Source organism: Caloenas nicobarica, chromosome 6, assembly GCF_036013445.1.
Source record: "Caloenas nicobarica isolate bCalNic1 chromosome 6, bCalNic1.hap1, whole genome shotgun sequence".
Lineage (NCBI taxonomy): Eukaryota > Metazoa > Chordata > Aves > Columbiformes > Columbidae > Caloenas > Caloenas nicobarica.
The window spans coordinates 14,482,120-14,601,646 of NC_088250.1; the positions used below are offsets into that span (position 1 = coordinate 14,482,120).

General features: G+C 44.2%; 3 protein-coding genes across 4 annotated transcripts; 1 reads left to right on the top strand and 2 right to left on the bottom strand.

Annotated features, from left to right (window-relative positions):
• Positions 1-26,534: 26,534 nt before the first annotated feature.
• Positions 26,535-52,638, bottom strand: NAB1 (NGFI-A binding protein 1). Its single transcript, XM_065637655.1, has 8 exons — positions 52,366-52,638; positions 46,237-47,070; positions 40,901-41,034; positions 39,792-39,843; positions 34,496-34,606; positions 32,039-32,180; positions 30,702-30,851; positions 26,535-29,170 (listed from the first exon to the last, which is right to left on the bottom strand). The coding sequence occupies exons 2-8, from the start codon at positions 47,053-47,055 to the stop codon at positions 29,079-29,081; spliced, it is 1,500 nt and encodes a 499-aa protein (XP_065493727.1). The 5' UTR covers positions 47,056-47,070; positions 52,366-52,638; the 3' UTR covers positions 26,535-29,078.
• Positions 52,639-75,245: 22,607 nt separating this feature from the next.
• Positions 75,246-88,573, top strand: NEMP2 (nuclear envelope integral membrane protein 2). Of its 2 annotated transcripts, XR_010606425.1 has the most exons (10): positions 75,246-75,712; positions 77,696-77,811; positions 79,196-79,424; positions 79,598-79,670; positions 80,556-80,649; positions 81,370-81,484; positions 82,148-82,373; positions 84,612-84,788; positions 86,857-87,527; positions 87,800-88,573. XR_010606425.1 is itself a non-coding variant. In XM_065638255.1 (9 exons), the coding sequence occupies exons 1-9, from the start codon at positions 75,619-75,621 to the stop codon at positions 87,080-87,082; spliced, it is 1,350 nt and encodes a 449-aa protein (XP_065494327.1). In that variant the 5' UTR covers positions 75,246-75,618; the 3' UTR covers positions 87,083-88,573. The 2 variants fall into 2 exon arrangements, 1 of the variants encoding a protein (XP_065494327.1); XM_065638255.1 differs by having other exon boundaries at positions 86,857-88,573.
• A 907-nt stretch (positions 88,574-89,480) lies between these two features.
• Positions 89,481-118,881, bottom strand: MFSD6 (major facilitator superfamily domain containing 6). The gene is made up of 7 exons (XM_065638243.1): positions 118,742-118,881; positions 107,496-109,092; positions 102,198-102,295; positions 97,114-97,275; positions 96,447-96,545; positions 94,030-94,310; positions 89,481-91,641 (listed from the first exon to the last, which is right to left on the bottom strand). The coding sequence occupies exons 2-7, from the start codon at positions 109,037-109,039 to the stop codon at positions 91,459-91,461; spliced, it is 2,367 nt and encodes a 788-aa protein (XP_065494315.1). The 5' UTR covers positions 109,040-109,092; positions 118,742-118,881; the 3' UTR covers positions 89,481-91,458.
• Between the last annotated feature and the right edge of the window lie 646 nt (positions 118,882-119,527).

Here is a 119,527-nt window from a genome sequence, read left to right on the forward strand (position 1 = left end):
CACCAAGAACACCCCAATGAATTCATCTACCAGGTTATTGTGATTATTCAAATCATGGGTGGGGGGAGACAAGGAGAGAACCTGGCAGGTGCTGATGCTCAGACAGATGTGATCCCAGATGTGCTCCCAGGGGTCACACACCAGAAACAAGGGGGCCTTTGAATTTCCCTTCCTCCCCCGCCAACTCTCTCTCCATCAGTCTTATGACTCCTAAATATGTGAAAATTGAAGTGTGCGTCTTGAAAAATGCAGGCCACTCCATAACCAAGAAACAAGGGTGTCTCTGGCCTGACATCTCTAAAAAAGCCTGATTTTCAGGTACATAGCAATTTTTCAGAATTGGTCACACTTGCGGTGTTTCAAATGACATGGCCAATGGTCGCCTACGACTCTTTAAAATATCAGCCTTCATATTTGCCCTGTGAAGGCCAGATACTATTTGAAGACACTACTCTCATGTAATTCAGTCATGCTGCTACCAGCAGCCAGTCTGCATGTGGAAAACAACTGGAATAACTATTTCCAAATCACTGCAAACTTTTTATTCAGGGATAAAGAGAGCATCATTTCCTTGATTTTTTTCTTGGGGAGGGGCGAGGGTGGGTGGAAAGTTGTATGGAGGCAATAATCACACAGGCACCTGGGAGAGATTCCAGAGCAGAATCCAAGAAGAGTTTTTTCTCTGTTGCTGTTCTGGTAATTTTCCTCATGTGGAAAAATCCCGACGACAGTCAAGCTCGCAGTGTAGCTTATCTCTCCTAAGGCATGGAGAGGTGTCACATGTAACTTGCTTTACATCTTGGCTGTTTCAGCTACGCATGTGATAATGTCATTCTGGTGGTCATGCAGATCTGGCAGAGATTTGCAAAAGCTTTGGGATCCGCTGCGGGAATCCTCCTGATCAGGCAACCTCCCTTTCTTCTGCAAATCCCTCCTTAGCACCTCATGCATCGCTGCTCGCCTTTTCAGAACTGAAAACCAAGAGAGAATTACCATGGAAGAAAGAAGTTAATGTAAATTACAAAAAGACAGGTAAGCTGCCTTTTTCTAAAGCGTAAATCTATTTTCTTTGCACTCTCCCTACAAACCAGCAGGGTGTGCTTGCGGACCAGCTTTCTTACACATACACTTTTTTTTTTTCCCTTAAATGGTGCAAACTCTCTTCTTTATGCATCATAGCTTTCTGCAGTCGGAAAAAAAAAAAAAAAGGCTATGCACCCAGTTAAACTAACAAAAAAGGCTCATCCTTACTGATACTACATCCCCTTTCTCTAGTTTCTTACTAAGATTACAACTCAACTTCAGCAATAGGTAAAATGAGCAGTAAGCCGAGAAACGAAAGTCACCTCTGGTTTTCTAATAAACAAAAAATACTCGCAAATTCCTCTTTACACCGCCTGCTCTTAGGAGGATCAGCTTGGCAGCCTTCCCACCAGAGCTTCTAAAACTGGATTTGCTGGGATGGCAAACGAGGGCGCCCCAGCTCCTTCTTCCAGATCCTGCTTAGCAGCAATAAATTAAGCGAGTTCTCTGCCTCACAGGGTTGAGAAGGGACTATGTAAGTGCCCCAAAACTGCTGAATTGCACCACGCTGAAAGCTACATCTACGCGGAATCATACTTTTATAGCATCAGACGATTTCGTTTACTGCTGAGTGAGATGCAGAAGGAATTGAGCTGTGCAAAAAAAGACGTGAGAAATAGCATTTTAAGCCATTTTAGAGCACTTTGTACTGCTGAAGGGAAGGCCTGATTTTTCCCTGCCGCTGCACATTGCAATATTGTGCACATCACTCTGTGATTTCACCTCCGCTGACCCAAAAAGAGCTACAGCTGGCATTTGATCTATTTTTGACACTAATGGAAGAAAAAAAAAAACAACTCAAAAAACACCCCCAAAAAACAAGCTGTCCTGGATCACCAGCAAGTACCATCTGCTCTTTGCAACTGAAACACCATCAACTCACACAGCAGGGCCAGGAGTTTCAGAAATAGCTGGTCTGAAGTGAGATGCCTCAATCTGGATTTAGGCACCTGCCTGAGCACACTGCAGCTCCTGTCAACCTGAATTTGGTGCCCTCTCCCATTGTTCCCTTGGCAGCGTCCGCTGGATTTCTCCAGCCTGGGGACCAGCAAAAAAAGGACCAGTTTGTACTAAATGCTGGTTTAGCATTCTCCCAGATGAGTGAAATTCTCCAAAGCATCCAGACAACTCAAGTTTGAAGTGACCAGATTGCTGCTGACTTCCGATTTCTTAAGCCAGAGCTACCTTTTATCTGAGTTACTTAAAAAAAAAAAAAAAAAAGCAGCTAGAATGGTAATTTTCACCTTACAGAGATAATAAAAGGCAAACTCCAGCGTTAGTGTTTACAAGGTAGAAGACGGTTTGCAGAAGAGATGGGAATGCTGTGCTGAATTTGCAGCTACAGCTCATTGTGCCCCATTTACATGAAGGACTTTCAGGAATATCCTTGCTCCTATCACACTGATATACCACATTCATTTTCTTCTGAAGGGCACCAGAGAAATGTAGTTTCATATCTACCGTGTAGGTCCACAAAGGCATTTCTGTACCACTGGAGATTTGGCATTTATACAATGCAACATAAAAATCTTGAAAACTGTAAAAGATGTTTTCACTGTATTAGTGACTATCATTTTGATGTGAAACCCGCTTTAATGAATACCTGACAACTAAACCTTTTAAAGGAATGATTTCACTTGACATGAATGCATTCAACTACTGTTTGTTGAATGATATTCTTCTTAAACAGCCAGCCAAAGAATATAGCGACACTACAAATCAAGGGTTTGCAACCTCTGCAGCTCTAAGGACCATGTTTGAAAAATGCCAGTGCACTTGGGCGATATTGGATTTAAGAATAAGCTGAGGGGGATTTGCATAAGCAGAGAGAGGCCATAGCCAGAGAGCAGTCCTCACCACAAACGTGATCAAGTATTGTACACAGAATATTTTTTTCCAGCCAGTAGTTTTTTCCCCCCCCCTCCATCGAACGCAGACCAACATAAAGCCAGGTGCCCACCGCTGTCAGGTCAGGTCTGGCAGCCTGTAATTCCTGCTCAACTCCAGCCTCAACTCTCCAACTGGAGCAGAAAAACAGTGTGTAAATACACCTTGCAGCTGCACCATCCTTCCAGGCTCTGCAGATGCCTTCCAAGCACTTTGGCTGAACAGGTCCCTCCTGCACCGCAGCAGTTCACCCGATTTTTGTCTCCAGGCTCCTGCCCTGCTCTCCATCACTGCTGCCTTCCTCCTCCAAATGCAGCAGGCAGTTAAGGTAACATAGAGGACAGAGGTTGCACAAAGCTAGTAACATCTTTACAGCAAAACGATAAAGCATAAAATAAAATTCGGCGATGTTCAAGTGGTCTGTTTCTACGTGAAAATGCACTCACCTTTCTTTATGGTAATGCCATTAAGCTATGCTGCATTGGTTCGCATTCAGAGCAGTTTGTGTTGCCACTGAAAAAATTTAAAGTTTAATTAGTTTAGAGTTTGAGGTTGTTGTTGTTGTTTGTTTGTTTTGGTGTGGTTTTTTTGGTTTTTTCTTCTTGAAAGCTCATTTTCTGCAGAATCGAAGCCATCTAGCATCTAGAGAGATAGGTCCTGCACACGTAAGTGCCTTGGACAAGTGCTTTCCAACCTGCCAGAATGAGTCAGAGTACTGAGAACACTGGCTTGGAGCACTGAGAAACCCCGTATGGGCAAGCAGTAAGAGATGCATGCTTTTTGGAAAAAATAAAAAGCCACAAAGCAGACCTTGTTTCTGAAGGGCAGCCATGCCTTTTTGTTACCAGCAGGTGTCATATGGAAATAAGATGTGGTCTCAGCTGACACCGCATCCCCTGCCCAGGGACAACCAGCCTGTCCCAGTTCAAGGTGTCTGGGGTACCAGGACCTGATGAGGAGATAAACAGAGTTATCATCCATCTGGACGAGGACCATGATCGCTCATAGATGTATTAAATCCCTCACAGGGGACCTGGGTAGTGTTTCAGGAACTGCCTTTTGCTAAGCAGTTCCCTAATGGGACACACCACCCTTCTTTCTCATATGAATAATTACTGGCACAGGGTTTGAGTGCTGTTTCTTTTTGGAAACACTGAGGTTCCCAAAGCATACCTTTCGAAGATGCATGTTGCGAATAGTGAGAATAATAAAAAAAAACCAACAACACAAAAACAGGCAAATAATGACTTCTTATCTCACAGAAATTTCTAAGCTTCAAGTAAACATTATCTCCCGAAAGGAGAAGTCTGAGTTTTAGTTCGTTAATACCCAGAAAGCAGGAATTCCCTCTGGGAAGGCTCCACGGCAGCAGCCACTGGAGCACGATGTCTCATCTGCTAAGCGACTGGGAGTGAAGCAAATCAAGACAATTATAACTCTATTAAATGTAAACACTGATTACTACGATTCATAAAGGCTGGAGTTTTCTTGAATTATGCCATCCTATCTTGCTTTGGAGATAAGCTTTACTTCTAACTCGGCTGCCAGAAAAGTGGGCGTCCTTTCAAGAATCCATACAGCCTTATATTTTGTTCCCCTCCTGGAAGAAATACAAAGGGGAGCCTGGATGCTTCAGAGCAATCAATTTTCAACGGCCCTGTGGAAGTGTGGGAGTACAAATGTCTGACATCCCCCTGCAGAGCTTCAAGCATCCTCAGGCCCATCTACGGCTTACAGGCTCCATCAGCCCGTGCTAACCTGAAATACCTTGAGATAGAAATTCATTTGTAAGAACTGACGGCTAGCATTTCTTCCATCAACCTGCTCTGAGCAAAAGAAGAGACTTGTAATAAAATTAAAAAAAAAAAAAAAAAAAAAGAGACCAAGAAAAGCAGGAGGCTCATGACAGGGAACACGTCCTTGTGCAAGTCCACTGCCACCATGACAAGCAGCAAGAAAAAACCCAACTGGGTTATCCACAGGATAACCGATACCCCAACATCTACCAATTATCAAGTAGGGAGGAAATAAGAAAGTTATTTACATTAAAAATTCACTCTGTAAATGCAAACTGTGGCCAAACAGGGTCTCACAAGGCATGTGGAGCTGCTCCTCAGCTGGTACAAAGGATATCGGTAAAGGATATTTGCTGAACAATAACAGCCCTGGGGAGTGCAAGCTAAGCCGTTCTTCATCTCAGTGCTCCCTTCAATCATAAACATTTAAATGGGAATCATTTATATTTTTCCCTAACCCCAAGCCCCCACCAGGTCGTTCTGCAGCTCCTGGGCAGGGCAGCTCCAGGGGAGCCCCAGCAGGAGATGCAGGAAAAGAGATGACAGCGATGGTTTGGTATCAATACTTTCTCAAAACATTAAAAGTCAAATGCTTCAACAATTATGCAATTATGACATTTAGCAGAAGCAGCATAAAATAAATACTTGCTTACGTTTTTCTGAAACAGAAGAAAAAACCCAAATTAGTATATTTTTTTTAATGGAAAATAATTTGTGTGAGTGAACAGAGGAAAAAACGCTCTGTGTTCCTTCCCAGTTACTGATGGCAGCTGGTCCACCGCCAGTGGGGAGACAGCAGGAGCAGCCCTGTCCCCTGCTCCCTCGGGAGATGTCCCCTCACACTGCACCCCATGACAGCCAGCAGGGTGAGGTGACACTCCACAACACCCCTTTTTTACAGGTTAAAACCAGACACAAATCTCACGGCCATTGAGCCTGGCAGGCACCTGCCCTTCTTCACCATCATGAATGCCAAGGGAGGTGCCAGAACTTGGGGGCTGTGGGACCCCAAGTACTAAGGGCCCCCAAATTTTTAGAGATCGCAGGGATCATAGCACCATCTCCCGAAACATCTGGACAGATCCACAAGCGGGTCAACATCTTGACCAACCCACACGCAGTGGCAAGAGCCTCACTGCCATCCCAGGCGGCTAAGGGGAACAGCAACAAAAATTGTTTCCAATTTTTAACTGCTTATAAAAAAAAAAAAAAAAAAGGGAGGAAAAAATGGCAGAACAGAGAGGCAAGAGGCAGCAAAGCGCAGCGTGGGAAGGCACGGAGGGTGAGTCAGTGTGGGCAGGCTGGGGCGAGGGCCGTGCGTGGGATGGGGCAGGCACGGTATGGAGGGGCGGGCAGCACATCCCGGCAAGCTCTGCTTGGGGTCCTTGCAAAATACATCTTCCCAAATCAACACAGGAAAATATATATATATATGTGTATATATATATATATATAAAATAAGACCTGATTTTACACAAAACTAGAAAGTAGATAACTGCTGGTTAATGGCTCTGGGCTCTATTCTGTACCCCAGATCAGCTTTACTGTCATCTCATCCTGGTTTGAAACCTCCACTGCTTCTCCTGTGAGATGCAAACCCCTCCTGCCTGGGTACACGGCCACCACAGCCTGATACACTGCTTCTGGGGAGCAGCCCTGGCTCTGGGGAGAGCCTGCAAGGAGGAGAGGGCTCCAAACACCCAGCCCCCTGAAACAGCTTTCCAGATTGAGCGATCATTGTAATTAAAACAGAGTCAAGTGTCACAGCAGAGCAGCAGCTAAATTACAGGTCTGAGAGGAGGGGAAAGGCATGCGTCGGACTGCCTGACAATTAAAGGTGGCAAATGAAACTCTGAGCTCCCATACACTGTAATTGCACCCCAGTCTGAGGACAGGCAGGAATAGAAGTTTTCCCCCCAAAAAGTCAAGTTGCAATTTAATTTCACTCCCTTCCTAATCCACAGTTTGAACTACGAGTATTTTAAATTACAAAGAGTGATACCTCTGTAGACCAGAAGCTGTTGAAAATTAAAAAGTGTAACTAAAAAGCTATGTAATAAGTAAACCTGGGCTGTCTCCAGCAATTTATATTCCATGAAATTGTTTGCAGGCGATATCCCAAGAATTGCAGCAACTAAGTTGAGCACGGGGGCAGCTGGAACTGCCAGATGTTCCTCACATCCCTCACCCAGCCTGACGGTCTCCCAACTCATCACAGGGTGTCTGTCCTTCCTTCTGGGACAGGTAGCTACCTGCAAAGGTATTGGACTGGACAGTCGTTTCAGTGAGACTTTGTTTAGCTACAAAAAGCACACTATTGCACCCAGGATTTCTCTAGAAGCTGGCAGTGGCTCTGACCACACTCGGCAGAGGACGGTGTTGCTCATACTCCTTGGGAAATGCTGCAACTGCGTGGGCAGCGTATGTTACAGTGGACACATTTAGAAGCACTTATACTGACACTTTGAAAAACACATTAATTTTACACATCTACTGCTTCAGGAGGGTTGGGTGGTTTTTGTGTTTTGCTTGTTGTTTTTTTTTTTTTTTTTTAATTATTCAAAATAACACTCCTTTTCCCCCGCTAAAATGTGCTCTGTATAGCAAGCAGAGTGAAAAGCAATCCTTTGGTCCCTTGTCTGTGCAGAACACCTCAAAAAAAATATATCAATAAACTATAAATCCTCCATTCCATGTAGCAGCCATCTGCTCAGAGAAAGAAATCCCCACCATACATGTGTCCTGGCAGGGCCAGCTGAGGGGGGTGCAGGGCAATAATAGGTATTTACTAAGCAATATCTTAAAAAGGACCCATGTAAGTTCTTTATTAAAATACCACTGAGTGACACGGGTGGTTTCCACCAGAAGTTAAGAGGTTTTCTGGAGTACAGAGGTAATTCTGAAGTGGCAGAGCTGCACAGTCTGGAAATGTGGAGGAACCCACCTGTAGGGCCTGGGAGGACATCTCTTCTAGGAGCTGTGTTTTGGCACACAAGATCCTCATGGCTCATGATATACCTAAGCCATTTTCCCCTCTTGACAGCAAATCTAATTACAATTCATCATTAAATGCAGTGGGAAAATAGGGAAATATTTCTCTCTCATCTCATTTTTACAGAATGGCAAAGCTGGGCTTAGGGGATGGCTTCTCCCCCCGCTCAGAACACTTAAAATTACTGACAGACTTGAGTGAGTCGATACGATCAATTAGGTCAGTGGCACTGGGATGTGGAAGTGAAGCTTAAACATCGCAAGCACAGATGTCAGTGAAAAAATTGCCCAGGTCACACATGGAGAATTTTCTGAGTATGCAGGTTGGTGGCCACAAGATTTGCATTTTCTTCGTCGCTTGTTGAATGAGGGCTTTATTGATTTGTTTTAATCAGATTTCTCCCATGCCATGCAGACTTACCAGATGTGATTGGTGGGGTATGAAATAGCAATACCCAAAAACAGCAGTGAGGATGAGAGTCTCGCTCTGCTCCCGCCGCCGAAAGCTGCTGCACAGAGCTGCCGAGAGGTCCTGAGGATGGAGTGAGCAAGTGGGTGTGACACGGGTGCTGTTGCCATCGCAGGTCAGCCCAAGGCTGATGACAAGGGAGCCAAATCCAGGTCCCTTGGAGGCAGCTAATTGCGAGGGGTTCATAAAGGCAGAGGTACAGCCCACACGTGGCTTTCTGCGCTGGAGCACCGGGGTCACATCGCAAGTGGGATCCAGCACCGGGATTTAGAAGGCGTAGCAATGGGCACGATAAAATAAAAAAACACCACCAACTTTAGCTTTTCTATGAGCTCTGGACATGATCCTAGTCCCACAGAAGCGCGTGGGCGTTTTTGCAACTATTCCCAGTCAATGTAGATCTGTTCTCCCCTCCTTGTTCCCTTTCCAGCTCTGCCTGGCATTCCTTCTCTCCCCAGCTCTCCTTCCCCGGCAGGAGTTTGCCAGGGTCAGCGCCTGCAGCTCCACCACCCACCCCGTACCCTCCTTGGGGTGTGCATGGAGCTGGAAACCAGCCTGTTTCCAGCCAGCATCCTCCCACACCAGCAGGGATAACCGGCTCCTGGAGCAAAGCATCCGACGGGGAACGCCCGCCAGCATCCCGAGCTGCCGGGAAGGAAGCTATTTGGGAGCAGCACTGCAACCTGCCCCTTTAAATTCATGTTACTATTACAGTCATTTGGTTAACTACTTAATTGCAGCCATCTATCCGCGTCTGTCTCGGTCCAACACCCACAGATGCGGCCGCCCACGCAGCCGCCCACGCCGGCCCACGCTCTGACTCACGCTCCCAGCCGTCGTCAAAAAAAAACCCACAAAAAAACCATTCCCTGCCGAACGCAAATGCTCTCTTCAAACGTGTGCTGCTACTTTGATCTATTTCCATAGATTCCTGTGAGTCATCTGATCTGTCTCTGATCTAAACCCAGTAGACTAGACCCTACATGTATGTTGATTTTTTTGCATTAATTTGACTTGCATAGAGAGCTGACCCGGTTATAACGCGCAGGCATGTGGGAGAAGAAAATTCCTGGGAACTCTCTTCCGGGAGTGAATTTCTTACTTGTCCAAAAAGAAGAGCAATTATTTCCTATTAAAAAGTCTTATTGTGCTCTGAAAAAAAATTATATATGTGTATATATATATATGAGGGACAGCATTATTCTGAGATACAAGGTCATAGCGATACTCAGAAACTCTTTCCATCAAAGCCTGCTTTACCACATCGCCTTTTCCTACCCTGATACACTTTCCTTCGCTTTGCAGGTGGCAACGTGGTGGTGCCAAATCTTAAGGTGCCCATTTTGGCAGGATGGGAGCCAGCCTGCCACAAGCAGCAGAGCTTAACGAAGGTGGTGGGACTGATGAGCCCTGGGCACCTCAGGGGCTGTGTGGATGGGGATGCTCAGGGGATGCTCATTCCCACCTGGATGCTGTTTAACAGGTCCCACCAGTCTGTGCCTGAGCTACCCCCCTGCCATACCTGCATTTGACCTTGCAGACCTACCCTCTGCCCTCATCTGCCTGCAAATATCGCTGCTAAATCCGCTGTTGTTATTGTTCTCGTTACCACAGTCTCTGCATACGACAGGCAGGATCCCTCTCCAAATGCTTCACAGGCATGTAGCAGATGGAGCCTGTCACTAAAAGCAAGTAAATGCTTTGGTGCCCTGATTTATCTGCACAAACACCACCTGAATTATCAAGGACTGAAGGCCCAGTTCAAAACGCCTTACCTAGTAGATTTGCATTCGGTGGTGTGATAATAAGCACTGGGCACACAGAGTTCACTCTTCTACAGCGTGTATGTTGTGCCACTACTGGTAGATCATTTAGATTTGCACGGATGCATTTGAAAAATAATTTTTAAAAAAATGAGCCAGATGGGTTTCATGAAGTTGTCATATGTATCATTCCAAGACATGCCTAAAATGCTAAATATTAAGAAAAAAAATAAAGATGTGAAACTTGGAGCCTACACCTGAGCTTCCTGAAACCAGTGGCAAAGCTCCCGTCGTCTCCCTGTGAGAAGAGGGCTGCAAGCGTACAGTGAGAGATGGGAAACCCGGGGCCAAATTGCTTCCTTTTGCTCCCTGGCTATAAATCCAGATTAACTCCCTTCTGCACTGCAGATTAGTAACTGAAAGCTGAATTTCACCACTAGATTCAAAGCTTCCTAGTGGCTGAGGCTGGGGCTCACCCTTCTGTTTCCCCCATCTATCCTCCTATAATTATGTAGCGCTTTGGTACCAAAAATCCCCTTCTCCCTTTTTTCCTCTGCTTGTTTTTCTTCATTTTCTTTCCTTTAGTTTTTGTTTGTTTTCAGGAGAACCAGAGAAGTAAGAGAAAAGGGTAGAATAAACACTGCACAATTTGATTTCAATTGCATCACACTTGCCCCATGTTTTGTTTTTTATTCTCAATGGGAACAGTGCGGGCAAATCAGAGAGAACCGCACATTTCACCAGCCTGAAAAATACTGCCTTGGGCCTAACCCAGATTTTCACTGGCTTCACTGGAAGTTGAATTAAGTCTTTTGAATAGCCAAAACTGCAACCTGCAATACTGGAGGCTTTAAGAAAAAGGATTTATATGGCAACTTAAATCTCAACAGTTTCAAATATTTTTAGCATGTTGATGGCCATCAGCACTGCTGAGCATCGTGCTGAGAAAGCAACACGTGGCCCTCGCCAGCACCTTGTCTTCCAGGTCTATAAATGATGTGCAATATGCTAGTAGAATCAAAAGTAATCATAAAAACACATGGAAAGTGCTCGTTTTCCCCTCTTACCCCACCACGTCAGCTCTAAATGAGATATGCTGGAGGAGCTTCTGTTAAAACACGGTTGCTTATTCAATTATTTCCATGCGCATCTTATTTATTTAAGATTGAGACGAATACTACTCGCACGCCTGTGCTGCCGGCATTAATCATCCCTCGCATCCCGGGCTGCCAGGGATGCGGGAGGTGGAGGGAACGTGACAGCCGCACGTGTGGGCGCAGAGGTGGGCGTTCGCCTGTTGGAGCAGAGGTTTGCAGCGAGCCAGCCTGAATGTTAAATTCCAGAGCCTTCCCAGGGTCTTGCACAACATCCCTTGCTTATTTAAAAATTACTTTTTTTTTTATGATATCTTTTCTTTGCAAATTTTGTTTGTGACCAAGATGCATATTGTCAGGGTTTTGGGCTGAACCGCTCTTGGGAGGAAGTATTTGCTTCTCTTTGGTAGAGGCTCGCACATCTGTGGGCTTTGAACACCTGTTTTCAAGTCTTGGCACTTAATTCCTCTCACCACCAGCTGTGTTACCCCAACCACTGACTCCCAAACCAGCCCAAACCCTTTTTTGAGCATTTATTTAGCTTGAGAATGGCTGATTTAACTTCGGATGTGGCCCTGGTCTATTTAACGTGGATTTATGCTGTTTCTAAACAAAGGCAGCCAGAAAGGCTTTTGCACTGGCACTAGTAAACCTGATTACAGTAATCCTGATTAAACACCTCAATTAATCTGTGCATAGCCACACCTGAAAGCCAGTCCCGTAGATTAAACCCCAGTGGCAGGGTACACCTCATGGGGTATTCTCCTACCCCTTTAATATCTGAATGCTGGTTCTTATTGACCTTAGAATCATTGAGGTTGGAATAGACCCTTAAAATCACAGAGTCCAACTGTAAACCCAACACTACCAAGTCCACCACTATACCATGTCCCTAAGCAGCAGGTATCTTCTTATTTCCCACGCAGTTACAACAGCGAGGAAACCCATAACATCTACATGGGAGATACATGACCCAGCTGTGCCCACAGTGAGTTAAATGGCTTTTTTTCTCTTGCATAGGGGAACAGCTCACCATATTGGGTGCCCTCTGCCACAAACTGGTGTCACAAGACTGCCAGTGTCCTGCTGATGAGAACATGGGGCTGGCACAGGACAAGCTGACAACAGGCAAAGCTCGGCAATGCAAAAACCAGTCACACCCACCTTTACCTTCTGCTGGGGACTGCCAGTGACAGTGAGGAAGGCTCCATCACACCAAAACCTTAGGCAGCACGATAGCATCCATCCTCTTTCATCCTCCATCCTTCCCAAGGAAAGCCCTCAACGCAGTAAAGAAGAAGCCAAAGCATAGGAAACGCTTAAATATGCTTTTGCCTTCATTCCAGAAGAGAAACTTTACCAGAGATCCTGACAGGAGCCCTGGCCAAAGGAAATGTAATCAGCAAAGCCCATGGAAAACAGGGGCCAGCTGCTGCCCCACTCCCAGCTGTACCAGCACCACTCCTTTGATTGCAGCTGGGGAGCTAAATGTAAAAAAAAAAAAAAAAAGTAAAAAATGAGTGTATCTGGTTCCATTCACCAAGCAACAAAAGGGTTGTGTAGATATGGCAAATGGGAATCCAAGGTGCAGAGCAAAAAGGGCCTCATGCTTTGTCTTTCTTTTTTGAAATACAAATAAAGAATAGCTTTAAAAGATGGTTCTTCTGTTTTCTATTTAACAATGGAAAGAAAAACATAAACTCGTCGGTTTTGCCCTCAGCCACAAAGACTGCAAATTTATTTTGGGAGAAAACAAGATGGCATCTCCAAGCCTCACACATTCAAGACTCAGAGTGCTCTGAAAATAAACCCGAGCATCACAAGGCACACCACAGGCAGCCCTGTCAGCAGGCTCTGCGCGGGGACCGCCTGCCCCTGTCAGAGCAGATTTCGAGAGGCTTCAGAGCGACGTCGTCTGGTGAGGACTCTGCTGTCTAATCTGCAAAGCATACCTGATACCGTAAGTAGAAATCTTCAATGTACGCGATATTCATGCTGTCAGATCGGGGCTCCACGGAGCATCAAGTGCCCTTTCTAAAGAGCTTAAAAGAAGTGAGTGATTGGCGAAGGAAGGAAGGAAAAAAAAAAAGAATAAAACACAGGATGACACTTATATAGATGTAACAGCTAACAAATGGCTTACTTGCTGTCTTTCGAAACGTGCCTTTAGAAAAATAGTTTCAGCCTTGCTCCCGTATTGGAGGTTCTACTGGACGCCTTGTTCTTATACAAAGCACAAGGTAAACATGGTCCCTATGGCAGAAAATTGGTGGAGTTTTGTTCCAACAACGGGAATGGATAATTTCTGGAATTAATACTCAAAGTCAATATAATGCTGCATTAGACTATAAAACACGTGCTGGGTTTCCTGAGTAAATCAATGTTTACAGAGCGCAAACAAAGGGAGAAAATTCTCTAAACACCACTTAGGAACTGGCTTATTGAAAAAATCCCCATTTTACAAGAAGCAAGTTAATTTGTGATTATCAAGTTAGTGTTGATAGAAACTCTTTGATGTGTTTCCTGTACTCCCGGAAGTCACCAGCATTTTACAGGGAGCGGGTGCCTGCCGGCCCGCGGTGCGATGTACCACAGGGGCCAGCCCTAGCAAAGAGCTCCACTCCTGCGAGAAAGGGTCGGAGCATCCCACTCCCTCCTCCTCCTTACAGCCTGCTCATCAGCACGGCGTCCCTACCCTGCCTAAAATACAGGGGGGATGATCCTGATGCTACTGTTACAGGTAGATGCTAATAGCAATATCTAGACAAGTGGTGTAATTTCTTGTGCTACAGAATCACAGAACAGTTTGGGTTGAAGGGACTTCCAAAGCTCACCCAGTGCCACCCCCACCATGAGCAGGGCCATCTTCACCCAGCTCAGGTTGCTCAGAGCCCCGTCCAGCCTGGCCTGGGATGTCTCCAGGGATGGGGCATCCACCACCTCTCTGGGCAACCTGGGCCAGGGTCTCACCACCCTCAGTGCAAAACATTTCTTCCTCCTGTCCAGCCTGAATCTCCCTTCCTTTAGTTTAAAACCATCACCCCTTGTCCTATCGCAACAGGCCCTGCTAAAAAGTCTATGTTAAAAATCCTATGTTAAGGCTGTAGCTCACAAACTTCTACGCCTCTGAGTGGGGTGAATAAATATATAGCTATATATATATAATGTCACTGTGAGGTCACTCCCCTGACTTGCTTTTCATCGCTTTTCCTGCTCTGCTTTTCACCTGAGCTTTCCTATTTGGGAGCGGCATACCCTCATTAATTACTGCTCTGAGCAGCGCGATGGATCAGGCCGTGTTCTGGCTTTGAGGGGGCGGGGGAGAAGCAGCGGTTTGGTGTGATCCAGCTCTCGCCATTTGTGCATCTCTCCTGGCAGCAAACAGCGGCAGCAGCGCGGAGCGGGGGCTCAGCATCGCCTGCTGCTGCTCCCACGCGTGGCGGGAGGAAAACAGCCTGCTCGCCATTCTCGCCTTCCAGCAGCACCGCAGGCTCCCGGAGAGGCAGGGAAGCCGTGTCAGCCGAGCAAACACACCTCCAGATACGTGAGGATGTCGACAATTAAACAGTTCATCGATTCACGTCCAAGGGCGGGTGTTATCGGGTTGCAAATTGTCATCGTTACGGGATAAAATTCACCTATAAGGAGTAACTAGCTGTGAGCAGAGACACCAAGCAAAGAGCTGGAGTCACTTACTTGCTATTAATTCCCTTGGATTTCCACAATAGGAAGGCGGCGCCCATCCCAAAAAGCTCTGGGCTCGGCGCCATTATTTAAAACATGCACATCCAAAGTTATCCAGCCTCCGGCAACACCCAGCTGTGAGCTTCAAGGAGGGGGAAAAGAAAAGAAAAGAGGGAAAAAAAAAAAAAAGAAAAAGAAAAAGGAGAGAAAAGCAAGAAGCAATCCCTGTTCTTGAGGGCCCCCTGGCCATCAAACCCTTCTCTGGAGGAGCAGGACCTCGCTATAATACCCAGCTCCTCGCATTATGTCCATCTGTGACCGGAGGCTGAGCCAGGACAGGAGGCAGGTCCCAACCCGCCACGGCCCTGCCCAGCCGCCGGACTCAGCCAGGGCCTCCTCACGTCCTTGCGGGTCACAGGGATGCGGTGGTGATACCCAGGACGAGGATTTCTAAACCTTGGTTTCTGAGTGGTTAAACCGGGATGACACACCGTCTGTAAGGCGAGGGAGAGCTTTTTTCTCAAGCCAGGAAAGGGAATGGTGCCTCTTAATATAGCAAGGGGAGTAATATAAAAAGAGTTTTCCCTATCTCCTACCTCCCATCCCTCCTACAGACCAACTTATTTTAGTGCCTGGCTACACCCCGGCATGCAGAAAACCATTAGGGTTGCCAAATGCCTGCTTCAGGAGACAATTTACATTCACAAAATAATTAAGGTTTTATTCGCTGCTCCTCGCCGGAGCACCCGAGGCCGGCCAGAAACCTCGCTGATGGCTCCCAAAGTTTCAACGACTTCACCGCCTGTTCGGGAGCATATGGGGACTTTTGGCTCCTTCCCCAAATCCTGGGAAGCTCCTCTGGTCCTGGCTGTACCCCCGAGCAGCAGGAGCAGGATGCTGAGGGGCACGGGGAACAACCACCGCCTTGTCCCAGCCAGCTGCGAGGGGACAAGGCGGGGACAAGAGGGGACATTCGACGGGCACTGGCTACACGATGCCACGGCTGTCGGCAACCTGGAGTCTCGGGGTTTGGAGCGAGGAAAGCGAGACCCCAGCTCCAGCTTCCTTCAACACACAGAGACGTTAGTTGAAACCATAAGGCAAGACCACAGAGTCATAAATTAAGACCACAAAAGCTGTTTGCATGCAGTTTCAGAAAAAAAGCCCGGGCAAGTACATCTGTCTCAGGAAGAAATCCGGCAGCTTCCCCACTTTTTAATGGTCGTCCGCATCCCCCTCCCAGGCCCAGCAGAGCGAAGCTGATCGTGGTGCCCAGCACGGGGACATCTACACAAGCATCTCTGCATCACCAGCGGCTGCGCACCAAGAGTCGTTTCTTCATTTTTGGCCAAACTTAGTATGTTCCATCACAAAGGCATACGCAACAGAATTCAGTTGTTGATGAAAATTGCCACTTTATAAATGGATTCTTCATTTAAAAAAAAATCACTCATATATTATGGATTTTCCCACTAATAATATTATTTTTACCTATTAAATTACATGTCAGAAGTAGTCATTGTATCATGTCATATTATGACAGGAATAATAGTTGAAATAGTCTCATTTTATTTTCCATTACAACCACAAAGAGCAGTCGTTATCTGGTACTATTTGAGACATCTCTTCTTTGTTCTAGATCAAAGTGGCTCCTGTTTGTGTTGTAACAAAACGGTCTGACGGCTTCGCTGGGGCACAAACAGGAGCCACTTTGATCTAGAAACAAAGGCAAGGTAGTTTAATCAGTATCAAGCCCAAACTGCTCTTAATTAAAAAATAAAAAGAGAAAAATGGTTGAAGCTCTTACGTCATACTGTGACGTGTCAGTAATTGTAAGGCACGTAACGCGCTGCCTTCGCAGGTGTGACATGAAAAGTTGAAATGGCAAAACATCCCTATGCACTAATCACTTTTTGAGATACCCAAACAAGTTTTCCTCAAAATTAAAAAAAAAAAAACTTTACAAAACTAAAAAAAAAAGATCCAGATTTTGGAAAACTGAAGATATTTGGGTTTGTTCTAATTCAGTAGCTATAGATAATTTTCCTTTGTGACATTTCATAAGAATCCTGAAATCTGATGAGCTTTTTGTCTCTGTCATTTACTGATTTTCCAGAATGTCCTCTTCAAATTATTTCTGCTAAAGCCTAATTTGTTTAGCAATGTATTATCACATGAATTTGCTGAATTCTTTCTGAACCAGCAGACCTCCATGAAAAAAAGACAAATTCAGAATATTTCAAAGTCACGTTTCAGTTTCATAAAGAAGGTCCCAAGATAGATGATGTAATATTTTTCTTTACATTTATGATATGTTTATAGATCAAAATATCAAAATAAAATAACATTTATTTGATAAAAGTATCTAAATAAAGTACTTTTATATTAATTACTTAAAATAAAGGACCACAGCTTCAGATTTTCCCCTGGAGAACACATCTCCTTGAGAAACTCTGTCCCTGTTCCACAGAGCATCTCTGCTTTCCCGTTTGTTTGCCGCCCCTCAGCCTTGGTTGCTGCTTTTATTTATGCAGACTTAAAGCCATATATTTTAAAGGACTGTTTCAGCAGATGCAAAGCACAACAGCTGGATATTAATGCAACTTGGCATCGTGACAATTTTGGGGCTTTTTTTTTTAATTAACGCTCTACCATATTACAACAAGGAAACAGTTTCTCTTCTTTTATTACCATCCTAACCCTGAGCCAACTATTAAATAAGATTTAATTTAATTAGTTCTTATATTCTCCTCTCTTGCAGGATTATTCAGTAACACAAGGTTCTTACCAAGCTCCCTCTCTCACAAGCAGATAAAAATCCTGCTGATGGTGGTGGGAACACACCAGACACCTCATTTACATGCAAGACATGTTGTTGGGTTGTGAAAAGTAGAGATATTTTGAAGCAGTCCTGTGGCTCACCTTTTGCTCTGCCTGCTTTCACAAGCTGCTCCGCTCTATGTGCTCTTCTGCAGCACTAGGGGACACACCAGCGTCAGACCCCGTCCCAAAAAACTAAAGTTTCGAGCTGTAGGTTCAAGGTTTATCTGCTGGCATACCCTTATCCTGCTGGCATCATTCCTCTCCTTCATCCCCAGATTCTCTCTGCAGACTAAATGAGCCAGTTTTCCTCACCCTTGTGTTTTGGGAGAACGGGTTGGTGGTCCTGGGAAATGCCCCCTGTCTCCTCTTTAAGCCCATTCCTACTGTGATGTGGACCGCTGGTCTTTTCAGCCCCACTCCTGCATCCAGGAGACGTCCTCGCAGGTTGTTCACGATGTCGCCGACGAGGACCCTGCCAAAAGCCTTGCCGAAGGTGAGGGCTGCAGCATCTATTGCATCAACCTACAACTGCCTGAAAGGAGGTTGGAGCATGGAGGGGGCTGGTCTCTTCTCCCAAGTAGCAAGTGATAGGACAAGAGGAAATGGCCTCAAGTTGCACCAGGGGAGGTTTAGATTGGATATTAGGAAACATTTCTTCATGGAAAGGGTTGTGAAGCAGTTGAACAAGCCACCCAGGGAAGTGGTGGAGTCACCATCCCTGGAGGGGACTGAAAGAGGTATAGATGAGGCTCTTAGGGACATGTTTTAGTGAGAGAGTTAGGTTATAGTTGGAATCAATGATCTTGAGGGTCTCTTGCAACCAAAATGAATCTATGACTCTGTTCTATTATCCCTGCACATCACCATGCAAAAACCCAGATTAACCAAGCAGCTGCTGTGTCCCGGCAGAGCCACGCTCGGTCCGTCACGTGGAGGCTTCCACCGGGGCTTGGGGACATGGAGTCATCGCTGTGTATGCCCAAGGTAGAAACACACCAAGTGGGACTTCAAGGCTGCCGGGAGAGAGCTCTGCAAGGGACACGAGATGTGTGACCGTGTGTTGGAGCAGGAGCAAGCCTCCCAGGCAGGAGCAGCTGTGAAATGCTCCAGCGCAGCCTCGAACGGTCCCGGGTGCCTGGTTTGGGCAGTAAGCAGGAACAGCGACTGTGAAGGATGCTGCTCCAGGGTTTGACACTGCTGTAGGATTTGATGCTGCCGATGCTTCGGCACTGCTAACTGTGCCTCGTCACCTTGACCTGTGCCCCAGGTGACCAGGAGCAGCTGGACAGCCTGGACTGGACCCAGCTTGAACAATCTTGTAGGTGCTTTTGCTTTGGAATGGGCATCTCGTCCTTCGAGGCAGCAATAAATAACCTAAATGTTGCGATGATCCACTTAAAATCAATTGGCATTGACAGCCACAGCCTGGCTGGAGCACGGAAAGCGAAGCCTTTGCAAGGAGCCCTTGGGAGAGGAGGGCACAGTGTCATGTCACACAGATCACCTGTGGGGAGTAAAAACCTGTGCCCTAAGCTCCACCAAGCACATGCTTCTGACCAAAACCGGAGAGCATTGCCTTGAAGAGCAAATTACAGCAAAACCCCAGAGCCTTGGGACAAATGCACCCAAAAGGACGAGTTTTGTTCAGTCCAGAGCAGAAAACCTGCCAGCTGAGTCAGGCTGCTCTGCTGTGAGTCACAGCTACCAATATCACGATATTCCTGAGCGGGGGCTAAACCCTGCCTGCTGCCGACTGCCCCCCGTGCTGGCTCTGCCCTCGGCATCCGAACCGCCCAAGCCTCCGAGTGCACCTCCTGTGGCAAAACCAATAGTGTTGCCTCCAGAAGCAGAGCAAGGAGAAGTTTTGGCCGCAAGCAGTGTCTGGAGGAGCCGTCGAGCAGTAGCAGCTCCGCAAGGGGAAGGATGAGATTGATGGGAAGAGCCAGGAGCGGGGAGAAGCCTGGGCAGGAGTGGGCGTCTGGTCCAGGTACTGGCAACAGCGTGCTGGGAGTACTGCAAAAAGCACTCTGCGAAAGGAAAAAAAACCATTCGAGCAGTGAGGTGAAAGGTCTGGAAAAAGCGGCGAGTGAGAGGGAAGGAGGAGGAGGAAACGTGGGCGCAGAAGTAGGTGGTGCCACATAGCAAGTTTCTGATGTAGCCGGGAAAGGCGTCCAGAGCTCCCGATTCCCAGTCCCACGCCTTCACTGGGAGACCATCTGTCCTCTCCTGGGGGGAAGGAGCCCCTGGGTCAGGCGGGAGCTTTTTCCTCATCCCATGAAAAACAGCAGGCGGCACTGAGCTGTGGTACAGCACCGGCATGGCATTGCTTCCTGGGGTCCCTGCTCTGGCTGTGCCTGCCGGTCCCCGCATCCCTCCCCTGGGACCTGCCAGACTTACCTGCCTTCTAAGATGCTTTAAAAACATCAGGTGATAGCTCTGATTTTTTTTCTGCCATAGCTAATCCAATTCCTCCCTCTGGAACATTTTAAAGACAGGTTTAGGTTGGGCTTTTGTCTGATGAAAGGCTATCTTTCAGGAAGACGGATGTTTCCCCAAATTCTGTTGAATGCAGACTGCAGAGCAAAGCAACCAAACAAAGCAGCTTGGTGGTGGGTTTCTTTCTTTTTCTTTTTTTTTTTTTCCCCCCATCCAGGTTTGATTCAAAGGAAAATTTTAACAGTTCTGATCAGGAATTCTTTTTCCTGGTATCATTTGTGGTTAGCAGACACAACATTTCCCCGTTTTCCTGAGTCCTGATGCTCAGGCGCCACTGGAGGAGGACACACGAGATGCTGGGAACGCCCTCGGGCTTGTCTGTGCTGCTCAGCTGCGGTGAGGACGCATCCCCATAGCGCCGACTCCATCCCCCAGCGCTGCCGTCACCTGCCCTCGCCCTGCCACACTCGCCGCGGGGGGTACCGGTGCCCTGAGCCACAGGGGTGGCCTGCAGCAGCTCCAGCATGGGGAGGACACCGTCTGGACAGGTCCTTTGGGAGGATGCCAACCTACCAGCATGATCAAGGGGACGCATGCTGGTGGCCTGGGTGTCTTCTGTCATGGACACCGTGCTGCTCAGCACAGCCCAGGAGACTCATAATCTCAATCATTAAAAAGCAACGGGGTGAGGGGGATGCCTGCGTGGATGCTGGGGACGGGATGCTACATCATCAGGTGTGCCCAGCCTCTCATCCTCAGGCTCTCTCTAGGTAGATGATGTTAAGCATCTGAGATCAAGAGGCCAAAACATTGCTCAGCATTTCTGAAAATAAAAGCGTAGCTCATCCACAAAGAAGCAGGCAGCTCTGGCAGGCAGTTTGGCAGTACCTCGTGGGGCCAGGAGCAGAGTGAAGCATCCAACCTCTTCCTCAGCATGGCTGCGGAGCTGCCCTTGCCAACAATGCATGTTTCAAAGCACTTTGCAAATCTCACAGCCTGTGAGGAGCAAAATACTTCCTATTGATTGAACAACCAGGGTGTACAGCGGGGGTGGATGGCTGTGCCCGGCCAGGGACAGGCCACAAGGGACCTGTGTCACCCAGTGTCCCCAGCCAGCAGCACACCCTCCGGGCACGCGCACGGTGCCAGCAGCTTGGAGCAAACCAAATCAGCCTCTTTCCATCCCATGGGAATGCAAACTTTTGACATCGTTCGAGAGGCCCCGGTGATGCATGCTGTGCATTTACATGTCTCTGCTTTCTCCCCGAGAAATGTGGGTGCCAACTTTGCTGTGTTACCAGTAATAAGCTTTTAATGCCATGTATTCAGGATCCCTTGTTTGCCCTGTAGAAAGTGTCTCTTCATGCATCAGACTCAGAGAACAAAGCACGGGCTGTTTAGCCGCAGGATGTAACCACCTGTTGTAATACTTCGTTGATCTAATCTTTTGTTTTAATTAAAAGCCTTTCAGTTTGGTTTGCAGGGTTGGTTTTTTTCTTTGCCTCTCTGCACCAAACGCAGGTTTGCCACCTGCTTCACCTGCTCCATCTCGGCCGTGGAGTTGACATCAAATCTCTTCGATTGCCCCCAAATGAATGAGAATGGCCAGACAAAAATCAAAGCCACCCCAACAAGTGTCCACCTGGAGATCCAGCACCATCCAGCCAGTGATGGGTACAGCAAAGCGTGACATTAAGTGGCTCCAGGTACGCAGGGAGCCAGCAAGGAGATTTGCATGGTGTCCACTCATCTTCAAGCCTGCAAATCTCTATTTGAGGGAAGAAATTTGGGAAATGAGATGGGACCTGGCTCTGTGGGCACCTAGGGGATCATCTTGGACAGCAAGAGAAAGTGGTGTGCATGAGGATGAGATTTAAACTTGGTTTCAAGCACTGACGTGAATTCTTCTCTATCTCATAACTAAAACAACTACAGTTACATCAGAGATCTCCTGCAATGGGTGCATACTGTAAAATGGCTACTTTGAATATCGTTCCAACTTTGTACTCTACAAATTTAAATAAAACGCAGACTCCACCAGCCAGCAAAAGTACTTTTTAGCCTTTTGAGTAGGTCACTCCACAAGAGGAAAATCAGCAACTAGAAAAACAAGTTTTCGGAAGATGTAAAAAAGGGAAAAATCCAGCCACAGAGCTGGCAGCCCTGCTGCAGCCACGCACCGGTGCTGCCTTCCCCAGGCACCCGTGGCAGCTCCTCGGCAAGAAGATACAATCCGCTCTCCCTCCCATGTGCAATTCACTGCTCCTGTCCAGATTTAAAAGCTTTATCTTCCCGAGAAGCACAGTGATAGCCCTTTAAAACTGGCCACATGCTTAACACACCAAAATCCTTTGAAAACTCTGTGTTCACGCTATTTCTGGCGTTTCACCGTGCAATGCTAGCGATACAGCAGGGAATCCTACGCACTCCCAACCTGCCCTGTGGAGTCAGAGAATCACAGAACAGTTTGGGTTGAAGGGACCTCCAAAGCTCACCCAGTGCCACCCCTGCCATGAGCAGGGCCATCTTCACCCAGCTCAGGTTGCTCAGAGCCCCGTCCAGCCTGGCCTGGGATGTCTCCAGGGATGGGGCATCCACCACCTCTCTGGGCAACCTGGGCCAGGGTCTCACCACCCTCAGTGTAAAACATTTCTTCCTCATATCTAGTCTGAATCTCCCCTCTTTTAGTTTAAAACCATCACCACTTGTCCTATTGCAACAGGCCCTGCTAAAAAGCCTGTCCCCATCTTTCTTATCGGCCCCTTTTAAGTACGGAAAGGTCACAACCAGGTCTCCCCAGAGTCACCTTCAGCTAACATGGCCACCAATGCCCGTGAGAAAGAAAAGCCAAAACATTATCTAAGACCGCAGCAAGGCTTTGGGCACATCAAACGGCCGCAGCTTTCCATGCCATATACCAAGAAGTATATATCAGAAGACAACTTCGGTGCCACCGCCATCCACAGCATCCAACGCTCTCCTCCGCTTCCCCAAAGCCAAGCTGCTGTCGAGGGCTGGCGGGCCCAGCCAGAGAGGCAGCCGGGCCCAGCAGGGACAGCTGCTCCGTGCCGTGCCGCCGAGACCCGTCAGGATGTGTCACAACACCCGCGTGTCGTGCCTCACTGCTTTGTCGAGCAACAAGCAAAAAAAAAAAAAAAAATCAGATCTAATATGTCGGCAGGCCGGTACGTGCAAAAGAGGTGAATATGAAGTGAAACATGCTGGATGCAACAGTAATAAAGTAATAACCAGGCACCCGCGGGAGAGGCTGGGAGGGAGTCAGGGAGGGGAGATGCTGGCGGGATGGATGATGCTGCTGAGCTCAGCCGTGTGCGGCAGCAACGCAGGAGCTGCTGAATGCGCCCAAGGTGGATCCTGAGGGTGTTCTCTGCGAGCACGACGCTGACGCCACTCCGCCAAACCATGGCCACATCACCCCCGGACTGGGACCGTGTCTCCTCCAGGCTCAGCCGGGGGCTCATCAGACCCCCAAGGAGCTCTGTTTTGTGTATGGGGTGACATGGTGACATGGTGCCGGTGCCAGCCCCCACTTGGGGACAGGTGGGAGGAGGGCCAAGGTCCCACCTCCCCGCAGCATCCCCAGCCGGGCAGGGGCGGGAGGGAGGGAGGGAAGAAGGGCTGCCGCCTTCCCCAGATCCTGTGGGCGTTCGACAGGGCCTCTTTTCAGCAGCCAAACACACATTTACCAAGCACAAACTTTCAGGGCATGTGGATGAGTCATTACAGGGTTTCAAAATGCGTAAATGTGATCACATCCTAAGTCGGTGTGTCACTGCTGAGCTACCGTGAATCTGTAGGGTTCACCGGCTCTGCAGAAACCTCGGAAATTCCTGCCCAACCTTCTGATGAAGAAATTCATTTGCATTTGTGTCACTGCATGCAAAGAGTTAATTATTATTTTTTTAAATTTTGGCACTGGATTTCAGTGGAGGCTTCTGTGCAGTTTTACAACCTAGTACTGCTATGTTTTGCACCACCAATTTACAACCGAGTAATAAGTAAACACAAGATTTTTTGGCTACACAGGATTTTCCAAGGTGATTAAATAATTTTCTAAATAGCTCTGAGAATGAAGCTGTCTAAAATCCCCAAGGTAATGGGAAATTAACTGCATACACATGCGCTCTAAAGACATAGGAGGAATTCAGTTTTACTGAGAAGTAATATAAAATATTTAAGAAACCAAACAAAACTGAATAAACCCCCTTGCGATGTAAATTAAATCCACCCAAACCAGCAGCACCCACCTTCACTGCAACACCTCTGAGGGTCTCCACGTGTGCACCAGGCCCTGCACGGCCCCTGCTCCACCAGACACCACCGCAGGTGGCACACATCTCAGATGAACACGCTTTAAAGACCTCCAAATATTTTGCTAAATGGGCAGAAGCGCTCTCGTTAAATGGGAGAAAGCATTTGTCAGCCCTCTCAGCACCTCCAACCGCAGCCTCCCACCCAAGAGCAGGATTCTTTGTGGACATACCCGAAGAACACGGAGTCGTGAGCATCACGGATTTGGCTGGGGTGGCTGGTTTTGGGGTGAGCAGTAGTCTGGGGCACCATCTGATGACCCAAGGACTTGGCAGTAGCTCACACGAGGGCTTCCCAAGCTTTTCCACAGCAGGAGCCACCTCCATCACCTCCTCCCTCAGCCCTGGGGCTGTTGGAGCTGCCAGGCTCAACCCATCTCCTTGAGTGGGAACTGCCCAAAATCACATGAGAAAGGGGCTCGCCTTTCAGGACTGCAGGTGCAGGTGATGGGGAGCACTCAGCCACAAAACGAAGGGCTGTGGAGAGCCCTCCCTCCTGAACAGCTCGAGGAAATTCATATTTCATGTTCTGCTCCTTCTCCGCCCACGGAGTTCTTTCTCGTGGTGGTGCGTAGGTGTATGTGAGGGATTTATCCTTTCCCCACTGAATCACTGCAGCATAACATCTTTTCAACCCTTCTGTACATGCAGAAAAGAGCCTCATGGCATTTCTCCTTGTTTTCCTGCTGAAGGAGACAGCCAGCGAGCCTGGCTGTACCCCAGCTCGAGGATGGGGAGCAGCACAACCCCCCGAGCCCTGGCAGTGGCACATCTGGGGGAGCAGACACACCTCTCCTGCCAGCTGGCACCCCAAAACCAGGCCAAAAGGTCGCCAAATCCCAATTACCGCAGTAACGAGCATTTGTGCCCTAACTGGGGCCCACTGGAAGGTGTTTCATCACCATGTCTGAGCCTGGTATTTGTGCTTTATTAATAACTGGGGCCCACTGGAATGTGTTTCATCACCACATCTGAATGTTGTGCTTGTGTACAAGTTTTCTGTATTTTGAAAAGAAAATGTGAAGGGAATGAGTTCCGCAGGTGGTGTCACGGGCAAAGCCATTGCCATTGAACAAAGCCATGGCCTTGCACAGATGCTTTCCCTGCTGACCCTCATAAATTGCTTATCTAGAAAAAGACCCAGGAATTTTAGGCAGGCAGCCAGCAACAAAAACTTAAAACTATGAGGTTTTTGGCTGCGTGAAAAACAGGCGCCTCCTCAAATTTCAAACTAAGAACCCTTCTGTAACAGCTGTCTGATCCAGCAGGGCTCTCCAGGCAAGGACCTCGCAGCATCCATCTCGGGCCACCTCAACAAGGCAGCGGATCCAGCGCGCCTGACGCAAGCCTGTGGTGGGCCCCAGGAGGACCGTGCCAGTCCGACACCACGGTGCTTTTATTGAACTTTGGCCACTGCTCTGCCCAGATCAAGTTTAAAAAAAAAAAAAAAAAAAAAACCAAAAAACTAAAGGTTTTCCAATTATACGTGTATGCAGTCTCGAAGATCTGTCATTTGTGGCATATTCTGTCCCATCCTTGCACCTTTGAGGCACCAGTAACAAGCTCCTTCCTTCCTCCCTTTCCTCTCCCAGAACAGGGCAAGATCACACTGGAAATGTGAAAAAAAGAGTAACATGAAGCCATTGGTTCTGATTTCCCACCTTCCATCTCCTCTGGGCTGGGATAAGGCAGGGGGACTGCACGCTCCTCTGCCCCCTTGGGCTGAGGGGACTCTTCCCCCTTCCGTGCCACCTCAGCAACCTGCACCTTTTGGAAGGTGTTTGGTGGGGTTTCCTCACACTCCTTCTCTTTGATATTGTTGCTCTGCAGTCTGTTTCTCTTCCCATTTGTGTTTGCATTCTTGTGCAAATAGAAGCACACGCAAGAGCACGGGAGGTAGAGAGGGCGTTGGGACCACCGTGCTGCAGCCCTTTTCTGGGTGATAGCTCCCGCCTCTTCGCCTTGGCCCACCAAAGCCCCCATAAACGAGGAGCAACCTCAAGAGCAGGAACAGGATTTATCCAGTGAGAGCTGCAGTTTAAGCTACTCCCTCCTCCCCTCTGCCCGGAAAATTAACATCTCCTTTTGGAAAACACAATTAAAAAAAAAAAATAAAAAAAAGGAAAAACCCTGAGGAAACTAAGGAGTTCTCACGGTGAATTTTATTTTGTAAGCAACAACATAAACATGTGAATAAGAACAGGCATGGTTGGCAGGGCTGGCCTAGGAACCCTCCAAGAGCAGATGAGGACAAGCCTTCACCTGCAGCTCCAGAGGCTGCCCAGGTCACAGTCCACCCAGGCCTCTGTCATGGAAAGACCAATGCTTGAATTATTTGCTGTTACCAAACGTATGTGCAATCTTGGCATGTACCTCCCACCTTCCCCTCCAGGTTAAAAAAAAAATTAAAAACCATACAGCTGCAAACCAGTAAAAAAAAAACTTGCTTCCAGCTTATTGAGACTGAAATGGCCTGTTGGACTATAAACTGAAATATCATTCTAGAGATAACCACCTGGTCGTGACACAAAGTACTGTATTTACAACTGAAAAATATAACTGTTATATACTTTAATTTATAGCAAATTTAATACATTAGTGTTTACAAAATAAATTCTGGACTCAACTGAAACAGCGTGCTGCTTAGCAAGGTCTTTTTCCTTCCTCTCACTTTAAGCGAAGAGACCAGCAAGCTAAGAGCTTCTGTGATCCACACGCCAGATGTTGAAAAAAACCAGCATTTCCTGCATCTCTAAAGCCTCGTTGCTTGGTACCTTCTACCACTCGAGCTGTACGGTTCAAACCTGAAGCTGCGTCCTTTAACAAGTTCCAAACACTTCTCATGAAAGCTACTCAGATACTAACCGGGCACTGGCTAAACGTTACAAACTGGAGAAATACCTTATCCATACTACTAGCTCACACAACGGGAAAGAGGAAATATAGCTACACATTCAATCTCTTATTTCTAACAGCAAAGCTGCAAACTCCATTGCTTAAAATAAGATACTTCGGTAAGTGAAACAGTACCATACAGTTCAAGATTTTCTTTTTTTTTAAAAAAACCCAAACATTTTAATAGTATAAAAAGTTGTTTACTGGTGTTTCTACTATAAAGCTTTGTTCCACAAATCAAAAGTGATAAAATAATTAGATATGTTTACAGTGATAAGAGACTGCAGTGTAGACATTTCAGCTCACATTTTGCTGATCGTTTCAGCACAACAGAGACTGTGACTGAATCATTAATACACATCTATGACACAGAGCGAACTGCAGACATGAAGTGCGCACCTGAACATGGAAGTTTACCCACTGGCATGGCAACTTACTCTCTTCAGCCCTCCTTTTCCCCTCCCCAACACGTTGTAGGCAAAAACTGTATTCAGAAACTAAGGCATATAACTAGTTTGACTGTGGGAAAGCAACTCTTGTTGAGGGAGCTGCGCAGAGGAAAAATGGATGCACGCAAACACACCATGGTAAATTCCAAAGTTATATGCCGACTACCTCTCCTTAGTCAAAATGACATCTGCAAAAGTGAAAATGTACAAAAAATAAAAACTGTCAAATAAATAAAGAATACGGATGTTAATTAAACACATATATAAAGAAACGTATTGGCATACTGTATGCAGTATACGGTATATTCATAGAATCATGTGGGCTGGACAGCACTTAATAAGGAGTCGCATGCTGAAGACGTAACTCCTTGTCTCTCTCCTCCAAAAGATCTTATGGTTTCTGGATATCAAGTGCAACCTTTTACACCAATGCATAAATCCTGCACTGTATTTCATCTTTGCCACACCTAGGATGCGTTTTGTTTTGCTTTCTTAAAGAGCCACAGAAAAGTCCAAAAGGTTACTACAATGGTCTGAATCACAATTTTTGCAGCCCTGTCCATGCTACTTGGTCTCTTGGGTTTCCTACCAAATGAGATTTTAGTAATTGTACAATATATCAAACCCTAGTTTTCCCCAACGAAATAGGAGCCGATCAAATGGACTCTTCCACACTCTACCTGGCATTTTCTACCCTCCCGAACTGCAGGTAGGAATTACACTGTAAGTGTGTTACACAAAGGCTGCTGAAACCATTAAAGTGATGTCACGCTAGTTAAGTGTCAAGTACGTCCGCTATAATACAGAATCAGGGTCTAGGTCTATCAAATGCTATATCCACATAACATTTTAAACCATGAAATATTTTATGCATTTTCCTGTTTTCTACAAATATTGTTGCAAAGTTGCTGTTAATTGTGTCACGAGGTTTGCATTCCTAATTCTCCAAGGATTTTTTAATTCAAATGTTTAACAACCATATCTACGCTAGGTACACTTAAAGTAGACATTGAAATTTCAAGTAAAATGAACTGTAGCCACGTCTACTGGACTCAATACACGTCCCAACATCTAGATTTACTTCGATAAGTTATACAAATACATAATACATTCTTAAATAATGAAGACCCACAATATTAATTTGTGAATCTTCCCATGTTATAAAACCACATTTACAGGAATGTTTATCCACCTGTATCACTGTTTTAGTTTGCAGTGTCTCTTGCTTTCCTGTTTCCACAGATTACTGTACCAGTTCTTAGGCTTTGGCTATTGAAATCTCTTATTTGAATGAGGCAACGCTGGTTATTAAGGCTGGTTTTTTTCTCTTGTGAAGTTTCATTCTTTACTATGACGCTGTTTTCCGGAGCTGAATGACTATCTTGTGTCTTCAGGTTCTGTTTTTATGACCTTCCTTTCTATGTTGTTAAAAGCCGAATGAGGAAAATCCTTTAAAATACCAAGGCCTTCTGCATTAAGAAAGAAAAAGAAAAAAGTTAAACACCACCGCTTGGAAACAAACATATTCTGTTCTTAATTCAAGGGGAAAAAAAACCATGAACCATATGGATACCAGCAGTTGAAGCAATAAATTCTGCCTCCTCCTACTGGGCTTTAACCCAGCTGGGTGAGAAGCACCTCAGTTACACTGCAGCGATGACAGAGTCGACACCACAGATTTACTTCAGATCTCTCCGGGAGCAGGGCTCAGTGGAGACACGCTCTTCACTTGCATTTAGCATTTAGGTCTCTTTAGCTTGGAGAAGAGGAGACTGAGGGGTGACCTCATCAATGTTTATAAATATATAAAGGGTGGGTGTCACGAGGATGGAGCCAGGCTCTTCTCGGTGACAACCAAGAGTAAGACAAGGGGTAATGGGTTCAAGCTGGAACACAAGAGGTTCCACTTAAATTTGAGAAGAAACTTCTTCTCAGTGAGGGTGACAGAACACTGGAACAGGCTGCCCAGGGGGGTTGTGGATTCTCCTTCTCTGGAGACATTCAAAACCCGCCTGGACGCCTTCCTGTGTAACCTCACCTAGGTGTTCCTGCCCTGGCAGGGGGATTGGACTAGATGATCTTTCGAGGTCCCTTCCAATCCCTAACTTTCTGTGATTCTGTGATTCTGTGATTTTGAAAGGGAACTGGTAAAAATCCCCAACTGCAAATTTCACTAAGTGAATTATCACTGGCAAAAATTATCGCACCGCAAAAAAGGTGAGCGACGATTGTGATATACCAAAGTGGAAGATGCAAGATTCTGCCCAATCTTCAAAACAACTACTTTTGCATCTTGTTTCACAAATAACTTCTTTCCCATTGCATCTTCCAAACTCAGATGGGATTTTATTATTATTCCTAAAGTTGCGAGTCTGAAGAATTCCTGGCTTTATTTCAGTGTGCCAAGTATTAAACTGGAACCACCCATATAGATTTCACAAAGGATTCTTCCTGTCTTCTGTCAGACTCAGAATGAGTTTCTCCCAGTGCCAGAGATAAATGACAAGATTATCAGTGAGCAGAAGTCAATGAACGGGAAACCCAGTTCCAAAGACATACTGCATGATTTGGTTCATAGTAGAGAAACAGTACCAGGTCCTTATAACCCAGAATAAAAAGTCTTTCTATAAAAAGTTGGATTCCTTTATATAGAGTGAAGCCATGTTACAATCCAACTGCATTACAATGACAGCAACACAAGTATTTAACAGCAGTAGTTTAGGTCAATACTGCTCGCTAAGGACAGACACATGCCAGAACCTGCTTATGTGAACCTAGTTACTGCATCTCCTCAGCTTTTCCCAAATAACATTCAATATGATTCTGGATTAACAAGTTAACACCTCTCTTGAAGTTCTGTGCAGAGCATTGATTAAAGGGTTACACACAAAGCATGCCAGGCTGAGCTACTCGCTTCTTCACTCCGAGACATGATATATTAGTAAGTTCATCCCAGGCTTTGTAAGAAGCAGTGTGTGATTTACAAGTGGTAGCACTAACCTGAGGACTGGGACTTTGCCTCGCCACTGGGGTAAAGCCGGATCAAATCACCACACAGAGGTTTTCCAACGTGCTGCTCTCCATCGAGTGAAATGTGCTGCAACTGTCTACTTGGCAGGTTTGACATGCGGAGATTCAGTGGTCTCTCACCTGGAAGTTGTTCACAGTGAAAAACTGATGCATTAAAAGCAAAGCAATATTAAAAGACAGGTAGAGACGTAAAGACATAGTAATTCTATCAGCAAAAAGTGCATCCTGAATTCCAGCTGCCCAGGGAAGATTTCTAGCCAAACAAGGCTTACGTAAATATGCTGCTCTACAGACTATTGCACAGGCACTGCTAGAATGGGACACTCAGCCATATAGGAAAAAAAAACCCAAACCCAAACCCAAAACCAACCAAACAAAAACTCCCCACTCTCTTATTCTGCCCAAATAACCCTTTGAGATCCTAAAAATTCCCACTCCCACTGCATGAGGGATACATGGTATAAAGAAACTTACACTACCAAGAAGAGCTGGATCCACACACCTAATTCTTCTTGTATACTTGTGTACCACATTGCTTGACCAATACACAGAAATTAAAACCTATGTTTTAACACGTACGTATATTGATTCCCTTAGTTTCTCCCCTTACTGCTTCTCTTCCCTCTCCTTAAACAAACAAGCTCTTAAAAAACAAATACAAAAACTTCTGGTTGTATTCCTTGTGTTTATAACATTTTGTCTCATTTCACAACAGTAAAAAGAGAAATCCAAGCAGCAAGCGCTTGAACAAAACAAACACTCCTAAAATTAATTCAAGCTAAGGAATAGCCAGTTGGTAAATCACAGAGATAACCACAAAACTGTAAGCTTTTTGAAGAATAACAAGCTACTAAAAACATCATTAGAATCTGCTTAGTTCTCATTTACATAGCCAGCTCCTCAGGTTTTGTTCCTAGACTGCACAAACAGGTAAACAAAAAGAGGTACGACTACATTACCTGCTTTACTTTCAATTCCCACAAAGCAAGAACACTAATTAAATGCAACATTCTGCTCTATTTTCAATACTGAGGATGAAGCTAAAGCCAAGTTCCACCGTCAATACCAGCAGTGCACCCTCCTTTCTTCCTTCCCCTCGTTATCCATAGGAAAAGCCGTTTACCCAGATACATCAGAGTGACAGAGCAGAATCTGCCCATACATCTCCTTGCATCATTTAGACTGTGAGCACTGCAGGGCAGAGATCTTGTCTAGTCCATTCAGTGCTCACTGTTCTGTAGAAGGTAAATAATGTCACTGACAAAGGTTGCATCATATCAGATGTATGTGCCTGGAAGCCAGCGTACCTTGTCCGTCAGCGTTATCTAACGACATGCCATTGGGGCTGTGCTCTTCCGAGTTCTGCCGGTAACACCCTGTGGAAAGACGTCTCTCTAACGCGGCCTGGTTGCAAAGAAACTCCATCTGTTTTGCCATCACCTTTTCCGACTGCAAATAAAGAAAAAAAAAAAAATTCTGTCTATACATTTAGCAAGTCAAAACACAGGGGAAAAAACCAATATCAAATGATAACACTAACAGCCTAGATATAGGTTCTTGTTGACTCATATGTACAGATGTGTGTTTTACAGTTTCTTCAAAACTACCAAGCAAACAAAATATTTTTGCACCCATGAAGATTTTCATAGTGTAGATCTGAGTCACTCAAGAATACTTAAAATGTAAGCTGCTGTAGTTCATCCATGCGGAAAAGTAACATTAAATTCTGTTCTTCGAAAACACACAAAAATCACTTTCTGCACTGTAGGACTGCAGGTTACGTGAAGAGAATCTCAAGAAAATAAGAAAATGAGGTCTTAATTATCCAGCTAGCTCTATTCAAATATATGTCTTCACAAAGTATTCCAAAAGCAATGGCAACATCTGCTAACAACTTATGCCAAGATTTCACCAGACATCTTGGAATCTTTATTTTAGGAAACAGCACTACACAAGCTTCAAAATCTGCCATTCTGAAAGTGTAGGATGACAGTATGTTTGTGGGGGATAAAGGTGTGAAATGTCTGTCTAGAAGAAGAACAAGACCTATACACCTCTAGAGAGTGAAGCTAAACAATGCAGTGCAACGTGGGAGGAAATGGTGTCTGAATGTTTGTCGGTGACTTGAATGCCAAGAGAATTCTAACTTTCCATATAATCAAGTTGTTCTTGAGAATGTAAATAAGCATCTTGCAAAAATAAGAAGAAAATCACAAGTCAAGAAAGTTGATTTAGAAGAGTCACAATGAACATAAGAACAGAAAGTGTACAAACTTAACATTTACGATCGATAGGAAAAAATTGATTTCTCTTTCAGGTAATGCCACCATTGTTTCAACTAATACAGAGGTCTATTAATTGCAGAGTACTGAACTTCTCGTGGGAGATGATGAAAGCCCTGACTTCCCACAAAAGTCTGCTTACTCAGCACAGTCCAACACTTTACAAATACGAGGACAGCACAACAGACCAGCAAAGCCTGAGCTTCTCCAGCACAGCGATGACCCTGGTAGCTGGGTTATGACATGACCGATGCTGCAGAAGAACACCAATAGCTCAAGCTTGGTCTTGGGAGGCAAGTAAAAAAGAAACTATTTTCAAATAGTTTACTTTCAAGTGTGCTTTGACTCTGATATTCTGTCACTCCTGTTACAACTTTTGAACTGTAAAATAATTTTTAAAAAGAATTAAAAAATGTTTCACACATGCCATCTTTGTTGTTTAATCGGTATGAAACCAGAATTTTAAACTGCAATGATGCTTCTGATCACCACAGGAAAACTTGTGGAGTTGCAGATATATTTAAGCTTAAAATCTCTAGTCCATTGTTATGTAGCAGTGACCAATGAAAACTTTAAAGCATATACAAGATGAAAATGAGCTTGAAAACAATCAAGTTCATTTAATCAATATGTGACATCAGAACACGCAGCATTAATTGCTTTTTGGTGTATCACGATGAAGAGATCTGTATGACTGTACACTATTTTGCAACAGAAGAAGGTAAAAGACAGGGTAACACACCCAGTCTCAGCAAACAGGAGCATAACTCCTGAATGTAATCTCACGTGAAAATTTGGTGATTACATTTGCTCAAATCAGCTATACAAAATAAATCTGTTGCAACCTAACATGAAATCCCTTCTTGGCAACAACTGGCAGTAGGAGATGCGTATTTTGCCTCTAGGCTGGGATACACTATGGAAAAGGCAAAGGAAGAGTTGGAAATCCGTCTTCATTTATAAAAAGCTTTCTGGATACTCAAAACCACTGCACTTCCACCAGGCTAGATGTCATTTAGAATGGCAATTTATCCTCTCGGATCCAGAGGTTCACTATTTCCTAAATATATTGGCCTTTCTTCTTACAAGAAATGTCAGAACTGAGGACTTCAAGACCGCCTACTCTATTCCTCTAGACTCAGCAACTTGAACTTTATATTTATAGCTAATAACGCCAGTAACACAGCACATACTGTACCAATAGTACACTACACAGCACCCTACTTGCTTCCAATACGCAATCACATATTTTCAAACCTACTACGCTAGATTCTACCTCCTTGGAACTAACGAGGGTAAAGCTGTAGGACTGCGTTAGAACAGTTTCAGAAGGTAAACTCAAATTAAGAGTGATGCAACCTCAACTAAGCTAGGTAGCCTTTGAAAATTGACGGTAATTATTTTAGTCACCAGAACAATACATCAAAATTAATGCACAAAGACATGGCCCATATTATTCACAATGTAGTGTGGTTGGTTTACCTGGGAATTAAGAGTTGCTGAGTCTTCACTCTTCCCTTTAGCCAAAGCAAGTGGCATTTTGTCTTGCTGATAAAGCGTCTGGACTGTGTCTGGGAAATCAGGGTAACCATCCTATTGAGCGTAAGAAAAAAAAACCAAACACCAAGAAGGACATATTACTGATTTTTCTTCACTCTCTTTGTATACTCGAAAGAAAAAAAAACAAAAAACCAAACACATTCCTGAACCTCTGTGAAAATTCTGGACTGCAATTTCCATGTTTGTGACATCTACTTCATTTAAGTTTGTGCATAAAACACACACAGTCCCTCTACAACAACAGCGGTATATCTAAAATAGCATGCACAGACAATCATATCTCATCTCTTACAGTTTCAGGTGAATCCAGACTACATCAAACCAGTTTACATTCAACCTTGCCAGGATGATTCAGGCCTACGGTTTCTGTCACTCGTTACATACAGCCGTTTTGGAGATTCTTAAGGAATCAAGTCTATATGTAGTTGAGAATAAGGCACAGTAGCTGCATATACTGTCCTTGAGAAACTGAGCAAAGTCTCCTGAAATTCAACATTATTTCACATAGAACTGGTACTAGTATCACGAAAAGAAACATGACCATTTGAAAAGCAGGGCAGCAAAGACCTTATATACTACGAGATATCCTGATCCAATAATTCTTTCATTCTCAAATGCTTTTGACACAATTCAATATTTTTTTCAGTCTCAAATCCTTATGACATGCAAATCTCTTTTGCAGCTTGCATATGTACCAATCAAGCAAATAAAGTCTCTGTGAAAGCCTGCCAGACTCCATTAAAACATATTAATCATCGAAGCAAAGGTTAAAGATGAGAAATTTATCCTGCTTGGCATTATAAGAGGAAAGCTCATGTAAAATAGAAGAACATCCAGAAATGTTTACAAAAGCCCAGTATAGGTGACTGTAAAAATGTGAGAGGAAGCCAGAGATCTTAAGACAGACCCAAATCTGAAAACGACATCTGTCATTGAGCATCCATAGACCCAGGTATCAAAAGTACACCAAATCAGTTATATTTTCCTCGTGGATTCTGAAAGCACACGCATGTAAACAATATTTTTGACAACAGCTGGACAAATGTGTTTCGGATCAAGAAAAGCAATTTTTCAAAAAAACCCCAGGGGAAGGACTACGAGGTCCATGCTGCCACAAGCTGCCCGCTGACCTGCAGAGCAGCGACCTCCGTGCAATGTAATGCCAATAAAGCTACTCTTTATGCTCCAGAAAAACAAAATAAAAATCTGTCTGAACACTGCACATAGCTTTTATCCACCCAACATACTCCCTCAGGGGAAAAATAAACATGATAGGTATGCAAAACTTCATAACCAGGTAAATTGCCACAAAACCTCATCCTCTAGAAACAAAGGCTTTGCAGCGCATTTCCATGAGCACTGACCATTTTTGTAGTTAGACCTGAATTTGTTTGGGAGAGAATGATTATGTGTAGGAGGATGAGAAACTGAATACACAAAAACCTAACACTCAGGATCCTATTTTTGCAACAAAACAGGTCACACAGCTCTTTATAACATATCAGTGATCACTTGCCGATACAAAACCAAAGGCTGTTTCCTAGAAGCGGGGCCAGCTGCCCACTGCTGCCGTGACTGTCACCTGTCAGTCACATAGACAGCTCCGGGATGCCGATGCCGCTCTGCACGCCCTCCCCACCGGGGCGGGCTGAGGGGGAGCAGGCTGCCCAGCCAAGGACCTGCTCTGCACCACGCTTGCCGGGCGCTTCCTCCTGCTCCTTGTTTTGCCACGCGGCTGCTCAGTTGTTTTTCAAGTGGCTTTGTGCAGCAGATGTTCTCAGTCCCACATGTGCTTTTTCGCTCCCTCTAATGACATTTTTCCTATGCAAACAGTAGCTTCTACTGCTTTTGCTGGTTTTGTGACAAACACAAATCCCACATGTGGACTGGTTTTCTTTTTAACCTTCTCGGTGACGGCGGAGCGGGGCCTTTTCTCCCCTCTCCCTCCAGCCGCACCGGCACCAGGGGAAGACGTTTCCTCGCAGCCTCTGCTCATGTCTTCCCACCTGTCTCCCCCCTCTCCCACCGAGCCGTGTCAAATTTGCTTCTGCAGGCTCTCCCCACCCCTCCCCTTCAGCTGAACGGAGACGCTGACACGCAGAACAACTCCTTTATACCATATTTTTTAAAACTCTCTTCTCTTTGCTCTCTTGGCTGTTCACGCTGTCTCTGGAAGGCGAAGCCCATCATCTCCCAAGCAGTGATGAGGAGCCTCTCACTCCACAAGATGTGCTGTTTCCATCCCTATCCCCCTCTCCTGCTCTTTCTCCAGAGCAGATTTAGGAACCACAACCTCCTTTTTACAATCTGCTCCCAAATCTCAGTTCGCCTCATTCCCTTTCTCACTCCCTCAGCACCTTTAGTCTGTCATTCGCCTGGAATTTTTTCCCTCCTCCTTCTCTGCACTTCACTCCCACAGCTTGCCCACCCACTTGATGAATACGCGGGGGAGAGCTCGCAGGGGGAGAGAAATGCTTTTTACAGGTAATTTGATGTAATTCATGGCATATTGTTTCTTTGTGATGCTTGGGAGTTTCATATTCCTGAAGAGGATAAATTTACAGTGGTGGCTGAAAGGCTGCAGCTTGCACACACAGCTCTGCTCTAGGATGACCTTCAGAGGCTCTCTGGAGGTTTTTTAAAGTGTTATTAAATTTCAGGAAATTAACTCATCTCTTTTTTTTGTTTGTTTTTTTTGTTGTTGTTTTTTTTTTTTTTTAAAGTAATGTTCAACACTACGAAAACAGGGTGTGAAGACTTTCCAAATTCTAACACTAGTATTTTATAGACCACGCTTTGTGGAGACGTTAATGACTAATGGGTAAAGAAATGGCGAATCAAAACACAGAGTTCAGCCTTAAAACGGAAAGGCAAAATGACCTTTACCACACACACACAAAAAAGACAGAGCTACTTACAACAACATCACCCATGTTCAGATCCTCTGTATGATACTAGCATGACAGAGAGGTAATCAAGCCACAATGAAGCATCATGATTTTAAAAACAGGATAGGGAAATCTCATCCAGAACAAAAGGAAAAATCTGCAGCATTTGCTAGGATTTTCATTTTTACCTCTAGCTTTCTAAAAACAAACAAAAAAACCCCACAGAATCCCTGAACATACTGCTAAAAAAGGATTTTTTTTTTTTCAAAAATGCAAGCCGCAAGAACCGAAACACCACATGTAAAGGTGATCTACTGTGTAATTCTGCATCTTTTAAAAATTTATTTGAAGAAAATTAAATGATCTCCAGCGTAACTCAGACTCGTAATGCACTGAAGTAATGGTTTACTCTTTAGAAGACTCTCGAACTTGTAAGGAAAAAGACAACACTGGTCATTTAATAATTATTAATGCTATGCTATCAACTGAAAGATTATTTAGTTTAAGTTAAAATTTCTTATTTTGGAAAAAAAAGTCCTATTTCTGAAATAGTCATTTGCACCATTAGGACATGAAATTTTCACACACATTTTAAAATATGACTGGTAATTTTAGACAAAAAGACAACCAAGTAAGCATCCTTCCTCAGAAAGCAGGCCTTCCAGGGTCTTGAGATTTCAGCACGCAGAAAATAAGAGAACGCACAAATTTCCTACTCTCCAAAAATCCTGAAGTTTCAGCCTGTATTTTTCAATATTTTAATTTTATTTTTTCCTTTCAATGAAGATCCTGTGGAAAAAAACCACCTCCTTTGCAGTGTGTCATTTGAGATACTTGCCCATCATCAGTTGGTAGTGAATGAAGGAAAAACTTGCTAATGCTGAAATCTAACAGTGAAATACTATTTCAGGCAAAGCAGCAGCAGGTCCCCACTGGCTCTTACAAATTAGGACCAGACTGAACAAAAGCGGGGAGACTCAAGCAACCATCCTGCAACGTGTCGGTCAAGGCAGACAATGGTGAAGGTGGATAAAACCATTTAACGCAGCTTTTCTCCACCCTTTTTTCTGGACCGAAGTACAAGCACAGGTCAAAGCAAATCCCAACACATCTAAATGACATTACTGACTTATCAAAGCTACCAGTAAATCCTCCACACACATGTATATTTTATATTATGTAAGCTCAAATTACAACTGAACACAGACTTATGGAACTTATGAAATAAATAAGAAATATTAACTCCTCTATACCACTACTGAAAAAATTAAAGCCTTATATTTGGTGCATCATTTATCACAGATTGAGTTGCATATGAGAAACACATTCCACAATATGTTGAAACTTTCCTCTATGGTTAAAGAATATATTGCATATCTGCGTCACACAAATCTAGCTTACATCCTAATGCACATTTAGCCTACATCTTTTGGAGTAGACAGGACAAATAAAAACACCCCACAATGCTAAGGATGAGTTAGATAGATACCCAGTAACAGTGAAACAGTAATTTGTTTAAAAAAATAAATTAAAGAGGAAGATCTGCTATTGTTATGAGGTATATAGGTATCCACGTTTAAATTTTTTTTTTTAAGTGACATTTTAAAAGGCCTCAGATTTATTTTCCAGTAGTGGTAACTGAAGAAAAGGGTGAACTACATATCCTTTGCTCCTGCACTCCTAACAAGAAACTCCCAGCATGTCACTAAGCAACATCTTGTGCAGGTGTATACATTAGCCATATATACACATGCTTTTTATATAAAACTAATTACAGAACAGTGTAAATTGATATGTACAGGCATAACCATTTGTGTTGACATATATAGCTTCTAGTTAATTTTTGACTTTTCCATATTATTAGTTTTATAATTTATAGCATAGCTGGAGATGGCTAGTATTCTGCCATCAATCTGTACCCAGAATTCTGGATTCTGGACATGATGAAAAGTTGACTCGAGCAAATTAAGAAAAGCCCACCTCACGCTGACTTAAATGCAGAAGGCCTTATAAGACGACATTTTCTTTAGAACTTGAGCTTATTCCACCCCGGGACGTCAGTCAGTTCCATTCCTCCCCCTCGTACTCAGAGGGCAAAACACTGAGCGTAACTTTACCATTCAGCAAATCCTACTCTTTGCCCCTGCTCCCACAGGCTTCTCCAACAAGCGCTTCCATTTGCAGAGAGAGTGGTGATGTTCTCTTTCTCTCACACCCATCAACTGTCTGTCAAATGTTTTCCTGACAAATTTCCCTTAAGACAGATCCCTTCAAAACCAAAGCGAATTTTAGCACGCATAGGTCAGAATACAGGAGTCATAATACTGTACCTCTATCTTGATTCTCTTTGGTGACAGCTCATCCCTTTCTCCGCATTTAGATCTAGAAGAGAAGACACATACGCAATCAGTGAACAGCACGTTAACCCTGACCATCAGAAATAATCACGAAAAACAGAGTCAAGGAAAAAATACCAGAACAAGTGAGGTGCACAGAAAAAGCCTCCAATTCACTCGGACTTGGCAGTAAATGTCACTCAAGTATAGAGGCATACAAGCACCTTGTGCTGTTTTCTTAAGTGTCAAGAGACTCATGCACTCTTCTGAACAGATGGGAAAGCGAGGGGAACACACAGAATTACAGAAATGCCTTTGGCACTGCTTACTCAGAATGGATGTATATTTACATTAATCATTGTGGAAGAAAGGGAGCAAAGGGGAACCTTAAAAAGCTCCTAGAAGTGTAGGAAAATGCGTTTTGAAAGGATATTGCATTACATGTGAGGGAGTTAACATTTAAAATAATATATAGAAAGTATCGAGATTTTAAACCGTATTTATTAATTCTACAGTTTTACTTATATCTAAAAGAAATCTCTTACTGAACTTACAAAATAAATAAGAAATATTAACTCCTCTATTACGCCTTCATTAGTGTTAAATAACAGCAGCTCATTTAACAGAATGGTAACAACTGAAATTAGGAATGAGCTTCAGTTCCTTTAAAACAAGTCTGTAAGCCACTCCTTACAACCTTATCTTTTCCACTCCCTGGAAACTAGAACACCAAATCTGTATATGAAAATAAAAAAACCCAAAACATACATGAAACAGCTTTGGCTACTCTGCCAACTGATATTAACCTTGAAATACACAAATGCCTCAAATGCTTCAAATGCCAACCTTTTGGATGCCTTGAAACATGCACTATCACCGCAAAATCTGGAAAACTAGACAGCCAATGAAAGGGTAATTCAAGACAGCTAAATTGTAGCGGTGTGAAAGCTTCAGGACTTAAATAGCATTTTCCTGCCCTCCTCAGAAGAGCACTTTGCTAGCTAAAGAGCAAGAAGAAAGCGTCTCTAGCGCTTCAGAAGAAATTCTATCGGACTGATTAGTTCCCTGCAAGTAAAGGTCCTTTGAGTTAATTAAAACCTTACTTGGTAGTCCTGTACGTGTACTTGTACGTAACTTCTCGAGAGATTTGCCGAGCTAGTGCGAAGAGTTCGTCTCTCCTGGTCAACAACGCGTTATCTTTTACACACAGCTGAGCGGCTGCTTCGTTAACTGTTAGCTGGAAATTAAACACAACAACAGGGATTCATGATTTTGCATACTTTCACCCATTGTGCTTGTAAAAGTACCTGTTCTGAAAGAATAAAAAAATTTCGATTGCAAGCAAGATTACCTATAATTGTATACTAAGCCCTAGAGGGCTTCTTCAGTTTATTTATACCCTTACTAAGCCAGGTAAGCCTCTGGGAAGGAAAAGATATAAATGTGGTTGGTGCATTTAATGTCCTTTAAAGTAAAACATTATTGTAAGACTCTCGATGTGCGTCGTTTGTGCCTCATCCCAGCATTAATTAAATCTCAGTTTAAAACAGTAGCTCTGAACATTCACAGTGTTTGGCTCCCAAAGCCTAGTTTACAGGGAATACTATTTTTATAAATGCAATATGCCCAGGAGTTGCAAAAAAACCCAAAAAAAACCAACAACAAAAAACCCCACAAAAAACCCCACCACCCTGACAGTGTGGGTACAGATGGCTTTCCCTGGTGAATACAGCATAAATTCTGTAGAAGGTGATGGTTTAAGAAACGATTAAACTTTTTTTAGCTATGTTTCTCACCCTCATGTTTGTGAAGACTATCTTCAGACATGAATCAAATGTAACTGGTTTCAAGGATGTTTTCCTGAGCCTGCTGGGACACATTTCTAGTGCCTCTGCTGCTGGCAATAAAGAGGGGGATAACAAAAAAAAAAAAAAAAAAAAAAAAGCCTTAAGTCTCAAAGTGGTTTTGTAGTGCTCTTCAGAAGCCTATAGAAAGTGGTGACACTGTCATGAATTATACGAGCTTAACAATACTGCTGTCAGAAAAGCCTACGATCAACAGCACGGACAAACAACAAAATTATTAATGCAAGGACAGACATCGAAACTGAGATGCTGGAGACTCCCTGCTCCTTCCACAGTAATCAGGGGCTGAAGAGACGTTTTCACCCCTTCCTCAGCTGAGGAAGAGCCAGCACTTGTAATAAGGCATAACAGCATGAGGCCAACAGAATCATATAGGTATTTTTTTCTTTATTTTGGGAAATGAAGCTGCTCAGAATGGGCTTGGCTTCTCACAAATGCGCCCAGCCTAAGCTTTGCTGCTGCTGTCAACAGTACATTCTGTACCGGTCTCGAGCTGGCGAATATTACCGAGCAGCCCAGTTTTGCACAGCACAGCAGGTGTATCGATGAGGGACCGCGATGTGCCGACCCCAGCCCCCGATGTGGCCGTGCAAAGCACAGGGTACGCTCTGAGCACAGCAGGACCGCACGGGTGTGAGCGCGGACACCAAAATCGCTGCTCGTGCAAGGAGAGGAAGCTGAGGCTGAGGAGAGAGCAGGTCTGCAGTGTCTCTGGGCAGGAGGGTGAGGAACTCGCTCCCTCACCCCACTCTACCCCATGGAAAATATATTTTTCCTAAGGCAAGGCTTGTTCTCCAGGGAGGCTGAAAAAAATGAAAACATGTATCAGAAGAGCTGAGATTCTCTCAGCGGCCTGTGCCCATACGCTTTGTCTAGGAAAACCTCACACAGAACTGCTGCTCCTAATAGATCATAAACATTTTTTCCTGTGTTTAGCATGAAAGCCTCTGATCTGAGTAGGGCATTTCCTGGGATACCTGAACGTTAATCAGAGTGTAAACATGTCTTTAACAGGCGAACTAGACATGTTGCCTAATCCTTCAGTCTCTGTACAATGGAAAAAAAAAAAATCTCACAGAGATCAGATGCACAAGGCTGGGAAGTTTAGGTTTTAATCTGTGAAACACCTCTAGGTTACTATGTTCCTACAATACAATGTACTAGAATAACAAACCATTACCCCTTAGACAGGAAAATTGTTCTACAATGTCTATCTTTCCAGAAAAAAAAACACAGGGAAAAAAAAGTACAAAAATAAAAGATTAATACAACGCTGATGAGAAGAACTACCATCTAAAGCAGGCATTTATTTCTCTAAGAGTGATAGCAATTACTCTGCAGAGGATGAATAATATGGGTAATGCTTACAAAGCATGGTTTTTATCCCTCAGTAAAGTGCTGAAAGGTTGCAAAGAGCTGAAGTGACTGAACATACTTTGGATAGTTGCAGGCAAATGCTGTTTATCCTGATATATGAGAAAAGCCAAATGTTTGCCTGTTTGTTTTTCCTGGTTTCTTCTTTCAGGTCACATCCAGACTTACTGAAGTGCACCATGGCTTCCTGCCTTTTCAGAAGGCACAAAACTGCATGCCTAAAAATAAAGATTCTGTTTGCTAGAAGCCTTAATGATATGGAGCAGCACATAACCATAGAGGCTCTACGGAGAGGAACGGGTATATTCCCATGTGATGGGGTTCATACATTCCTCCACTAAAAAACACACAATTAAATACCAAGCCCTACTGTTTTGGTGAGTCAGCAAAAGGAAGAGACTAAGCTAGACAAAATTTATTACACGCATTTCTTACTCCTGTTTCCCACACTATTAAATAGGATTTTTTGTTTTGTTTTGTTTTATAGGTACCTAGACAAGTACTAAAATACTAACATGCGAATTACAAACCTGACTCAAACACACATGGGTCACTGAGTTCATCCCTCCTCCAGTCCAGCTTCAAACATAAAGTGCTCTCTGTGCTCGAAAAGCCATGTAATACTGAGACAATGGGATGGATTAAGCACAGTATGTTTATTAGTTTTGGAACATCTTTCAAAGATTCTGCATCAGATTTCACGGCAGAGCAGTACCTTACGTGGATAATCCTACCAAGAGCACACGCTTCCAAAACAGCTCAGTGTCTACAGCTCCCACCAGCCCCTGATGGCTGCTCAAACCTCCTGAGACGCTCCAGTGTTCACAGTGAAACAGAGAATATTCTCACTAATTCACCACTAATAATTCCATCAAGTTTGTGTTTAATTTGCACGCAACTCCACTCTGCTCGAGAAGCCGGAGATACCCTGATCTTTACATTCGGAAGCTAACCACTACTTCATCTTTTAAAATTCATAGCGAAGTTTATTCAGCTGTTTGTTGCCAGCTGCAAGGAGAAACCTTGAACTGTGAGGCAGGATGACAGCCTTGGAATGCATTAACACGTGCAGAAACACAGTCCCTGGACAAGCAGAAACTTACCTCCCTGGTTGTTCAAGGTCCTGCCTTCTGAGCAGCAAATTGTTTAAGACATCCAAAAAAAAAAAAAATATCCATTGAAGTTGAGTTTACAGAAGGCAAACTCTGGTTTAGCAGATTTTAAACAAAAAAATTTGTCTCATTGCTACTATTTGTGTGTTTTCTCCTTTAAAATGGAAGTGGAGAGAAAACTGTTCAAGACAAAACTTTGTGAAATCCAGCCTCTTTGAGCAAACAGTACACCAATTATGAGCAAATTCTTCTTGCTCGCATGTGTGCGGTTCCCATTGAGTTCAGTGAGGCCCCACATGCGTAAGTGAGGCATAAGTCAACCACATACTCCTCTGATCCTGTGCCCTTAATCATAATAGCGATAGAAATATTTCCTAAAGCCAAACCATGCTCTCATTCCATTTTTAAACATGGTTTTATAATGATGTAGAGAAGATCTGTAGCGCAGTACTAAAAAAAAAATTAACTAAGCAGAGGCCTCATCCTTTCTTCCAGTTCTTTGCAACCCTGCTCCTTGGAACTAACACGCCACTATTCACTCCTCCATCCTCAGGTGGGGAGAACCTCCTTTCTCCAAATCCTGACTCTGCAGCGATGTACACAGAGCACCTACACAATTCATCCTTTCAAATCCTGCCTCCATCTCACACATAACTTGTTCTGCTCTGGGAGAGGCTTCCGCAAGGTCAGGGGAGTAAGAAGAGATCTGTTCTCGCACACTGGGTGAATTCATACATTGTAAGTGTTCAACATAAAGCCACAAAGCGCGTAAGCAAAAACTGCACAACTAAAACCGTGTGGTAGAAACGCGGCTGACTACTGACAAGTTCCCTTGGAAGCATCTCCCCAGTCAGCTGTAAAAGCTCTAGTGAAGTCACTGCTGGTGATGTGCAGTTGCCTTATAAATGTAAATACATAAACAAAAATGTAAAGAAATGCGCCTTGTTTCCTTCTGCCCTTCTACTCAGAGGCATAAAGAGAACCTAGTCTTATGCTATGGATCATGCACCTACAAAACATCTCCTTGAAGCAAAAAAAGGCTAAAGCCAGTACAGTTTTTTGGCACTCCTGTAACATAAACATTGCCTTTCCTTTTGGGAGCTAAGCCTCACATGCCAAATTTTAAATCCAACTGAAATTTTGCAATCACTGTTAACTGTGAAAACGCTGATGCAGCATTCGTATCAGAGTTTTGGCATCGCTTTGAGTTAATGTTTGTTCTCCTCGTGTACTGTACTTTGGCACTATTCCCCACACAGACACACCTATTACATTACAACACACGCAGTGCGAGCCTCAAGAACACCAGCGGAGAAGCGAAGGAGGCCTGCGTGGACTTCTAAGGACTAGAGGAAACAGATGCTACACAAGTATTAAAGCACAAACCTTCAAATTACAGCCACCCATCAACACTGGAGATGGTCCTTTCCCTTCCTTCTGCACTCCACTTGACCGGCTTAAGACCACCGTGCCCAAAAAACCCCACAGGTTGGATAACTAAGCTTCGCCACAATTCAAATGCAAACAATCCCACCTCCACTGTGTTTAGAGACCTCATCAGCAGAATCCTTTTTACCTGGAGGGCACAAGCTATGGAGCAGGCTCTCGAGGTGAGGGAAGGAGGCAGAGGGCTGTAACCAAGCCAGGTGATCCTGTCACTAGACACAAGCAATTTTAGTTACTAATCTTCCAACCAACCAGCCTGCTCTCAAAGGGGCAAAGGAATATCAAAACAGAACTGCTTTAGAAATATGCCAAACGCTTGGAATCCCAAGGGCCACGCTCGGTGCAGTCCTGGTTTGCTATTTCAGTGCCAAACTGTTTAAGCCCCGTGTCTGACAGGGGGTCAGCGACCGAGCAGTGTGATGACACCAAGTCACCAGTGCATGCGTGCACACAGCCACCCACAAAAGGGTTCTTCTGCTGCACCCAAGATGTCCATCCCAAGACAGGACTCCCTGCAGCTCCTGTATGACACACAACTCGTCGCCTGGTGAGAAGGGCCCCTACAAAAAGCGCACACCGTGAACAGCTCATGGGAAGTGTAGGAAAAGGGGAGGAAGGCCACTGTCGCTCATGGGGTTTTACCTCATGGAGGGTGAGATGTTTGCCGTCCTTTCTTTTCGAGTCAAATCTGCCATATATTGCACTGTACTTCCTGATCTCCTCCTCTTTGTGAGGGTCATCATCACTCATCTCAAAGATGTGACCAATCATCTTTGCCAGTTTCTTATTTGTTTTCAGTAACTCCTTGACTTCATTCGAGTCACTTTTGGGCAGAGAGGGGACCATGCGTTCTACGCACTCAGCAACCGACAGAGCAGCGGCGGCATCCAGGGTCTCGCTGTTTTCCTTTGGTGAAGCTGGAGAGCCAAGGTCAGCCGGGGAAAGGCTGTGCTCGCTCTCGGTGGTGTGGTGTCCTTGCCAGAGTCTCGGTTCGCTGCCGCTCTGCAGCGATAAGCTCCCCACCACGTCGGATTTGCTTGCACCCACACTCTGCACGCACGTCGTGGCAGCGCATTTCGGAATCTTCAGGTGAGGCTCCCGGGTGCTGCTGTTCCTTTCGTAGCTGCTGCAGGAGATCCCCAGCCACGCAGGAGACCCTTCCGGCAGCTTGTATATCGGAATGCTGCTGACCGGTAAGGAGGTGAGAGGCTGGTTAAAAAGCCCAGGGTTTGTGACCCAGTCCCTCAAAGCCTTCTGCAGCCTTCGGACGTGAAGCGGCTTGCTAGCCATGCCTACGAGAGCCATTATCTCCAAAAACTCCTCCTCGCCCGCTTCACAGAGCTGCTGGACATCGTCGCCACCCTGCTGAATGAAGGCATCGAAGTAGAATAAGAGATTCGCTTTTTGTAGTATTCGATACAGCTGCAATTCCCCAAGGGTTCTGGGTAGAGCTGACGCCATCACGGATGACAGAACCTGCGAACGGTAACAACAGAGAGAAGGTGAGCACCAGAACGCTGACACCCAGGAGCAGTGCCCCCACCACCCATCCTTCCAGAAGATTCTCAACTCAGCAGATAGGATTTCTTTCTTTCTTTCATTATAAGAACATGTACGGAAATGAAAAAAGGGGCGATAGCTTTATTTTTTGACTGGTTAACTTAATGGAAACATTTGTGAAAAAACAAATCAACAGATAGTTGCAAAGCACCTACAAAAAAGATGATTCAAACATGATGCCAGTTTGTTTTAAGCATTCCCACTTCGTGTTTGTTCCCAAGAATGTCATTCAATATTGCTCACTGCTTCTGCTTGACTCTCTTTTATATCTTCAAATCAAAATGATCACAAAACACTCCAAAGAATTACTGAATACTAGATCCCCTGAAGAAAATAAAACTCATCGGTTTAGATTTGCCTTAATTCTCAAATCATTTCCCCCACAGCGATGTGGAGGACTGTAAAAGGAAAGCAAGAAGAAAGAAGCCCTTCATAGAATCTGAGGATTAACGAAGCTGGATCAGTAGAAGGGTGTACAGAACAAAGTATTTCTACAGTTTTCCCCATTTCATGTAAAAAATTATCTAATGCCTCTGCTGATCTTAATTAGGGCAGCCATGTCTGCAGATGAAGCAAAAATACTGATGGGTTCCAACACAAACAGTTTAAAAAAGTTATTTTAAATTCACCTGCCCGCTGCATTTGCTAACAGGTCTGTATGTCATTGACACTTTCGACATGAAATACTGTTCAGCAACACAGCAACTGCGCTCCAAGGGCTCCCAGCAGACAAACTGCAGCAGTATTTTACCCTTACGGCTGCGGAAAAAACATTTGCACAAGTTTTGACTTCATAAAACCCGTTATCCACAGTTATCCTGCAAATCATAAACTCTTCAGAGAATTCTAAGATCTCACACGTACACCTCTTCACTCTATGATTGCTTTCGCAACTACGAGTGGATAATTTCCAGTATTACTGTATTAAGCTAAACCACCAATCAATAAGATCTAAAGCATGTAATTTATAGTTGGTTGGGAAAGTAACGGGACTAAAACACGGAGCTGGTCTGCTAACATTTCTCTGGCTCTACTATCACATTGCACTTCAAAAACCACACAGTAGTAACCTAAAAATTGGCACTTAGAGAATTATTTGCACACACTGGGGGGAAAGCATTTTAATAACACGTAGCCCTCCTCCTCTAAAAACTCCAATGCAAGAATGTATGTATGTTTAGGGGCACGGGGAGACTGGTAATCAAAAGTAAAACTAGGGCTGAAATTCTTTTTAAAGTATGCACTTTAGTATATTGTTTTGTTTTGTTTTTTTTTTTTACAATATGCGCTTTTTCTTCATTAACTCTAAATAAATGTACAGATAACAACAAATGGAACTCCTATTCAGAAGATATCTGAAAGATCAGGCTTTTGCTACAAAACTTTGATTAAACTCTACTAGAGAAAAATAAAATTAGGAGGCCAACAGAAACGCTACAAAAATGTACGTGGCAGGAACAGGATATCTACAAACAACCTCTTCGGGAAGAAAAGCCTGGGGAAAAAAAAAAGAAACAAACAAACAAAAAACCCCACAAAAACTCCACACAAGCAGCTGTTCATATAATTCTTTGTACGCTGGTATTTGTAAATAAGAAGGGACAGCAATAGCTGTTTAGATCTGAGCAGCCACCTCAAGGAGCTGCTGGTGAGCTCAAGAGCCAATAAACCGCACACTCTGGAACGCAGGGGCAAACTCCAAACATTTAAGAGCTACATATTTTAGAAATACGGTTTAGCTTTCAAAAATAATAGTTAATTGCAGAAAAACAGCTAAGTACGGTCTACACTCAAAAATGCGAGCAGCAACAAGGAAAACGAAGAAAACCACTTAAGGTAATCCTTTAAATGATACATAATTCAGTATTTTTTAAATCGTCATCACTTCATGGAGGTCCCTAGAAAAATCCTCCCATTCCATACAAACTTTGACAAGACAAACAAAACTAACAGCTTGTTTAGTGGCATTTCAGTAACTGTTTCTACCTTCCCATTTCAAATGATGTTGACTTTCTACCATCAATGCCACAAATTAACTAATAGAACTGTTGCAAGAATAGCCGTCTGCCCAGAAAGTCATCCATCTTAGCATAAAATCTACATAAATCTACATAAATGGACTTTGTGCGGAGAGCTAAAGCGACTCCCGGAGGACGGCGTCAGTGCAGTTACACAGCCCCGGAGCTCCAGGAGCACGCGGCTCATTTTTCCAGCCCACGGGCTGGAAGAGCAGCAGCAGTCCACGAGCAGCCTTTACCTGGAGGCTTCTAATCAACAGATCTCCTCATGACAGATAAAACTGGATTAATATGTACTATAGAGGCGTCGGTAGCAAGTCCACAGTTCAGGCTGCATTGAGATTTGCATTTAAAGCAAGACTGAAATCCTTTTGTTTTGTACTTTGAAGACCAATTCTGCCTTCCAAATTTAGTACAGTAACTCCTGAGGGCCATGCGAATTTTCCATTTGAGTTCGCTACCGATTTCTGCAGAGAACACATTTTCAAGCACTCCTCCTTTTTGACCTCTTTTCTCCTCTCACTAAACTGAGCTCCTTCTGCACTCACCTCAACGACATCCCAAGTCTTTCTAAACTCGTACAAGGGGAAGGCTCCCTCCCCTCTCCGAGGCAGCTGGGCTGCTTTTCCAGACATCACTGCTCTGCGCAGCCTACAGAGCAGATAAGCTAGTCGACCTGGAGGATAAGGCAAGGCTTAGGAGGAGGACAAGCACCAACCGAGGTTTGCTGAGAAAGCACTGCCGGAGCCAGAGGAGATGTTAACCCAAAGGACACGCGACACCGCTCTTGCTGCCTGGCTCTGCTCACTGATCCAGCCACGCAAAGCCCGAGCGCGGCCCCTCACGTCTCAGCACCACCACACATCCTTCAGGCGGCCTTTCAACTGCACCTAAGAGACCTAAAGCGCTGCTTTCCACCACCGCTGTTCTCCTTTCTTAGCGCAGCAGGGACCGCGCTTTCGGGGCAAAGGGTGAGCACCAGAGGAGGTTACACAATGAGAAGTCACGGGGCGAGCTTGCAGGCAGGAGACGTGTGTGCTCCTCACCTCGGGTAAGACCCTGGGGCACCGCGCACGTTCCCCCTCTTCCACAGCCTCCTCCAGGAGTCTGAGGCTTTCTAACCTGCAACCCCAACCAAACCCGTTTCAGAACAGCAGCCTGGTAATCATGTCCTCTGGCAAACCCCAAGAAGCTAAACCAGAACCATCCGCTGCCTCAGGAGCCAGCAAGGAGATCTTTGAAAGTACGGACAACTGCAAAACCTTTTGGGGCAAAAGGCGGGAACATGAAGCTGGCATGGGAAGGTCTGCAGGAATAAACGACCATGGCAATGGCAGCTGAGCTGCTGCTTCTCCCCATTCTTCGCTTATATTCCATGTGTGGGAACACACGGGCAAGAGCAGCTGCCTTATACATTTTTCACATACAGAACAAACAAAGCAGCTAGGAAATTCCCCATAACACAAAAAGCTGTTTAAAACACATGCAAGGCTATATACTGTTATAGCCACAGAAGAACCAGGAAATCAGCGGTTAGATTTTCACTCAGCCTTTGCAACCCACACCCATGCATTCTCATAGAATCACAGAATCACTTCGGTTGGAAAAGACCTTTAAGATCATCAGTCCAACTGTAATTCATCCCACATTATGTGTCACCCCACACGCTGTGCCCTTCCTTCCAAACGCTGGATGTCACCTTAACTCTGACCACAACCACGACTCCTAGGAAAAAGGAAAACAAAAACCACACAGCACTACTAAATATTTGTAAACAATCAGTACAGGAATCACAACCTATTCCTGCAACCGGCTCCCTTTTATCAAGACAAACCAGCAGCAGCCCAGCTCCACATCTTCAACCAGGGAAAACTCCGGTTTCTTCCCGTTCTGCCTAGTCCCAGTTCAAAGCTGCACAATTCCCGGAGGTTTTGGGAAGACACGCGGCTGCAGGGAGCAGGTGGTGGAGGTGGGTGAAGTACCAGGAGAAGTAAAACTCGGGAGTTGTGGGATACGGGCTCAGGGCAAGGGCTTCACCAGCAATTTTCCTGCTTTTTAGGGTTGCACTAGATGTAAAAGCTGCCGAGCAGCCCTAACTGATTCTCAGAGATTTTTATTTCAGGTGAATTCTATTTGGGCTGTCACCAATTAAATTAGGAACGCGCACAAGGAGTAAGTGCGAAACATCACATTGCTGTATTTTAGGCAAAAGCGATTATTTCATAATACATCTTGATCACTTTGGGCGTTTTGAGAAGTCTCTGAAGACGAACTGGATTTGGATGTGAGAGCTGGCTGCTTTGCATATTCATTACATTTTTGCAGCGTTTCCAGAGGACTTTTAGCAGAAGAAAATTACATGTAGCTGCAGAAGTGAGACTTAGCAAATTAAATAGTCTTGTCTAGCTCTGAGATGTGCCAAAATACAACCTAATAAGTGAGTTTTGCATTCAAATACAGATGGGTATCTCGCCCCAACTACTAAGAAACTTCAAACGTGCAAAAAAAGAAAAAAAATCGCGTTAAGGATTAAAAAGAAAAAGAACCCAAATACTTCCCGATTCCCACCCGGTCGCTGCGATCGTCCCACCCGAGCGCGGCGCGGGGCGCGGGGCGCGGGACCTACCGCCCCGGCATGTCAGCGGGGACCGGCCCCGGCCGGGAACGGAGGCGAGGGAACCACCGGCACGGCGGGGGCTGCGCCCCCGACACGCCGCCGCCACCAAGTTTGCAGGTCGCTTCTCCGTGAAGGCTCCGCCGAGGGGCGCGGGTGCCGGCCCGGCCTCCCCGCAGCCACCGGGCCCGGCCAGCCCGGCCGGCCCGGCGCGTCCCGCCAGCGGCCGCGGAGCGGGAGGAAGGGGGGAACCACCGCGCGGGGGGGGGGGAGGCCGCGCAGGGGCACGGCGCCGCACTGCCTGGGGCGGGGGGGCGGCCGGTACCACAGCACCGCCCCCCCCGGTACCAGTCCCCGCCGCCGGGGCGCCGCCCCCGCTGTCCCGTCCGGCCCGGCCCGCCCCACCGCCCCCGCCCCGCCGGCGCAGCGGCCCCGGCGGGGACGTTTCTCTACTTTCTGCCCGCTCCCCCGTCCCCCCCGCACCGAATTGCTCCGGGAATCTCCTACGCACCACCCGCCCGCTCCTTCCGGCCGCCCCCCGCGGGGCCGGCCCCGCGCTGCCCCGGTTCCCGCACGTACTGTGCAGTAGGCTGCCGCCGCCAGCCGCCCGGGGCTGCCCTCGATGCCGTCCCGGCGCCGCAGACTCAGCCCCGCCGAAGTTCCTGCCAGCGCCCCCCCGGCCTGCGCGCCGCCGGCCCAGGCTCCTCCTTTCCCATCGACGGGGCGGGTGGGCGAGCCGGTCCCCGTCCCCGTCCCCGCCACCGCCTCGCTGCTGCCGCCGCCGCCAGGGGGGCCGTGCGGCCGCCCCGCGCAGCTCGCCTCGCCGCGGCCGCGCCTGCCGTGTGCGGAGACCGAGCGGGCGGGCAGGAGGGAGCGGCCTACGGCGCCCCCGCCCCCCCGGGCCCCAGCCCCGCCGCCGGCCCCCGCCCCCCCCCCCCGCCGGCCCCCGCCCCCCCCCCCCCGCCCCCTCCGCGCGGTCACATGGGGAGATCCCGCGCGCGCTCCGCCGCCCGCCCACGCGCGGCCGCCGCGTGACGCAGCGCCTGGCGGGGCCTCCGCCGCGCGGGGGCGGGGGCGGGAGCGGCACCCGGAGGCGCGCGCCCCGCCGCGGCCGAACGCGCTGCGCGCCCCGGGCCGGGGTTCGGGACCCCGCCGGAAAAGGCGGTTTCGAACTTCCCGGCGCTGGTGCCGCTCCGGGGGTGCGAGCCGGGCGGGGGGCGGGCACACGGTGCTCCGTGACAACCCCGCGGGGCGGACCGGCCCGGGGTAGAGTCTGGAGATAAACCGCTCTCCCGCGGGGCCCCCCGGCGACACCGCTGCCCCCGACCGGCCTCCACAGGAGAAGACTCACCGGGCTGAGTCCCCCATCTCCCGCGTCGCGGGACCCCGACCATCACCTCTCCGGGGCGAACAGCACCTTCCCCGTCCTCCTCCCTGCCCTGTGCACCCCAAATGCACCAGCACTGGGAACCGGTCCAGTGGTTAATGGAGCGTGAGGCGCCTCTGGTGTTAGTACCTGACGGTCCTGGCCCGTGTCACACCTGGAGAGCTGCCCGCCCCAGGCCCAGGGGCCCCCACCAGCAGTTTGGGGAGTTCCCTCAGGAGCAGGACGCCCTACAGCTGGTACACGAGGTGATGGTACCCGCTGGCCCCTGAGATGCATCCGGGTAACATGGCAAGTGGCAGAACTCAAATACTGAGCAGAAGGAAAAGTCCATCTTCCTTTCTGCCCGCCTTTCGTTCTCCCAGGGAGACCAGCTGACGGCGATGCTAAGGGTTTCATTCTACAGCTTCACGAGCTCACCCCCTTTAGCTGTTCAATTACCCGCTCGTAGATTTTTAACCTTTGTAAAAACTCGGTGCACAACATGTAACGCGACAATGGGAGATCGCATTCTTGCTCCTCACAGGAGCCTTGGTGACGCTGGGGTCAAAACTTGATCCCTTTTTTAAAATACTGATTTCATGAGAATTTTTTAAGTTTTTAAATCCCTACACAATAAAGACGCACAAAAACCTGTAAGAAATACCAAATATCAAACCAAGTGAGGACGAACAATACCATGTATTTAACTGATGGAGAGTTGATTAAAATCTGAGTTTTCAATAGCATAAATCATATTTAGTGCAGATAACAACAGAGAAGTATGGAATGGGGGAGAGGGAAAATGGAGTGTGAGGAAAACCAACCTCAGTAAAATACGCTTGTCTTGCAGGCAACGTACAATGAGCAGGGACACCTTCCACTAGACCAGGTTGGTCAGAGCACCATCCAACCTGGCCTTGAACATTCCCAGGGATGGGGTATCCACGGCTGCTCTGGGCAGCCTGGGCCAGGGCCTCTCCACCCTCATGGGGAAGAATTTCTTATATCTCATCTAAATCTACCCTCTTGCAGCTTTTCAAAGAGAAGGCTACTGCCTTTGTAGCATCTTAATTATGAACCTATGGCAAATCACGGTTAGAAACTACATAAATATGTCTGAAAATGAATATATGGTCTAGGGACAAAGTTTTAAAAAAGTTTTGTAAAGATGCAGGACTACATTCTGTAGCTAGGGAAATGCAAGCATCCTTATTCCACATCATTTTTATTTTCTTACACCTAGATCTAAGAACTTTTCCATCCTGCATGGGCTACTTTCCCCCCTTTAAATTGGTGGTGACCACTTTGCATTAGGCCTGTTGCCGCTGCCCCGCAGGCTCCCGCGGGAAGGGTCCTGGAAGGTGCCAAGGCGGGTGCCGGAGGGCTCGCCCAGCCACACAAGGTCCCTCTGTCCCCTCGCCTCCCCTGCCCACGCAGGCATGGCATGGATGGGTGGGCGGCTGCATTGCGTGCCCTGACCGAGAAACAGGCAACGCTGCCCTCGAGGCTGCCGGCAAATCCCTGCCACAAATCAGCCATTGCCCAATCCTAAAATCATCCCGCGGGCAAAACTGCCACTGATTGTACAGAAGGGATGTTGCCCGAGGAAAAACAACCTGTTGCCTGCAGAAACAGGCAGCACCTGCACCAGGAGCCCCTCCGCAAAGCGGAGGCACCGTCAGCCCAGCTTTTGCCTGAAACTGGAGTGGCTGTGGTTATATCTCCTTGACTTTGGGGTTGGGTCCGGGATCCTGGCGGAGCAGGGGAGGAGGCAGGGGCAGCTTTGCTCCCTGGCATGCCGTGGTTCCCATGAGAAAACTCAATTACACATTGCCCAGCAAAACCACAAAAATGCTCACAGCGCTGCCTTCTCTCCTCCCACTCAAAATGTTTTTGCATACGCCTCAAGGCACTACAATCATAGTAATTAAAACTGTAAAATATTATTAGTATTACGCTTCTACAGACTTTTTCGTCCTAAATGCTTTATATACCATGCATCCAGTGCAACAGAAATACGGCCATTCCTACAGAGAAAATGAGCGTGGATGGTGCACAGCGAGATGGGAAGTCAAATTTTCACCAGGGACACTCCATGCAAATCCCTTCTCCTGCAAGAAGCTCCCAGGACACCTCTGAAGTCCACCCAATGTGACCCTGCACACCTGGAACTGTGTGTGCCTGTCCTAGAGAGATCATCATCCCTGCTTCGGGAGTGTTCACAAAGGTTTGCAGGGATGCCGACAGCACTGAGCTGTGCTCCTGAGGGCTGCCAGTGAACGGGGGGTAACTCAGCCCTGTCCTGGGCCACTGGGTATGTCAGGGCAGATGTAGGAGGGGGCTGAGCAGACTGGAGCCTCCCCTGTGGTGTGTGCTTAGACCAGGTGCGGTGGCTTTATCTGCTCCAGTCTGGCATCTCATACAGGGGAAGAGGAATAGGACAAACATGCTCTGCTGTCTCCCTTCACCAGGAGATCCGAGAACACTGGGCAAAAAGCCAGAGGCAGCTGATGAGACAAATAGAGACTCCCCCAATGAAAAAAAAGCAAGGAAGTGTTTTTACGGTATTTTTTAGCACTGTCCTACCACTAAAATTCAAATACTTTCCTGCCCAGGTACTGCTTCTGCTTACATCCCACAGAGGACAAACCAGCTCTAAGCCTGATCCCTCTCCCAGATGTCCTGACATCTGGAGGTAATGGTCTCCTTCAGAAGATGCCTTCCCTACACAAATAAGAAGGGAAGGATGGAAAGAGTTCTGGTAATTTTTTAGCTGTTTTCACACTGTTATATTTTGATTGTGAAACAGTTGTAGCGTACTGAGAGTAGGTAGGTGAAAGCAAGAAATTCTAATGCTAAGAAAGTAAATAAATCAGGTGGACCCAGTGATAGAGGTAGCAGAACTTCAGCTCAGAAGACAACGTCTATTTCAGACCTCCTTTCTTCCCTAAAATGCTTGCAAGCTGGGGAATAAATGTACAATTTTAAGACCCTTACCTAGCGTGAGGACTACCTAGTCTGATCTGCTTCATGACATGGGTCTGACGGAGCACTGAAAAGCTTGCGATGAACATTCAGTGTGATGCGCAGAGCGCACACACCCTTGCACCCAAATAAACCCACCCAAGGTTCTACACGTACTTTTTCTGTGATACCACTGTGCTAAGGTACCTGGGTGGGTCTCATTTACACTCAGGAGAGAGAAAGAAGCATCTTCTCAGAATTCTGGCCACTTCCATGAAGCAATTTGGTTCCTCAAGACTTCCAAAGAGTGAGAGAGGGGCTCGTGCACAGCGGATCTGCAGGCAGACATGCTCTGCCACTCCTCAAAGACTCTCCACAGCCAGTGTTGTTCAAGCAGTCCTGCCCCAGCAGGCTCTGCAAGAGAGGAAACACAGAAAATTTGCAAGGCTGAGCGCTGTGGGGCATGGGGAGGTAAAGCACAGGGTCAAGAAAGGGGGAAGCAATAGATGTGCTGTCACCTCTACGGAGCTGGGAGCATCTCTGCAGAAGTAGCTCAGCGCACAGACCTGGCCGGTACAGCCTGACTCCTTGATGTTCCATCTGATTAAACAACAAAAAAAAAAGATTGGAATCACACATGGCACAAGGGACACTTTCATAATATACAGAAGAAATCTGCAGCTGATCAGTTCTCCATTTCCTCAGAATCCCCAGATTGCAAGATTGACGAGGATGTAAGTGCCACAGAATCAAAGGGAAAGGAAAAAAATAATTCAGCAGTGAGCAATTATATTGAAGGAGACAAGACGGCAAGTCGTACCCAGAGGCAGCTCCAAGGCTGCCAACACAGCAGCTGGTACAGCTCCCCAGGGAGGTCCCCACAGAACGCCCCCGTGGTCGGTCCCCAGCCTCCCCAACTGCCACCCGAGGAGGAGGAGGAGGAGCAGCAGAGCACAGGGACGTGGGTGCCACCTCACTCTGCCACCTTCTAGCTGGGCACAGCTGTTAGCTGGGCCCTAACACATGCAGAAGTACTGCTGAAAATGCAGGCTGAAACATATTTCTCAGGGAGGCTATTAATGCCTGGGAAGAAAACACTCCAATTGTTCACTGCTAGTGGAGAAGGCAAAAATGCAGTGCAGAAACACGAATTTTGTTACCTGCCATTGAGGAGGCTGCAGGGCTGCAGGCTGCCTGGACCGTGTATCTGGGGCCAGAGACAGCTGCGCTCCCCCTTCTAGTTCTCCTCTGCCAACATTGGACAAGTCATTTCACCCTCCAGCACCTCACTTTCCCCATCTGGAAATTAGGATAACGATTTGACTGCTTCCTCAGCAGCGCAATTCTAGATATGCCGAAGAAGAGTCCTGGGTCAGAGACAAGGATTATTCTTAATATTTAGCACACCATAAATATTCATACCATTGTGCAATGGGGACGACTTGATGAACAGACAACCTCACTTGTTAGAGACCACATCCCAGAAAGTTTACAGTCTCTAAAACACTACCTATAAATCCATTCAACGCACCGCAGAACAAATATGGAGTGAGATGTATTTTTGGCAACTACAACACCTGACTGAATGCATGGTTGGGAAAACAATTTTGAAGAAGAGTGCATGCTGGATGCACTTAAATCAGAAAGTGGCTTCAGATGAAAAGGACAGTGTGCACACACACACAAAGCTGTGCAGGATAGGCTGGAGCAGAGCTTCCAGAAAAAAACAAAAAAACATTTAAACTTGACAGGAGGGTGAAAACCAGGAGAACAGGATCAGGGCTGAGTAGCACAGGAAATTATCTCATCAACACCGCAAGTGATATCTTCCTATTGATTTTCAAATGAACAGATTTTATGGCCAGGAGCAACTGCTTAAAGTCATCACAGTCTCACCTCTTGTACCCTGAAGATCAAAGAATTTCATCTAATCATCTGAATTAGATAAATCCTATGTAAATAAAAGTGTGCTAATTATAGTCAGTTGAAAGCTACAGATTCATCACTGACAAAGACCTGTGCAAGCATACAGTTCATAAAACAAAACTTTGCTAAAACTCCTCATTTAGTTTTCAGCAAAACAGGCACAAACCTGGAAATTACACCATTCCTTGCAAGGGTGACAAGGTCCCAGTGCTCGCTCCGCTCTGGTGTCACCCAAGTGCTTGGGAAGAGCTGGGAAAAACATCCGTTGGCTGGAAAACATGATGAAATGTGGAGCCCTGGAGAACTGAACATCTTCACAGGTTCAGTCTGTGTCTGACGAAGAGCTGAAAAGTACAGGGAGGAGGAGGAACTTCTCCGATGCCAAAATATAACATTTCAACATTTTCAAAATAGCAGAGCTGAACTTTTTTCTTTGAAATGGCCTGTTTCTGATAAAGTCACCCCAAAACTTAAAAACAGCAATGAAAAAAAGGGGAAAAATTACTTTTGAGAGCTCAGTATCAAGTATTAAATGGAATCATCATCTTGGCTCAGACTCACTGCTTTAGTCAAATAAAAATAATTTCATTTCATTTTGTACCATACCTACAGACATAGAAATAATACTGGGGTTTGGGATGCAGTTTTACTTCTGTGCCTTTCAGCCATAAAACCAAAAAGGCTATTCTTTGCCCAGTCCTACTGAAGATACAGGGCCGGGTGGCGGGGGGAAGGAAAAAGTGAGAAAATACACAAACAAGCAGCAGAAAGGAATATAAAACTGTGGGCACATCTAGCGGTAGGTTTGATAGAGTGAGCCTTGTATGAGGCCTCTCTGGAGGCACAAGGAACCATCAAAGGGCTTGTGAGCCTCAGGAGTATGCCGAGCCGCCAGGTACTGCTGAGCCGTTGCTCAGGACCTTCCTTCAGGTTTATTATTCAACTCTCAGTCTGTAAAAATAGGAAGGGATGGCGGGAGCTGGTGGTTCCGGCATGAACGACATCCCCGCGCCTCCCGAGTGGGAGTTTGGCTTTGCTGCCAGCCACTCAGATCTCACCAGTCACCCAAGGGGGATTTTGGTTTGTAACTTTAATCTTTTAATCTGCGCGTGGGCGAGGAGCGCGCAGTGGTGGGCTGATCCGCCGACACCTCTGCCGTGCCGGCTGCTCGCTGTGCGGGGGACCTGAAAAGATGGAAACCAAGACAGCAACGGGCTGAAGGGACCAGGGAAAGGGCTTTCAGCAAACGAGGAGACATGGCACCCCAAATTTCCCAAAGACAAGGCAAGTCAGAGCCAACAGCAGAAGCCTTCATTATGTCAAGGTGGAGACATGAGCACCAGACAATAATTTTAGAAAAACATAATCTGGCAATAAAAATACATAACTGCAAATGGGGGTGTGTGCTGGCAGTTGAGACCAGGATGGTCCTGCCTGTGCAGGTGGCCAGCAGCATCCTCCAGAAACAAACCTGCAAGAGCAACACCCCAAACTGTGCACAGGAGACCCCAGCACTTGCTGGCTCTGCACTTGGGACAAGCCTCTCGCCACAGGCATTTAAAGCCAGAGGGCAAAACCTTGACCTGCAGAGATCAAGGACCTATTCATTCACCAATTACTTAGCAGTGGTTAAGCAGACATCTGAATCCACACTGAAGTCCCTTAAAAAAAAAAAAAAAAAAAAAAAAGTAAGCTGGCTTACAAATGAACCCATGCACTTGCCTCTCCTGAGCTCCCATGCCTTTACATGGACCCCAGCACCTAAATATCAGGTGCATGAATTTAAATACTCAATGCCTCATTTTATCCACCTTTCAATGACAGCTGGGGGTTATTCATGCCACAGCACTTTGGGAAGCCAAGCGCTTGCAGAGAAGCCTGAAGCCTACAGGTGAAAGCCCACAGGAGAGGGGATCGATGATTATCCTCCAGGCCCTTTTTCCAAGTAAGGAGAAGGCTTCTGTGCCTTCCAGCTCCTCTCTTGGCAATGATCTGCGTGTAGGCAGTGGTCATGGTCAGGAAGTGCCTCCTCCAGTTTACAGCTGGTGGTACCACCTGTGCCTCTCCAATTCCAGCCAAAACAACCACCTCCTCAAACCCACTTGGAAGGAAGGGCAGAGGATCCAGCGATGACAACTCAGAGGGAAAAGCAAGACACGGGTTTAAGTGCTGACATTTTCCCTAGACATGTACCGCTGTTTACCAGTAGGATATTTTCTTTCTTCTTGCAAAAATAATCACCGTAGCAGCTAAGAGAAGAAGACCCTGCCATACCCGGCTGAAGGGTGCACACACTGCAACAGCGAGCAACCAATTAGTGACAGGGCAGACATGAGACAACAAGGAACATTTAAGATGTTGCAATTTGCTGGGCCATCAAGGGACCAAAGTATGTGGCTGTGTGGCAGCTGGAATGGAAGAAAGCGGATAGTTACTCATCACTTCGACTCTGTCACGGATTTTCTTTCTGGAATGAAAACTGCGCGTTAGTAATTGCTGGTGAGGCAGGGAACATTCCTCTATAACCGAGATACAGCTGTATATATAGGTGTATGTATAGACTCATATCTCATGGGTATACCTCCTTTTGTCCGCTGTGCTGGTTTTTGATTGCCAGGTCCTCCCTGGCCTTTCACCTTGTCGTGGGTGACTCAGAGCATCTCAAGAACCAGGTCCAGATTAGTAGTCACTGCTTAAATTGACTCTAGACCTTGAATGGAGCTCTTTTACTTTGGGAACTAGAAACCTGAGGTGATTTTAAAGTACAGAAATTGGTAAGAATTACATCTCTGGACAGCCAAAACTAACACCCGAAAGAGAAGTCTTTCTGTTCCCATCGATGCAACCAACAGCAGGGCTTTCCTGACTTCCAACGACGAGACAAAAAGAACAGAGGCCACCACCTTATGAGCTGGCATTCATTCTGGGTGGCTTAATTTTTCCAGATATATGTCCATTGTGTGGCATATACTGTGTTTCTGTTCTGGTCCTACTCACAAAACTTAGGTTGGCTTCTCTGGAGCATGCAGGGCCGAGAGGCACTGATTTTCAGATTTACTAAATGCCTGCATTTCCAGTTTATCTGGAGCTGTGGGTGCCAAAACCTCAAGAGAGTCACTTACTCTCATTGCAAATATAATTTCAGCCCTTCTAATGCCACTGTAAAAGTAATAACCTTTTAAGAAGACTTAAGGGCACTCTAAAAGCTATCTATAGGAAAAAACAACAGGATCTGAATGAAAGCCAACAGTTTCTGATATCAGATAAAACACTTCCTTTCATCAGCATTTCATTAGCCATTTCTTTTTACCCACTTTTCATAGCTTAAAAAAGTTATTTTTGAATCACCTGTTTGCTGCAAATTTCCTGAAGAGGCCCAACCATCTACGCATCTTTGAGAAAGTACCTTGCTGTTGCCTGGTCCTATCATTACCTGCATCTGAACCCAAAGCAGGCAGGTTCTCATCTTCTATTTAGATATTTTTTTTTTTAAATGGACGATGAAAGCAGAACCATTTCAGCTGTATAGCTCCATAAAGCTTTCGAACTGCAGCTTTCTCAGCCCAGTGCCATGGTGACAAGCCAGCACAGGGAAAACCCACGGCACAATAACCAAGAAACATGCGCTGTGCGTTTGAGAGTGCTCTTCACACGGCAAAACATCTGTCTGGAGGTATAAAGCGAGTATCTTGCTGTATTTTAAGGCAGTCCTGCCAGAATGCCTACAAGCCACTCTCCTTAGGAAAGGAGGATTTTATTTTTTCTGCTAAACTCTGTGTTTTTTCATCAAACTGGTCCCCGCCATCTGTACCTACTGAATCCACACAGCATACTCCCATCTTATAAAACCAGGGTTGTCTTCTCAACGGGATCCAGCGCAATGGGGTTCTGACCTGTGCTTGGGATATCCTGGTGCTACCGACACACAAATCAACCACAACTTTTCTTCATAAAGACATCTGGTCACCTCACATCCTTGTGTCAAAGCAAACCTCACTGAGACAACTGGATGCATTTGTCACAGCATCACCGGCTCCGACAACTGTGACCAGTCTCTTGGCTGCCTTCACTGGACCCCAAGTAAGGAGTCCCACCCTTTTCTTCTTCTAGGTGGTTCCTTGAGGTAGAACAGCAAAATTGGTCTTCTCCTGCTATATGACCCAGGTGGTGGTGCCTCAGAAAGCACCAGGGACAGCTGGATGAACTGAACAAAGACCAGCTTTGTGGAAAGCAACTGGTTGCCAACACAGACACGTGAGACCCAGGCTTTAGCAACAGACACAAGCAAAGCCCACGGCTTGCTTTCCTCTGCACAGATTTGACACAGCAAAAACACATGCAGAACCTCATCCAAGGGGTTTGCTGAGAAACAAAGCAGAAAAGACACAGTTACCGTTGAGTAATATGTGGATAGCTGCATGGTTCACCATGATAATCGCCATAGAGGCCTTTTTGTTTTCAAAAATAGCCGCCAGCTTTTCAAAGACAAAACAATACAGGATCTTCTTAAGGTGCTGATCCACCTTCAGGTGCTGATTACAGGCTGGGCTGAGAGCTTTGTCTCTTGCCTAACATTTCCTGTAATGAAAACCTGTTTTCAGAAGCTTTGATCTTGGCTAAACTTTAATCATTTGGATTAGAGTTTTCCATGTCAGGTATTTACCTCGAGTTGATTTCTTAAAATCAATACATCTTTGCACTTGTTTTCTGAAGTCTTACATAAACATCCTTGCTGTATAAGACATAACTATCCCCCCACCAGACCCTACTATATGTAGGAGTGGGGTAAGCAGGTCTGGTGTTATTCCAAAGGAAACAGAGAGCTAGAGATGTTACATGATCACATGTTTCTGGCAACAGATGAAATTTTTGTGGGAATGCGCATTTTTTGCTCAACCCATAAACCTTCTCTACATTGAGACTTTTTTTTGAGGACCTGGCATTCCCTGTTGTCCATCGCATGGCTGCTGGCAATGATCTGGCTCTGAGGGATGTCACCAAAAACATTGTCTGCGATTTTAACTTTGTGACTTACGGTGATCTGGGTTTCTTTTTTCCCATTCTTTTTTTTCTCCAGCAGGAACTGGTTACAGGCAGGATGAAGTGACTGTGGGAAATAAAAAAATGTGTGAAAATGGGAACCTGAAGAAAGGAGCAAGGAGAAGTCATTAGAAATCTATTTAATAGCAACAACATTTCAGATTTGTTGAGCAGCAGAACTATTTCTCCCTGAGCCACAAGCCAAGTTGCTGAACTATGCTATTTTCCCTCAGCTAAAACCCAGTTTAATCATACAGATTTCAACCATGTAAGCAATGAAAAATAATGGTTTCCCCTCAATTTTTTTTCACAAAATACTGGCAAAAATGGCACGTTTTCCCTGTTATTGGAATTTACTTTTATTTGTGCTAGAAGTAGTTTCTGACCTCCAATATGTGCTCCAAAAATGGTGACTGAAATAAAGAGTGAGACTTTCCCTCTGATTATGGCTTATGGTGACGTAAGACCCCCTGCCTAGCGGTTACCTTCAGTTCCTCCTTGGTCTCTGGAAATTCCTGGCTAACAAACACATCTGGGAAGTCTGACCGCAGTGCTTCATGGAAAAGAAACTAAAATGAGAAGGATTTCAACAATTACAGTGGCATAAGAATATGGGGGGGGGGGGGGGAAGTTAAAATGCCACACCAATACTTACCCACAGATCCCAGCAGTAGTTCCAGGCAGAATTTACTCTAGTAATAAACATAATAATAAACATAATAATAAACATAATAATAAACATAATAATAATAATAATAATAATAATAATAATAATAATAATAATAATAATAATAATAATAATAATAAATCTAGGGACACAGGTCTCCTAACACTGCAGAAGTAGCAGCTCCAGGCGCAGAGCAGGTTCTGTGGGATCCCAAAGAGGCAATCTTGTTAGCAGGAGACTTGGGAGCAGATGAAAGCTTGGGTCCACCATCCCCCAACATACCTGCCGGAGAAGCTGAGCTGGTACAGGGTGGGGAAATTACCTGTGCTAGATAAAGGAGCGGTATTAAAATCTCCATTTGCCTGAAGCGGTAAGGAAAGCCAGAGAAGGAATAGCGACTCTGCAAGGGATGCAGCTGCGTGCCACTCCTTTTTGAGGGTGAGCTGCGATACCTTGCTCTTACCTGTTGAATTCATTGCCGGGGAATTATAAAGTAGAAGAAAAACGAGTTTTTAAAATTAATTCATTTATTATTACCAACCCATCATGCAGCATTCTTTATCTGTGATTTAATAGCTCTTCTACCATTTGTAACTTCTGTGATTTCAACCAGAGGAAAAAATGCAATAGGATTTTTGCATGACTCACGAAGTCTTGTGAAATCCTTCAGGCTTTTTAACTAGCTTGAAGCAGATTAAAAACCTGAATTCTGTAAAATGGCCTGGACACCGAGCTTCTGTAAAGTATACTTTGTGCTTTTTAATGGTGATTTTCTTCCGAATGTACAAACTGTTCTGGAAAATTTGGCAAATATCTACCTGATGAAGCCCACAAAGTTGTGTTTCTACATTCTTGGGTACATTCTTCCATACCTGCAGAGAGCTTCAGGCTTTTTTTTTTTTTAAATCAAGGCCAAATTTTAAATCAGCAAAGTAGATCTGCAGATTTGGGTTTACTAAGCCAATGAGAAATATTACTATTAACTGAAGCTTGCATACGTGGCTACTCTGCTCTCAGCTGAGCCCCACTCAGACTCTCAGCTGCTGTGAATGTGCGTAGGGCCACCAGAAATCTGATTGCCAGCGATCCCTCACCTTTATTATCAGCGAGCAGTTGCCGTATGCATTTTCCCTTCTGCTTAGCTTTGATCTGCTCATGTCCTTTCTCCCGCTCCCTTCCCTCATTAGCACTTATGACAAAACGGTGGGTAATTGCCAGGACCTCCTGCAGCTGCAAGCTCCTCCTGCTTTGTACACGCATTTTTGCAGCACAGATACTCTGCCTGTTGCAACAGCGATGCTCTGTGCATCACAGGCACCGACCCCGTCTTCTGTTCGCTTCCTACGAGAGTGACAGGTCACAGGCTCCAAATGGTGTCACCTGAAAATCCTGACCTTTCACACGGCGGGGAGAATCGTCGTGCTGCTGTGCCGGGTAACTCCTCTACAAGGCTTGCTAATAACAACACTTAGTAATAACGAGAATGGGTTACAGAAGAAATTCGTGTTTCTGACTATCATTCAGCAGGGAATGAAACATATCACGACTGTCTCTTTTAGAAGCACTGGGAAAACTTGTCATAGTTAAGAATGAAAGTATTCAGCAGATGTGACATTTAATATCTGAGCTGCCATCAGACAGGAAATCGCATTGTTAAATTGCATTGTTACCCAAGTTAATATAAAAAACCCCACAAAACCTACAAGTTTGACAGTGAGCACCGGTGACCAGCTTCAACCCTGTTTGCCAGAGCCCCTGACATCCGATGGCAGTTCCCATACCATGGCATCCCCTCGGCAGGGAGCGGGATTCACACACGGTTTCTGTACAACAGCATCAAACACGCTGCAAGTTTCTAGGCCAAAGTACACAAGATGACAAAACAAACGAAAACGAAGAAATTTCCCAAACCAAATTAAAGTTCTCTTTTTTTTTTCCTTAGTGTTTTATTGTCGTGGTTTTTTTCCACCCCCCCCATTTCTTGTCTCTGAAACGTCCCACTGTGTTTGCTTCAACCTTTCAGGTTGCAGCACACAAGCAGCAAGCTGCAGATGGACAGATTCGGTTCTGGTGAATTTGGATGGAGCAAGAGGAAAGTCAATGGGGAAAAAGTTTCACATTTCAATAGACAGAGACAAGTATTTCTCTATAAGACAATAGGATTTGACAGAATTTATTGTGTTTTAAGCTTTGCGTGCCTTTCTTAATAAAAGGCTAAGCTCCCTTCTCCTGACATGGTGTACTGCGTCTCAGATAAAATCCCTTTGAAGAACAACATGCACACGCAGAATAATCTGACATTGTTCCAGTGCTACAGGGAACATCTTGAACATAATTGCACCACATGGAAGTTGACTTGCTATGAGAAAAACACACAACAAAGCTTTCACAACAAATCTGTAAACACATTTATGCTCCCAATAGCCATGATAAATCCAATTAAACAGCCAGGATTCATGCTACAGACTGTTACCAAAGGAGTTAATGCAGTTTCTGTGGAAGGGAATATACCAGTTTTAAGCAAGAAATCACAGTTCCTAGCTGTGAGGTTCACGATTTTGTAGCCAAGCCTCATTTGAGAGCAGCAGCAGCAAACCAAGACTCCTTAGGGCCAGCTCACTCAGATCCTGTCCATGGCGGTACTGCACTGCCTCGCCTGATTCTGCCATCACTTCTCCTCTGTCCTGACTGCTCTTTGACATGCTCTAATGCCTCTTCCAGCAGTGCTGCTGACAGGACTGAGGGCCTCAAAAGGTGCTTTGTTTGGCTTTGTAACAAGCGTCATTTCATTTCAGGTACAAGGCTGATACCTGCAGCAACGAAAAGTACCAAAAGTCAAATACTGTCCTGCAGATGCACGTGCCATGCCCTACATGCTACCAGTAAGCCCAATTTCAGGGTGCGACACTGCAGAGAACTGGTTGTAAAGCACAAGTCTTAAATGTGAAATAACTCATTTGCCAAGTTGTTGTTCAGCTTCCTCGTAGTTGTTAAAAAATATGGTTAGTGCTAATAACCACACTTATACAGCCAGTTAAGCAGACGGTCTGGTTCTAGTCTGATGTTCTGCTCCCAACACACCAAAAGCATAGAGAGACAACAGAGGAATTATTTCAGCCAGAAACTGAAGATTCCCTTTCCTGCAGGCACCAGCAGAGAACAAAAGAGGAATGGTGCTTTAGCACTGGAAGAAGCGTGGTGTGTTGTGGCAACAGGGAGCCAGAGAACGTCTGCTTCCATGAAGCATCAAGCAATGCACCATGAGGTTTGCACCTGCTGGCCATGCTGAAAATGAATACTACTATATCAATAACAGACGGTATCTATAATACCGTTGGTCTGCATCAAAATCACTATAATAAAACAATTGAAATCTCATCAGTATTTCTCACGAGGGAGAAAATTCCGGTCCCATCCTCACTCCTATTTCCCCCAGCTGCTAGTGTCTGTGCATGTGATAACCCTTCACAACCTTCTGATTTCTGCTGTTCTTCAAAGGTCTGAAGCCTCCACTTTCAGTGGACATAGCAATGGTCTCTCAAGGCTGTGGTGCTATGACTTGCAGTAAAAGAAATTAATGTAACTAACACCTGGCTTCAATGCACAGCTAGGAAGTACAACCAACAATGGGGAACATTTTACAAACAAATATATGCCTGCATAACTTTGGCCAATGATTTTGAGCACTGCAAGTTTTGGTCACTTAGAGACTTTTCAGAAGTGTCCAGTTCTCAGTAAGTGGCAGTACCGTGTCTTTCTCCAAAAATTAACATTCTTCTAGAGGCACCACACAGCCACGCAGGATTGGTTCAGAAAATACAGGCATTTGGGGCTGGAAGATGCTGTTCCAGTGGTGGGCAGGGTGGACAGGGAGGACGGCAGCAGATCCGTACCACCGGCAGCAGTCACCCACCCACGGAGCAGGACACTTCTGAGCCTCTCCCAGCCCAATGTCAGCAGGCACTGCTTCTCCCACCTCTTTGAACACAACCACAGGTGCTTTTATTCCTGCTCTTTCTGCACCCCAGTACCTTGAGAAGCCAGGATCTTTTCTCCCTACATAAGGGCTATAGAAGCACATATACAAACAAATTAAGAAACGGACAAGCGTTACTTGTGTGATTTTAGTCCGCTGAGTTTCTTTGGGCATCCAAGCTGCCGAAACCACACCTGTCTGGCTCAGACATCGCTCGAATGTTTGCAGAGCTGCTGGACACCTTGAGCAATGTTGACGAGGCTCAAGTTCTTTAGGAGTGTTTCCAGGTGTGACTAAGTTGTTTCTGACCTCTGCAGGCTGCAGTCTGCTTGGCACATGGACCTGGCAGGGTCCCCTGATGTGTTTGGTACTCATAACTTCTTTGAAGCAGAGAAAGGTGTTTGCCAGCTTACCAGTTCTGTGATGCATCTCCATGCCAAGGAAGCTTGCTTGGAGCTAGGAACTGCCAAAGGTCCAAATCGGCTAGCAAATAATACTTACAGATGCTCTCCACTGAAAAAAAACGTTCCAGAAATTCAGATTTGAGGTTTAATGACGCAGAAGAAAGGCTGATGCTTCCATACTATACTGCTTTTGAGATTAAAACCTTAAAAAGCTTTTTTTTTTTTTTTTCCCCAGGGATGAAAGAAAACATCCAAGTCAGAAGCTCACTCTCCAGTTAACTTTAACCCTTTGACATCAAAATGGACAGACAGACATACAAAATATCTCTTTGCTTTAATGCCCACGTTATACAGCTGGAAAGGCCAGAAGAGCGCTGTGCAGTTTAAGAAGCTGGCGTCTCATGGGAACAGAGTTTTGGCTTTCAACCCAGAATCACGCTTGTGCCTCCATCTCGTGCATTTCCTGCAGTAAACATACACATGGTCCAGCAGACCTAATCCTGAGGTGGGACTGTCCAGGTGCCAGCACCTCAGAGGAGCCTGGTACCGATGCCGCAACCTTTAGCACATTTATAACCAGACTGAACGTGGCTCCTCATGCCGAGGAAACGGGAGTATGATACAAGGTTGGTGATGAGTAGACGGCAGGAACGCCACCGAGGCCAGCAGCAGTGGAGCAGCCGGACACAGCAAGGTGCAAGGCTGTAAAGCCCCAGGACAAGCCCATCACAGGGACGTTTGGCAAGTACCTTCCTTGTGTTTGGCAGCAGATCCGAAAACTAAACCCTGCTAGTACTTTGAAGAGAACGGCTCTCTTCTCGCCTTGCCACCCCGTTTATTTAAGTCATTATTTCTTATCCTGTCGGAATATATGCCAGAGCTGGAAACACTCACTTTGCCAGGAGGATGGAGCGGGGAAAAGTATTACTTTGTGCTAGCTTTGGTTTTGACTCTCTTGAAGCTTCTCTGGCTGCTGCTAGAGAAAGAAGCCCAGGCTTGTTCAACTTTTTATCTGAGTCAGTATAACAAGTCTTTTCCTTCACTTTCCGGGTGGCATAAAAGAGGAAAACAAGCATTTGTACTCTGTGGCAAGTCACTGTCATGAAAATCCTGTTGTTGTCAGCAAGAGCTGATATGAATGCTGGGGAAGGCTGAGATGGCTGCAGGGGGGAGTATTTGTAAAGACCTATTTGGGCCACATCCTGCATTCCTCAAGGGTTGCAGGAGCGGTCGTGACTAGCAGGGGCTAAATGACTGTACATCCTGGCTCACTCTACCTAGACGTTCACACATGTACCAAGTATCTCTTGCTCACCAGCGTTTTACAAAAGATAGCCCTTTAAGCAAATTATCTTCTTTTAGGGAAAGACACTGGATGGGTATGTGTAATATACAATGTAAAGCCATCAATCAAGCAAAGCCACTCACGTATCACTACCTAATTATTCGATAGCACTTATTATCAGTCTCTCCCATGTTTACATTTAGATAGGAAAAAATTCAGCAGTCAAAAAGAAAACTTGAGTTGACAAAGTCATTAAGCAGCCTGACTGGAGATGCATATAAACTTCATCATGAAGGAGGACTGTGTCTGAAAGCAGGAAAAGCAGAAATTTAAAAACATCAAGCGTACTGGGAAGTGAGGAGATAAATGGCAGCTCCAGTAAAAGGAGCTGCACAGCAGTGGGTGTGAGGTGGGTGTGGGGTGAAGGGGTACAGCGGTGCACGGGTAAGCGATGACAAGCTGCGAAAAGAAACCGTCAACAACCCAGCCCGGACAGGCTCTGAGAGAGCAAGGAGAAAAGTTTTAGGTAGTTTGGAAGTAGGTTGATTACGGGCACGCGAACAACAGCCAGGCTGAGGTGGACCAGCACCTAGAAGAAAATAGGAAGCAGCGAGACATCTTCCCCCCCCGCCAAGAAAAAGCCTCACAAGACGGTTTCCACAAAACAACTAGCTGTTAGCCAATTACTCAAGCTCGGAGCATGAACGAGGACTAGGTTTTGAGCCAGCGCAACTCTGTCACTGGCTTGCGGGTGGGCCCAGTTTGGAAGAGGTGCCCACCAAACATGCGCGTGGCTGATCAAAAGTGCTCAGTTTTTCCTGGCCACTGCAACGGCACACCAGCAACTGCATTCATGCAAAAGTCATCAGAAGATATTATCAGAATCTTCTTAATACAAAACAGCATCCCTTGGTCTAAAAGAGCTTGACAGGCTCCTCTGACAATACAGAGATTAATAATGAAGATAGTTGAGCACATCAGGGCTAAAATCGCATTTCAAGAACTGTTGGAAAATCTTTTCCTATTTGTTTAACACTGCTAGCAATTCATTTTTCCAAGAGTTTTTTGTCAAATCCCAGAACAATTACTAGAGGTTACTGCATAGATGTAGTATCAAGCAACAACAGCTAATATGAAGGTGAATCTGAAGGCACAAGACAGACATATACTCAGCCATAAACAAGACATCGTTCCCAGGGCCTCTTTACAAAACCGTGCCACCTCCTGTGGCTTCTCATAGCAGACACTGAGGTTGACTCCATGCATTAGTTCTCTTTCCTTCCCAGGCTCTCAGCATTTTTTTTAAATCAAACACAGTGATTTGGAACGGTCTTTTAAAGCCTGCGCCAGCGGGCAAATCCTCTGTTTCTCGGCAGGACAGATGCAGCAGGACAACTGGTCCCACAAGGTGACAACCAACATTAGCAGAAGGTCTCGACTTTTGTGATGTGGTCATTTGCCAATGAAAGACCAGGCTGGGATCACCAACCTATTCACCACAGACCATCTGTAACCGAAAGAAAGCAATAGATGTCGGTAACCGCTAAGCTGAGCCACATACAAAGATCTTAAGAGCCGAAAGTGACAGTTTCTGAGCCAGCACGTACAACCACATGCTGTTTTCCAGCATCTCCATCCACCATCCGCCCCTCCTACAACCAGCAAAAACCTCTCACAATAATATATATTTTATTCTAGGATGTTAGTAGTAAGCAAATAACCAACCATAAACGCACATTTTCTTTTTGCTGTACGAGATGTCACTTAAGAGTACCAGCTCCTTTCAAAATATTTGCTCTGCCATGGAGTGTCCTCACAATTTTGGGACCTTTCCCCATGGATAAATACATGTGAGGTATTAGATCCTGCACAGCACCCCAAGGCAATCTCACAAGCTGCATCAATGCTCCTTTTGACAAATAACAAAATCCCTTATGTTCTAAAGTGAGAGGTGAGACCCTTGAAAAATGAACTCTGTAACATTAATCAGAGTACATTTAACATAATAAGGGCTCACAGTCAAAAAAAAATACTGCCTCTCCGCCACAGATTCAAAGTGAAGGAGAAATCCAGTCAGATTTGTATCACTGCTTCTTTGTGATAAAAATAGCTGCAATTAGCATGCTAAAAATAAACAAAATATTTAAGGCCCACTGCTCCTTCACTTACTGTTGTGCTTACTTACTTACTGCTTATCAGGAATAATAGCAATGAGCTCAATGAATTTACACCAAAATACTTTGCTGAAGTCAGAGGGAGGGTCTTTGTTTCCCAAAATCGCAGACATGTGCTCCTGTGAATATTTTCCCATCGGCTGACTGAGCTTTCCTTCCTCCCGACCCGCAGGTCCCTTTGCTATCAATGAGAAAATGAAAATAGGGTTAAAATGCCAAAAAAGCTGCATAAATCAGAAGTCCTACAAGACGGAAAAGCTGCTTTACCCGAGGGGTTTCTCTAAAAACATTCCGATGGAGCCCGTCTCAGACACGCCTGACCCCACCAGTGCTACAATGGGAAAAACTGTCTCACAGCACATTGATTTTCGAAAGCATGGAGAGCTACAATAAGCATCTTGCACTTAGATTAAATAGGCAAAGGTTGAAGAAAAAACAGCATAATGGAAAAATATGGTCCCTTTTGCCCAATCGATAAGACAGGACACATGTAACCTTTCAAAAATCATTTCCCTTGTCCATTTTTAAGCTTAGCCCAAACAAGAATTGCAGAAGATACCTACTACCTAGAGTAGTTTAGGAGAAAGAAGTATTCCTAGTAGAGCGGTATCTATACGTGTCAAATAAAATAGCAATTACAATAAAAGTACTGTAAAAATAAGCAGCTATACTTTTCTTTTGTAGATAATTTTTCTCCCCCAGAAATAACTCAGGATTTTGCCCGTCGAAATACTTCAGACTAATGCACTCCTGAAAAAACAGTTGAAGATGAACAAAATAGTCTCAAATGGCTCTTCTGTCTAATTTTAACTCTAAGAGACCATTTTGCATCAAATAAAAAGACAACATAATGTACCTGATAATAAATCGCATTATTCGCGAGGGCACTTGCAGAACACGAATTATTTGTATTACTGGAATAAACATTCAACAGAATCCACCATAGCATGTGAAACTATTTAAAGGGAAATACAGTAGCTCCCCATCTTGAATAAACCGAAGAAAAAAAACCAACAACAACAAAAAACCCCACCACCTGTGCTTAAGCACACACAGGTATTGTGTTATTCTGATTACATGGGAAAACCAAACACACAAAGGCTGCCTGTTTTGCTGGTTTTTTTCTTGCTTTTCCAGGAAACCAAATATTAAGTACCTGGCTTACAAACCTCCTCCAGCAGTCGATCCCACTTCCTTTGACGTTCACCTCCCACGAATGACACAATCCAACGCCCACGCGCCAGCTCTAAGAAAGCAAGAACGCCATCGCTTCAACAAACCCCCGTCCACTTGGGGCTGGTCAAAGAAAGATAAAAACCCCTGTAACTCTGCAAACAAATTACACCCATTGCTGACATAAGGAGGGTGAAGGGAGAGCAAAGGGGGAAAAAAATAAAATTCAGTAAATCAGAGGAAGCATCCTTAGTCATCCAGAGTACACCCTGAGATTTTAATGGTACACCTGGAAATTCAAAGCTGTCTCCAGCAGCACCAGGGCCCAGGCGACGCGAGGTTTGGAGGAGCAGAGGACCTTCCCCACCAGCACCTTGCACAAATGGAGCCTATTTCTGTGGTTGCACAGGCCAAATAAATCATCAGCAGTGAGCAACCGCTGTCTTTGTGGAAGAAAAAGGACTTGGCAGCGCGTTTGGTATGACGCCTGACATTGCAGTCAGCTTTTAAGCAGCTAGATAAGGGTATTGCTGATGATATTAAACAGCGTGTGCATATTGGGTGGCATAACCCTGAGCTCCCCCAGCCCAAGGGGAATGCACACGCTGGGGACACGGCTCTGTGCTGCTCACCTGCTGCCTTCCCAATGCCTAAAGCAGGAATTTGCCGAGAGCACAGAGCTTGAGAGCCCCGCATGTTGCACGCCGGGAATGTGACCCGTTCCCGGTATGGCCAGCATCGCTGCCTGCCATGGCCGGCTCTTCCCTGAGCTCTTCCAGCCAAAAGCTGGTCTCGTTCAACAATTCCCCAGCTCCTCAGACCCGGGAAGGGCAGAGCTTCCGTGAGCTGAGCTGCTTCCGTGAGCTGAGCTGCACCCGTGAGCGACCTCCCCTTTTTCCCTCATTTCGCATCATATTTGTGAGCAAACAGTTAAAAATATCATCTTTAAGCTCAGAACCCAAGCTTTGGCCTAAGCAACATCACCATTCAGGAAGTCAAACAAGCAAACGGGAAGCAAGGAAAATGCCGCATAATTACTCAGAGCCGCCCTGGAAGGAGGGCTGTAGCAAAAGCACCAAGTCTCTGTTATTAAGGACTTCTTACTGTGGTAGAACGCTGCCTAATAGCTGCTGTATCGTGCTTGAGCGAGTATGTTCTCCTTGGAAATGAAGCAAAGGTTTCTAATCGTTTTTGACAGAGTGTGGTCCCCTAAAGCTACATTTTCCCTCTGATTCATGCTGACTGACTGTAACCCTATGACAGTTATTGAAAGTTAATTAGCGGTGAAGTGCAAAGAGCTCTAGAAAGGAAAATACAAGTGAGAACTGAACATGGAGTGTGTGCTTTCCCAGCAAAAATATTGTCAAGAAGGTTAACATAACAGAAAAAAATATTGCAAATTGAAAATGTGAAAGGGATTCCTCTAATAGCTCAGCTATGATTGCTGTTTAGACACACAACTGAGTGGTAACACAAAATCCAGCATTTATTTCTTCGTATCTGCTAGAGGAAGAGCCCAAAAAGTTATATAAAGACAACACCCAAATTACATAAAGACAAATAAAGATATAAATCAATCACTGCTTTCTCTGGAGACTGAAGTTTTTGTCGGATGTTGCACACGCTATCAAATCCCAACTGTTTTTGCCCTTGTTTTCCACTTCGTCAGTACTTGAGAGGAATAATCCACAGTTCCACGTGAGCACAGCCAGCACCAAGCGGGTGTAGGAGACAAGAAGAGAAAGGAGAGAGAAGAAGAGGAGAGAAGAAAGAGAGAAGAGAGGAGAAGAAGGAGCCACAGGCCCGCGCCACCCACTCCCCGCAGATGTAAGTGCGAGGCAGTGGGCAGCCCCCTTAAAAAAGCTCATCCTGTGATCCCCAGGAACTGGATCCAGCCCTAAACAATCTAAAATAAGCCTAAAATCAACTTCCATGCAGAGAAACAGCGTAGTTTCAAGAACAGGGAAGGGAATGCATTGTAGCAAGGCAAGACCAAACGTCGGGCTTGATGCAAAAATTGAGGCTGGTGATGCCAGAGCTCCTTGGCAAAATCATGTCTATTGATTTTCATAGAATGGGAAAAAAGCTCCAGCCCTTTCCACCCGTGCCTGTGACTCACCAGTGATCTGAAAGGACGGTGATGAGCAAGCGGGGACCGCGCTGAGATGACCCAGCTCGTGTCTTCGCAGCGCTGACGGGGAATGGGACGTCCAGCTCCAGGCTCCGCTGAGGCTGCCTGCGAAACGCAGACAAGCTGGGGACGTTCACCCCCATCACCCAGCAACACGTCATCCGTGGAGTTGGTCTGGGTGGGCAGCAGGTGTGCAGAACGTGTGTCAGCCAGCGGCCGAGCCAAACGCCGCTGGAGCTGCTGGGCCCTTCTCTCAGGCCGGGGGCAGAGGGGCTTGGGGACAGGGTGCGTAAGGAGGCGAACATGAACCCTCTTCTGCCCCGTTGGGGTGGCGCCTTGGCTGCGGCTTGGGAAGTGTCACAAGCTGCTCCCGTGAGCCTTTTCTGGACCAGCTCATACCTTGGCCGACACGGGCAGTCGGTGGTTTTGGTCAGCCAGGCAGAGACAGCTCCACAGCCCGAGGAAACGCTTTCGCTGAGCTGTTACATTCATACGATTTTATTTCGCTTTCCGAGCACGCAGTCCTGGCCCCGCTGAAGGCCTGCACACGAGAGGCGAAGGGCAGGCCGTGACACACCGCAGCGCTGCCCGCGGCTCCGGCTGAGGCGGGCCCGTCCCGCTGCCCAGCGGGGGCAGCCGGGCGCCGGGGCCGCGCCGCCCCTGCCCGCGCCGGGGCCCGCCCTCGCCGCCACCGGTAGGGGCGAGGCCGGAGCCGGCGGCCGCTACATGAGGCCGGCGCGGCCGCCCCGGGCCCGGCTGGGGCTGCTGCTGCTGGCGCTGTGCGGGGCGGCCGGGGGCAGCGGGCAGCCGCCGGCAGCAGGTACGGGCTTCCCCTCCCGCCCCTGAGGGGCTGAGCGGGGCCGGGAGAGCGGTGGGGGGCTTGGCCGGGGGACGGGGTCCCTTTCCTCTGCCCGGGCGGTCGCAGGCCGGGGTGCGGTCCTCGGCCCCGTCCCTTTGAGGCGAGGGCGGGACGCGCTGCGCTCCCCGCGGGGCCCGTCCAGCGACCGCTGCCGCCCAACATGGCGCTGCCGCGGCCCGCGCTGCAGCGTCTCCGGAGCCAGACGCGGCCCCGAGGCGCTTCGCTGTTTTCTCCTGCTCGTCCCGCCGCAGTTCGGTTCCCACCAGAGCGGTCCGCGTAGTTCCCTAAGGGTTATTCTCGTTCGCAGTAATACGTAACTCAGGAAAGCGCGTCCCGCCGTGGCCTGGCGTTGCCCGGGCCCCGCCGCGCCGCTCGCACCCTCAGAACCTCGGAGTTGCCCTCAGGGTCACTGGAATCCTCCTGCACCTCACAGCTAACCTGCTCAAAAGCATCTTTCCTTTTGATTGTTGCGCTCTGTGGTGCTGATGGCATGTTTGAAGCAAATAATTTTTCTCAAGAAAATGCCTTGAAAGTAAAATCCCAGTGCACCAGCAGGAAGGTGAGGGCACTCAGGGCCACGTTTTGGTCCTGCTGGGGCACTGCCGTTCCCATCACCGGGTTATCTTGGGTTAGTTGGTTATCTTGGTTATCTGTGTCAGTCCGCAGCACTTTTCAGAGACAAATGAATCCTTTTGTGACTTCATCCGATGGCTTCTTTTTTTTTTTTTGGTCAAGAAGCGCAGCCAGTCCTTGTCTGCAAGGTTGTGCTCCCTCCTTGCTGTGGATGAAAATTAATCAGATGGTCAATTTTTTACAGCAATTTACTTTAGCAAGATCATCTGTGGACACTTTAATTCTGGAATGACTTAATAAACTTACATAATAACATACACACAGGTATTTTTCATTGGCTTAATTAAACTGCTTAAAAAATAATTTAGCCTAAGCTCAGCATCCTTATAGAGACAGGGCAGGTTTTTACCTGCAAACAGCATCTCCTTGTCTGAATTGAGTCTGTTTTGCACATACTCATTTTGCTGTTCTGAGTGTATGACAGTGTTTTTAGCAGTTATTACTGAGCTTGGCTTAGACCTACATTTTCTATTCAGTGAGCCAGATGATCCCCTCTGTTCAGATCTGCAATTATTTCCTTTATTCTTCTCTTTAATTATGTTCCTGGAACACTGTGGTAATGCACTGCAGGGTATATTTTACACATGTATATAGATTGGAATGTTTGTTATTCTTCAGAGTTTGCTCCGTAAATCTTTTAGGTGCATTTCTGCTCAGAAGTGCAGTCTAATTCTGAAGATCATAGAGGGTCACTAGTGTTTCAGGGGAGTTAGACCAATTAGCACCCCTAATCAAATAAATGACTTAATGGCAAAGCTGTCAGTGCAGTTGTGTGATGACACATCGCAGCTGGACCATCTCAGGAAATTTTGTTTTAAAGAGTCATGTTATTTAACATGAGAGGGGTATGATTTCTGCGATCAGCAGCCATGTCATGTGCTAAATGACTATTTTTGTACGTAAGCCTGTTTACCTGCTCAGACTCCTACAGTTGCATTCCCCACTGCTATAAGCATCCACTCCGGTGGAGTTACTCCCACTCGTGCCGGCAGTGGATTTGGCCCAGGGGGCCTATTCCAGTGCCACCAAAACACTGATACCAAAGCCAAGCTTTTATGGATTACATTTTTTAGAAATATCACCCTAGGTTATTTTTTTTTTTCAAAGGTGTTGCAATTTACTCTGACTTGAAGTCTAATTTGAATTTTCATCTAAATCATACTGAACGTGCTGCCCTGCAGCATAGTTTTTATGTTTGATTATCTGCAAATTGCATGTGATTCCCTCAGCATATAGAATAACGAAATCGAGAAAAAGTATACATTTATATTTGATACATCCTTAACTTTAACTTTTCTGCCCCCCTCCCAGGTAGAAACTGTAGCTTTCTGCAGGAAATGGATGTAATCCAGAAACAGGATGAAAACTGTTATTGCTACGTGCAAAACAGAACCATTCGCTTACAGTACGTCTGGTCGACTCTGCAGGTAAGAGACTACATAAATGTTAGTGTTACGTATTATTTTGTTGCACACCTTCTCTCCTGATAGACCACTGTTAACCTCTGCAACAAATGTTTTTGCTTATCACCCACACCTGTGTAAAACTTTTAAATTTGAGGATACAATGCAGTTCAGTGACTCACTCGCTGCAGCGTACCAGGCCGCAGTATAGGAACCCAGGGTGTATTAGATTGTGATTAATGAAAAAACAGCAGCAGCCCTGCATTTCTGTTTTTTTGAACAAGAGGGTCATCTTACCAGAAACATTTTTAGAGATTAGCTCGAAGCAATATAAAAATCTCTTAACAGTGGAAGCAATAACAGCTGAAAGAACAAGCTGACTATCTGTGTGGTTCCTTTTTTTTTCCTAGGAAGACAAGGGAGGGAAACAGTTTCACTTCACCTCTGTTGGAAGAATTTGCTCTTGGAGCAAATTTTCCTCCAACAAAATTTTCTTCTCTCTCTCTCACACACATCTATAAGGAAGTGGAACATCTCTTTCTTTGTTCCAGGACTTTCCTCAGGAATGTTCTGCGGATGTTTTTATGAATGGTAGCAGACTTCAGGTGGCAAAACCCTCCAGCAGTCACACAAGCTTTCCTGGAATAGATGTTTAAAAGCAGAAAGTTAAGATTTTTTTTCCCACAGCAAATTGCTTGCTGACGTGTTGTCTTTCTCCCCTTATAAGCCTGTTTTATTACCTGGTGCATCACTTTTTTGCAGACAGGTCTTTGTTGTCTAATAGGCCCTGATGGAGAGGGCCTCACAGTGAATCACAGTCTCCAGGAAAACCATTCCATCTCAGACGATGGACAAGATCTTTTTACCATTTTGGTGGGAGAGGGTGCTAGGAACTAGCAAGAAATCCCAAAACATCCAACAGGAACATGCTTATATTGAAATGTCTGGTTATGGTATCTTTCATTTTCCTCATCTCTCTTCTGTCCCTAACATGAAGATTGCATTATTAATCACAAGAAAAGCAAGTCCAATTTCTTACGGTTAGGGGAGAATGGGGAAGTGTATGAACATCCACAAAAGAAACTGTGGTCAGTCAGATATTACTGGTTTTGTTAGAAATTTGTGTGTGGGCAAGTGTCATGGTAAAACCAAACCCACTGAGCTTTTGGATGGATTGAGGCCCCTTCATAGAACTTTGCTGACGCTGAGTTCTCTGAATCACCTTGTAAGGCCTAAACAATCTTTGCATAATATTACTAGCCAATATTAAACAACTGAGAATTGCACTAGCATTTCATTCTTGAGCTCGCTCTACTGATTTTCATTATGACAAGTATGGCGTTCAGAAAAACAAAACCCCCCAATGATTCTAAGCTACTTCTCTCTGTATTCTGTTGTCTGTTTTTAGGTAAAAGTTAACAGCAGAGAAATGTTCAGGTTTGAGCCTATTTCAGAAAAAAGCAACTGTCGTAATGCAGAAACTGTTTTTGAGTTTGCTGCATGTGCTGTCCAGACCTTCTGGAAACCAGAAACATCTACAGAAACTTTCATAAGGATAAAACAATATGGAGAGGATATTTGTTTCAAAATACAGCCCCTTGAAACCGAGCCATATACTGTGAGTGTCAAACGAGAAAGTAAGTAAAAAAGCTTTCCGTTTAGATTACAGATAGGTTGGTATTGCCAGTGTTACTGAACGTACCATCTCATCTGTAAGAAGCTTCGGACTTTTCTGTTGATATTTTATATAATCAGTATTTCAGATTGAATTAGTCTAAAGTCCATTTCTATTTTTTTCCCCCTTTTTTAGTGCTAGATGGAAAGCTCTTGTTTTTGTTTGTAGCTGGAATTTTTCTGTACCATTTTGCAAACAGCCTGAGCAGGTGAGTACTAGCTGCTGGGTTTTCACCTTCTTTCCCAAAGTCTGTGTATCTTTGGTCTGTTTTCTTAACTAAAGAGACAGGTCTTTGGGAAAGTGAAATAAGGAAACTGAATGCATATTTAAAACTCATACCATTTGTGTTTGGACAGATTGTGACCTGTCTTGGAGTGCTGCACTGTACTGATCACCAAGCTGTGTCAGGGTTCTTGTATCCAAGCGTCCTGCACTGGGTGACACCAAGATAAGCCTCAGTGAGCAAGTGTGTGGAGTCAGAAAAATTCTCTCTCCCTTTTGTAGACCAAGGAGGTTGGCTGAATGCTAAATAAATAGAGGGAGGTTATTCAATTGTTAAAGCAAAATACGTGGCCCATGAATTCAAAGCAAAATGAGTCATAAATTAATTGTCAGGAGGCACCTCTAAAACAAGCAGAGCAGCAACAGGTTTTATAGAGTTAACTCTGAATTAGAGTCAAGCTTTATAAATGCATAAAGCTTAGAAAAAAACGTGTGGGTTTGTGGAGGTTTTTTTACATTTTCAATTTAAAAAATAACACTTTTCTTGCAGTACAGAACCATATCAATACATAGAAGAAAATGAAATTACTAGAAACTAGAAAATAAAGAAAATAAAAAATAGCGTGAGCTTTCAAATAAACCCAACACCATCTCTTAGCCTGTTACAACTCCCGTGACCTTAAGTACCTGTTGGGAATTTTCCTTACACAGATTTAATATCTAAACTGGGTCTGTTAACCATGTCACTACAACTCTACCTTATAGCTCTTGTCAAGTTCTTCTTGAACATCACTGCTGTTTTTACAAATGTTGACATCTTAACCAAGTACAAATGATACTTCTCACCATATTCTCTCTTGTTCCCTTACAGGAGCACCACGTTCTTTTACCTTTCTGGAGTAATACTGGGTGTTCTTGCTCTGCTAGTCTTTGTCCTGTTGATCCTTAGAAGGTTTATTCCAAGGGTAAATCTACATTTATAAAACAAAATAATAATAATAATAAACATCATAGTATAGAAAGGGAAGAGTACAGATCCAGATTCTGACCTTGCTCTGGTTTTGTGGCCAGGTAACTGTGCTGAAGTGACTGCAGGATTGCTTGTGTGAAATAAATATCATTAGGTCAGAATCAAGTTCTAGTTTGCTTGCTCCTGAGTTTAAACTAAACAGGAGATTATTGATATATTAGAAGAGTTTATTCTGAAACGTAAGTTATTTTTGTTGGACTGGAGCGAAGCTTACTTTTGCATGTATGAATCAATCTAAATAAAAACATTGGTTTAGCAGTAAGTGGGACAGATTCTCTTCCATTCACCAGAGACAATTCATTGCAAGGCAGATGTGAATTTTTCCTTTACTTTTACAAATTCTGTGCATTCCCACAGTATTGCTGGATACATTAATTGGGAATACACTGTAATAGGCCTGTCCCATGACATTAGGACATGATACACAAATACAGAGAGGCAGTTGCTCCACTTAGAATTGATGTTGTTTGCTTGAAGCGTGCAGAGCCCTGTACAGTGGAAGTCTAACACAGATTGTAAGCCCTGTAGGTCTCCCAAATATCACATCTGGCTTTGCCTGGGAGTTCCCTTGCACACAATGGTCCTGGTCCTGACTTGAAATAGTTCAAAGATTTTTTTAATTTTTTTTTCTTTTTTTTTTTTTTTTTCTTTCCAGCATAGTACCTTCTGGATCTTAATGAGTGGCTGCTGGATGTCCTCTCTCTATTTTATTTACTGTTTCAAAGAGAATATGCAGTGGTTGTGGTCTGAACACAGAAACTACTTGTTGGGTAAGAAAATTTATCAAAAATTATGCTGCAGATTTTGGTTTAATTTGGTGGTTAGGTTAATACCTGCCCATAAAAAAAACCAAACCAAAACAAACATGTGACTCATTTATGGAATATTTTTTTCTCCTAAGCCATAGGTGTTGGAATATTCCAAAGGTTCCTAATCCACTCAAACGAGCATTTACCTGTATCATTAAATAAGGAGTTTGATATAGTGGGTCAGTACCATCTTTAAGAGCAGATTTTGCCTCTATTCTCTATTCATTGATTGGCCATTACACACTTTCCCTGTAACAGCAAAGGGGCAGCTGTGCTGGTTTATATTTTGCTGGATGGGGAACTGGATGCATAAATTGCCAACAGGATGTGGCTGCAGGGCCTGACACATCTATGTATGTGGCACCTGCCTCGACAGTCTTGCATGGCGAGATTCACGTGCAGCTCGTAGCGTTAGCTGAAGCCTGTTCACAGGTCACCTCCTGAACTCTTTGCACATTTTGAAATATCAAGCACCTACAACATAATGCAGGTAGCTGTATGAAAACACAGGAAACAGCAGCCTGTATTTTACAGCAGGTGCAAGCTTTGTGAACCAAACTGATAGAGTTTATATGGGTAGTTTTTGCCTCTTTTTCTCCATGCCCTTCTTTTCTGTTTCTACAGGGTATCTTGTGGCTGTTGGAATGACCAGCTTTGCCGCTTCCTATCAGCATGGGCCACTTACCACTGAGCTGAGCATAACCTTGTTCACGTGGATGCTACAATTAACAGCCTTTGTCTTGATTTACTGTGGTGTCACCATCCCTCAGGTTGCGTATGCAGTCATAGCCGTCAGCCTCTGCTCGAAAGGGCTCTGCTACCCCCTCGGTGCCGCTTGCCACATAGGCAGGTTTGTATCTGCTTGGCAATGTCCAGGTCCCTGTGGCACCAGAGGCTGATAATGAAAAACCCTTACGCTTCAATAATGATTTATTAATTTCTGGTACTAGTTCATATTTTTACCAAATGTAAATCTGCAATAGAAAAAGTATAAATCCATGAGATACAGGAATTTAATTATTTTCCATTTGGCAGTTTTAAACATGACTTTTGATCTATGGAGAATGGAGAAATGTGACTCTGCTCTCAAGTACAAATGTAGAAACTTCTAGCCTGCAGCATATGGCAACCAAAACATTTCTGTTTGGTTAATTGATTAGATGGCACCAATACTGCCTTGGTTTCATGTGTAGTGAGAGAATCTGCAGGTATTCTACTGAATCTTATGGGATAAAACAATGTACTATCACTAAGGAAGCAGATGTTTAAAAGTGACAGTCCATGTAGGTTAGATAGTGTAGAGCTCAGAGACTGAAAACCCGTGTCCATAAAAATAATGGTTTCCATTGATCTTATTTTCTCAAGGTTATTCTAGATGTGTCTACCTTTGTTTTGTGGAAACAATCTGTTGTCACTGGGGGGACATTCTGCTTGTATTCCCAGAGCCCCATTTACATCTTAGCGTTTGGAAAGGGAACTGCTTTTGATATGTAGACCTTCGTTTGCTAAGTATTTTCATTAACAATATGGGAACAACATGTTTGTTCACCCTCGAATTTGAAGCATGTTTTAGCACAAATACAACACTCGAGATTCTAAAAAGCCCTGCCAATTTGCATCTGTTTTTTACCTTCAGTGATGGCATCCAGATTACGAGTGTTTAGTGCAGACTGTTCCGTAGCTATGCACTTCTGAACCGCAGAGAACCAGGAATAGGCAGATGCCAGAACTGGCATCACCAAAAGAATAACAAACAATTTCATTTTTAGTCTTTTACACATTGTTTAGTTTTGAAGAACATACTGCTTTGCTCTTGTGCTCTTTTTAGATGTTGAAGTGTGGACTGGGTTGAAGCTTTTTTATCTTAGGTAGAATTTATCATTTGTTGAAGACTGATTTTTGCCTGCAGCTGAGAAGCACCAACTGTTTCAAAAGCAACATATAGGATTTACACTTACCTGACGTAAGCAGGTTCAAGTCACTCTGAAATCAGTAAGATTTGGCTGCAGAAGTCAGAACACACATTTTACCCTGAAACACTGCAGTTTGTTTTCCATGTGTATCTCTTTTTGTTTTTCACAAACTGATGCTTCTATAAAACAAACAAGCACTGAAATACAGCTCTACAAAGCTCTCTTAGGATAATGATAAGGGTTTGGGGTTTTTTTTCCTGTTTCAAAACACTAAGCAGTAGCTCCAAGCTGTGAGGCCACGATGCCAGATACACGGTTCAGAGCAGCAGATGTATCAAAACAACTGAGAATCTTGTATTATTTGAGGTTAAGATCAGTACTGATCCCACTGAGCCAGCAAGACCTTTATCATCTGACCTGAACAAGGGCTACAGTTCATTCTTGCTTTACAGGGAAATGAGGAGGCAAGCTGAATGCTGCTGGTTGGAGCAGGTGTTTTTATACAGAGCTGAAGGTTTTATGGGCATCCAGCCCTTGCTTATCTTAACTCATCACAACATTTAAATTGAAAGCAGTCAACAGAAGGGAACAGAACATGGCACACTTTCTAATTGATATCTAATTATATTATACATCACTACGCAGCAGCTAAAAAAACATCAGATTGTAAACATTTTGGCCTCAGACTACTCAGTTTTGTAATTTAAAGCAAGATTTAAGAGAAGCGATCTAGTAAACAACATGAACAACTCATAACAGACTTAAAGCATTGCTTATCTGCAAAGTTACATATGCAGACTGGGTTTTGATTCAGCCCATGTCTCTGCACAGACACATTTTGCATATTGCACCTAAAAATGGCTGAGGAAGCAGCCATCTATTTAATTCTCTGAGATTTTAGTCCATGCATACACAATAAGGACCCAATCCAAAGCTCATTTGAAGCTCAATAGATACCATTCTGTGGAATTCTACAACTTCAGTTAAGACCTAGGGTAAACAGGCTAGCAAACATTAGACATCTTGTCTTAAAATTTTAATGCAAGAAAACGCAGCTTGTCCTCAAGGATAAAAGTGATTAATGCATGCTAATAGCAGGTAGTAGAGAAAAAGGACAGACAATAATTATGTGCCAGAAGACTTTAGAAATACTAACAGTTTTCCTTTTGTTCTAGAAAAATGAAGAATCACTTTAAATCAAAACAGTTAGTGTTTAAGTGGCTTACTGAAGAGGAATATCGAGAACAAGGTGAAAGAGAAACTATCAGAGCTCTGGAGGAGCTACGCTCATTCTGCAGGAACCCTGACTTCCCATCCTGGTTAGCTGTATACAAACTCCAGTCCCCACATCGGTAAGAAAATCTGGTTTCTCTAAAGCAAAAAAACACATTGTACAGACCCAACTTCTACTTCAGGCAGCGTTGTGTGTTTTATCTTGCATGCAGTCAGGTTGAGGGGTAGCTTCATCTTTTTGAGTAATCGCACTAAAGATCACAGCCACACCTCTCAAGGATGTTACTTGCTGGGGGTATTAAACCCAGTTTGTTCCTCCCTGACAATAAATTACTGAGAGTTTGCAGGCGCTTTCTACAATGCCTCCACGTTCCTCCACAGTAATCCAGGTGGCCATGTAACCAGTGAAATGTCCCTTTCTTCAGTTTTTAGAGCATTATATTTTTGTATTGTATAAAACTGGGGCAGGCTGAAGATACACGCTCAGCCTGAAGATTTCCTGCACAGTCAAGGAATCCTATTACTTGAAGTATCAACCAATATCCAAGACTAAGAATATAGAGAAAGAAATCAATGCTTGCCCCTGGGAAGTGTAACAGGTAGAAGAGCTGCTGTAGATACAGCTTAATATACAAACTTAAGACAAATACAGGTTGGGAACGGTCAGGTAAGTGCAGCCAGAAAATCTTGCAGAATATGAAATGAATCAGAATAGCAGTGTATTTTCATCAAAACCAAAACTTCAAGATAGCAGAAGCAGAGTTCCACGTACTGGCCAGCCACAAAGACCTGGCCCTTGCCACAGACCCAAGTGTCACCATTTCAAAGGAGCCCCAGTCAGCTTGGAATTTAATCAGTAGAAAGTGAAAACTAGTTTCAGAAGCTTCATCTTCCTTGGATGGGCACCTAGCCACCCTCTCTGACAGGTTTTATATATCTTCTGTTAAACCGCCTTATTTTCTAAGCTACTTCCATTCCATAGCATGATTGAAAGACATAAAAAGTGAAAATTCACTTCGGTTTTGTAAAACAAAATACTGCCAAGTGCACAAAACAAACAATTGAGACACGTGTATTTTCTAGCTGTCACTTAGTTAATATGGTACTTATAAACTGTTCATTATAAAACCACAAAAATAAAAAGAACCAACAGAAGGCTGATTTAAAGTTGAGTTCCCCTTCAAGCTTCCATTAAGATAGTTCAACACGAGGCAAACCCGTAAAACGCAGCCAGTCCAAAGCGGTTCCCCATTTAAACTAACAGTACTTCCAAGAAGAGCGAGGTGACAACGTTCATCTCACAGAAACGTTAAGTCTAAAATGTAAATTATTGATCAGTTTACCAGAACTCCAGAATGTAGCTGCATTTCCTTTCTCTTACATTCTTCTGATGCTGTCGACACTTACCCAGGTGTCAGAACTGCCATCTGTTGCCACACACTTGCCAGAAAGCTCCAGCTCCGTTCTCTCTCTTCAATGTAGTTGCCCGCTGAAAATAAGATGTGTGGCAAATTGAAAAGTAGGGACAGTGCTACGTTCATGCTTTGTTCTGCCAGACCTCCGGTTTGGCATTTACTTGGAGCAGCTACAGAATTCCCACTGTGCACCTCCAGGTTCACCCAAGGCAGGAATTCTCTGGCAAGACTTTAGCTCAGCTTGCCCAGAGCGTGCATGCAGCACCAGCAGCAAGGTGATAACACAGCAACGCAGGAATGCAAAGTTCTCACCATTTATTCCTTTCATTAGTAACATCAACTTACCTGAATCTTACAGCCTTTGCCACAAATATGCTACAGCTTTAGTTTTAGAAGCTAAAGTACCATCTATCCAGCTCTACAAATGCTTACTCTGGATTACCCCACAAGTACTGACAAGATGTGAAAACAAAGTTAAATCTTTCTTGCTTAGTCACGAGACCTTGCAGATGGCCTCCAGGAGAGCAAAGGTTATATAGAAAAGACTGAAAAGATGATGAGGCAGGAAAACAAATCTTCAGGGTTGTTGCCATCCGCTGCAATTTACTCTCTGTTGTTCAGGACTCCCTATTTTGTGCTGCACTTTCCCCTCATCTGCACTGCCTGTGGGCTTGTTTTTACAACATCCCTGCTTAATTGGCAGTATCCCCTGTATTCACAGTATTTTTTTCGTTTCTCAGCTGATCAACTTCTCCCTTTAAAAATCTGGCAGGTTTGCAGGTTTTGTCCTGGGATTTCCGCACATCTCAGCTGCAGAAATAAGGGCGCATGATGAGGAATATGGCATCGGGAGCTTCTTCCTGGAAGAGCAGCTCTTTGAGACAAGGACAGAATCTGAGCAAGATGATTCAGCCAATTCCATCCATGAAGAAGATGAGGAGGATGAAGATGAAGTGCATAATCGAATTTCATTTCCATATGCTACTGAGTTGCTCTGAGCTTTGGGAAATATCCAAAAAAAAACAAACAAAGGAGAGAAGGAAAACACATTCATCCTAGAAAGGAAGGATACAGACTGAGAACTCATGCTTGGTGATTCTTGTGCGGACAAAAAAGGATTTTTGAAAAAACTGTTTCCTACATCACTGATGTTGCCTGACTAGAGAAACAGAAGGAAACCACAGGGGCTGTTCAAGTGAAGAGGATTCTCATACTATTGGTACTGGGGAAGGAAAGGTTGCTTTTTTCCAAAGCAAGTACTGGCAGCAGCCTGTCCCACCAGGATGCCTTGTTTTTCCGGGGATACTACCTCTAGAGAACAGAGAATCTGTTTTAGCCCTTTTAATTGTCAAGTCCTCTGTGCTGAGCGCTAGAGGAGGAGAAGCCATTATAAACGCTCTACTTTTAGCAAGAAACCTATGTGTCAACAATTTTAATGATGCTGTGAGTGTGCTGATAAAACTACTTTTATTGTTTGTGAGACTTTTCAGTACTAATAGAGAGTTAACACAGTTGAACAAGGTTTATTTTCTCTTCTGGCTAGGCTTGCTGTATCTTAGCTTCACATTTGTTTTAAGCTCCTCTTACTCTTTAGAACCCTGCCTGACTTTTCACCCTCTGCTTGTATTCTGCTTTTGGGCTCTGCTCTAGTTATGCTGCACTTCGTTCTTTCCGTATCTTTGTTTCTTCACATACTTTCCTTCCCTCTTGTACAGGTCCCTCTGCTTCTCCACCTCTTGACAACTGCAGGTGATTTAGGAGAGGATTTCCATCCTCAAATGTATTTTTACTATTGCTTTCAACATTGCTGTCACCTTACCTCAGACGTGTGCTGCTGTCCCTTCAGGCCTCTCAACAGCCCAGAGAAGGCAACGAAGGCTGGTATGTTAAATGGAAAAGCTACCCAAAACCAGGCCATTATATTTTTAAGACACTGTTCCTTTTTGTAAATTATTTTGAACAATACGAGGTACAACTACTCCCACAAAAAAAAAACCAAAACAAAAAACCCCCACATTTTGTGTAGTTGGGAAGTCCATCATTTGCCAGGGATGGGTATATGCTATCCAAAGTAGAGCAGGTAACTTACTCAGTACATCCAAAGACAGAAGTGCAGCAACACATGAGAAAGATGACGACTACTTCAATGGACAGGTGACACTGACCTTAAAAATCCTCCCCAACCTGTTCCAACATCAGAAGCATTCTGTCAACCCACCAAAACCAACTCCTGTCATTTGAGCCCGTTGCCAACAGTGAGTTTACTTGCACAGCGCTCCTGTGATATACGGAGAGTACACAGGTTTACCGAAACACAAGTGTCAAGTCCTGTCCAGCCAGAAAATCTGGGAACAGAATCTGGATGTCAGTTCATTGCCTTAACCATTATAAAAGCCTATCTTCCTTAACAAAGGATGAGTTACATTTATCTTCTGTTTTGTGGTGTTTAAAAATAAGCTAGAATTTTGTACTAATTTTGTATTCACAGTACGGCATATTTCATATACTGTCTTGTACTTTCACAATTTTTTAAAATAAAAGTATTTTTCAGCTATGTGGTTCTCCTCCCTTCTGCATGTACTGTCTTCAGAACAGCAGATGTATGACAAGGAGGAGCCAAGCAAATTGGGTGTGTTTACGTCCCGAGGTTTTTTCCCTTGGTGTGGATTTAAGCAACAGTAACTGTGCATTAGCTGTGGTTGCTCCAAAACGAAGTGTCCCCTCTACCTCAAATGCATCTCCCTGAAGGAACGTGCCATGCCCATTCTCCATATGTGACAGATCCAAACCACCACAAAGCCAAATTCTGAAGGTGACCAGTGAGATCTGGCAGTTAACACACAAACGACAAACCAAAGCTATAGATCCCTCCCTGTCATCACTTTTGTGTGTATACAAGTTAAACAGTTGAAATACTGTCCTACACCAAAGATAAATTCCAGACAAATGTGCCACTGTATAGGGCAGGTGCAATAGTGCAAATGTATTTCCTTCATCAGACAAGCTGCCATGACCTGCACTTAGCAGCCTCTATCTCAAAACTGCTAGGGGACAAACAACCCCATTTTGAGTGTCACTCACCATGTCCTGCACACTTCTGTGTCACCCTGTACGTGACGCACATAGGTGCGCATCCCTTCCGTTCCCCTCATCCCACAGAAGGGAGTTTGTGCCTGCAGTCAGATTTTAATCACAAAACGAATGTTAATGCTGTGCAAGAGTAGTTCCTGGGCTCTATGTTCACTGTTCTCCAGTGAACCTAGCAAAAGGTCATTATCATGGAATTATTTTCAGTTTAGGTCATGATGTTCACTGCTGGCACCACAATATGAGCAAACGTAATGAAAGTCCAGACTGATACTATTAAATATATTATGGATATTTTATATTTCTTACCACAGTTTTTACAGTTTCACAAATATCAAACCCCAGGTGTACACGTCCATTTTGCAACATAGAATGACTATACAATTCCCAAAAGAGCAGGCATTTGAAATACACAATTCTGAAGTGTAAACAGAGTGTACAAGTTCTTTGCCTCACAATCCAGGTGCTATGCAGCAGCAGCAGAGGTAACACTGTACAGCATGAACTCAACAAATTATCAGTTTGCCTCAAGATGGTTTTTAGCATCCTACTGTCCATCACCTGTTCTGTCTTTAGTTCTCCCCGGAGTTATACAAACAGACAATAAATACTTTTCTGATTTTAAAGGACACTTAGACAAGTCATGAGGATTTACGTGAGTACAGTACATTTAAGTTCAAGTGCAAAAAAAGTAACTAGTGGCTAGTCTTCAATGTTTCTTCTTCTTGTCTATGGTGTTGGTCCCAGACACCACCAGGACACGGGTTGTTCTAAAAGCACAGCTAAAGCACAGCTACGGGACAGCCCTTCGTCAAGCTGACTGGATGTCCAAGTGGGTAACACTGCGTATCCCCTTCCCTGCTCAGCTCCATCTTCCTCTCCCCAACCCTGCGTTTCTGTTAGTCGTGCCTCTGGATCACCGCAGAGTCCCACAGCATGCACCGTCCCCAAAGGCCTGACACGACGCGGACATCTGATTTCAAGGACGGCTGAGCTATAGTGACTCAGTCCTGTAGAAGCTGAGCGCTCAGAACCTCGCAGGAACAAGCTGTTAGTATCAGCAAATGGGCCAAAACACTTTCCTGACTAAACCCCCCCAACTCCTCCCTGAACCCAAGGATTTCCCTCCAGCAGCAATTTTCACTACGCACCAGCCAGCAAGCTGGCTGCAGTTAATATCGAAAAGCATAACAAAACAATCCGAAGTCTTCCAGTGTCTTGACATTGGGCAAAGTGATCTCCTAAACATACTGCAATTTAGTTTTACATTTGTTTCCTCCTGAGAATCTCTCACTCTATTTAATTTCTGCATCAACGACTTTGCCCCATATAATCCGAATCATTTTTAGGCGATTCCTCCCTACCCCCCCACCATCCCTAGGCACTTAAAGCTTACTGTTTTCTTAATAAATAACCACAGTAACTACACTGCATTAAATAAACCATTGTATAGATGATTAAATAAAAAAAAAAAGACAGTGTGTCCATTGAAACCCCTGATCAATCTCAGGTCGTGCAATCTCGATCAAAGATTCTTGTCTCAACACAACATCAAGCCTAAAATGACTCAAATGCACACCTTTGCCCAACTGAAGGGCTGCAAGCACAGAGGTGTAACTTCTGAAGAAGCCTTCCTCCAGCTTTTTTGTTTCACTAAAACACCAGTTCAAAAGCCTTTGTTTTGCAGAACTAAACCTTTATCTCGAACAAGATAACATTAGCTTCAAAAACATATTCTTTGAATATGTATGTGTTTTACTTAATCCATCACCATAATATGAAGATACGCTTCCTAAAGCTACTCTGTTTCTGAGAAATCTTACAGAGACAGTTTCATGCTCTTCCTATATTTATTGAATCCAATATTTTCTAATAGGCTATGCAGGGAAACTGAGCTTCTCTCCTAGACAGTCTTTTCATTTTGTCTTGGGAACAAATTCAAAGAAGATTATCCAATCGAGTCAGACACTCTGTGCTTCAACGAGTAAGGAGTGAACTCCCTTTTTCTACGGATTGCAGAGAAACCTCACAGCACTTGACTCAGCTTTAGCAAAGCAGCCAAGAATTCTTCCTACCGTTAGATCCATCACTTCCCTCAAGAATTGCGAACTTCTGGCTTCCCTGCTCATGTTGCTCTGTGTAGTCATATGAATATTCTCTATATAGTTAAAAGCTTGCACATTATGATCGTTAAGATGAAGGCAGTCCTACTTTTGAGCTCCTAGTCCAGCGTTTCCCAGGTGAGAAGCAGAATTCCATGCACTGGATTTGATAAGATGAGCACATCTCAGGGCCCGGCAGCAGCAGGCTGGGCAGCGTGATCCGACACAACGCCGTCACCACCTGCCTGGGAATCTGATGGTGCTGTAGGTGTTGGTGCTGAACAATTTCTGGACTGCCCAGAATCGGTCAGATTTTGGGGCTGTGTTGCTGAGCTGGCTGATGAAGCACTGCAATCCTCATTGATTTTCTAAAGAGAGGGGAAAGGATTGCATGCAAAAAGTAAGTACAAACACTCAGGACTCTGTCCCCAGTGGTTACCCCCAGATGCATTCAGGCACTTCTGGAAATCCACAAAGCACTTACTTGGAATGCCCGCAACATAACAAATCAAGCTTAAACAAGCAAAGCCAAAGTAGTACATTTAAATCCAGATGACACTAAGAGCAAGCAGAAAGGAGCTTACCTTCCATCTCTTTTCCTAACTGCACTTTCCCAAGAAGCATGCAAAAAACAAACTTGTTGTGTTTCAAGGGAAAAAAAAAAACCACAATTAACTGGACTTCAAAGAGTACAGGCAAGATCATTCTTTTGACCAAACAATTCTATAACATTTTTTTCATGCTCCTTAAATATAGCTTTCCTCAAAAGTTCCCTCCCTCCCCAAGATACTGCTCAGACTTCCTGAATGGCAGAATTTTTGTAGTACTGATGTGTGATTTCATCCTGTCTTCTCAAACAGGCCTTATTAAGGAACATAAGAGCACATGTAAACACCAGTTCCATTCCCAAGGCTGAAACAGCAAACCTTCACACTAATATATTCCGCATCAGAAGATGACACACTCTCTAGGACTCTGTTTTCATAGAAGAACAGAGAATATCACAAGTATGTCCCTTTGCTTGAAGGAGCATAAGCAAGCAGTAGCAAAATCAAGCAAAAAATCTTAATGAGGAGGAATAATTTTTGTCACTAATTCAATTTTCTGCGCACTGACCCTTCTTCCAAATGATCTATTCTCATTTGAAGGAGGCTATAATATTTAACAAATTTAATAAGAGAGCTGGGCAGCCTTTTTCTAGTTTCAGTATTTTAATATCACCAGCCTAAAATAAATGACTGAGCACAAAACCTGAAATGTTTTGGAGCAGGTTTGTCTTTTTGGGCACTGAAACAGGGATAAGAGATTTTGGAGAATGCAGATGATGAAGAAAATACTGCAATGGGGTGCACTGAATTTGGGCACATCAACAAGAACTACTTTTATGTCAGTGCTGTATTTTTGCAGGAAGGAAAGAACAATGAAGAGACCGTGTGCCATAGAGAACAGGCACGAAAGCCTTGCTGGCCTCTTCGCAATTCTCAGTGAAGCAGCTGGGTTGTGTCGAGCAGCATTGGACAAGTCCCTCTCTGACACCTTGCAAACCATTATTTTCTTGCCATGTTCATGGCCCCAGTTCTGTGCAGCTGCTTTTCTCCAATTTAAAAGGGGAAAGCTTACACTAACCAAGACCCTGAGGACATTTACCAATAGGAAACAGCAGTCTGTCTGGACAAATTGCTTCGATATCAGAGACCCTGTGATATCTTCAATGTCACTATAAAAACCCCCACATTCTACCCAACCAACCTAAAGCAGACATGCCTATAATACATTTTCAAGCATAAAGACATAAAGGCAGGAGATCGCTGACCAGGTGAAAATCCTACACGCTCTGCTGATTCACACACACATCCCAAATTACCCATTTCTAAAGACAGCCCTTGTGGAAAAAGCATTTCTGTGTTTACACCTACTGGGTGCATAAAAGGGAACCTCACCCACTCCTTCCAGACAGGTAAACACATCCGTTTTAACATTAACCGTCCTCTCCTAAAACTTGCATTGACAGCATTTCCCTGCTTTCCTTAAGCAGTGTGCTTCAGCTCCATTCCAAAAGGCATGTCCGAAGCATTAGAAGAAAGCTCAAGATCCATGCCCATCCAACCACTGATAAAGGCATTAAAAGGTATTTTGGGAGAAGACTGGACAGAAGGGAAATGGTGTAAAGCAAACATAAGCAATCAAACATTTTAAGTCACAGAATGGCTCTTATCTGGTGTAACTCTAAATAAAAAAAAAGAGATTAACTTTATTTGAACAGTAGGCTCTGTGTCCCATCAGTAGGTGTCTGGAACACTGATTTCCACAACCACGTAGATGTTTGACAGGGTCACCCAAGGAAGCAAAACTAAAAAATAATTTTACACTCTGTTAAGCAGCTGTGCATCTTCATGTTCAATTATCACCTGGTAAATTTTTCAAAATGCGTAACCCGCACATTCCAACTAATACGAAAACAAATGTAAACTTAAGGGGAATTCAAGTATATCCAAGCCTGTGAAAGAGTCTCTTTCTAGGTCTCTCCCTCTCTTCCCATCTTCAGGAAGACAACACTTGCAAAAAAAGTTATTCCTGCTGTACCATACACAGGAAACAACTCTATTTCATGCAGTATTTCAACTACTGTGTCACATCTCCAAATTTATTACAAGCTGACAGAGAATACCTGCCAGGTACGAACAGATTTACACAGCTATAAAGGTTTTCAAGCATCTAACAAACACAGAAGAACTTCCTGTACATTAGAAGATTACCTGCAAAGGCTGATTCTCAGGAGTTGGGTTGGTTTTGGATAGTTTAACCATCTCTTTTATCTGGTAGACAGCATAAGCTAAGGTGACCCAAGGAGAAGAGCTGATGCCCCAGGCAGGCTTGTTCACATCCTCCTGCTCTTCTTGGTGTTTAGTTTTCTTTAGGGGGAGCCTGGGCTCAGTCCGAGGCATGATATCTTCTGACTGCTGCTGGACAAGGTCAATAGTTGCTATGGGAACAGGACTGGAAGGCACTGGGATCCTTTCCGCCAGCATTGTCTTTTCTGAAGTTTAAAACAAAATAATTACTGGCAAAGCCAACACGCTTAAAAAAGAACATGAAGCAGACAATGAACAGTAGGTGTTTCTGGCTTTTGTAAAATGGTTATCACTGTACTGAAGGCAGGACACTGGCACAAAGAGCCAGGAGCCAGATGGGCCACTGTCTCATTAGGAGAAGGCGACGTGGATGTTCTGCAACAGCAGAGGTATTTTAGAAGTGTGCATAAACCAGAGGGACTAATGAGTATGAAGCAGCCCACTGGTTCCCAGCTAGCTAATAGAAATACATATTTTCTTGTTATTAATACATGGAAATTTAAAATAAGTCATTTTCATGTTATATGCAAATTGAAAATAAGTCTTTTAGACTTGCAGGAAACTTCTTTCCCTGCATAAAGCCTGTAGCTTACAACTCATACTCATCCCTAAATACTCACTTCGAACAGGAACAATTCAGTGGAGTCACATAGCCTACATCATCAAAACAGCTGTTTCTGATCTTAAAATTTCTAAATCTGACTAAAATTTGACTTAAAGAAGTTGTTCTACATCTTCACCACTTTTTTATTTAAGAAACAAACCATCCCTCCATAGTTAGTATGGAGTTATGCAGTTAGTGAGAAAAGAACAAGGTTAGAGTGACACTGGAGGAGACAAAATATCTGTCACAGAGGTCCAGGTAAAGAAAGAAATCCTCCCAACAGACCTTTACATCTAAGGTCCTCCGATAATCTGAAATAGTTTTCAAACTGTCTTAAAACGTCACCCGCGAAACGACTGTCATGACCCAACACAATGTGCCTTACAATCTTGAAGAGCCAGAGTATTTATATATGAAAAGTAATCAAACAGATTGTTAGAAACTGTTGGATACTTTAAGTAAAAGCTGTATGTTCTCTACAAGCCTGTAAATAACACATTCTGTAAATTTTGAGAAAACATTTTTTCGGAGTAGAAATATTTTACCGATTAAAAAGATTTTTTTTTTTTTTTTTCAAAATTATAAAATCATATTAGCACTGGATATTTTAAGCACTGGCTGGATGTTCTCTAGTAGTGAAGAAATGAAGAGACTAATCCTGCACACACTTGGCCACATGCTTAGTTTTACTCACCCAACTGGTCTTGTTCAAAGCAACCTAATTACTGCCGTGCTTAAAATTAAGATCCACACTCTTAAGATGGGCAGTGTATATTAAATGAAAACCAAACTCTGAAAGAAACTAAATAGAATAAGGCCACCAAGAACAAACTATTATTTTGTAGATTCACGTGTAATTAACCAAAAGTTGATGGGAAACTGAAGTAGCAAATATCCTTTTCACCTTTCAGTATTTTGCCATTATCATTTGAACAGAGGTGAAGAAAATGCTAGCAAAACAAATATTTGAACACCTCAGTACAGGCAACTTGATAACTAGTGAAGGACAATTCACTTAATATTCCAGCTAAAGAAAACTAACTTTCATTTCATACTCAAAGCTCATATTGGAAAGTAACGTTCGGGTAAAAGGCAGCTCAAAAATTTGTGGCTTTTCAGAATTTGCCACAGTTCTGATTTTCTGAGAATAAGATTTATGTTAAATCCATAACGTTGCACCAAGTATTTAATTTCTGCTTAGCCTTTACATTAATAAACGTGGAGATGAAAAAGTCATGTTCCACGTGAGGGGACATTTCTCAGCTGCCAGAACAGAAGTGAGGCAGCTATACAAGTCTGTGTCCTCTGGAGCTGTCTCTACAATTTCTGGCAGAGGTAGCTCGGACCGGTAGAAGATGAGAGCGTCCAGTGGTCCAGGAGACCCTAAAGAACTGACACAACTGAAATGACTCACTATAGCTGTTAAAACCGACCTAAGGGATTCCCAGAACTGAGAGGATGTACGCATAGTAAAACATGTTATGCTTTCTTCCTATCGCCACCCAAGAACCCAACACAGCCCTTCTTACAGCAGGAACACACCACCTCAATATCTATCACTGCTCAAGAAAAAACTCCTCACTTGAAAACAAACTGTTTTGTCAAAATCTGAGTCAAGACACCAAACATACAAAATTAAGGTTGCAGGGAGTAGCTTCAGAAATACCTTTTTTCACTAGTTCTAATTTTGTAGTGCATCAGTGACATGAATATTTACCTTCTTCTTCATCAGGAACCAACAGCCACTGGATCAGTGCAAATAGAAGAAGAATCACTAAACAAGCCATCCCTATTCCTCTGAATGTAGCAGCAGGACCTGTAATGAGATTTTTTTTTTTAACCAAGAATCTACTTACATAATAAAAGTAATATAAGATAGGTCGGCATTATGGACTCCTTGGGTATGTATTGCCCCATATAGGCTCTTACTAGCTTGTTTCATTACATTTGCCTCCCCCAACACTTCTTCAACAGGCTTTGCAAAGGATTTTTAACCAAGTAATTAGATTCTCATTTGTTCATCAAGAGGCTGCATAGTATCAACCTATTCTCTCACAAAGGATTCATTCATCTTACTTACTGATTAGATTGGAGATTTGCTCATACAATACTAAAAATATCTAGGCATAACATATTTAATCTATCTGTAATGCTGACAGGATAAAGCCATAAGCAACCTGGTCCAAACTGAGTGCTGACCTTGCTTTGATCAGGGGCCTAGACTAGAGATCCCAGCCTGAACAGTTCTATGATTCCATTATTTATTCAAAGTGTATTAGTCTTTAAAACATAACAATACCTTAAGCATAAATATGTTTAAAGCTGATAGTTCAGTAAAACCAGAACTTCCATAAATAAAATTTAAATCTTCAGTTTGTGCTTACCGAAGTAATTGACCAGAACGCCTCCAACCATAGCCCCGCATCCTCTGCCCAGGCCCAAGTGGAGACCTTGCAGGATTCCCTGGGCTGACGTTCTCAGTTCTGGAGGCACAGCCGCGCTAAGGTACGAAATACAAGCTGCCCAGATAGCCGCATGCGTCACACCTGGAGAGACAAAACATGGTGAAGAGTACGGGGTCCAGAGCCTACTGACACAACATCAGAGCAACTGCACTCTGGGTTGGGGCATGCCTCAGAGTAAAACAACAAAACCCCTTCACTGAGAAATGTCTGTGAAGTACAAATCAGCTTTTAGTAATGTGATGCTAGCAACCAAGCCACAGGGAAACGTGATGATTCCTTCTTCTGCAGAGTCCATCAATAGCTCTTTCTCCCTCTAAGATGTCTTCACTTCTGTTCTTCAGATGCAGTCCCTAGGAAGACTAAATAAAGCACCTTAGAAGTCTGTCTGCCAGATTCCTTGCCCCTTTGAGAATGACCCAGGGCCTTTGAAATACAGTCCTGATTTCATAAGCTGCAGGAAATTAATGCCCCTCAGCAGTCTCCTTGCTGCCACAACGAAGGCAGGGCGTGCAAAGGTCATAAAACCCAAACAGTATCAGGGATATCCGTGTCATTTCAGAGGCAAGAACAGGACAGGAAGAGGCACAGTGGTGAAGCTGGAAAAACAAAACAGTTTTGTAACTTGGCACATGCTGAATAAGCCTGAACTATCTTGCCACCCTCAGACTGAGTGGGAATACTTTTTTTCTTATTTGAGTGGTATTAAAAATAGTCATCCCAGGTTACCAATGCCTAAGCGCTCCTGCCTCAGTTTTAAACAAATGTGGGCACAGATGATGATTCAGTGAACATGTTTCTGTCCTCTACACTTGACTTATTAATGAACAGCTGCACACTCAGTGAGTACTTGGGCATTTAGGCTAAAGACTCATAAGAGAAGAAAACACATAATTTTGTAACATACAGAATAACTTTGATTTTGCTTAGTTGTAAAATGATAAGTGGCACTGTATGGAACTGAAACAGTTCAGGTATTGACACGTTAGATGTCCATGGGGTTGAACACTTCAATTTCATTCCAAATCTAAAGAAAATTTTCTCAAGCTTTGGGTTTGTAAGGACCACCTTTACACATTGCAGAGCTGGTTTTGGTAACGGGACATCGCCGTGTTGAAAAATAAAAAGCCTCCATTAGGTTAGGTATATTTCACCTTACCATTTACAGTTCAGGACTTCAAAACTCACAGATTTTGCATGCAAAAAGCACAGTTTTAAAACTCACTAAAAAGCCACTTTTTTAAATGCAGACCCAAACATGCATTGAAAACGGCAACCAAGAACTGTCCCAATGACAAAGCAAAGCTAATATAATATAGATAAATGTGTTTTTGGTTTAGGAAGGACATCAATTAATGTAAACCTCTTAGTTTTATCAGCTATTAAAGAGTAAGTCAAGTGTTAAAGCCAGGCAAGCATAACTTAACCAACCGGTTCTTGGATGTTTCCACCTTTACTAGGAAATCCAGAGAGAACACAGTGTTCTCGGTTCCTCTGAAAACAAATCCATACCTTTAAACCAGCCTTTTGCACTTGCCTTTAAAGGTACAGGCTTTTTTTTTTTTGCCTTTTTTTTTGGTATGTGTACATTACTAATGTGTTTTTAATTATAATTATTTATACAACAGTGACTACTTGGAACAGTTTTTACAACAATTTTTATAATAAGTCTGGTCTGGATTACTGCTAACTGCAATTCTTAAAAATAAGTTGTTCACAATATATACATAGTGACATTATTTGCTAAACCCACTGACCACCATTTCACCGTGGGGACTATAGTTCCAACAAGTGGAACAACCCTAGTGTTAAGCTTAGAATAATAATGTTTAGCAAACCTAGGATAATTTACATATAAACCAAACACTGAAGATTTGGGACACCAAATTTATTTCAAGAGAGATTTATATCCTAATTATTGCCAGTTAAAGACCCAAGCTTTTTGCTCTCTAGGCACAACTGTGTTGCTGGAGTATCAGTAGGAGATAGTAGAACAGTAGAACAGTACTTGTTTTGGAGTTTGTTGGATAACTGCTGAGTGAAAATAGCTATTTTTTCAGGTTATCAATATAGTTTCGTAATTTAGAAAATCCCTATTACGCAAATTGGTGAGCTAGTATGGCTGTTACCAGAGCATTTGGACCATTGCTTTGGAACAGTAAGCTGCAGCTAACTAGCATATCAAAACTTAACCTGTTAAGTGCGACATGAACAAGATTGCTTGTGTGTGCTCAGACTGATGACATACATATACAGTAGATGCATTTGCCTATGAGGATGTCTTGAAATTTTTGGTTATTAAAAATTCAGCCTAAGCTCTCTTTTTCGTACGTTGCACATACAAGCCCACACAGCGCAGAGATTCGAAACTCTGAATTAAGAAGTGAGTTTCAATCTCCACATTTACTCCTTTGCGAGTGCAATGGCCCAGAAGAGCCCTCACCATCCCCGTTACAGACAGCAACTGAAACAGAGGCTGGTTCTTATGACAATCAATAGACACAGTTTGCAGAGTCATCTTCCAGAAATCTCTCCGTGTCCTTCAGCACAGCACATGAGGATAATCCTTCTCGTATTGCAGAAACATATTAAAGAGAAACCCAATTATTTACAGAAGTCAGCTGAAACTGTTGTTGACCTTAAAACTCTTCCAGCTGATGGCACTGGAATTTACACAGAATTTGAGAGCTTTGTGGAAAAAGCGTTATGTACAATTATAACGAGGATTTCACTGAGGGATTTAGAAGACCGATCACAACTTCATGTCGTCACGTGGCCCATGTGGCACCTACGTTCAGCGCTGTCTACTCTTTTTTGGTTTTAAATACTTGTAATCCTTCCACATGCAAAGTAGCTACAACTCCTACCTCTCTCTGTCAACAAACTCAACAAAAATAAGAGCTTCCACCTCATGCAATTTCATTATGGTGTCACCTCTTATCCCTACCGACAGATTCAGTGCATGTGTAGGAAAGAAAGCAGAGCCCAAAGAAACAGGATTGGGTAACTGCTGCAAATGAAATAATGAATCAAGATGAGATTAAAACCAGTAAAAGAGAGGAAGGGAAAAGAAGAAAGGGGTGAGGGGAAGTCAACAGCACTTCTAAAATACAAAACTTCACCTCCCATTCAGCAACACTGAATGAGATATTGGAATGTATCACACGTAGTGGCAGTCATTAGACACATATAGGGTATCCACAGACCTCACGGACACCATAAACCATGTTAGATCCAGGCTGAGAGTGCACGTAGAACACAAAGGGGCCTGGGGCTTGTGTTTGTTCTGTTTTGTGTTTAACTTTCTCATTTGCTGGCTGTAAGTAACTGCAAAGAGCAAGACTAACCCAAGTGCACACGATTTAGCAGGGGCTAAGGTCTGACAGATAAATTTATAAGTAATATTATTTTGAAGGTACTTAGTCTTTTCTTTAAGTATCAATTACTCAAGATTATACCACACAAAAAACCACACCAAAACAGCTCCCTCATCCCATGCTGTAAATGCAAACCTACATATTAAGCAATTGATATTGAAATTTCAGCAGGAAAACAAAGCAAAAACAACAACAACAACAACACAACAAACAAGATTCAAAGTAAAACTTCTTTCTCAGCCATGACTATAGGATGCTTCTGGGCACAAACTTACAGCTGTATTGCTGAGACACAAGTTTTTTCCTATATTTTGAGTTGAGGTGTCTTTAAACTAGGATTACCTGCAAGACAATATCCAAAGCTTTGTGTTCATCACGTGTTCCCCCTAGATGTTTAAGCAGGCAAGAGTGTAACACATACACGCATTCTCCAGGTTCTTCGTTAACATTTTCTCATTTTAACAGCTGGTATAGATGATGGTTCGGGATATTTTTAACAACAAAATTCAAAAGCTTGCTGCTGTGGCAGTTTTAATACAATAAACCATTTTTGTTAGCAGGGAGGTAAGGAGCCAGAACACAAACAGATCTCCATGTATATGTACAGATATACACAGGGCCTGTTATAATTCAAATTAAAGTTTATCTTACAAAGATTTCTGTAAATATAGTAGAAAAAGTTAATGCAAATTCAAATTATGCTGCACATAGAAGAATAAAACTTCTAAGTATAATCTGTGGAAAATTTTCTAAGTAGTATTGTGTAAATCCAAAATGCTGTCTTTAACAAAGATGGTCCAATTATTTTTGAAGGCAGGGAAAACATTTCTGCATTTAAATTAACCATTCTCTTACAAACCCAAATACTTCAGTATTCTTCAAATACTGAAGAAAGAGAAAGTAAAATAGTTTAGACCTTTCTTGGTTTTGGGAAGTGGTTCCTGCTACAAAGACACGAAAAAATGATGTAAAATCTAAGTTAGAAAAATTTAACATTGTAATGAAGGTTTTACAGACTTCTTTGACAACACAGTTTGAAAACAGGGCTCAAATAACTTTTCATAGACCACATCTCTGTTCTTCTAATTAAATTAAAGAGCAAGTATCTTAAAGCAGCTCTATTATCACAGACAAAGCTATTGAAAGAAATTCCTCTCTACCCATAAAAAAAAAATTACGTACTCTAAAGGTACTGATCAAACAATACCACTGAATAAACTACAAAATATTTTAACAGGGACATAATGACCCAGACTTTTTTTTTATGGCATCCTTTTAAGAACCATGACCTCTTGTATTAAATGAAGTTCAGATTTACCACCAAACAGGATTTGTAGTAGGTGTGTACCCAGCTCATGCTTCTGCCTCTTTGTTTAGTTAAAGGGTGTGCTGGTCTCACTCAGTTCTGTTTGAATAAACACAGAACTGTGCACAATCAAACGCAAACCCACCCTTTTGACGTCAAATATTTCCTAAGATAAAGAGGAATGTTTTACGAACCTGGGTCTTCTGACATATTTATAGTTTAAAAAAAAATACCAGATTTTTACTTAATGACAGTTCACTTGAAAACAATATAAATACAAGCACCTGATGTTATACTGGAAGGGCATGACTGCATTGCCTTACCTTGAAGTACTTCCATCGGAAGAACAGTCCAGGCATTTTCCAGATAAGAGATGTAAATGTATCGAGCTGTATTACAGGCAAGACCAATATAAAGCACTCTAAAGTAAGGAAAAGAGATGTCAGGACAGTTTGCACTTTTCTTTTTAGGTATAATATACCTTACTGTTTCAGAAATTATTTGCACATGTACAAACGGTTTGCCAGTCTAAAGCATTTGCTCAACACAAATTACATCCTATGCCCAAACATAAACTCTCCTCTTGCCCACTCCAAACAAATATTCAAACCCTGGCTGAAGTTAAGACTCTCTTCAAAATCCTGATTAAAAAAAAAAAAATGAAAGGGACAGCAGATCCACGGAGCTTTTAACTAAGCTCTGTATTTCCGTGACATGCTCCACACTGTATTTCAGAGAGACCATTTCTAAGCACATTCGACATACCTTCCAAACAACCTTCTAATCATTCAGAGATTCATTCTTCCATTGTAATGTAAGCCTGGTGCAGGTTTGTATTAGATGAATTAATTTTACCCTAATTAATATAAGTTTATAGTCGCAGTATCTGCAAATTGCTTAGAACTGCTCTAAAAACACATCCCACAGAAGCAATATGGTTTATAACAACATGCCTCAGGATAAAACTGAAAAGCAGCAGATGCTGCATCTCAGAACTACAAGAAAAAGAGCTCATATAACAGTTTTTAAACAACAAAGCACAACAACTATTTGTGCAGTGCATTTCCCATGGCACATTTAACCTGATGACTTTCCCCTTCCAGTTTTCAGATTCAGCTTAGCTTACACCTCCGGGGTGCTTATTCATCCAGCCATCTTTCTCTTATTTTTTGATGGATCTTAAGAAACCAAGACTTAATTCAAAAAAACATTTTTAGCTTGAGAAAAGATGCTGTTGCAACCTTTAAACAGTTTTTTCAGGAACAAGGATTATTTGTTGTTCAAACACAGCTTCTTGGTTTACCCCCAGTTTGGCACAAGTGAAATAAATGCAATTGATAATTAAGGTGTAAGCACAGGCACTGTGAAAGGGCTCATTATTCTTTGTGCTGCTATTTTAGTTAGTTATTCTACAAAAGCACATCGAGATTTAATCAAATGGTACATAGCCACTGAAAAATCTAGAGATGCAATCATAAAAATGCAGCATCTTGTTAACATTTGAAGTTTCCAAATACGTGATACATGTTAACAGCTAAAATACCAGTACCATAATTTTCATCATGTCGGTGATAGCAAAAACCATTCTAAGTTATAAATATAGGTTTGTGTGTTTCACAACATGGATTTACAGAAGAAAATCTATTTTACTTTCAACAAGTTGGGTAAGCTTGCAAGAAGTTCCCCCTTGCCCCCAAATCACACACCAGACCAAGCTGTGTTGCTTCCAGATACATGTAAGGTCTGTGAATAGCTAATTTAAGCTGCCTTTAAACAATGCCAAGCTCAAGCACTCACTGAATAAAACACGGAAAGCCATGACAAAGTTCGGTATTCTACAATAAGGAGAACAAACTTGCTCTTTGTGCCGTGCATCATGATAGTAAGGCCCAAGGTGATGTACACTCTTGGGGACACAAAGGAATCACCTCAACATATACTTGGTTTTCCCCATCAGCAGTACAGATGCGTCCAGCTCTCTGAATCAGGCCAGCTCTTGCCAGCTTCATTTCACTTTTGCCTAGCAAAAACTTGGCCTGTGCACCAAGAACTTTCTTCCCATCTCAGCTGTTCCCTGTCACAGCCAGACCAGAAACATGACGAGGTTGCCTCCTGCTTCGAAGTTTTTCCATCACCACTAACGCACTCAGCTACTTGTGCCTTTCCACCATGTTACACTTGCTGAAAGATTTGGATTCAGAGTTTAAGAGAAGCAATTTAGTCAGGTTCTACCTTTTAATTTGTTAGGATATGTACAGAGTTTTAGGTAAATTACAGTTTATGAAGATTTCTATATTTATGCTTTTGGAGGGGTACGTCACACGAGAACTTTTGTGTATTTACAGAGCCTTTTCAAAAATGTATTTGTAACAATCACTTAGGCTCTTTATCAGACCTAAATCAATAATGTGAACAGATGTTCTCTATTAATCCTACATGTAGTGTCCACAGAGACACCCTATCCAATTTACAGGTCAAACATTCAAAGCACTTACTCTATATTTATGTTAGGGAGACTAAGCTGTTTACAGCCATGACTACCAGTCTCTGCTTCGTATAAAAACTCACACACTGGAATTGTGGTCAGACAAACACATTCGAGCTTCACCTCAAAGACAAGGTTATTTTCAGAGATTAACATCATCTTCCTAAACTCCATGGCGGTTGTGAGTGCTTCTATGCAGGACATCACTCAACAATGCTGTCTAAATATTTGATAGCCAGTTTTGTACACTTTTCCATCACAATATCCTCTCAGAGAACTTGTGGCCTTCACCACACTTTCTGAGGACTTATTTCCTTGTTAACTCTTCAGTTTACTTTTAAAGGAAAATCCACTCTGTCATCTCTCAGAAGGTGGCTGGAGGAAGCGAGGCAAAAAATGCCCTTCTAACATCTGCAATATTCTCTCCCCTCATAACTCTGTGCACTCACAGGACAGCTTTCTAGCTGAACACATCACTGTCATTACTCCAGATTTATCTACTGATCTGCTAATATATAATGTTACAAGTGCTGGCAGCATGTATAACATCTGCACGCGTGCAGTGCACATGTGTATGAACAGTAAAGCTAACCCTGCCAGAAACTGAGCATAATCATCATCACACGTTTAGTATGGTCATGCTTAAAATGCTTGGACAATATAATTTGAGTATTAGTCAAAAAAAGCCCTGTGAAAATACCATAGGTTTCAAGACATTGTAAGGATCTTATATGCCAACACATACAATGGTAGAAACAGAAAGCTTCATAAGGCTAGAAAAGGAAAACTGAGCTTCTATCCAACAAGAGTGTCAAGCCTGCAAATCCTGTAACTTCTGGTACTCATGCCTGTCTTCAAACTAGGAGAGGAAGAAAAGATTGAATGATAATGTTCAAATAAATACTGCAGAAAGACTGGACATCTAGGAGTCTAACAATCCAGAAGAGTGCAAATATCCTTTTTATTTCTTTTTTAAACATTAGTGACAAGTCAATGGAAGTCATCACTGAAGTCGGCACTGAAGTCATCTTACCAAAAAGAGGTGTCAAGTCATCTTCCCTCTGTGAATAAATACCCTGTGAAATATTCACAGCTATCTGCGGATTAAGAGGGACTTCCAGCTTATTTCATACAAGACCTTACACCAGAATTTCCATAAACATATAACTACTTTTATGCCAAAATGGCAAACGAGGAATTTTGAGCTATTAAAAAAACATTTATATAGATATATATGTAAAAATGATCCCAAATGCTTCTGGCTAAGATGGTTCCAAGAAGGCTATATAGTTGGAGGCTATTGATACTTACTAATGAGAGAATGAGTATCTGTACTATAAGACAGACATACACAGAACTATCAAAGAATAAGAGCTATGAACTCCTATACATCCTTATTAAAAAAAAAAAAAGTTAGCCTCCTCTTGAACAAACCATGCATTATACAAAGTTCAAAAAGTACAAGAGAGGCAACCAGAAGGAGACATCTCATCAACTGTGATGACTAAATACAAGTAAGCATTAGATAACATTAAACTATGACTAATGTGCATTTCCCAGGTGCAGAGTATAAATAATGTTGTTTCATTGCAATTAGGAGCCGGTGTTTAAACAAGTTAATCTTGATCCAATCTTGGCTTAATAGTGCAAAGAAAAAAAAAGAAAGAGGATTTAATCCTGTACATCATCATCATCTTTTTTCTTTTTTTTCTTTTTTTTTTTTTTTTTTTTTTTTTTTTTTACTAGCCATTACTCCTATCCCCTTCTATTTAATCTTATTCACAAGCCTAACACTCTTCTCTTTTTCGGTCATTCTCTAGTTGCAGCCTAAGCCTGAATTTTTACTATAACAATATACATTGAAAGAGCGTACCCAAGCTATCTTTAGCTATCGAGACTGATCTGTTCTCACTGCTCCTCCATCATCATATCCTTCCTCTAGTCTTTGCATGCAAGGTGTCACATTTTCTCACACTAATTACTGCCAGATTCAAAGACTGACTCAAAGTAAAGAGATCCTCCTCAGTTTAAAGGAAGAAAAAAAAATATTTTAAGTAATCTCTCAAATTACTGTGCTAAGGAGCTCAAACATTTTTACTAGGTCAAATAAAAAAATTCAGCCCAATAAAAGCAAAACGAAAAAACAAAGAGCAAAACCACACAACAGAATGCACAAAAAGAACAGTGCAGACAGCTTTAAAAATACTTGCATCATCTCAATGACTGCATGATTATAAACAGGGCATTTGCAGAGGACGTGATGCTAAAAGTACTGAGCGCTCTGCATTCAGTTGCAGAGTATCTGAGTAAATACAAAAACCTTTATGACTTCATTAACTCTGATTCCCCCATCTTTCCTCCTGAGCTCTTTAGAGTAGTGAAGGGGTTTAGAATATGTGGAAATTAAGTCAGTTGTAAATTTAGTGAAAACGACATTCACTAACATGCTTGAAGTAGTGAGTTTCACTTATACGAAGTAAAAACTATCTCACTACAGCAGCTGACACACACAGTTGCACCGAAAGGAAGGGAGCAACGCGCTGACCTGGAAAGCGCCTCTACCAGGCTGCAACCTCATTCTGCCAACACCCCCAGTCTCATTACCAGGGCACAGACACAGGAGGTGCTCATCTCGCTTCTTCACCTCATCCTCCTCCCCTCCCAGCGTGCAAGTGACGCCTTTCCAGGCTACTGTGGGGGCAAAGAACTGCCCTGCAAGGGGAAGCAGCCCAAAGCAGGTTTCCAGAACACTGCTACTCATATGAAAAAAAACCCTTGTAAAACTAATGGTATTTATATGTCAAAGCAGACAATCCTTGAGTGGGTGGTGATTTGTAAAGATCTCTAGCAGAGCTTTGCATCAGTGAAGTAGCATGTCTTCTGGAACCACCTGCAGTAGGTTACAGTGCCAGGCATAATGCACATACTAATACGCAACTCAAATGCAAAGGAAGCGTTCCAGAGCATTTTCAACTCCTAAAATAATAATAAAATCTCTATTAGGCAAGCTACATAACTGAGCAGTATTTAGAATTTTAAAATAAAAGGCTTAGCTTGAATTTCACTTTGTGACACAAGGCTAAGCCTGCAATTCAACATTTTTTGTACAGCTCTTGAATGATCGCTAACATCTTACCTGATGTGACCAACTAATTCAATCAGTTTGTGGCTGAAGAAGTAGGCGGTCAGCTCAGACACGTGGCTGAGCACAGAACAAACTCCAAAGAGAGTGGTGGTGCCATTCAGGTCTTCCAGGTGCCAGTAAAGAAAGGTGAAGACAAAGCCATATCCAAATCCCATGAACCATGCCACGAAGAGCACAGAGCCATACTGGATACTACACAGCAGTTTTATGAGGTCCCAAAAACTGAAAGACTGCGACTGGCTCATACTGGTAGGAGTGTTATCGGAGGATTCATTGGAGACATTTCTGTCCACCTGTGAGATTTCTACCTCTTTTCTCTTATTTTCGTCTTGCTTGAAGTGCGTGTAATGAAATCGAAACTGGGTGGCCACAATTAACGCCATTGTCATCAGAACACCAAAAACGATGAAAACTATCCTGTAGTTCTTGTACTCAGGAGCTTTACATCCTTGACCTTCAATGACAACTTCCGTATGGGTATAGTCGATGCCAATCCCCACGGAGAGCATGGCCAGCCCCCAGCCCAGAGACCCCCACATACGCTGCAATCCATACCGGTCCCGGTGTTTGCCGAGATACTGCAGAGTTACCGTGTCTACAATCGTAACAGAGGAAGCACTGAAAAATTCTCCGATTATGACAACCAGCAGAATGAGTAGGAAGATGGCTTCTACTTCTTGTTGATCATAAACAAGCACAGCTTGGTCAGAAGGCAGCAGCTTTGTGGTGATGGCAGCTGGGGTGGGACTTGGAGTCACGTTCCCTGGTGAGACTGGGCTAGTGGTGGTGTTTTTTGATGTAAAATGGGTACTGTTTTCCAAGACAAATTCAACATCACTGCTCTGTGTAGGTAAAAGAGATGTTATTTCAGGATTAACTGTCCCTGTTGTTTCCAAAGCGATCGGACTGGAAGTGAGCAGGTCTCTCCTCCCGCGAACTTTCAGGGATGCAGCAGTCACTGTGGTTAGCAGAGAAGACATGGAGGCATTTTGTGAAAACGTGGTTAAAAAGCTGCTTGCGTTGGTGGGATGTGCTGGGGGAAGGCCCTTTGGTACGCATCGTAAAGTGGCTGGTCTAACAAATCCAATCCCCAGGTTAAATAAAACCCAGCATAAAAGCGAAAAGAGGAGGACGACCTTCCCTTTCTTGAAGCGATCTGCCACCACTCCCCAGAAGGGAGCACTGCAGAACTCAATGAAGTACCTGATGCCCACCAGAAGTCCACTCTGACTGGGTGACATACCCAGCTGCTTGTAATACACAGGCAGCAAGGGGTAGAGAGAGCCATATGCAGAATAGAAGAAAAAATAAAAGACCTTTGAGATCAGAAGATCGTTGTTTATTTTGACGCAGTGCTTTTCTAACCAATCTAGCTCTTCATCTGGGACGGTGGTTGTCTCCGTCGAAGGGGATTCGTTAGAGGGGGGCAAGTCTTGATCCTTGGAAATGCCATTGAAAGGATCAGCAAGCACATACTTTCTCTTCTGTTCTTCTTCATCATCGGTTAAAATTGCAACCTTATCATCAGCTGCCATGGTTTACCACAAGCATCCAATATCTGGTGCACTGTCAAGGAACTAGAGCTCTCCTGTGAACAAATAAAACGTAACATGGTTAAGGTACCACATGGGAACAGACCTGCAATGCCAGTCATCAAGGACAAAGACAGCTTCTTTTGCATTTATTGCTCAGGAATTTCACAGATGAAATATCAGGGTGGGGAAGGCCATTTGTCTAGACCACTGGTACACAGTAGCATCGATAAAAATGTGGTTTATGACGAATTCTGTGAAGTTCTCCCAAGAGCAGCTTTAATATTGTGCAATAAAACACCTTTATTGTTTAGGACAGAGAATAATTTATATATCTAAAATCACTATGGCAATTAAGTATTAGCATTTACAAGTCTTTTCTTTCAAGTTGCCTTTTCTCCCCCAAGGCTGCTATATTTCCAGTATTCCCTACTAAACCAAAAGATAGCCATGATTTCATAATTAAATAATGCAACCGCATATATAACTGGTTTTTTTAATTATAAAAACAAATTATATCTGAAGTCTCATTACAGCCTTCAAAAGGTTCATCAATCTCCTCTTGAAATGTGGTTTTCTAAGCACTCCACAACCACAGCAGACATTGGTGGGAGGCTTGAGCTTCTACGCTGAATGGGAAGAGAGGTGAGAATTAGGATACGGGCTTCATGATTAAAGCAAGGGACCCTCAAAATCAGGATGACAACCTCAAATGCATCAAAGACCTGGGAGCGAAGAAGCACAGGGACAGATAAAAAGTACAGGCCCTACAATGGTCTCTTCAATTGTGCAATTGGAGAAAGGTGCATTGGGAGATAACTGTACTGCAGCTGCCCACACTTATCCTTTGCAGAAGCAAAGTATTGCAAAACTGACAAGCAACACTTAAAATTACATTCACCACTACTTAGACTTTGGTTTCACCAACCAGCTTGCACATTTAAAAAGAACAAACCAGTCTATTAAGAAGCTAGGCTAGCTAACAGATGCTTTCAAATGATAAAAAAAAGCCCTGCCAGTAGGTGACCAGCTCAAAATCATTTTATTGGGCTATATATTTTTTTTCTATATTAATATGTGTAAATTTAACCTAGGAAGATTAGCTCATGTTCATTATGAGAAAGTTCTGTCATCACGTTGCTCTTTAGATTAATGTAACTAGCACACAGGAACCTCTTAAAGGACCAATATTTGAAAAGCTAATTTTATTCCAGAAGAACCTGACATTTCTCTAAGAGCACTCAATTTATGATCGAGAATATCTTCTCAAGGAATCTGAAGTATTTTTTTGGAAGGTCTGCATTTAATTCCCACTAGAAGAGCTCCAATGGAATTGCAGTCTTTCAAAGCTCAACTGAGTGCACAGTATCGTCCCCCTAAAATTAGTCATGCATTGATACGCCCAGCGCCTTTCAATTATTTAATTGTAATTCAGAATTTATTTAAATACTAACAACAGATTTGCAAACCGATACAATGCTAATAACAGAAAAGAGACTCTAACATTCGTAAGTCTGTTAAATTAGCTGGTTTTTCCTGATCCAACATACACATAACAGCTGACAGAACAAGCCACAGATCCTTCTAAAAACAATAGTCAATTAATGTAAACCTTACACAGTTCAGTGATACACAAGTCTAAAAATACCATCATTAAAATCCCTAACACTCATGAGGTTTGTGTGTGTTTTTCACTTCTAAATGTCATTTCTATGGGATACTATCTACGAGGATCTCTGGTTTCATTTTGGGAGAAAAGGTTGCATAAAAATCTTGGAACCTTAAATATTCATGAAGTGAAGGTCAGAAGTTAATCAAAATGATGCCAGCCCATACACACAGACTGCTTTTTCTCCAGTGTCTTCAGAGACAATCCGATTTAAAAAAAAAAAAAAATCAAGTGTCAAAAGATTAGAAAAAGTCCTAATTAAGTTGTTAGAACAGTCAAATGTGAAAATACATTTTCTTGTTCTTACTTCCTATGATCAAAAGTCGCACGAACCCAAACCCAGCAGCTGTCTAGTCAGCTCCTGTGATTTTTGGTCCAGTTGGCCACTTCCACCTGACAGCTGGAAGGTCCATGGGCTTTCTCCTTATATATTTGTTCATTTTTGGCTTCTATATCCATAAACCAAGTCTTTCTAATGAGTAAATTAGATCAGTCATCATCTGTGCTTTATTTGCTTTATGCCTTGCTCTGACAAGACTCCAGAACTTGTACAGGGCCTCAATTATGTCAAGGAGACATAACTGAGGTTTCACCGTTGCTCCTGTGTCCCACCACAACCAGATTATGCTCATCGATTTACAGCAGCTTGTTTACTAGCTCTATTGAAGCTTTACAGCATTTAATTTTGAAGAATAAATCTCCTCCCCCATCACCATGACAAGATAGAACTCACATTTATCCACTCAGGTATGAGGACAACTTCTTTGCAAGTAAGAACTGAAATTCTCCTGATTTAAACAACACGGACATATTCCTCATCCCTACATATGAGCTCTGAACCAAAGGCTTTTAGAGCAATTACTGCTCAAACTTTTTCAATTCAGTTTCCCTTTTCTTTTGGAATTGGACTTCAATTTTGCATGTTGGTGAATAGTGGGTATATTAAAAACTGTTATACAGCTAATCTTTAAATACTTCAGTTGCTGCATCTTCTTCCCCCCTCCATAACTTCTGTCTGCCCCAGCATCCATCTTCTAACCTGTGTGTGCAAGGATTAATCAAAAGATCCACTCCTAGTATTTTGACTAGAGCATCTTGGGTAAGAATGCTGTGAAAAGTATATTTCATAATAATTTCAGTAAATATTTTCCCGCCCTGAGAGTGTTTCATTGAATATTATTAATAACACAGAGAATACTCTTCAGAAATATAACAGCATCAAGACTGGTAGGAGCCATATGGCATTCTTCTATGTTTTGATCACTAGTATGTTTAGGAGTCAGGGTTTTGAAAGCGATTTTATTTAGCAGTTTTTTAAATTCTAAAAATAAAGGACTGTAAATGAGAAAACCAACAAAGTGTTATGGTTACTGAAAAATCTACAGAAGACTTAATAATCTACAAGGCTTTCCTTATACTGACAAAAACCCCATGTCAGTCAGGGATTGGATGTACAGCAAATCAAACAGATGGAAAAACAACATACTTTTAAGCAAGAAGAGACTAGTTATCTCCTGTGTATCTTAACCATAAGCTTCAAATACTATATCTTCACTTTGCAAAAACTTTTTCTGATCCACAAGACAGTAGGAGGATAGAAGACAGCGCTACCCGCAAGTTTTTAAAGAACAACAAACAACAGGAGTGAGGAAGAATGGTTCAGAGAGTAAACAGAACTGATTTCAGTGTTAATTTTAACTCGTTTGAGGCAGAACAGAGCACAAAGTTTTAACTGAGGCCTGTTGAATATCATCAGTCCAGCCAGGACAAGTGGACCATAGAGGATGCAGAGTGGTAACATCACTCTGAAAACACAGGAGTAACAGTTTTGAAGCCATCTTCCCTAAACTTAGGTAAGTGCACACACACACAACAAAGCCCTAACATGCAAATTCGAAAAAAACTTCTGCAAAGCTAACTTTTCTCCAAGTTCCCTGATGCCAATTGCTGCCGCCTGGTTTGTGTCTGTTCCTCCAGCAAGTCAAAATCCACTTTCAAACCCTCACATCAAACCCATCTATGACACGTCTTTCATCCTGTCAACTTCTGCAAACAGCTACAGCATCTTTCCTACAGGCTTGTACCTTTGAACTATTATCTGAGGAATGGAGGAAAACCCATTTGTCCCAAGGCATTCTGTGATGGTCATTTTAATGACTGTAACGAGGCTATTTGGCAGGTAGGTGGAAAGAGGCACATACAGGTATTCTACAGTTAATTAAGTATCTTCTTGGCATTCTTGCCGTTTTTATTTCTTAAATAGATCCTTATTACTCTGGCTCTCCTAATCATTAAGAGGATTTCAAGATCTGAAAGGATTAAAAGTTAATCTATTCAAGACAACCTGACATAACAAGAAGTTCCCTATAAAACAAAGCAAAATTATAAGGAAAATATTATATATATATAAAATATAAAATATCACAGAATCACAGAATCACAGAATGTTAGGGATTGGAAGGGACCTCAAAAGATCATCTAGTCCAATCCCCCTGCCAGAGCAGGAAAACTTAGGTGAGGTTACACAGGAAGGCGTCCAGGCGGGTCTTGAATGTCTCCAGAGAAGGAGAATCCACAACCCCCCTGGGCAGCCCGTTCCAGTGCTCTGTCACCCTCACTGAGAAGAAGTTTCTTCTCACATTTAAGTGGAACCTCTTGTGTTCCAGCTTGGACCCATTACCCCTTGTCTTACTGTTGGTTGTCACCGAGAAGAGCCTAGCTCCATCCTCGTGACACCCACCCTTTATATATTTATAAACATTAATGAGGTCACCCCTCAGTCTCCTCTTCTCCAAGCTAAAGAGACCCAGCTCCCTCAGCCTTTCCTCATAAGGGAGATGCTCCACTCCCTTAATCATCTTTGTGGCCCTGCGCTGGACTCTCTCCAGCAGTTCCCTGTCCTTCTTGAACTGAGGGGCCCAGAACTGGACACAATATTCCAGATGAGGTCTCACCAGGGCAGAGTAGAGGGGAAGGAGAACCTCTCTGGACCTACTAACCACCCCCCTTCTAATACACCCCAGGATGCCATTGGCCTTCTTGGCCACAAGGGCACAGTGCTGGCTCATGGTCATCCTGCTGTCCACCAGGACCCCCAGGTCTCTTTCCCCTACACTGCTCTCTAATAGGTCATTCCCCAACCTGTACTGGAACCTGGGGTTGTTCCTGCCCAGATGCAAGACTCTACATTTCCCCTTGTTATATTTCATTAAATTTTTCCCCGCCCAACTCTCTAGCCTGTCCAGATCTCGCTGGATGGCAGCACAGCCCTCTGGCGTGTCAGCCACTCCTCCCAGCTTGGTGTCATCAGCAAACTTGCTGATAGTACACTCAATTCCCTCATCCAAGTCATTGATGAATATATTGAACAGTATTGGTCCCAGAACTGACCCTTGAGGCACTCCACTAGATACAGGCCTCCAACCAGACTCCGCCCCATTGATCACAACTCTCTGGCTTCTCTCCTTCAGCCAGTTCGCAGTCCACCTCACTACCCGATCATCCAGTCCACTCTTCCTCAGTTTTGCCGTGAGGATGCTGTGGGAGACGGTGTCAAATGCTTTGCTGAAGTCAAGGTAGACCACATCCACTGCTCTGCCATCGTCAATCCACCTTGTTACGTCTTCATAAAAGGCTATGAGGTTGGTCAAACACGACTTCCCCTTGGTGAAGCCATGTTGACTGTCCCTGATGACCCTCTTATCCTTGATATGTCTTAAGATGGCACCAAGGATAAGGTGTTCCATCACTTTCCCAGGGATGGAGGTGAGGCTGACCGGTCTATAGTTGCCCGGGTCCTCCTTCTTGCCCTTTTTGAAGACCGGAGTGATATTTGCTTTCCTCCAGTCCTCAGGCACCTCTCCCGTTTCCCAAGACTTGGCAAAGATGATGGAGAGCGGTCCAGCAATGACTTCAGCCAGCTCCCTCAGCACCCTCGGGTGCATCCCATCTGGACCCATGGATTTATGGATGTCCAGATTGCTTAATTGCTCCCTAACCCAGTCCTCATCAACTGAGGCAGACTCCTCCATTGCCCTGCCTTTCTCTGGGGCCTCAGGGGTACGGGGCTCCTCAGGACAGCCTCCGGCAGAGTAGACAGAGACAAAGAAGGCATTCAGTAATTCTGCCTTCTCTGTATCTTCTGTCACCAGGGCACCCACCCCGTTCATCAGTGGGCCTACATTGCCTCTGGTGTTAGTTTTATCTGCCATGTATTTGAAGAACCTCTTCCTGTTGTCCTTGACCCCTCTCGCCAGGTTTAACTCTAAGGAGGCCTTAGCTTTCCTAGTTGCCTCCCTACATCCTCTGACAACAGCCTTATATTCTTCCCAAGTGGCCAGCCCCTCCTTCCATGATTTGTAAACCCTCCTCTTCCAGGAGTTTTTTATACTAAAAAACTCAGCTCTCCCCTTGGAGTTGCTCTTCCCAAAACCTTTGAAAAAAACCCAAACCACCTGCTCAGAGAAAAAAAAAAAAGCCAGTCAACAGATCAGACTAGGGTAGCAAATACCTGAACCTCTCAGGGAAAATATCATGACACAGAACAAGGCATTAAAACTTCACTCGCAGACCAACAGAAAGTTAGATTTGGGGTTAACGAGTGCTGCTGTTTTTAAATAAAGTTTAATTCAGCATAAATATTCCATTCGCTAGGCTTTGAGAATTAAAGCACAATTAAGACTCGCAAAGCAGAGCCTCAACATCAGGGTTTGGAGCTGCACTGAATGCAAAAACAAACACAAAAACAAACAAAACCAAAACAAAACAAAAACAACCAAACAAAAAAGCCACAAAACAACAAACCGAACCCAAACAAACAAAACCCCCCCCCCCCAAACCAAAACCAAACAAAATCCCAAACAAACAACAAAAAAATGACAGTTCATCACAACAAAGTGCAAATGACCAAGAGCAGCTTAGGCTGTTAAATATCTAGCAAAATTACAGTCTCAGAAAACATACTTTCAGAGTAGAATTTCAAGAGAGGAATCATTAATTAATCTCTCAAGCAACATGCAACTGTAAGAACGGAGCAGGCTAGCTTGCTGTTTGCTTTGTGTGGATAAACCAAAGCCGGCCAACACGGCATCACATCTTATTTTACCCCTTCCAGACTTTCACTGACTAGCAAACTGACCTTGTAGCAAACACATGAAATTCCACATGAAGTTTTCATACGAACAATTTTAAATCTGCTACTAGAAAACATGTTTCTTGACTAAACTTTTTTTTCAAAGTCACTCATTATTAATTCAGAACAGGTCTATGCTAAAGAAGCAGATGTAAAAACTCTCCATCGTCCAAAGCAAGCTCACCTCGCTCACTGCTCATGCACGCATCTCCCACTCAGCCCCTCTTCTCTCATTGATCTCAACTACAAAACCTTTGGATCAAAGACTTTCTGGCATAGTATCTGTGCAGCGCCTCTCAGAATTAAGCCCCGCATCCAGCAGGCCTACAAGGCATCGCTGTAAGAAACATGAATAATAGACCATGTTTTCCATTTCCAAGCAAGTTTTGCCCCTAAGGAGCAGCCTGGTGCTGTCGCCTGCATCCATGCCAAAAAGGAGGAGAACGTTATGCAAACAACTTGCATCATGACAGCGGAGGGCACTGACTTCACCTACTCTTGCATCACGTTCCCAGAGCTCTGCCAGGCAGGCCAGGTGCAGCCCTCGGAGACGCTGTCCCTGCCAAACCACACAGCCCCACATCACCCTCCCTGCCCTCTGAAGGTACACAGTCCTCCTGGGGGGACCAGCTCGGACACCTTACTCAGAATTTATCAAATCAGGAATCAGTCGCATTTAGTGAATTAACTCAGTGCTTGGAAATAACATTTGTTTCAAGTCTGAAGCGAGACATAAGTGCTGTAACATTAACCACCATAATCAGGGTTTCCATGAAGTGAAACCACCTCGTTCTAAAACATTTAACTCTTAAAATTGCTTTATTTTGTGTTGCTTGGCATGCACTTACTTAACGTGTTGCTCTATAAGTTTTGCTCCTTCATTCAATATGGATATAAAGCCCCACATACTTTGACACATTTAGTCAATTAGATTGAGAAACTACGGGATGTCTGAAGTATGTCAAGATCGGGTTTATAACAGGTTTAATGCACTTCATAATAGGTCTGAAGTGCTAAGTTGATACAACACTGGTAGTATTAACATTAAAGACAAGAACACTATTAGGTCCTCATCTATTAAAGAAAAAACATTAAATTCACATCTTAAGACTCCTGCTTTCCAATCATGTTTTCCATTTAATATGTGCAAATTAAGATGTCCCAGCTGACTATTTTTTAACCAGTTTATTTTTAGTCAGTATTAGACTCTAATTTTTTAACCAGTTTTTAATTTACCGGCTATGTATCTATACTGCCAAGGTTTACGCTTCAGTAAGGACAGTAAATAACAAACCTGCCTTCAAATACGGAGCAGGCAAGGGCCCAGTGTCAGAGCTGCAGCACCCACAACACAGCCGCGTTCCTCGCTGGGGACCGGGACAGGCCAGTTCGTGCTATTTAAGCTCAGGCCCATTGTGCCATAGCTGAAGATTAAGACGAATTTTAGGTCACTTTTAAGTTGTGCCCTAGCAAAAGCCACATTAGTGCTCAACCACAGCTTCCTCATATCATCAGCTTTTGCTCTCATAGTCTCACTCCACCTGTTTGAATTTGTTAGTCTAGTTTTTTGTTTGGTTGGTTTTTTTGTTTTTAAACCTGCTTAGGATTTTTACTTGGTTTATGACTGCTATCACGAACACCATCCTTAAAAAGAAGATTGTTTTCTTCTCCCCTGTTCCCAGTGGGTCTTCAGAGAATACAAACAACAAAATAAATGTTGCCTTTGTCTGCTATTTATATCTAGGGAAACAAATACAAAAAAACCCCACCCCAAACGAACCACAAGCTAGAAAACTAGCATTTTACAATCTTTTTCCTTAGACATTACCCAATACAGTGGATAACTAGGCCCTATATATCTTAGTAATGTAATAATGTTTTGGGCAGTTTTTACTGAAATACTTCAGTGTTAAGACAGCCCATCTCCTCTCCCTTAAACTCCAAGTTTATCACTCTTCAACACCACTTTTTCCACTAACACAACAATTTAAAAGAGACTGCTGTTGAAACTTTCTAACTGCTGAGCAAACATGGGTTTTTAACTCTCTCTAATTTAGGATGTAACAGGCATCTGTAACACCTATGGTACCTCTAGCACCAATTTCTTAGGCAAGCATCTATTCCTATGCTTAACAAACGCAGGAGACACTGACAACCCGCTTATTAAAAATCACCGTATTTTAAGGACTGAACAGTTCAGAAACCAAATGACAGCTACACAGACCACCACGCCTGGCCGCTGGCAGCAGGGACACACACCGGGACACCTGTGCCTGAGTTCCCACGGGACACGGCCCACGCAGTGGCCACCGCCGGGGATGCCGACACTGTCACCCGTGGTGTCGCGGGAGGGCGCGGGGCATGTGGCGTTGGGTGGCTCTGTCCCACGCACGGTGGTTACACTTCGACCACAACGCTCAGCTTCTGGAGATGAGTGCCGGCATGCTAATGGGGTCACCGCTCGGCCACAACCAACGCCAGGGGACGAGCCCGGCCAGCGCACAGGGACCACCCGGCTCAGCTGAGGAGCAGCTGATCGGCTCCAGCGCGGCGCGGGCAGGAACCACCTCCGGGAACGGAGAGCTGAGCCGAGCAGCCGCGAAGGAGGGAAGGAAGCGGCTGAGGCGAGGGCCCAACGGCAGCATCCTGCGCGGCTGCGAGGACAAGGCCCGTCGACCCCGACGGGGAGGGAGCTGGAGCCGGTGCCGGGCCACAGATCGGGGGAACGGCCTCACGGGCCCGGCGACGTGCACCACAACCGGCGCGCCGGCCGCCTCGCCCGCCGGCAGCCCCCGGCTCGGGCCCGGCCGGCCGGGCCCGCCCGCTGCCGGCGCCCCGCGGAGCGCAGGCAGGGGAAGCGGCGGCCCCGCGCCGGGCGGCCCTACCGCGCACCGCGCTGACTCACCTCGCCCGGGGGCGGCTCCGGGGGGGCGCTCAGCCGGGAGCATCGCAGCCCCCTCCCGCCGCCTCCTCCTCCTGCCGCCGCGGCTGCTGCGGCCGGCGGCTCCGCCAGCCCTCGCCCGCCCCCCCGCCGGGCCGCGCCGCAGCCGCGCAGGGGCGCTGCGGGAGGGACGGAGCCGCCCCCCGCCGCGGGGGGGCCGCGCGCCCGCCCGCCCGGCGCCGCCTCCGCGCCCCGCGGCCAGCGGCCCGGCCGGCGGTGGAGGGCGGAGCTGCTGTGCTTACGGGCGCCGTTGGGCCGCGGATGGCGGGTCTGTACCTGCGCTGGGCCGCGGGATGGACGTTTGCTTTAAAAACGGTGTTTGGGGAGCGTTCGTAGGCCCTGAGCAACGACATAACATGCGTAGTGCTTCCTGCTCCTCTGAAGTTCCGAACACGTATGACAGCATAAAGAATCAAATGATTACCTGTAGTGCCTTCCGCAGCCACCGGCATCATCCCTTCGGTAACGCCATTTCTAGAATTACATACAAATAAAATTACGTAAATGCTTAAAACAACAACAACATAAACTGCCACCCCTCCCCTCTCCAGCAATTATTGCAGCAGAAAAGCACAGGCAGGGAAGAAAACTTACCAAGTAACAGCTGAGCCGTGTTGCACTATCGAAAAGTCAGCGCTGTTAAGCCAAAGAAGGGCAATAACCAGGACAGAAAGGCCGGCTGGAGATTTGGGGTGTTTATCAGCCCTGAACTCAACGGGAGGTAGGGAAATTGTTTGAGGATTAAGCTCA

Coding starts and splice junctions, on each gene's coding strand:
- NAB1 (XM_065637655.1), bottom strand. CDS start 47,055: ATGGCGTCAGCTCTACCCAGAACCCTTGGGGAATTGCAGCTGTATCGA. Junction 41,035..46,236: donor AACATCTCACCCTCCATGAG/GTAAAACCCCAT, acceptor TTTAATTTCCAG/CTAACAGTTAACGAAGCAGC. Junction 32,181..34,495: donor CAGCAACTCTTAATTCCCAG/GTAAACCAACCA, acceptor CTTTATTTGCAG/TCGGAAAAGGTGATGGCAAA.
- NEMP2 (XM_065638255.1), top strand. CDS start 75,619: ATGAGGCCGGCGCGGCCGCCCCGGGCCCGGCTGGGGCTGCTGCTGCTG. Junction 79,671..80,555: donor TTTGCAAACAGCCTGAGCAG/GTGAGTACTAGC, acceptor GTTCCCTTACAG/GAGCACCACGTTCTTTTACC. Junction 81,485..82,147: donor ACACAGAAACTACTTGTTGG/GTAAGAAAATTT, acceptor CTGTTTCTACAG/GGTATCTTGTGGCTGTTGGA.
- MFSD6 (XM_065638243.1), bottom strand. CDS start 109,039: ATGGCAGCTGATGATAAGGTTGCAATTTTAACCGATGATGAAGAAGAA. Junction 97,276..102,197: donor TCCGATGGAAGTACTTCAAG/GTAAGGCAATGC, acceptor TTGTCTCTCCAG/GTGTGACGCATGCGGCTATC. Junction 96,546..97,113: donor CGTTCTGGTCAATTACTTCG/GTAAGCACAAAC, acceptor ATCTCATTACAG/GTCCTGCTGCTACATTCAGA.